Here is a 144,179-nt window from a genome sequence, read left to right as displayed (position 1 = left end):
TTTACATAGCATGCTGTGGACACTCAGGCATAAAGGCACTGGACAATTACAGACCCATTAACAGATAACAGTTATCACTTGATGAGTGTGAGAAAATGCAAGTGAAGATTATGAAGTGGGAGCAGCCATTAAGCGAAGAGGTGGGTTTTCAGCTCTTTCTTAAAGACTATCAAGGAATTCTGGAATCTTAGGTCTTTTGGCAGACTGTTCGAGAGTTTGGGGGCTATCAGATGGAATGCTCCCTTCTGGGCTTTTGCGGTTCTACTTCTTGGAAGAGAGAGTACATTCTGCACACTGGATCTTAACTCTCTACCGTTAGATCAGTCTAAGATAAAGTTCTGCAAGTATGCTGGTATTCTCTCAAGTGTGCACTTGAAGGTAATCGTTAATATTCTGTAAGTAACACATGCTTCTATTGGCAACCAATAAAGCGATTGCCTTGCGCTTGTTACATGGTCTCCACTTGCGAGGCCCAGAACTGCTCCTAGCACTTTATTCTGCATAATATGTAGTCTGTGCATGTCATAGGTGCTTATCCCAGCCAATAAGCTTCCACTTAGACCCCCTTATATGTGTTTTGATGTCTTCAATGCCTCTTGGGTGGGAGAGACAGGGAAAGATTGTACTGGGAAATCAGAAGGGGAAAACCAAGGAGGCAGGAAAGGTGGGATATAAGAGACAATAAATAGGATGGTGTGGGATGCTTGGGTAAGATGAGTGGAGGAGGGGAGGCAGACCAAAAGTCTCAAACAAGGAAGGATGATGGAATGGAGGGTGCAGGTAGTTTATAGCAAAGGTGTGTATTGGCTGGTGAGAGAAAGTGGTACTGTGTTGCGAGTGTGTATGGGTAAGGTGTGTGAGTGAAAGTGGTGGGTAAGGAGTGAATAAGGTGAGTGAAAGGTGACTGAGGGAGGGAATGGAGGGTGAGTGAGTAGAAGGTGGGGTAGAGTGATAGTAGTGTGGAGGAGGGATGTAGAGTAGAGGAGGGAGTAGTAGGAAGCACAGTAGTGGAGAGGAGGTGGGAGTAGTAGTGGTGAATTGGGAGTGGTAGTAGTCAGGAGGTTTGAGTAGTAGTAGTGTGGACAAAGAAGTAGTGTGAAGAGGTCAGAGGTGTAGTGTAGTACAGAGTAAGATCAGGGTCTGGGGTAGACAGTTGTGGGATGAACATCAGTGAGTAAGAGGATAGTAGGTTTGAGAAAGAGAGATACCATTGGAAGGACAAATAAGAGACAGAGAGGGAGAGTGGGAAGAGGGAGCGAGAAAAGGAAAGGAAGAGAGTAGCAAATCCGAGAAAAAGGGAGAATAGAACGTTAGGGAAAGGAGTAGAAGGATGTGAAATATCAGGCAAGTACCCAAGAGTGATTGGAAGGCAGTATTCAAATGGGTTACCTGTTAGGTTTCATCTATGCATTTCCCTGAGGAAGTCTAGGTAGATAAGGTGTCTGCCTTTAGGGTATCAGCTATAGATAAACAGCTTTTAGGTAGTAGGGGTTACCGATCATTAGTACCCGGCAGGGGCATGGCTTTGTCCTCCCAGCCGTTGGGAAGGCTCAGAATGGAGGCATTAAAATGCAGTAATCCCATCGCTCTGAGCCTCCTCATGGCTGCAGGCTGCCATCACCCCTGACGGGGAATTAAGGTAAGAGCCCCCACTGCGCTACCCACCTGCACGCCACTTTTCCACAGATTTCTCTGCATCCCCCTTGCGCCCCACTTGTCTTCTCCTTTCTGTTCCATTTCAGGCGCGGATGCACCGGCTACACTTCTGTCGCTGGCATGTCCGCTTCCGATCTGCGACACGATGCCATGGAAAGTGAGAAGGGACTACATGTAGTCCCATTCTATTTTGTTTACTTTTTTTTCTATATTTTCGATATTTGTAATGACCACCATGGAGAGTCCCCTCTCCTGTTCCATGGGGGACATCTTCTTGGTTTACTTTTTTGATGTTTTAAATGACTGCCATGAAAAGGGAGAATGGACTTGCAAAACGTCAGAGCACCTCACAAGGGTACAACACACTATTCTATTGGGCTGGGGTACTAACAGCAATAAACTCCTCGTTGAAGGGGCATTACTGAATCAGGTAATGCCCCTTCGGCTTGGGGCTTATTCCTTAACTAGTACCAGTCCAAGATGTAAGAAAGCCTTCATTAGAGGGGATTGTCCATCCATAGGTTAGAAGGTGAGGGACAGCTGCTAGCCACATTGAAAATTAAAATAAAATCCCTTCATCCTCATCTTCGAGTTGGTGTGTGCCATCGTGAAAAATATTAGAGAAATTATTTTGAAATTTAGTTTGAAATGTAAGATACATTTGGAATTGTCTGGGCCTGCACTAGTATAGCAAGAAACCATTAAATGTGCCATTTATGTAAGGTCTTTAGTGAGAAGGAATCTTTCAAACACGTGTTTATAGACGTCTGAGAGGACCTCACTTCATTAATTGCGTAAATAACCTTGAAATCATACTGCGTGAACACTTCCTGCAATGGCTTATGTGCAGGAAGCACATTTTGCTTATTATACGTACTGTACATGCCTGGTATAGAATCAAGAAATGGTTGAGGTTTGGGGCGTGGTTTAGTGCCATTACGGAATGGCAGCCTAGATTCCTTCTCCAGCTCTGGCGTTTTATTTATAATCCCTTCATATAATCCAAAACAGAAATACAACAAGAATTTGTGCTCCTACTTGTGTCCCACGTTCCAGGGAAGCAGAAAGCAGTGTGCTCCCATGTATATGAAAGCTACTAAGGACCGAACCGAGCTTCCTTTTGAGAGCCGGTGGGTGCGGCTTTAAGCAGCGATGAAGATTTTTAAAAAGAAGCTGACGCGTTCTGTCAGCTGGTCGGCATACACAATGCGAAGGAGACGTGTATTGTTGAGGGAATGTTTTTCTGCACAACGAGTGTTAGTTAGTCAATTCTAATGATAAAAAGCACCGTTTGAATTTACAAGCATAAACGGTTTGCCCATTTACTATACTTCCAATATTATAAAGGCATTTTGAAGCATGTTTGTAGCAATTCTGAACAGGAACTGCTTTTTCAGAACACTTCATCTGGATCTCTTATTTGCTCAATCCTGCTTTTATGTTGCTGTGTCCCAAATATCTAATGAAGGAAAGCAGTTGTTAGTATATGACTGCCTAATTATACATTTGAATGCAACAATGCACAAATGTCAAACACTTGTCATACTTGTAACCTAAATGCTCACACAGATACCTGAATGCCCACTGTAAAAAGGGACACAAAGCAGCCTAGAATCTAATAATGGAAATCTGAAGTGCCCTAATAAAAAACCTCATTAAAGTGCCTGTGGTTTTGTCAACTAAAGTAAGAACTTTTTTGGTAAAAAGCTGCTCTATAACTAGTGGGCACTACACACAGACGTTAATACACTCATTTTACAGGCTTTATCGCTTAATAAAGTGCATAATGTATGTAGCATTTGATCCATCAATTTAACATGAAGCAAAACGCTGCTCTTTATTTGCACTATCTACATAATACCATCATGACCTAAAAAAAGAAGCCTTCTCAAAGATGGGGCATCGACATCTTCTAATAATGTTCCTAAGAGACAGAAAGGTGATTCTCCCATGCCCAAAGATGACCCACAGGACCCAGTCATGCTAACTATTCTGGATGAAATCAAATCTCTCAAACCTTTCATGGAAGCTACAACTGCCAAGCTGCAAATGCTAGACAATAAATGGTCCACATTTGAAACTAGAATAAGCAAAATTGAAAGAAGGGTCATTGATGCAGAGGATGTCATAGGAAGAGTGGCTGATCTAGAAAATTCAGTTTTATCTCTCAAGAAGAAAACTGAAAACCTAGAAAATAGGAATAGCAGGAATAACTTACTAATTGTGGGCCTACCGGAAACCATTGAAAAGGATAATCCTATCCAATTCCTGTACCATATGCTTCCGATACTTCTAGATCTCCCTTCATCCATTTCATTAAACATCCAAAGAGTTCATCGCGTGGGTCCTAAAACCCCTTCTTGGAATGCTCCTAGAACTGTGATTTTTGCCCTACTAGATTATACCCATGTCCTTTGCATCATGGACAAGGCTAAGCAGAGAAAACAACTTGAGTGGGAGGGCACCAAGATTTTCATATCTCAAGACGTCTCTAATGCCACAGCAGCACTGTGAAGTGTTCCCTAGGTATAACTTCACTTTACCGTAAATATATACATTTCCTGACAGATGTATGTGGGACGGTCAGTAGTCCGACTCTGTCCAAAAGAAATGAGGACCCCTCTCAGTTTGTGGTGGGAGTCCTTCATGGGTGGAAATTGGAGCCAGTCCTACTCCAGAGAGGAAAGGTGGAAGTTGGTAGGGTCTCAGCCTCTGTCCCTTCCCTATGTACCTGTGTAATTGAACATTGTGCCATGTTTGATCATTCCATACATCCATTTCCCAATTCTGGGCAGTCTTTCACTATTTGTTCTAGAGAACTACAGATCCCAGCAGCTACAGCGGTTGACTGAAGAGAGAACAGCCTGCCAAAGCCGCTCGAGGGATAGCCAGTGCACCCCAACCGCCAGTTTAACAACCTGCACTGCTGTTCGACACAGTGATGGGGTCAAATAGCATGTCAGTAGATCTGTACAAGACTGCCATCTGTTCCTCACAGCCACCATGCTCACCTGCATCAAAACTACTGAACAGCATTTCAGAACAGAATTTCAACTGCTTAAACCTTGATAATTGCTCACTGGTAGCAAAGCCAGGGAGCGGCTCTTTAATAGAGACTTGCATACTAAAAACTTGAACACTCATATGAATGGGAACTTTGATTGTAGCGAACCTCTATTGATGATCTCTGGTGGACCTGCATAATAGAAAGGGGTGGAGCTTTTTACTTTCCTTTTTTTACTTTACGAACATTTATATAGCACACTGTGGACACTCAGGCATAAAGACGCTGGACAATTACAGACACATTAACAGATAACAGTTATCATTGATGAGTGTGAGAAAATGCAAGTGACGATTATGAAGTGGGAGCAGCCATTAAGCGAAGAGGTGGGTTTTCAGCTCTTTCTTAAACACTATCAAGGAATTCTGGAATCTTAGGTCTTTTGGCAGACTGTTCCAGAGTTTGGGGGCTATCAGATGGAATGCTCCCTTCTGGGCTTTTGCAGTTCTACTTCTTGGAAGAGAGAGTACATTCTGCACATTGGATCTTAACTCTCTACCGTTAGAGCTGTCTAAGATAAAGTTCTACAAGTATGCTGGCACTCTCTCAAGTCTGCACTTGAAGGTAATTGTTAATATTCTGTAAGTAACACATGCTTCTATTGGCAACCAATAAAGCAATTGCCTTGCGCTTGTTACATGGTCTCCACTTGTGAGGCCCAGAACTGTTCCTACCACTTTTTTCTGCATAATCTGTAGTCTGTGCATGTCATAGGTGCTTATCCCAGCCAATAAGCTTCCACTTAGACCCCCTTATATGTGTTTTGATGTCTTCAATGCCTCTTCGGTGGGAGAGACAGGGAAAGATTGTCCTGGGAAATCAGAAGGGGAAAACCAAGGAGGCAGGAAAGGTAGGCTATAAGAGACAAACAATAGGATGGTGTGGGATGTTTGGGTGAGATCAGTGGAGGAGGGGAGGCAGACCAAGAGTCTCGAACAAGGAAGGATGATGGAAAGGAGGGTGGAGGTAGTTTATAGCAAAGGTGAGGTATTGGCCGGTGAGAAAAAGTGGTACCGTGTTGCGAATGTGTATGGTTAAGGTGTGTGTGTGAAAGTGGTGGGTAAGAAGTGAAGGGGGTGAGTGAAAGGTGACTGAGGGAGGGAACGGAGGGTGAGTGAGTAGAAGGTGGGGTAGAGTGATAGTGGTGTGGAGGAGGTATGTAGAGTAGAGGTGGGAGTAGTAAGAAGCAGAGTAGTGGAGAGGAGGTGGAAGTAGTGGTGGTGAAGTGGGAGTGGTAGTGGTCAGGAGGTTTGAGTAGTAGTAGTGTGGACAAAGAAGTAGTGTGAAGAAGTCAGAGCTGTAGTGTAGTACGGAGTAAGATCAGGGTGTGGGGTAGACCGTAGTGGGATGAACATCAGTGAGTAAGAGGATAGTAGGTGTGAGAAAGAGAGATACCATTGGAAGAACAGATAAGAGACAGAGAGGGAGAGTGGGAAGAGGGAGAGAGAAAAGGAAAGGAGGAGAGTAGCAAATCCGAGAGAAAGGGTGAATAGAACGTTAGGGAAAGTATTAGAAGGATGTGGAATATCAGGCAAGTACCCGAGAGTGATTGGAAGGCAGTATTCAAATGGGTTACCTTTTAGGTTTCATCTATGCATTTCCCTGAGGAAGTCTAGGTAGATAAGGTGTCTGCCTTTAGGGCATCAGCTATAGATAAATAGCTTTTAGGTAGTAGGGGTTACCGATCATTAGTACCCGGCGGTGGCATGGCTTTGTCCTCCCAGCCGTTGGGAAGGCTCAGAATGGGGGCATTAAAATGCAGTAATCCTATCGCTCTGAGCTTCCTCATGGCTGGAGGCCACCATCACCCCTGCCCGGGAATTAAGGTAAGAGCCCACACTGCACCACCCACCGGCACCCTACTTTTCCACAGATTTCTCTCCATCCCCCTTGCGCCCCACTTGTCTTCTCCTTTCTATTCCATTTCAGGCGCGGACGCACCGGCAACACTTCTTTCGCTGGCATGTCCGCTTCCGATCTGCGACATGATGCCATGGAAAGTGAAAAGGGACTACATGTAGTCCCATTCTATTTTGTTTACTTTTTTTTCTATATTTTCGATATTTGTAATGACCACCATGGAAAGTCCCCTCTCCTGTTCCATGGGGGACATTTTCTTGGTTTACTTTTTTGATGTTTTAAATGACTGCCATGAAAAGGGAGGATGGACTTCATTTCTGATCCGTGGTGCCCACTTCATATATTATTTTGTTTTTCAATTGTAAAACGTCATAGCACCTCACAAGCGAACAACACACTATTCTATTGGGCTGGGGTACTAATAGCAATAAACTCCTTTCCGAAGGGGCATTATGAATCAGGTAATGCCCCTTCGGCTTGGGGCTTATTCCTTAACTAGTACCAGTCCAAGATGTAAGCAAGCCTTCATTAGAGGGGATTGTCCATCCATAGGTTAGAAGGTGAGGGACAGCTGCTAGCCACATTGAAAATTGAAATAAAATCCCTTCATCCTCATCTTCAAGTTGGTGTGTGCCACCTGTGAAAAATATTAGAGAAATTATTTTGAAATTTAGTTTGAAATGTAAGATACTTTTGGAATTGTCTGGGCCTGCACTAGTATAGCAAGAAACCATTAAATGTGCCATTTATGTAAGGTCTTTAGTGAGAAGGAATCTTTCAAACACTTGTTTATAGATGTCTGAGAGGACCTCACTTCATTAATTGCATAAATAACCTTGAAATCATATTGTGTGAACTCGTCCTGCAATGGCTTATGTGCAGGTAGCACATTTTGCTGAATATTCGTACTGTACATGCCTGGTATAGAATCAAGACATTTTTGAGATTTGGGACGTGGTTTAGTGCCGTTACGGAATGGCAGCCTAGATTCCTTCTCCAGCTCTGGTGTTTTATTTATAATCCCCTCATATAATCTAAAACAGAAATACAACAAGAATCTGTGCTCCTACTTGTGTCCCAGGTTCCAGGGAAGCAGAAAGCAGTGTGCTCCGGTGTATATGAAAGCTGCTAAGGACCGAACCGAGCTTCCTTGTGAGAGCCGGTGGGCGCGGCTTTAAGCAGCGATGAAGATTTTTAAAAAAGAAGCCAACGCGTTCTGTCAGCTGGTCGGCATACACAATGCGAAGGAGACGTGTATTGTTGGGGGAACGTTTTTCTGCACAACCAGTGCTAGTTAGTCAATTCTAAGGATAAAAAGCACCTTTTGAATTTACAAACATAAACGGACTGCCCATTTACTATACTTCCAATATTATAAAGGCATTTTGAAGCATTTTTGTAGCAATTCTGAACAGGAACTGCTTTTTCACAACACTTCATCTGGATCTCTTATTTCGCAATCCTGCTTTTATGTTGCTGTGTCCCAAATATCTAATGAAGGAAAGCAGTTGTTGGTATATGACTGCCTAATTATACATTTGAATGCAACAATGCACAAATGTCCAACACTTGTCATACTTGTAACCTAAATGCTCACACAGATACCTGAATGCCCACTGTGAAAAGGGACACAAAGCACCCTAGAATCTAATAATGGAAATCTGAAGTGCCATAATAAAAAACCTCATTAAAGTGCCTGTGGTTTTGTCAACTAAAGTAAGAACTTTTTTGGTAAAAAGCTGCTCTTTAACTAGTGGGCACGACACACAGACGTTAATACACTCATTTTACAGGCTTTATCGCTTAATAAAGTGTATAATGTATGTAGCATTGGATCCATCAATTTAACATGAAGCAAAACGCTGCTCTTTATGTGCACCATCAACATAATACCAGCATGACCTAAAAAAGAAGCCTTCTCAAAGATGGGGCATCAACATCTTCTAATAATGTTCCTAAGAGACAGAAAGGTGATTCTCCCATGCCCAAAGATAACCCACAGGACCCGGTCATGCTAACTATTCTGGATGAAATCAAATCTCTCAAACCTTTCATGGAAGCTACAACTGCCAAGCTGCAAGCGCTAGACAATAAATGGTCCACATTTGAAACTAGAATAAGCAAAATTGAAAGAAGGGTCATTGATGCAGAGGATGTCATAGGAAGAGTGGCTGTTCTAGAAAATTCAGTTTAATCTCTCAAGATGAACACTGAAAACCTAGAAAATAGGAATAGCAGGAATAACTTACGTATTGTGGGCTACCGGAAACCATTGAAAAGGATAATCCTATCCAATTCCTGTATCATATGCTTCAGATACTTCTAGATCTCCCTTAATCCATTTCATTAAACATCCAAAGAGCTCATTGCATGGGTCCTAAAACCCCTTCTTGGAATGCCCCTAGACCTGTGATCTTTGCACTACTAGTTTATACCCATGTCCTTCGCATCATGGACAAGGCTAAGCGTAGAAAACAACTTGAGTGGGAAGGCACCAAGATTTTCATATCTCAAGACGTCTCTAATGCCACAGCAGCAAGGAGAAAAGAACTGTTGATGTTTAGACCAGCTCCTAGGAAACTAAACTAACTCCAAATATGGAATCATCCATCCATCCTCTTTGAAAGTCAGCCTCAATGGCTGCTTGTTCACATTCTAGCTTCCAGCTGATCTACAAAGCTTTATACAAAACCATAGAAGAGAAGAAATGGACACATCAAGACAACCTACTTAAAGAATATCTTGCACAGGAAATTATGTCTACCCTATGATATGATTTTGGGTGAGCCCTTCCAGATCTGGCTCGCCACCTCTACTACTTATTGTTCAACCTCAGATATGGTTTGGAGTGGCTGTTTGCCACTACTTTCATAGTTATTTTTGAATTCTTACATATATTACAAAATTGCATGTCTAACTTGTTTGTCTTCCCCTTTCCCTCTTGATTCCCTCCCATTTGTCTATTTATGAAACATCATGCCAATTTTGACTATGTGCGTACATACATCTCATTGAATGCCTGTTATGTCTATTAATATAACTTCATGGAATGTCAAAGGTCTCCATAACCCTGTTAAATGGCAGGAGATCCTAGCGCAATTTAAGAGTGCTAAACCGTCCATTGCATTCTTGCAAGAGTCTCACCTCTCACAATTGAAGCTGCCACATTGAAACGTCTATGGGTTGGGCAAGTCTTTTCGAGTGCAGCCTGTGTATATAAAAATTGAGTTATTACCCTTATTAACAAACATCTCCAACGCAAAGTAATTTCAAGAGAATCTGATGAGGCAGGAAGATGGGTTTTGGTTAAGCTCCTTATTCATTCTACTGAATACTCTGTTTTAAATGTATATGGTCCAACTAATGCTGACCCTACTTTCTGGATTCAATTAAGAAATCATATATTTAAATCTTGCCCTAATAATCTTATTGTGTGTTGAGACTCTAACGAGATCATGGATCCTCTTCTTGACAAAAAATCTAGTGTACGTATTAGAAAATCTAATTCCCATTTACAGTTCACTAATTTTGTTTCCGAATTAGGCCTTATTGCTACATGGCGTTTAGTCCATCCTGCAGACACAGAGTACACTCTTTATTCTCTTCTGCACAACTCTTTTTCAAGAATTGCTTATGTTTTTATGTCCAAATCAATGACTAATCGTCTGTTAGATGGTAAGATAGAGCCTATTACCCTGTCAGATCATGCCCTAGTCCACATTCAACTCTCTAATCAACATAATTTACATCAACAAAACAGATGGAGATTTAATTCAGCCCTACTAAAAGACAAACAATTTACTAAATTCCTACAGCAACAACATACCCATTTCTTTTCCGAAAATCTTAATGAAGACACATCTATTGATAACAATCGGGATTGCTATAAAGCTGTATTAAGAGGCCATATTATTTCTTATACAGCCATTAAGAAGAAAAAACTTAAACAAGAATCTGAAGACATCCTTAAAACAATTCAATATCTAGAAACTGAATCTATACACACCAACTCTGAGTTAATCCTTCCACAAATAACTAAATTTAGGATTCCGTACAACAAATTGACTACACAATATTCTTGCACCAATCTTCTAAAGTACAAATCAAAAATGTATCAATTCTCCAACAAATCTAGTAAATCGCTTGCTTCATATCTCAAATTGAAAAAAGATAAAGCCAGGATTACGGTTATTAAAGATCAAAATGAGAACAGAGTCCTTAAGGATAAAGATATTCTACAAGCCTTCACTCATTTCTACCAAAAATGACACCTCTGAAGTAACACCTAACAGTACCCATGCCTCCAACTTCCTTAGTCATATACATCACAAGTCCTATGCTAGCACTGATTTCCAAACATTAAATGCCCCCTTATGTGCAAGTGAAACATATGAAACTATAAAAGACCTTAAAAAAGGAAAAGCCCCAGGCCCAGACGAATCCCAGATTGATTTCTTTTGCCAATTTTAACAATCTTCTGGTACCCAAGCTTAATGAACTTTATACTTCCTTTATTTCTAATGGAAAAGCCATGGGGTCCTTTTCGGAAGCAATGCTTATTGTGTTTCCTAAACCCAACAAAACCCCTGAATTAGTCAAAAATTATAGACCCATATCCCTAATCAATACTGATTGCAACATTTTCGCTAAAATCTTAGCCAATAGAATAAATCCCTTTCTTCCGAATCCAATGAAAAATGATCAGGTAGGTTATGTCAAGGGGCAGTTATCTTCAGCGAATATTAGACTCTTCACAATGTCCTCAATATTATTAGGAGATTTACTAATCCTTATGCTGCTTTAGCACTTGATGCAGAAAAAGCTTTTGATAGGGTAGAGTGGAATTACACGTTTAAAGCTCTTAAATGGCATAGCATCCCTGACTCTTTTATTTCGATGGTAAAAGTACTTTATTCTAATCCCAAGACTGCAGTTTTCATAAATGGACATATGTCTTCCTCCTTTTCTCTGAGCAGAGGCACCCGCCAATGCTGTCCCCTTTCCCTCCTTTTTATTCTTGCTTTGGAACCATTCCTAGAGGCAATCAGACAAGATGAAAATATAACTGGAATTCACTATGGCGATATTCAAGTTAAAACTGCTGCTTATGCAGATGATATTTTACTCCTCTTGAACGTAGCAGACTCATGCCTGAATCATCCACTAAATTCTATCACACCATTTTTTTTAGCTTCCGACTAAAACTTAACATTGATAAATCAAAGGTTTTGCCATTGAACATACACTGCACCAAACATCACTGTTCCAATCTGGGAACGAAATGGAGTCCCACAGTTATCAAATATCTATGTGTCATCATAACTTCCTCTATGTAATGTCTAATTTCAAATCTTGTACTATTCATCAAACTCAAGCGTCAACGTACAAGATATATCCCCCCTTGAGACTTGATTGTTCCCTGGAGCTTGAAATTGTTCTATTGAAGGCTATGAGGTTCCTCCTAGGGATCCCTTCACCTCCCGCTCCAAGAGCCAGGACGCAAAGGAGCCCCCAGGGAAAACCCCCAACGGCGGGAAAAACCCTGTGTTGGGCTGCTAGGGTCCGTAGAATCCTGAGGACAGCTAGGGTGATGTTCCTCAGCCAAGGGTAGTTGGTGATCGTCAGTGGAACAGGAAACTGGGTGTAATAATACAAAAGGTAACAGGATAGTAAATACTTCAGAGTAGAAAGGATAAGGAATGAGAATAGAGTGGAAACAAGGATTACCTGGGTGTTATTCGGTCAATCCTAAATGTAAGACAAAAGACGGGAAGAGGCTCACTCCTAATCTAAATGAGCTAAAGAAGGATCAGGTTATAAATCTTCAAGTCTTGTGCAAGTGGCTTTGTCTTGAAACACAAAATGCGTCCCTTACCGCCTGAGCCAATAAACCGAAGGGAAATCCCTTTCCTGTACTTCCGGGTAGGATCTCCTACTTCTTCTGATGCTGTGGCTAGACTCAAAAGGGCTACGGGGAAAATAGGATTAGAACAATGATAAAGAATCTCCAGAGAATGATTGACAAAAGTAAAGGGCCGTAAGAATAAGTACGTAGTAACGCACCTGATAGAGTCGCTGAAGAGGCTAGCAGAACCCGTAAGGGTGGAAAGACCATTGGCTGGAAGCCCGGTGGGTTTCACTAAGAAGAAAATAAAGAACGTCACAGCTTATTAGAGATAACAGCGTAAAGAAGTGAGGAAAGTAAGTAGTAGGAGCAGATTGAAATCTACACGAACTTACGGAGCATACAGCTACTCAGAAGGAGAGAAGCAACGCGCCTCGCCACAGGTTGAGTGTCCGGATATACTGTGCGGAAGTCTGGGGGCGTGGCCAACCTTCGGTTGAGATCCGGTAAAAACGCTAGAGCGTTACAGCGCGTTCCGCAAACACCCGGAACAGCTCGCACCGCGTACGAGAGTCGGGGTATAGAACCGACAACCATATTAGGTGTAACACTCTGTTAAAGATACTTTAAAACAGAATACCGTGAGTCTCCTTGCTAGCTCATAGTCATCTTTGTTTTTTTATCATGGTGCGGAAGGCTGGAATCTATCAAAATGTTGATTGCTCCAATTGTACTGTATTTGTCATATATGCTCCCTATTTCCCTTCCCACATCATTCTTTAAATCTCCTGACTCTTATATCCTTAAATTCCTATGGGGAAAAAAGAAACACAGAATTTCATTATGTAAACTTAAGCCCCTAGAGCAGACGGTGGGGTTGGCTTTCCTGATTTCAAAAAATAACATGTGGCGTTTGTTTTGCGCCAGTCTCCGTTATGGTTTGTCCCCACTATTCTGAATCCACCAAATTGGCTTATTATTGAGAGAGCAATGGTTTTCCCCCACATCCTAACAAATTGCCAATATATTAAAGGGACCAAAAGATGAATTATCAATAATAGCATCGTTACCACCATTGTTTATCTTAGGTCATATCTATTGTCATCTATACCCAAAATATCTCATTTTGTGTCTCAATATATTTGGATGTATCCCCTCATAAAGATCAATAAAAAAATTATATGTTGGAAGCCATGGCTCTCTCTAGGTATTACATATGTGGGACAACTCTTTGTTAAGGGGATACCTCCCACTTTCAATGAGATGGTAACAAAATATTATATTCCTATGATTTTCATATGCCAATACTTAAATTTGATCGATGCAATTGTGGTAAATTATGATTTGTTGATACACACTTATAATATTTATGAAGCTAATAGTGCAGCATATGTTTAATCAACATTTCACAGCTTCAATGTTCTATAAAATGTTTACATATGTGTCAGATGACAAAGTCCCATGGAAAAGTCAAATAGCTTGGAAACTAGATTGCTACTTGAGGGATGCCCAACTGAAATGGCCTTCTGTATAGAAAATAATTTCTAAAGCTATTGTTTCGGCAGGTTTGCTCCAGCCTCTATACTTCTTGCACCATAGGGCCTTTATTTCTCCATTAATTCTCTTTAAAGGTGGTTTCAGGGGGAATCTGTAACGAGAGGGGTAGGAGAATTAGCACCATGAAAGTCAAAGTAGCTGTCATGTAGCTAGGCTCGACCATGATTCACCCAAGGGGCCTCATCACGGGTACGGCGGAATCCCGGCGGTAATACCGCCCAACTGTAATTGCGTTAGTGGCAACTGGTTCTGGCTGGTGCCGGATCACGGGTTGGGCATTAATGGGCATTAACAGTAAATCCCCATCCCCCATCGGGTCCATTGGACCCAATAGGGCATTTTTGGTGCAAATACAGTGCGCTTATACAGCCAGCGGTAATTGTGCCGAAAACAGGGCGCTAAATGGGATTTTTACCACCAGAAAAAAGCTGGAGGTGACACAGCTCATTTAGCACCCAACATGTGATCAGGCCAGCCCTTAAAAGTAGCACTATAGGTGTAAAGATGCTGGTCTGCTTGCTCCTAGTTCTGTATATTAGTGTTTTCTTCAGTCCAACTAATGTTTCAAATTCCAATATAAGGTATGTTGTTAATCTCTCAGTAATAATATTGAGTCTTCTAGATATGCACATTTCCATAGATTCTGCTACTCCTTTGCATCACAGTGTTGCAGCTTCATTCACTGTGTAGAACTCCCTTGAGTAAAATTCTCGACATATTACTGTCCAAGCATACCAATGTCCTTCCTCAGCAGGTGTGTGGTTCTAATCTTATCCCGTGTCTTCTTTCCTGCAGGCAACAATAGAATGAAGAATACTTGGAGAGGAACCTATGCCGGACGATCCATGGCAACCAAGTCTGGAATTATGCATTGATGTTTGCAGATGCTGGCAATGCCCAAAGCTGGGCAAGGCTATTCATATCTTTTGTTAATGATGGCCACCAATCTCACAGGTGTGTGCAAATCTCGCTAGATTGCCTAGAACATAGGAAGTTGCAGTTCCTAAATAGTCCCACTCTGAAAAGATACAGTTTAGCAGTCCAGCGGCAAAGGGCAAGGCGTACCTGAGCTGTAGCAGTCTTTTAGGTGTTTTTCATCTTTTTCCTCGGCATGGTCAAGCTCAATGAGTCCATAGGTCTGACACTTGCTTCATTTTATGAGAAAGCACTTGGGACATGACTGCAAATGACTATCGGGAACAAAGTCTCAGGGCCCACAGTTCTGACAGAGAGAAATTAATTTCTTTAAAGGAACATTCAACAAGTTTGTCCGAAAATGTAAAAGTTTCACTTACTTGAACGCAAAGGCTACCACTATAATAGAGGTTTTACCATGATGCATTCTTTCTCGATCACAGAGAATCTGATTGATACCATGACCCATCTAACATGTGTCTTTGGCCAGACCTAAAACGTGGCATGGGAAAATGATGTAGTTGTGTGGAAGAATTCTAAGGACTGCTAACATTAAGTTAGGCAGCTGAAATGAAGGGTGTTTCTTCCTGAGATTGCAATATCACCATGTGGCCTTCCCTACCACAGTGTGCACAGTACATAAGAAATGCGATACACAATGTTAATAAGGTCATTGATCTAAGTGTCAAGAATCTATTAGTAGTAAACATTGCCCATTGAAAACATGGGTCAGCTGTGGCTGTTGAATGCCCGATTCCCTCCAACCGACGAAAATTGTGCTAGAATACTGGATAACCATTTTAAAAAACTTACATAGAAATAGTATGTTGTTAATATATTATTGTATAATGTTAATACATTATTATACACAATACAATCACTGCCTTGTACATGCAGAAAATGCCCTCTCACTGCACAAATGACAGCCTACAACCACAGGACTAGGACATGATGGATAATGCTGCGATTAACTTTCCTCATTCCTTGCAGAGTGTACACAAACTGTTTCTTTTCAGGTGTGTTACTCCTCCTCTTCCTCTCTTCCTTGTGTGGTGCCCCACGAGTTGGCTCTGTCCCCACTTTTGTTTAATCTTTATTTATGTCAATTGACGGACCCAATTTTGGAGGGAGGGAAGAGGGAGTATTTTACTCAATATTTTGTTAAGCTTTGCGTAAAATTGACAATGTTGGAAGGTTTCTGTGTTTTCGATAAGATAGTGGGTGGCTTGTGCATGGCATATGGCTGTTTTGTATTTGCTTTGGCAGGGTTTGAGATGTATCCTGGTAGCATGGCATGGGAACTTTAGCCAGGTTATTTATTGGCATCTGGCTTCCTGCTGGTTAGAGAGGAGTGAATATTTTACACCCTATTTCTGTATGTTGGTAGTATTTGTCTTTTTTAAGTGGGTAATACTAGCAGGTACGCTACATAGCTGAAGGACTGGACCTGGGGACAAATCCTTGATACTTTTCGATCTTTCTGCAACTTTTGACACCGTCGACTATTCTGTTCTGCTGCACCGCCTATCCCGGGCTGGCCTCTACGGGCAGGTTCTCTCCTGGTTTTCTTCCTTCCCTTCCTGATGGATAGGTCATATACTCTTGCTCTTTCTTCTTTTTTGTCACAACCCCATGCACTTGCCTTTGTTGTCCCTCAGGTCTCTGCCTAGTCTCCTGCCCTATTCAACACTTACATCCAGTCACTTTTGCTGCTCATCCGCTCCCACAGCTTGCGCTGCTACCCCTATGCTGATGACACCCAAGTCATCCTCTGGCTTGACATGGCTCAGCCGGACACCGCACCGCATCAATTTATGGGTTCGGTGGTGGCAGTGGGCAGCTGGATGGGTGGCAATTGGCTTAAGTAGAAGGGAGATAGGATGGAGGTGGTGGTGGGTTCCTCCCCTGGACCTTGTTCTGGTCTTCCTCCTCTCTCATTTCCAGTCATCTGCCTGATTGTCTATGGGATTGGGCTCCTGCCCCTTCCCCTGTTGCTCTGGTGAAGAATCTTGGATTTATGTTCACCATTTCCTTGTCCACCTCAGCCCAGCTTAGCTCCATCTGCAAATCAGGCTTAAATCAACTTAGGGTTCTGCGTACGGTTCTGCCTTTCGTCCTGGCTCGCTTGCATGCCCTAGTAGTCTCCTCCCTCATCCTAAGCCGCCTTAATTATTGCAACTCTCTCTTGTTGGCTCAACCTCTTTACATCCTGCATCGCCTTCAACTATTGCAAAACCCCACTTCATGAGTGGCCACTGCTACTCCTTACGGTTCACAAATCTCTCCTGTTCACCGGTCACTCTTCTGGCTGTCAGTTCATAAGCGAATCACCTTTAAATCTCTTTTCATAGTTCACCAGGCTTATTATGTGCTGGGAGTGAGAAGAGTATTTACAGGAAATGTTTCCACCGTATGCACCCTGCCGCTCCCTCCGTTCGTCTGATGCTCTCCTTCTCATGGTTGTCCAGTTCCGTCTCACTTGGATGGCAGTCGCTCATTTTCCTATATAGCAGCTATAAAATGGAATGCTCTCCCTTTCTCCCTTCGAGCCACAGGGGACCACTTTATTTTTCGCTGCCTTCTGAAAACCCACATGTTCTAGGCAGCTCCCTATCTAATCATTCCCTAGCGCCATGATGAAATCCAAGAAATCTAAAGCAGCTGGACCTGATGGCATGGAAATTAATGACATGAAGCTAGAACTCCTTCGGTGATCTGCTTGCTTAGCCAACCTTTGTAATAAATGCATTTTACTTGGGAGTATCCCTGAGCCTGAGTCCTCGAGAGGCAGCTTAACTGGCCCAATTTAAAAGAAAGATCATTTACCGGAACCATTTTCTAAACAATTTATCGCTCTGGGACGTTCTAGCCAATTCACTATCTCACTTGGTGACCAAGAATAACGAGACAAAAACAGGCAATGATTGCAGCATGCTTTACTTATTACTATCAATACTGTCTGAAGAGAATTGATAGGACATAGATAGTTTTATAACACTATCAATGGGAACCTGCTTAAGCTACCAAGAGTAATGTCAAAAAGAAACTGGACTACAGTCCAGCTAGATCGCAACAGTACCAGCTCACAGGGGAGTTGCTAGGTCTGGAAAAGACCCGGGGCTACGGTAATTACTGGACTGTCGGGACTGGGGGCTAGCTAGCCTTTTGGCTGTAGCTCCTGAGATTCTATCCGGGGCTATAACCAGCTCAACAAAGATTTGAATTAATAATGGTCTTAAAGAGTGCTGTGTACTGGAACCATTCCAATTCAACTCACATGGCTGACCCCAGAAGAGCTTTGGTGGAAACTGACGCACTCTTTCCTAGAATCGACAAAGCCCATAACCATCATTGAGTTATGCTGATTACATCATTCTCCTCTTGCAGACACCACAGGGTGTGTGCAGAAATTCATGGACTCCATGCACTCCTTTTCAAGATAGAATGAACTGTGGATTAAGACAGTGTTGGTCTGCAGAAATATCAAGAGTAACAGGTGATAGCAACTTGATGGCACTTAAGTGGAGAAGAAAAAAGAGTTAAATTATTTGGGACAGTTCTTCATTCATACCAAGCAATTTTCTGGAAACAAAGTATTAATGCATGGTGCGACATTGCATTGCTAGGCTTCCAGGCTACAGGTTATCTACAAATCTAACAGATAAATGCCAATGCTCCATTAGCTCCTTCACCATGTGTGTACAATTCTAAGGTTGTCACCAGAACCATAAAAGACTTCCACCTGTGACATAGCACACCCTGGTTTGCACCAAGGTACCCCAAAGCTCTATCTCTTATCCAGCTAGGGCTTCCAGAACCCACAGGTCTGATGAAATCCACATCTAGGCTTTTTGGAAGAGTGCAAGCCAGGCACCTGTGTGAAATGGGCTAGAAGAAAGGTCTGGACCTTCAGTCATGTCTCGCATTAAATCCTATGGCATGTCAGCATCCACAAGCTATGCTGTGCCAGGTTCTGGATGGTTAGAAGCAGGAAATGTCCTTGTGGCAGGGCCTGGCTTGGTTTGCACATCAGAAGAGCACTGAGTCACTGATTTGTGAGAGCTGGTATGGAAGTCCATGAGGTTCCCAGCCCATTTGAAAACCCTGTTACACCCAATGGCCTTTCAGATGTGCTTCTGAACCCTCTCTTAATAGTGGCTTATGCCCCATCAACCTGGGCATGTCCTTCAAAAAAGAGGTCCCCAAAATGCATGCCCTGGACTTTGTATGAGTTCAGTGATGTCCAGATCGGCCTGTGTGCGGGCCCTCTTAAAAAGAATGCCCTTCTGGCATTTAACGGCAATGGTCTCATTCACATCCTCAAGAGGGCAGAAAGCCTTCTGTAGTGAGCACCTAATAGCAACTGTGTCCTGGGGTGGTACCAGAGATATGCAATTCTTCTATAAGTTCAAAGGCCTTTACTTGGGGGCTGTAGACTTTGAAGAGGCCTTTCTGACAGTTTTCAGGTCTTTGTAAAAGCCCTTATAATGGTGCATGGTGGCCTACATAGCCTGAGCAAAGGCTGAGATGCCTTTAGTTAATTATCACACCCTCTATCCATAGACAGTCAGGGCTGCAGATTTTGCAGTCACCTGACATCGGTCGCGGTCCATGGCCATCAGAATCCTGTGTGTGGCAGCCTGGACACAGTGCTGGATGTCCTAGAGATGGAGGACCTCCATGTCGGCAAGTGGTTCCAGGTGCACCTGCCGCTGTTGCATCGTGCCCAGCCTCCTCAACCGTGCCTCATCCTGTCTGGCATGGGGAATGGGTTGAGGGCTATGGGCAGGGCTGTGGCTGAATACGACCTGAAGTCTGAGTCACCCTCTGACACCTTGCCATGCTGCCTGTGATGCTGGCTTTCCCGCTCAGGTGATGTCAGGGTTTCATGGGTCTGTTGGGTGGTTGGAAGCACATTGCCTCTTGCACACCTGCCAGCAGCCGGCCACCCAACACGTCCACACTGGCCGGCTGTTGGGGGTCAATTGGAGTGCCATGGGTGCAATCCATGTGGCTGTGTCCCCAACACTGCCAATGGGTGCTGTGCTGGCACTGGCAGGTGTGGTGCTGCTGGACCCTGTTGACACATGATGTCCCTATCACCTCTTCTTCACACACTGGGCAGTGCATGGGTGGTGGCTGATGTTGTAGCCCTGGAGGCCCGGCCATGGGACCTTGATGGGCTCTATCCCTCCACCTCCTCCTGAGTTGGCTGCAACCCTGTTGAGTGACAAATGACACACTGTCAGTCATCGTGCATACTTGCACGTTGGCTTGTTAGTCACACATGCTACATGGTGGAGGGACATCCCACACATGTGGACTGAAAGTTATGGTTGTTTGCAGACCTGTGCATATGACCACAACACGGTGTGTGTAGTGGCTGCTGAGGGTGTACACCCCATTGGCAGGTGTTATTTGCCCCTTGTGCTTCCAGGGTGACCTTTCCATAGGATTGGGGGTCCACTTTGGCACTTGTCATTTCTCAGCACACATGTATGCTGCACATAGTTGAATGTGCACCCATGAACATGCATAGTGCTGTGCATGGTTACATGCACAGTTTCCCACCTACCCCTGCATGTACTGATGGAATTGGCCCTGGCAGCACACAGGGAACAATGATATTCTGCGCACCCCATGGTGTGTTTGTGGGGCTAATATGGTGCCATGGGCGACTGCCTGGATCAGCCATGCTGGAACCCGGCTCTGCTTGGATATGCATTGGGTGGCATTAGCTTTTGGCCATGTGGTGGAATCGTACCCTATCCATTGGGCCCATCTGAGCTAAACACACATAATTGGTTTGGTCATTTGCCCAGTACATTGACAGGGGAAGGGGGGGTCATCCAAACTCACCAGATTGGTTTTGGTGTCACCAGCCTCAGCTCCACCAACTCCCTCCATCACCTCCACATGGAGGATGAAGCTAGCCTGCTCCTCCTACAGTCTCTGGACGAGGCGCTCCATTGTGCCACCTCCTGTGGCCAATGACTCCTTCGAGTGTTGTGAGAGGAGACTGTACACCTCGACCTTGAGGTCATTCCATCTCTTTCTGCAGTCCTCCACATCCTTGGGGGCTGTGCCCACAGCTGTCACCTTCTGGCTGATGGAGCCCAGATGGCTGCCTTGCGCTACCCCAATTTTTTGCGGTGGCGGGTGCCATGTAGTTTGTTTGCATGGCCCACCACCTCATCTGTGAGGACCTGTAGCTCAAATAGAAAGTGAGCTTTTCCTTTGTCTTGGGGATTTGAGATGGCAATATTGTGAGAAGTGTGCCACTTTGCCATTGTGTCTATTATTATATGCCATGGTGCATAATAATAGACACATTGGCACAGTGACACACTGCTTTGAGGAAACACTGGCATGTATTCAAAACGGTTGGCTTTGCAATGCTTGTATTTAACAGGGCTTCAGTGAAGGACGTTGTGCGCATAAATCAAGTGGCTTTAGCAGACTTGATTGACATTTCTGTTACACCAGTTCCTGTTTACAACTCTGATTAAGTCACTAACTCGAAGAACACTGCTTTGAAGAAACACTGGCAGACATTCGATTGCACAGTTTGATGGTAAGGTTTGAATAAAGTGAGCTCAAAGAGTTCCCACAAGAAGGTGTTTTGGGTGGGGAGGTTGGAATGGCCCTAGGGATTAGCATGGCCATGGGCAGTCAATGGGTGGGCACATAACCAAATAACAACTACAAGCTTTGTGTCCCTCCTCATATCCCATTTCTCTCCACCTGTACTTTAATGGAATAGTTTCGGCTTATAGGTAGCTCTGCCACCTAATAGCCCAAACAAATGATGATGTCAGTCATTCATGAAAGTGCTAGAGGCCGTCAAAGGAAGAGCACTTCAGACTAGCAGAATCTCAATGTCCCTGCGACTCAGACAACAATGGTTTCTGATGTAGAGTCCAATGACTTTGGGAAGATTTGAAAGTCACAAATCCTCAAATTAGCACGGTATAACATTCAGAAGTTCTCAGAGTTACAAGGCCTCTGACTAGTAGATTGTTGCAGCCTTCGAATAGGAAGGGCCTCAATGACAGCAGCACATAGTAAAAAGTGGATCCTCAGTCCAAGCCTATGACATTATGGGTGTGTTGCCATCAGGCCATGGTCTCTGACTCCATAGGGTTAAAAGTCCATCATACCAGGAGGTTGGGTAACAACTCAGGTTTCAAAAATTAAAAGACCCTCTGCAGAATAAGTTACCATCTACACGTCTCCTGGTAGAGAAAGAAGGGCAATTCTCCTAAGGCTCTTTGGGGAGGATACACACTTGCAGCATTGTGTGGGATCAAAAAGGCCTGTAGTCTAACAAGGGTGATGTTAATAAATGCTACCGTGCCTCCTATTAGAAACAGAACAAGCATCTCTTCTCCTTTATTTTAGTTTTTCAATGAAATCTGTAAATAGGGATTAAAAAGTGAACCATTGAAAGACCTCATTTTGCCCCTAAAATACATATGACCTGCTTTTGACAGCACTAACTAGAAAATGGTCAGCTTTACCACACCTATAATTTTTCATGTGAGTTAACAATGCGGGTTAGCCTGGTTGATAGGCAGGCAAGGTGCAGCCATCATTTTTCAATGGGCACTTTCTCATCTGCAGCTTGCACTGCCTACACTTATATGTATACTGTGTCCAACTGTTAGTACCTTTCTGAAGAGTGGCTGTTACCTGGAACTCGCAGATGAAGCCGGCATTTTCGATTGCCTATTGGTAAAATTAAGTGAGGACCCTGTCACACACTGAAACAAGAATGCTAAATCAGCCATTTTATGAGAGTGAGAGCCCCTTTCATTATTTCTAAAAGAAATGATATGATTAGAATCATATCAATGTTTGTCATGCAAGAGGGCTGCCAGGGTGGTCACAATTAGGGATAGGCCATTTTTCTGTGTTGGGAGCGACAAATATGGTTTTCACCTATTTCTTATTTCAACTACCTTTCTACACAAAAATCGTCCTTCTGGTGGCAACACCCACTTCAGCGGGTGATTGAAAAATCTCACTGCTAAATTTCGAATATGCAAACCACAGGGAAAATTCATCCTGCATGCATGGAATTTCTGGTGCCACACTCTTTCTCCTTTTCACCCAATGAGGATCTCTGGGACATTGTGGCACCCAATTGAGTGAACTTTTAATGGACGGCAACCGGAATTTTTGCATGGGGTGATGGATTCTCCACATTTAAAAGAAACACTGACCCAGATTCCTGATTGGATGGCAATTGTGGTCTCTACATATGCATTGAAACGTCTAGTAATTTTTTCCATCCCTTGTCACAATGGGTTTCCAGAATGTTCTCAATATTACTTTCGTCACATTGACCTGGTTTGAAATAGCATGCACAGCCATTTTTAGAGAAGGGGAGAATTTAGCAGCTACAACCAGCTCCAACTACTAAATGCAGTTAGTTACACTTGAGTAAAAGGAGGGGGTATTGAAGCCCCCTCAACCTTATTCCTATGCTTCCTGGGTAGGCCCAGTCATGGCTGCTTTGGGTCCAGGGCCCGACCCCGAGGCACCCGTGCGGGAACACCTTCAGGAACCACAAACCCTTTAGTTGGGAACTATCTCTGTGTGCCATGAAATCCACGTAAGCACCCTGCCCTTCAATACTGGTGGCAGCCAAGACTCCATTTTGCAAACCACAGACTCCATTTTGTAATGGTAATGGACTATTAGTGGCTCACTCTGGCCCGCAGCCTCTCCTCCGAGCACACACACAGCAAGCAAAATCCTCCCCCCACCTCCTCCCTATTCCCGTCCACATAACTGCTTGGTTCCCATGAGAAGGCTGACTGCGAAAAACGCAGCAACATCCACACTGTATCATTTGTCTTCCGACTCCCTTCGCCTACATGAACTACCGCCCGGAGCAAGGGCTATCTGTCTCTATAAACCTGCCCTGCACCTCATAGACCCCGGCCATAAAAATATAATCCCTGTGCACCTTAATGTAAAGTCAACAGCTGAAAGAAGACTCCTAACCCACTGAACCTATTTTCTTTCTAGCATAGATGAAAGTAAGCATGTCTTTTTATCCTGTATATAAACCTGTTGACGAGCTGAGAAAGCCCACGAGTAGACGGTGTAAATACTTATGCATGTGTAACTGGAAGCTTCTATTTTGACCTGCTATATTGAAAACATAGTCAATGCCGACCTATATTCTTGAAATGCTTGCAACACTGATTACTATATTATAACTGCTAGCGGAATGTACATCTCTATGTGCTCACACAAAGCTACCTCACTTCTGACAAAATTGAATGTAACCAGCTATAACACTAGATACATGTAATTTAAAAGTTAGCCTATAAATAAGTGAATTTAAGTTAGAAAGTAATGCTCTGATATCCAGCTATCCGTGAAGCAACCTTCTTATTCATAGTAAAGACACTCAGTCATGTGAGAATGAAGGCATGCCTTTAACCTGTGTTATTCAAATGCAAAACAGTCAGCTACATGAAGAAGACTGCATGTTAATCGTACTATAAGAGAATTGAGCTCTCGTGTAGTGTAAAACAAGATTGCAAAGGAGGTTCCATTTCACCCCCAATTACCGTGATCCCAGCAGGGAATTATTGATGTTTAGATATCCAGTCCCTGAACCCACCATCAATGTAATGTCTGTTTACCATGATATGTGTTTTCCTTCAGCTCGATAATTTTGGCCATGTACTTTGAAGTTCCCCTTGTCAAATACAGAATGGGCACCCCTGATCACCCGCTGACCCCGTAACCTCCACCCTTTGTCTAGTGTATCCTGAATGTGTGTTGGTAGAAAAGTGATACCTCCGAGGACAGGAAATAATTCATGACCAAGATATGAACAAGCTTGTTTTAGACCCATATTTGTACAAGTGCAATGATGCAGACCTTACCACCGGACAAACAAATCAGAGTTCTGAATTGACGGGAATGAATGGCCACAAGAGCACAATGTTACAGATACGGTGTCTACACGTCACTCTCAGGATGCCAAAACACTGAGCCCAGCTGAAAGTTTGACCCGGCATCATGTTATCTCATCACGTGCCCGCGGACCAATCCACCATTACCGACCCTACAGCACCTATAGGTGCCTACTCTTAGTGACCAATCCCGATTGATTCTGTGCCCCGTAGGCCTTCCCCTTTCTGAATGGCAAAAAGCTGTATAAAAGTGTATTGTAACATGTTTTCGGCAGAGCGCTCTTGGCATGAGCATAGTAGATTCTGTTTGCCCTAACTTAGATTTAAAAAATTTACCACACTCTCACTTGGTCTTGGTCTCATTCCCTCCTGGGATGTGTCTTAATTGACTCTGTTGGGTAATTTGCCAGCAGGGTTGGGGGCCTCTCACCTTCTGCGATAGCTTTCTTCCCTTTCTTCTCGCATGAGACGCCCCACTGCTTTGACCCTGAGCGCGCTCCCTCAAGAGCTACCCGCCAACAGCAACCGGTACACCTAGATGTGCGAACGCAGTAGGGCGAGCGGGTATGGGATACCTCTTAACAAAACCGATACGTACCACTCACCAGAGGCAGGCGTGGTCTTTGAGCGAGGAGCGGCGCCCTACCTGATCGGGTCCAGAGGGTCTCGGATCAAGATGGACACGTGAGTATCAAGTGCGAATGATATTAAAGGCACGGGTGGGAGTCAGATTAGGAGGTCCTGGGATAAAACGGCATAATTCTGATAAAAAGTGTGAAGGGTTGAAGCTAAGGGAGATTGAAAGGGTTCTGGGAGTCAGTGGTGTTCTATATTTCCTACTGTTCTCATTCTATCGCATATGGCCATTAGGACTGTGGTGACTAAGTACAAGGTGACAAGAGGTTGACAGGGATCCTTTCTCCATGGGGGGGGTGGAAGGCGGCTCCGCATAGTGCTATCTCGACTAGTACAGGATATAAGGGTATGAGAAATTGAGAAAAAGAGAAGATAACCTAGGGGTCAAAGGGGAGATCCGGAGTAATATTTAGTTTTAGAAATGCTTTTTCCAACCTTTATCTCATCTACTCTCTCTCTCTCACGTGGGTGAACTGGAGGTAAAGTGGAGGCAGAGGTTAGAACTCACAGAAGAACAGGGAACTGGGCAAAAAAGTAGAAGGGGTGTTCGGGATGGTGGGAAGTAATCTGGGGTATTTATGTTTCTTGGTGTCCGCATGAATCTTTAAATGTTTTGTCTTGTGTCTTGCATACAAAAAGAGTATTTCTTGCGCATAACAGTAGAACGCCGATCTGGTATTGTACGGAAAAAATCGCATGCATGATAATGCAGTTTTTTAAGTTATTGAAAAGTAAGTGAACACCCAATTTAGAGTGGAAAGGAGTGTAAAGTGTTTTAAAGTGGTTACAGGAGAAGTAAACAGGTACCACCAGAAGTGCAAGGTAAGGTGAATTGAAAGTAAGACACAATGTGCGCAGAAACACCCCTTGCCAATATTTGTAAAACTTTAACAGGGTACGCAGAACAAATAAAAAAGTACCACAACCAGTGGGTCATGGAGCTGCAAGGGGAGGGACTGCCCCAGTATGGCCAGAAGGGGGCTCTTTTGACAAAGAGGTGTTAGACATGGTTGCCACATGCTTGTTCATTAAATACAAGGGCAAACAATTGCAAAACCGAAGGGAGATATTAGACCTGTGGTGCCTATTTGAAGAGATTCCGCCAGAAAAGGGCGGTGAACTCAACACGTCTCCCCTGACAACAACTGGCAATGCAGGACTACCCACACAGGATATAACACCAATAGAGGTCACACGTGTTTATCCCCTCCTATCAAAGCCAGTACCCACAGAAGGGTATAGTGACCCTGAATATGTAGCACAACCCACAGCACCCCCCACAATTAAGCCATCCGGTATAGCGCCACCCCCATACGAGAGTCAGGGACAATCAGACAGGTGAGTACTCCCTCAATTGATATCAAAAAGCTCACACAAGATTTAGACTCGCGGCTGATGATGGCTCGGGCAGAGCTGTCTTGTCTAAGGGCCATGGGCGAGCAAGGGGGGGTCACTCACCCCCCGAGCCGAATGTAATGGGACACCTCAACCAAGCGTGGCGACAGAAGAGGATGGGTGGAAAAAAGGTGAGATACTTTTCCGGATAAATGATACCCCCATGCAAATAATAGAAATACAATCAGCTGATAGTGAGCGGCAGATAGAGGAAGGTGGGGCAGTGTCGAATCGGGAGGAAGAATGTTGGAGCGACATAGACGAGCAAGAAGAAGAGGGGAGAAGATTGGGATCAGCCACTGGTGGAGTTTCAGTTCGGGAGGGAACGTCTCCCTCGGAGGAATGGAGGTGGAGGTTAAGAAATAGGGCAGGGCGCATGGCAGTGATCGGAAAGACAGGGAAGAAGGTGAGTACTAAGAAGGGTGGGGAAAGCATTTACAGCTGCCTTTGATACAGAGGAGTGGGGAGGGCAAATGACATACTTTGGGCTCAAATGGACAAGGCCAACTTGCTTAAGCAGCTACCCCACTATCCGGAGGCCCCAGCAAGTGGATATATGCATTTGAAAAGCATACGGCAGGAGTGCCCTTGGCAGTGGGGGATGTTAAAAGCTTGCTGGTGTCTGCTTTGGGAGATCAGGCTAACAGGGTTTGGGCGAAGGTGGGTTCCTGGGAATAACATTAGATTGTGACCGCCATGATGGGGCCTTGTTTAACACAGTGTGAGTGCGCATGTGGGATGCGTTGAGGGAAACATTCCCAGACACTCCTGATTTACAGTCAGTGATGCAATGTACAATGAATGATGAGGAAGATGCGATGTCCTTTATTATCCGGGTGCAAAATATGTGGAGAGCGCAAACGGGTACTGCCTGGGATCAATCAACGTCCCTGTTTTATTTCATTATAAAAAGGGGGCTCCACAAGGAAGTACAGAAGGCCCCTGACAAAATAGCTGGGATAGAAGCCAAGGGGTGGCCTGAAATTCAAAGCATCATAGTCCACCACTGCAAGAGGATCAAAGAGAAAGAAAAGGAGATAGCTCAGAGGCGGCTGGCAGACGAAGCTAAATTAGTGTAGAGCAAACTGTTGAAGGTCAGTGCGGTAGCAGCCATCAGCGCAGCAGGACAGGAGCGGGAGGAAGAAGACGGACAGATGGGGATCCCAATGCATATGAAGGCAAATTGGACAGGTAATAGCCAATATCAATGGGCGGGAGAAAATCAATATGAAGGGCCACAATGGCCACCGAAAGGGGGCGAGGCAACAGAGGCGGATTCAGGGGACCAAGAGGAGGGGGTACAGGATACGGAGGGCCAAGAGGAGGAAAGCAAGGACAATGTTGGAACTGTGGGAGGTGGGGCCATTTTATGAGAGAATGTCGAAACAGACTAAATAGTTCATATTCGAATGAATGCCAGGGTGGACACCCCCACCCAGGAAGCCCATACGGGCTGCCAATGGGCGGGACCAGGCAAGATAGTCAACCTGACCCCAGATACACGAGGAAGCAGCCGTTGCCCCCGCAAGACACATCCCCACACCCCAATGCCATAGTAAAACTGCCTCCATGCGCAATCATGCTTATGCCACCACAGCAAACGGGGCACCAGCCGCGCCATGCAGGGGTGCAGCAATGGTACCGGGAAATGTTTTCGATGTAGACGAACTCCCGTGGCACTCAGCATAGGACAGCCCACAGAGAGCACTTGGGTGTCCAATACTGTTGGTAACCCGCGACGCAGCAGAGGAACCACTCGTCTGGGGAGCGATAGGAAATAAACAATTTATTTTCATGGTGTATTTGGGAGCGGAAAAATCGTGCCTCAGTGAGGGCAGGTTCCCACTTTCTAATCTGACCTTGGAGACGTAGGGGTTCTCTGGGGCAGTGGTCAAGGTTCCATACACTGACGAGTTGGACATAACGGTAGGGGAGAAGGCCATACGTGCCCCTGTGCTGTACTACGAGGGGCTCACCCATTAATCTGCTGGGGAGGGACCTACTCATGCAAGCTTAACATGTCCATCTCTTTCACTGAGAGAGGAATAGTGTGTTCTACACCAGGCATATGCACAATGCATGCGATGCTAGTGATACACACACAGGCATATTTTCCCCAAACACGAGGAATACCGGTGAGTCCAGATATGTTCATACACGGGTTGAGAATACTAACACGCGCAGTGCCAGAACTCAAGAACAAAAAATGGAGAGTCCCCTCAGAATGTGTGTTCCGTCCCGCGGCAGATCCAGAAATAGTGCTAGGGTCCATCATGTCCCTGGACATACATGCAGTACAAGTCTCGGCCCAGAGAATAGTAGTGATAGCAATGGACATGCAGGGATGCCAGTGGAGAACAGTGCTATGTATCGACGCTAATAAGGCCCTGCGAGATTTAACTGATGAAGAACTTTTCTGTGATACAGAAGACAATGGGGAAATAGTAATGGAGATAGCGATTCCCTGTGACGTCATGATCCAAAGGAGGGAGGTGCAGCTACCCCTCGTGGCAATGATCAAAGCCCCACCAGCATACTTTGAGGAAGACATGTCCCAAGTACCACAACAGTTGTGGACCACATGCCCTCACAATGTAGGGTTATTGCATAAAGTGACACCCGTAAAGATCAAACTCAAACACGGGGCTATCCTGCCCCGAGTAAAGCAGTACTCCCTATCCAGAGAAGTGGAGGAAGGAATAAAAGACACAGTTTATGCACTAATGGTACAGGGCATAATAGTTCCATCTAGCTTACCTTGCAACACCTGTATTTACGCAATCAAAAAAGCGAAGGGAGGGGCATGGAGGATGATCCAAGACTTACGCCCACTCAATGACGTGGTACAGAAGGTAATTCCCTCTCGTCCCAAATCCTGCCTCAATGCTGTCTAGTATCCCCACCGAAGCCACACATTTTACGGTAGTGGGCCTAAAGAATGCATTCTTCTCGATCCCAATTGATCGAGGCTCCTGGTACTTGACAGCATTTACTCTAGGGTGGAAAAGATATGAACATTGTAGATTGCCCCAAGGGTACTGCGAGAGCCCCAGCATTTTCAACAGAATATTGCATGAATACCTTGGAAATATACACACGACGAGCCCCATAATCCAATATGTGGACGATCTATTGGTCTGCGGAAAAGGAGAAAACGAGTGCAGGAAAGATTCTATCACCCTATTGACATATCTGGCACAAAAGGGATACAAGGTAGACAGACAAAATTGCATTATTGCCTAACAGAAGTACTGTATGTGGGTCTAATTTCCAAGCAGGGTAAAATAATTATGCCAGACAGGGCAGCAGCAATGAAAGCAGTGATAGAGCCCAATACTGTCAAGGAAATTCAGAAATTTCTCGGTATGTGTAACTACTGCCGCGCCTGGATACTTGACTATGCAGCTTACACAAGGCCTTTATTGCAAGCACTCAAGGAGGCTCAGAAAGACAACACTAATTTGAAATGGACACAGGAAATGCACACAGCTTTCAATACACTTAAAGAGCTAATATCCACTGCCCCAGTCCTCGCGACCCCTAATTATGAGCAGGAGTTCTACTTATACTCACATTGCAACGGCACACTCATGTCAGCCGTATAGACACGAAAGAAGTCCTTGGGCAGTTATGCAGGGACACTTACCCTGCGAACAAGCTCTCGCAGCCGCCGCATTTGCGATAGAGAAAAGCTCTACAATTGTGATGCGATGCTCTGTCACATTATACGTAGAACACTCCCTATTCACCATCCTTGAAAGATCAAAGAGTACGCTAACCACTCAAAGGGCTACAGCATATGAACTGATCATTTCCAGTGCCAATATCCATGTTGTGCGTTGTAAAAGTGTAAACCCAGCCACATTTATCACAGAAGCATGCACTCTGGAAGACATGCAGCAGCACGATTACGCTACGTACACCAGGAGTGATGATGGCATGCCCAAAGCACATGAAATTGCGTTGTCAGAAGGAGAGATTTACTTTGTGGATGGGTCTGCCTCCATAGATTGCGAGACAGGGGAAAGGCACGTAGGTGCAGCAGTAGTGTGGGTAGAAGATGGGGAGTTTGAAGTGAACGTGCAGAAGAGGTTGCCCCCACACTTTTCAGCCCAAGCAGCAGAACTAGTAGCACTCATCGAGGCGCTCCATGCAGCAAAAGGATGTATGGTCACCATCTATACAGACTCTGCCTATATGGCAAACACGGTACATGGGGGACTAGCACGGTGGGGGAGAAGAGGATTTCGGAGAGCAGATGGGTCCCCAGTACAGCATGCAGCACTACTAGGAGATTTAATTGATGCCCTTGGGGAACCCACACTTGTCGCAGTTGTAAGGTGCCAAGCCCACACCTGAGGTGATGACATCATCTCATTGGGGAATGCGACAGCAGATGCTGCTGCAAAAGAAGCTTCATATTTACCAAAGGATTCCACAGGTGAGCACATATTGCAGAAGGCAATAGAGGAGGCAAGGCCAGAGGGGTTTAACTCATTGCCAGTCTCTCAGATAATTGAGCTTCAACACGATGCGTCCAGGGAAGAGAAGGAAATGTGGGTAAAAAGAGGCTGCAGTCAGTCACCCACTGATCTACTATGGAGACAAAACATTACTGGCAAGATGGTGATGCCAACAAAACTGCTAGAAATAGCATTCAAACAGTTACATTTCCCAGCCCACAATGCAAAACAACACATCATTGCAGACATCCAAGAAAACTGGTTTGCCCCCGGGATACAGGAACATGTCACCAAGTTGATAATAGAATGTATCACATGCCAAACATACAATTCCGGTATGACATTGCAAACTCTCAGGGGAAAACTACCAAAACCAGAAGGGCCTTTCAGAGAACGGCATATAGACTATGCAGACATGGGAGAGCGGTGTAATGGGGCCCGATATGTGATCGTCGTCGTGTGTCCATTCTCCCTGTGGGTTGAAGCAGGACCCTGCATGCACCCGACGCACAATGTGCTGCTAAATTCCTAGTGAGAGAGGTGTTTTCCTGCTGGGGCATTTGTGAAATCATACGTTCCGACAACGGAATGCACTTTGTAAATGACATGTTCAAGCATATCACCGTGATGCTGGATATAACCCATACGCTCTGCACGATTTATCATCCGCAATCAAACAGGATTGTGGAGAAAATGAAAGGATTAGTTAAGAGTAGGTTATTCAAACTATGCCATACACTCCAAAAGAATTGGATGTATTATCTACCCTTGGCGCTCTTTGAAATGAGGAACCAGCCCAGCAAGGACCACCACTTGTCACTGCATGAAATTGTGACTGGTCGGAAAATGAACACAGCCCATTCACCTTTACGCAGACAGTCAGATGCACACCAAAGCGCCACTGTTCTAGGTGAGGAGTTTCACGAGTATCTCAGAAATCTGACGAAAGCAGCATGTGCAATAGCAAAGCAAATGGCACCCCCCTTCACGCACGATACTTCCACTGACACAGTAGCTCCCACCACAGAGATTGCAGGCTGCCAGCTAATGACAAGTGACATGGTGTACATAAGACGTTTTGTGCGGAGATGGCACGGGCCAAGATCTCATGGCCTGTATAAAGTAATCTTTTGCACTCCTACAGCAGTTAAGGTCCAAGGATTGAGATACTGGGTGCATCTGACAGATGTACGCAGAGCCCCTGCGAGAGAAAATGAACAAAACGCCCAAGAAAGTGAGGGTGAAGGTAGTACACAAACATAGCAAACGGGAGTGTCCACGGACCATAACACTTGCGTGTGGTGGAAAATTCAGGGATGAAGTATGTAAATAATTGTATAGTGTAAGAGTATTTTTGCTGAATAAATAATAAATAAGATTTTGATGAAGTGCTCTCTCTCCTCCTCCTCTCCCTTCCTGCCTGTCTTGATACATTCTATTCTTCAATGTAAATGACAACTTGTAATTAACATCTTCCCTCCTCAAGTGATGAAATGAGGTGATTGTATTCTTGCCTCCCTTGGTCCTCTTGCCCCAGACTTAAAGTGTGGGGGAGGGAAGCGAAAGGATGCGGCATGAACATAACATATACAAATGTAAATAATTAATAAGTTAGCATTTATATAGTGCTACGAACCCTCAGGTATCTGAGCGCTGCTTATTATTACCCACGGTGTGTAGTGTTCATTTATCGACCTCGGAAGGATGAAAGGCTGAGTTTGGCCTTGCCGGGATTCAAACCTGCATCAGCAGGCTCTGCATAGATGTCAAAGCAAGCGCTCTACTCGCTGTGCTATCGGACCGGCTAGTAAACGTGACTTGAAAATTAGTTATGCACAAAAGAAAACCACACAGAGGAATAGTGTTAAAATTATCAAAGACTGTGTTTGTAAACAATGTACATATGCATGATTAACAAATGCTTATATCTTGTTTATTCGGAATATCAATGGGCTTGGACGAGCCCCCGGCAGCAAGAAGTGGTAGTGTAGATAGGAATAGACGGAGGAGAGAGGCGTATCCTAGCTACTGATATGAGTGTGTGTTGTTTGTGTGTGCAGTAGCATTCTCTTTGGTACTATTTGGCTTGTTTCTATACTGGGTGATCGTGTACATTTCAAGTGATACTGGCCAGGGATGGGTGTGGGCATGGATTCAATCAAAAGAGGTAACCACTTAATCTGGGATGGTGCTAAATTAATATGGGGCCACTGGACCCCCGAAACTGAACATAACAGTGACAATAACAGAAGTGTTGCTCACAGCACAACGATTCAGAACACCCCTCCACCTCTAAAGATGAATGACCCACATTTTGATGTATACACAATGAATGACAGAACTCCTTCAGAGCTCACATGGGTGCAAAACCATCCATACCCAACAACTATGTCAATACTAGAAGCAACTTTGCCCACTAAGCCAACTACCAGAGAAGGAGGAGGTAACAAGAGCAGAGCCATTTTAGGTCCTTACTACAATTCAAACGATCTTAAGAATGACGAACAGGGGTGGGAGGCTGAAGTGCGACGGTCCAGGAGAAAGCGGATAGAAGCAATGGTAGATGATTTGGAGGAGCAGTATAACTTTGGTCTAGATACAGTTGATGATACTCAGCACCCCCATTAATCAAATAAATGGTATGCTGATATGAGTCACACAGCACAACAAACAACTCATGAGAGCTGTTATGTCTGCTCCCTCATACCCCACGCATCAGGCACCCCCAAGGTACTATTGCCACAAGAAATTACATTTGCAGAGGCCCAATGACTTCTACATCTTACGCTGTGTCAGATTAAGAACACCTTTCAAGCACACACAGTTTCTTTTGAACTACTGCAGAATGAACGAACATGTTACTCCCGGCCGCAAGGAGTAATCTGTGTAAAAGAACCTTTTCTGGTGATAAAAGGGACATTGCATGCAGACAATAAATGGCAGAGAGAAGAAATATTGTGCAAAGCTGAAGCATTGTGGTGCCTGTCCGAGGAGAAGCTTTCACGGGTACAGAAAATGTGCACTCCCATATGGACTGAACACATAAGAAAACTCACATGGGTCACCACCATCGAGAAACTCTTCAAGTTACAGAAAAATATCTCATACAAACTGTGCTTTCACGGAGAAGGGAAAAGGGACATGGGGAGAAACCAGAACTGCAGCAAAACTCTCATAACCCCTGATATGAAGAAGGGCACAGCAGCGCTAATGGACACGTATTGTGTTTGCGGCAACGTGGCGTACCTGCATCTCCCGCAATCTTGGAAAGGAATATGCTCCATGGCGACACTGCATTCCGCTCGGATGGTGATCCCTGAAAGCCACGTTAGCGGAAAACGCCAGTATGAGGCAATCCCAGATGAACCCTCCCCGAGACCCCTCGAGACGGTTCCAGTATACGCCATAAACAAGGAAGAAGCCCAAAATCCATTAAGGAGAAAGAAACGGTCATCCAAGTACATTTCAACCAAGTCTTCTGAACTTTTGGGCCAAATACCCGACAGATATCGCGATTCAGTTCTGCTGAGACATTTTTTGCGTCCCTCGTTCCCAGCACACAGGCAAGAGCTAACGCCAAATTGCTTCAAATCACCAGATGGGAGCTCATCCAATTGGCCAATGGCACTGAAGAGGGGTTCAATGGTATCAAGGTGGAACTCCGAGCCCTGCGGTTGATGACGATGCAGAACCGGTACGTGCTTTATCTACTAACAGCAATCGATGGAGGTGTTTGCTGAAAAATCGGGAGCGCATGTTGCACATTTGTACCCTCTGCAGATGCTGAGATCGTCTCCCTTACACATGTGATAGCTGCGGTGCACGACCTTGGTGAGCTCAGCCCAGCACCTGGCTCAACAGTCTTTTTTCCTGGGTTCCCTCCTGGCTCGGAATTACGGTAAAGCTCCTCATACCTCTCATTATCTTGTTTCTCCAAATTTTTTGTGTGTGCCAACTGGGACTCCAATGCTGTGCAAATGCAGTACCAAACGGCGCGCTAATGATGGTGACAATGGGACGTGCAAATGGTGTGGAACAAAACGAACATGAGGCGGAGGTACAGCACAGGACACATAGTAGATAGTTTATATCACACCACCATAAAAGAACCCAGAGAGCTAGAATGGTACAAGGAGGCATGGGCAGATTTGGACGGTGATGGTGGGTGCAATTACCTGAGCTGCACCCAAGATGAATACGCTAGAAGGGGACACAGTCTCAGAGCAGTATGCAGGGCATGGATGCCGATAAAAGGGACACCCGCATGGGATGAGGCAGTGGCAGAGGAGGAGAAACGTAAGAGATTGAGGAGATTACAAAATTCGTTACTAAAGTAACAAAAAGGGGCATGAGTAAAAGGAGGGGGCATTGAAGCGCCCCCACCTTATTCCTATGCTTCCTGGGTAGGCCCAGTCATGGCTGCTTTGGGTCCAGGGCAACGGTCTGAGGCACCCATGCGGGAACACCTTCAGGAACCACAAACCCTTTTGTTGGGAACTATCTCTGGGTGCCACAAGATCCACGTAAGCACCCTGCACATCAATAATGGGGGCAGCAAAGACTCCATTTTGCAAAACCACAGACTCCATTTTGTAATGGTAATGGACTATTAGTGGCTCACTCTGGCCTGCAGCCTCTCCTCCGAGCACACACACAGCAAGCAAAATCCTCCCCCCACCTCCTCTCTATTCCCGTCCACATAACTGCTTGGTTACCATGAGAAGGCCAACTGCGAAAACGCAACAACATCCACACTGTATCATTTGTCTTCCGACTCCCTTCGCTGACACAAACTACTGCCCGGGGCAAGGGCTATCTGTCCCTATAAACCTGCCCTGCACCTCACAGACCTCGGCCATAAAAATATAATTCCTGTGCACCTTAATGTAAAGTCAACAGCTGAAAGAAGACTCCTAACCCACTGAACCTATTTTCTTTCTAGCATAGATGAAAGTAAGCATGCCTTTTATCTCGTATATAAACATGTTGACGAGCTGAGAAAGCCCACGAATAGACGGTGTAAATACTTATGCATGTGTCACTGGAAGCTTCTACGTTAACCTGCTATATTGAAAACATAGTCAATGCCAACCTATATCCTTGAAATGCTTGCAACTCTGATTACTATATTATAACTGCTAGCGGAATGTACATCTGTATGTGCTCACACAAAGCTACCTCATTTCTTACAAAATTGAATGCAACAAGGTATAACGCTAGATACATTTAATTTAGAAGTCAGCCTATGAATAAGTGAATTTAAGTTAGAAAGTAATGCTCTGATATCCAGCTATCCGTAAAGCAACCTTCTGCTCTTATTCGTAGTAAAGACACTTAGTCATGTGAGAATGAAGGCATGCCTTTAACCTGTGTTATTCAAATCCAAAACAGTCAGCTACATGAAGAAGACTGCATGCTAATCGTACTACGAGAGAATTGAGCTCTCGTGTAGTGTAAGACAAGATTGCAAAGGAGGTTCCAGTTCAACCCCAATTACCGTGATCCCAGCAGGGAATTATTTATGTATTGATGGCCAAACATTGAACCCCCCATCAATGTAATGTCTGTTTACCATGATATGTGTTTTCCTGCAGCTCGATCATTTTGGCCATGTACTTTGAAGTTCCCCTTGTCAAATACAGAATGGGCACCCCTGATCACCCGCTGACCCCGTAACCTCCATCCCTTGTCTAGTATATCCTGATTGTGTGTTGGTAGAAAAGTGATACCTCCGAGGACTGGAAATAATTCAAGACCAAGATATGAACAAGCTTGTCTTAGACCCATGTTTTTACAAGTGTAACAATGCAAACCTTACCACCGGACAAACAAATCAGAGTTCTGAATGGATGGGAATGAATGGCCACAAGGGCACAATGTTACAGATAGGGTGTCTACACGTCACCCTCAGGATGCAAAGACGCTGAGCCCAGCTGAACGTTTGACCGAAACATCATGTCATCTCATCACGTGCCGGCGGACCAATCCACCATCAACGACCCTGCAGCACCTATAGGTGCCTACTCTTAGTGACCAATCCCGATTGATTCTGTGCCCCATAGGCCTTCCCTTTTCTCAATGGCAAAAGGATGTATGAAAGTGTATTGTAACATGTTTTCGGCAGAGCGCTCTCGGTGTTTGCCCTAACTTAGATAAAAACCTTTAACCGCACCCTCACTTGGTCTTGGTCTCATTCCCTCCTGGGATGTGTCTTAATTGACTCTGTAGGGTGATTTGCCAGGGTCCTCTCACCTTCACACTAAATGGTGCACCAAATTGTGATGGTGTTCAGAGCAGCACCTCACAACACCAAGAGACACAAGGGTTATTTAAAGACCCTATTATGCAACCTCTCTACAGGAAGCTATCCTCAGAATTAGATGAAAGCAAAATGGGTCTAGTTGTATCAGAAAAGGTAAAGTGTCACACACAATAAAATGTACGATACACAAATCTTAAAGATAATGTATTGGTACAAAAACATTATTTCACTCGATACAATTAATAAGCAGCCAACGTTGCTTCATTTCCTCACTTTTAGCTACAGACAGGTACTTGGTTCTAGTAGAGCAACCACAGCCATTACAGTTATTTCAATCGTGAAAAATCGGTCTTCGGCTCTTCAAAATAGTTAAGCTAGCAAAATGCTAGTTTTAACACTACAATACAATTGCTAAAAGCTAAACATAGCTATTCACTCATACCCAAACTAAATTCACTCATTCAACAATGCATACCTCATTCACCCTACATGTTTCATTCCTCTCTATATACTTTATAAAACGTAAACAGGAATTTCTTTGGGGGTACGCCGACTCCTGCTTTTTCCCAAGTGGCTATCTGTGCAAACTTTGTGCTGCCTCTTAATCCAGCAATACCCGTCAATTATTCTCGTTCGTGTGAAGCTGTGCACTAGTATGCTTATTTCTAGGTGACTGCTTTGCCTTTTCTGAAACAATATGAACATGGGTATTAATTATCATGTCTTAATTTACTTCTTATTAGAAATTAAATTACAAATACAGGCTTTGATTCCCCTTAATTTCAGATGACCATCAACTGTTTGTGTGTGCTAATCATGTGATAGAATGTGTGTCTTGAGGGCGGCCTTTCCTGAAACAATAATTTTTTTTCTTCAGTTTTTGAGAGAAAAGCTGTCAGTTTGCAAATATGATTGAACATGTTACCCCAAACACTAGCCATGCACTTTTATTCAATTGGAATGTGCTGCTACCTACTAATTCAAAAGGTAAAATACCTTTGTTCAATTGATTGTCCGATCTGCTTGTCAGTAAGCCTTGGTGAACTCATTCAGCCAAAATGACAGACTCACCCACATTTTTAGTGAGTGGGCAGAGCCAAACTTCTCTGAACTAAATATGGGGTTTATGCAAAGTGGTTCAGGAAAGTTCGCCTCAAAGATTATAAGCAGCCTGGGCGGTTCGAGTCTGTAATTACTCTTTTCAGAGTTTGCTAGAGCAGTTGAGTGATAAGTAGAACACTGAAATAAGATTTAGTTTAGGGAGAGGTAGAAAGTTGAAATAAGATTTAGTTGAGAGAGAGATAAAAGGCAAACATAGGATTTATTTCTGCTCTTGTTTTATTTTTTCAAAATTGTCTAAACGTATGTACATATAATAATCATATAACTTAGACCCCACTTGAAAAAATCCATTCAGACTTTAAACAAACATTCAAGGTAGGGTCTATAATTTTTATGAAAACGTTTGTCCACATTTGTAAAATGGCAACAAAGTTATAAGCCATCTAAAAATGTTGAGACCCTCCTCTAATTTATCCCCGTCTGGACAAAATCCCAGCAAACTTTACAAATACATGTATATCTAGATCTAAAATCATTTTTGCAAACTTGTGTGTACCTTCGTCAAATGGCACCACATTTATAAGCCTTTACAATATTTTGGGACCCCCCCTCTAATTTTGCCCCCTCTTTACAGAATCCCACCAAACCTTGCAAAAACATGTATATTTAGATTTAAAATCAGTTTAGGAACATTTGTGTAGATTTATCAAATGGCAGCACATTTTTAAGCCCTTACAAGATTTTGGGCCCCCCCCTCTAATTTTGATCCCTCTTGACAAAACAGCTCCACACTTTCAAAACCATTCAGAATCAGGTCTAGAATACAATTCCAGGATTTCATGCAGTTCCATTGAGTGTCGCCAAAGTTATAAGCCATCCAAAAACTGCATACTCATTGGAGATTTTCTTAATGTCGATGAAGTTGATGACGTTGCAGTGCCAAACAGCTCTGAATTTGTCTGTAAAGTTGGGAGAGTTTTCGTGGAGGGGTGGCAAAGTTATAGCGGGGCCACCCATTTTTTTTTCCATAGACTGAATGGGCAAAAACTTTGCACACGCCTACAGGCCGGACGGCTGGACGGATTTTAACCAAATTTGTGGCAGGAGCAGGGGCTTGGTTCCAAAAGTGGGCTTTTCTGTGTTTGGTGGAAATCCGAACAGTACTTTTGTTGCAAAGAACTGAAGTGTACGTCTTAAAAAATGTGTGATATATGTCTCCGCTCCGCAGACCCATTTGCCTGTTCGCTCCGCAGACAAATGTCTCATTGGCTTGCAGTACGCCATGATGTCGGCGAACATTAGACGCGGCCAGTGGTTGGCTGGAGGAAAGCATGCTGTGCGTCTCCATTTTTATGGGAAATGCCACCATGGTGTATTGGAGGATAGTGGGGTGCCGGAAGGGGTTGCAAAACATGGTTTGCAGGATTGGGTGGGTGAAAGAGGGGAAGAACAGTTTGGGGGAGTGAAAAGCAGAACTTATGATATATTTGGTTAGGTCGAAGAGGACAGCGGTGTGCGAGTGGTGTCCGCAGGCAGTGCAGCAATTTGCAGGTACCTCCTCAGGCAACTACCTTCTGTGGTGCCTGCATGGTCGCTCCATTGGGAATGGAGACTGCTTTGTAGATGATAAGAAGATATTGACAATGTGTTGTGCTGTTGGCTAGGGGTGCCGGTGGGTATGTTGCCTTTCTGGGTTCCCATTGTTTTGTGGCATTGAGCAGGGGTGCCGATGGCTGTAGTTCGCTTGTCAGTTACGGTACGTGGAAACATGTTCCCATGCATGCCTCCATTGCCTTGTAGTGGTTGTGGACAAGGCCTAGGCTTTTGGGAGCATGGGCGGAGGCCGTAGGCTTCCGCATGTACCCATGAGGGTAGGCCTTGGGCACAACCCACGCAACGCAATACAGCCATGTATGGAAGCAGTATAATAGCGGTATCTGGATTGTACACATATGTATGCAGAGTGTATTTCCTTTTCCTTCACTCATTTCAGTAAGGTATTATAACCATACATTCCTCCATCTGAGTCTGATGGTACTGAAGTTTGCAGATTGTTTGTGGAGGCAATGTTAGACTTGTTACAGCAGCAGTGGTGAGACATGCAACCATTTGTGTTTGCAATGGTGTGGCCGTGAACACAGCCTTGCTTTAGGGAGTGCAGTAATACATTGCAACATGAAAGGATTTTTTTACCATCACACTTTTGTGATATGGACCATTTACACAGCTATTCACATATATTTCATTGTTGGGTAGCTGCACAGGCGACTTTTTGTGGTGAGTGCAGGCAGACTCCATTGGGGATGGGGAGTGCATTGCAGATGATATGAGGATATTTGCATTTGGTTTACCATGTTGTGTTGTGACTGTAAAGCCCCTACTGCCTTATCTGCATGGGTAGGGCCCTTGGACCTAACAGTCTGGCCACTGGTTGGAAGAAGGTTTCAGATTGTTGCCTTGTTTGGGTCCGTTCCTATACCCATACGTAACTGCAGTCAGTTAAGGTACGTGGCCACATGTTCGCAAGCATGGCTCCATTGCCTTGTCGTGGGTGTGCCCAAGGACTAGGCTCTTGGGTGCATGGGCAGAGGCCATCGGCCTCCGCATGTACCCAAGAGCCTAGGCCTTGGGCACAACCCCCAGAAGGCAATGCGCCCATGCATGGGATCACTGTGATATTGGTATGTGGATTGCACACATATGTATACAGAGTGCATTCCCTTTGTGTTCGCTCACTTGGGAAAGTTATTATAACCATACCTCGTTCCATCCCACACCCTTTTAAATATGTAACTATCCTAAGGTGCTCACCTTTGCAGAATCATTGGAGGACATGTTAGACTTGCTACAACAGCAGTGGTGAGACATGCCACCATTTCCGTTTGGAATGGTGTGGCCATGACCAGAGCCTTGGTTCAGAGAGTGCAGAAAGACATTGTGACATGAAAGGATTTTTTTACCATGACACTTTTGCGATATGGACCATTTACGCAGCTACTCACATATACTCCATTGGCGGGTAGGTGCACAGGTGACTACCTTCTGTGATGAGTGCAGGCAGAGCCCATTGGGGATAGGGAGTGCATTGCAGATGATATCAGGATATTTCCATTCAGTATACCATGTTGTGTTGTGAGTGGCAAGCCCCTACAGCCTTGTGTGCATGGCTAGGGTCCTTGGACCTAACAGTCTGGCCACTGGTTGGAAGTAGGTTTCAGAATGTTGCTGTGTTGGGTCCATTCCTATACTCATACGTAACTCCAGAGTATATTGTTGGAAATATGCATCTCGCCTGTGGGTGGTAACGATTACAGAACGGTTGTGGCAGACATGTTAGATGTGGTACACCACCAGAGGTGGCATGAAGTGCCTGGAGTTGCATATGGTGTATGTCATTGGACTTGTTGCTGTTCACGAACTGACATGCCTTCATTTGTGTTTGGTATGGTGTGCCCTTGATCATACCATTTGCTTTGAGAGTGAAGGAAGACATTGCAAGATGGCATGAGTTACTTAGCATCTCACATTTGAAATATGGATCATGTACAGACCGACCCACATACATTTGCACCACAGAAAACCATCTACACAGTGAAGTCTCTCCATATACACGCTGCTATCACTGGTCTTTTATTGTTCGAACAAATTCCAGTGTCCAATGCCGTTTGTGCACTTCTGTACTTCTTTTGCCATCCAGAAAAGTGGGAAAAGGATTATTTTGTGGTCCTTGGTGGGCCGTGTGGAAAAACACATTTTCTTTGCAAGGTAGGAAAGGTACCAGCTGTCGCCTCTGTGATGCCTTATAGCATAAAGGTTTGCAGTTTGGTTCTTATTGCCGGAACCACAAATGGACATAGAGGCCCATTTCGGTCGATAACATCGACGGAAAAGACATTGCTTATGGTAATATTGCAATGATTCGTCCACCACCCGTCTGTTGGAAGGTTGAAGGAATAACACGCGCAGTGAGGTGCAAGGGATCTGTGAATAAACAGAAATAAGAATACATGTAAGTAGCCGTTATTAGTGGCAGCGTACAGGACAACAGTTTACGGGAAGGATTTCGTAAATGGGCTGTAGGTGGCTGGCTCATGGATGTTTGGGTGATCTACTGTGTTAATGAGTAGCGTCATATGTTCACCCACTGCCTTGCTCTCTGCTTTGTAGGTGATACTGTCTTTCTACGGCTCCACACATGCAAAATGTCTTTCAAACATTGGCAACAGACCCTACTTTCATGTGTTTCCATTTTACAAAAATGACAGTGCTAGCGAGTGTCGTTAGACCCACGGCACAATCTCTGCGTGTCCGTCCAAAGAAACATTAAAAAAAAAACTCATGGGGTCCTCTTTGATTGCAGGAGAATGCCCAAGCTGTTTTGCTAAAAAATACAACACTAAAATATCACCTGTCATTTGTGTGCCGGTCAAGTGTTACGTGCATCTCTGGCTGTTATTACTTTCAATACAATGAGGGTGCTTAGAACTGGTAACTGTTTGAAAGGACTTAGTAAGGACAAAACAGGCAATGTAGCAGTACACGATTGAGCATAAGGTGTGCTGTTTCACTGCACAAGTTGTGTTCCCTTTCTGTCTTGTCATTTATGTCTGGATTTGCAGGGGATGGAGAAGCATGCCAACAAAACGACCTACAATCATAGCTGCCATTTAGGCTGAATGGTGGAGACATGGCATTGTAATGGCACGTGACTTCTGCCTTTACAAACCCCCGTACAATGCACACAGAGAAAGTGTGCGGTAAAGTAACTTCATAATTATGCATACAGAACTGCAGCCTAATAAATGTGAATCCTAAAACACATGTAATGTAAAGTTCTAATTACATAACTCGGCAAATTCCATGCTTGTATTGGGTGGACGACAAATCGCTGTATACACCGTATTGAATTGTTGCAGACTACCTTTGGGGCACATGGGCAGAGCAACTGCACTGTAAGTTACCTTTTCCTTTTTTCTACAATTCCATACAATATCTGCCCTTGGAGCTAATGATGCTTCCCACTCAAGGCTGTTTTAAAATGAGCATTTGTCCTGTTGAAGGAGAGGGAGGTTAGGTTTTGCTTTCCGGAGACCATGCCGGTAAAAAAAGGATCCATGCGGCCAACGTGTTTCGATTTTACCATGAGTTTTCGAATGTTGGTCGGGTCGTTACGGTGAAGTTAGTATGACGTTTAAGGAGAGATGATGGTGCCGAACACATGCTGCACTGAATGCACAGAGGGCAATATACATTAAATGTGCATTTAGAGGCCCTAAAGAACATTTATATGTGCAGTGTGTAACGAGGCAATGGTGTACGATGGCAGGCTGTGTGTGCGATGGGGCAGCATACGTGGGTGGCTGGGCCATCATATGCAGTTCGGTGTCTTGCGGCATGAAGATGGTTGCGGGCTCTCGTTGATCAAAGAAAAGGAATTACCTCCTACCTACATCAAACACTCTAAGGGGAGTATGTTTTTTTTTCAAACGGTGTTTGCATTACACATTAAGAAAGGGAATCAGAAGTTTGAAAGTTTAAGGAGTAACACAGAGTGTCAAATATGGCTGCTGAGCTATCTACCATGTGCTCCAGTTAAATCTGGGTTGTATACTTTGTTTTTAAATCGTGTACATAACAATAAAGATGACCTAATGCCCTAAACGGTGCCAGTGGCATTCAAGGATGCAAATGTTGAAGCAAATAGGACAGTTACGTAAGCCATATGGATGCATTGTTCAGTTTGCATTGTTGTGATTGTGCAGATTATCGGCTAGGTTACTGTACTATAGTGCATTCAATGGGTCCATTTATTATAGGCTTAGGTGAATAGTGTATATAGGAAAGAGGATATCCATTGTGTGGAAGAAATGTCATGCAATGTGAACTGCACTGACTAAGGGGTAGGTGACTGTGTTATGTGTTGGGTTTGTGGTACGAGGGTAGATGTTTGTATGCATGGTTGTTCAGTGCGGCGGTAGTTGTGGGCAGGGTCTACAATATTGAGTGCAGGGCTGGAGCCCCTACACTGTACGGGGTGTAGTGAAGCATGTAGGGGCGTATGCACAAGTCACGTAGTGTAATATAGGTGTACATTGTAAATTGTGGCATTGCTATGTGGATTGCAGAAATATGTGCACACATTGCACTGTGGACATTACAGAGAAGTATGTTACCAATAATTTCAGACTTACTGTTTGGATTGTGGAGGGCCTGTGCTGTTTTTTGTGTATGGGATGTGAAATGTTTTACTAATTGTTGCTGCATTATCTGGGGGAAAAGAGAACATAACATGTTAGAGCAGGTATTTTGTTACTTTGCAGTCCACCACATTGCATATATTTATTTACTTTGTGGACCCTCATAACTAGTACTTCATAAGTACTATGCTTTGAACAAGTACACTGTGCAATGTGCGCAGCTCCTGTGTTTCTTTGCATAATCATTGGGTCTGTGGGGAAAAAATCCATGCTGGATTAAAAATAAAACTTTTGAATTTCTTTGCTGCTATGGTGCAAAATGAATTACAGTAACGTTGGCAGTGGTTATAGCAATTTTTAAGGTGTTCTCTTGAAGTAGGAGGAAATACAATGGTTTACGATTTCTGGTCTATACATGTTGTTAGTATGGGTGGCGTTGAATAGCAGTTGGTGTTTTATAAATGTTTACCTGCTTCCTTTTTGTAGCACTATTTCTTTATGCGTTTGGTTGCTGCTGGTGTTTTGCAAGTAATGTGCCATTGTACGGCGCTCCTGCAGAATTGTGAGGGTAGTCACTTACCTGTTGGCATACTGTAACTGTTCATACTTTGGAAGTGTTTGAGGAAATGTTTGTCGCACAGTGGTTGCTGAAGGTTGAGTTGGATTGTTTTAATGCTGCAACTAGCGTTGTAGTATTCTGGTTGCAGTTAGATAGCAGGCGGCATATTCTAACTGTTTACACTGTCCCATTCTGATAGGGTACATTTATAAGCTCCTGCATTCCTGTTGCTACTTTCACATTTGTGTACATTCAGAAGTGGTGATGTACCATTATGGGTTTACATAGTGACAGTTGCATATGCATTGCATTTGTATGAGTATTCTTAGACAGGTGGTGACTCATTTATGTACTTGCTGTTTTCAGAGGTTACTGAGGATAGGTTTGCACCCTCATATTTAGTACTTTCCCTTTTATATATGATGTGGAAAATACTGCTAGTGTCATTTCTGTTCACATATTTGTTGTCTGACTGTACTCATTGGGTTAATTGGGAAAAAATTGTCCAACATACACTTTAATGCATTTCTTGAATACTTGCTGTATGCTAAATTGCTTTAGGTCCACAGTGTGGAAGGTAATTCTTTTTTTGTGCACTTACGAAGGTACTGGTGGGTGCTGTGGAGTAGGGAATAGCAGGTTTGTACATCAATGACTACATTTTGGCTTCAATAATATTAAGTAGGCATTTGGAAGATTTGTAGGTAATCTCTGTTTTGGAATGATGAAAGTATCATTGCATTCCCACCATGACCATTGCTTTCTAATGTATGTGGTATAGTCGCCTGCACTGGTTGTGTCACCTGTGTGGTAGATTATGGCTACTGTTGTGAAGGTTTTCTTGCCAAGTGTTACCTACCCATGTGTGAAGGCAGTCAGTTTTCAGTTGTTTTTGGTTCCACCTGATTTGTATCTTAAGAGCCTTACAGTGTACATAACTGGGACAGTGCTATGTAACTCATGCCTTCGTTAAAGACTGTGCTGCCAATATCAATCAATGCTTAATCTAAGGTTAGACCTTGTGATTTAGGAATAGTTACTGCATAAGCTAACAACAGAGAAATCTGTTCTCTGCATACATACATGTCTTTGAAAATAAGGAAACCAAGCCTTTGTGTGTCCTATCTTTTTAACTTCTGAACATTTCTCAAGCTAGATCTTGTCAAACTGAATGCTGTTGTCCCTTGGGTATGTTTGGAAGCCAACAACTGTACCAGGGCACCATTAACTAAACCTTGCTCTACGTCAAGGTTACACTTCAGCATTACTCTACAGTTCACACATAATATTGACATTTTCTCCAAACCAGCAGTATTTAGTCATGCTATGGCTTGTTGACACATAGGTATTGTCATACCGTATACGTCCAATTTGTCTGTGGTGTGAATTTCCACTAGTGGTTGTTTTTCTTTTTTGAGCATTGTTCATTGAATTGTGCACAGCTTGCTAGAGTTGGCATTAAGGACATAGAGGTGACATTTTTGTGAGCTAATTGTTCCATGACATCAGTTGCACATTTACGTACGGCTCATGGATGCTTCTAGTATTGAGGGTAGACTGTGCCTTCTTTGAAAGTACACCAATCCATATGTTTTTTAAAATGTTGGCATAGGTGAGGTCTGCAGACTGACGCATGTTTTGAGTTCGTTCTCTGTATTAGAAATGTTGCCAGAGATTTACATTCCCCATGCTTCCAAGTCTTTTACGTCACACTTTGTCTCCTAAGATTTGGAGATAGTTTCCCCTTTCACTGGTGTTAATTGAAGGAGATCTCCCAAAACAATTACATGTTTTCCTCCAAACAGTTCTTCGTTGTCTGTTTTGAGGACCTCTTGCAACCTGAGGTGAATCATAGCTACCATTAGGTTAGAAACCATGTTCACCTCCTCTATTAGGAGCATTTCCATTTGTTTCAAAACTCTGCGTAGCTCCATAGCAGCTTCTGCTGAAAGTTTATACTACTCTCATTTGTTTTGGTGTTCTACTGAAAGGAGTACCAATCGGTGTAGAGTGACTCCACCTATGTTGTAGGCAGCTAAACCTGTGAGGTCAGTTACAACAGCTGAAAGGTTGTTGTTTGTTAATTGTTGGAGGTATTTACTGATAATTTTATTAAGAATGTTTTCTCTGACCCAGCTTCACCACTGACATACAGCAGTACAGGTTTGTAGTTGCCAAAGGTACAAGTTTTACTTTCGTGCTGTATACCATGTTCAACTTTTTCACTTACTTCTAGAAAAATGGTATGCTGTTCATAGTTTAGTTGGGATTTCAGTACAGCCAACTCTTTTGCATATTGCACATACTGAAACATGGTGGTGGTTACTTCCATCATAGCTAATTCTGCCTAATTTGCTCTGAGTGGCTGTCCAAGTGTTTCTGTTAGAAAAGGTTCACTGCTCTCAGAAGTGTCTACAATTAGTTGTGCTTGAAGTTCTTCTTCTTGTTGGCGTTCCTTGTCCAATATGTTTTTGTACCCTATAAAATGTCCATCTGTAATTGTACTTTCAATTGCATTGAAAGCATCTTCATAGGAGGCGTGGGTAGCTAATACATTTTCTTCTTTTCTCCATGGTTTGAAAAGTTGCAGTAGAGCCATGTAGTACAGTTCTTTGTGTTGAGGAATTTTCAATGAGTATTTCATATGATTAATTAGGCCGCATTTGGTAAGTTTCACCAAGGCTGCATTCAAAACTTTCCACTCTGCATCTACCTTTTTTCTCATCTGGTTTAATGTTATTTTTGTATGAGAAGTTTTGGGCTATCTGGTACGGGCACATGGCTTCTAAAGTAATGCTCCTTTTCGGGTAGTATGTGTTCAATAAGTTGTTCTTCAAAATGTCCTGGCTGTTGGGATCATTTTTGGCTATTGTTTGTATGCCTTCGTACGATTTCAGTACTCTTTTTCTGGATGCAGCAGGACCAAGACTTAGCCACACTATGTTTTCAGATTTCCCATATAAGGCGTTGCTGGTTATATGGTCTGCTGTTTCGTAGCCACCACATTCTCTATGGGACAGCATTTTTATGCCAAAGCTGTACAATTTTTTTGCCAGTGTTTTGTCAGATGATATGTCATACCAGAGGTCTTTGAGCTCTGTTTTCTCTGCTTTGTTTAAGTAGGCTGTCGCATATCGTGCAATTGCAGTGGAATTGTCTGCAATGTTCTGTACATCAAAATTAGCATTCCATAGGAGGGCAGTTATTGCATTGCAATCATTGATGTACTTTGATGCTTCTCTCCTTTTTATGCAGCATGTGTTCTTAGGAGATTTCCCTTTTACACTGTGTCGAACTCTACGAGTGCAAAGGCCAATACAAGAGTCTTTAATTATCCTGGTAAATGGCGTACCTACAAAAGACAAAAATAATTGGCTGTTTATGACATGAAGCTGTTTACTTGCCCTGTTGCCGAAACTGGTCTAGGGACACCAAAGCAGCATTTGGTGTAGTATTTGCTTTTGTTCTTATATTTGCGCCGACAATACTTGACACAGTTATGTCTTTGGAATGGCAAAATTTGTGCTTGTAGGTCACAATGTGTACTTTCTAAAGGGATTTTGCAAGTGACATGTTTGTGAATGAATTGCAAAACAGTTTCATCACTCTCCTCACCATATTTTGGAGCATTTTTCATCCACAAAAGCATGTGGATGTGTGGTGCTCCTCTAGCTTGATATTATTTTCTCCAAAAGAAGTGTTCCACTTCTCCAAGGGGAGAAAGTGCTTTATTGCAAATGAAGTGCAGCATGGCAAGGAAGCGATGATGGAAGTACTGTGAAAAATGTACAGGATCAAGAAAGCAAGGTTCTCCTGGCGTTTTCATGTCTACACCTGTTTTGTTTTGTTTACTATGCATAGGAAAGTTTGCAAGTCTTTCCAGGCATACTCTGCACAACTTAAAGTGACAAACCATGTCGGTGGGCGAAGGGTGCGTAGCATACACCGTACATCTGCGTGCCGTCGGAACCAGTACTCTTTCGTACCACGCATGTTTACCAAGAGATTTGCAATACTTGACTGTAAAACTTCGTCCTTGTCTTGCACCTTTTGAAGTAGCTGTGTAGCAGACATGTTTTGAAAATTGTATCATGTTTTCAATGTGTGTACAACTCCATAACATAGCTTTGCCAGTTGACTTTCAAAGAGGAGGTGGAATATGTACTCCACGTTCTGTCTAAATCTAGGGTCTTCAGAATACGTTCGTAAACAGCAGTATTCTGATTATGTTATTTGTGTGCATCTTTCATCATATCTTCCAACTTTTCCAGTCGGGAAGAGTAGAAGAAAGGCTCATGCTTCTACACTTTTTTCCCATATACCGATTGGCGCACCTTTGGCTTACCACATTTGACATGTTTCTAGTGCATCGTCTATGGTGTCTTTGGAGTGCAGTGGGTGAATTGTATAGTGATCTAAAATATTGGAGGCTGCAGTAGGATCTAGACGTTGAAATTGCCCAGTTGTTGAGGAGTCCTGAATTATTTTGGTGGTTTCTCTCAGGTTTTCTTCAACGTTTATTTTCTTGTAGTATTCATTGTTTTTTTAAGGTATTGCAAGGCTCGCCTAACTTTGTTTAAGTCCACTAGTTGCTGCCAATTATTTTTGTCTTTTGTAGGTACGCCATTTACCAGGATAATTAAAGACTCTTGTATTGGCCTTTGCACTCGTAGAGTGTCTACATTTTCTTTCAGATCTAATGATAAATAAACGACTTTAACACGAATGCCTCTCAGTAATTCGGTGGGAGGCAATTTTGCAGTTTTCGGCTGAATGCGTATTATTCCTTGAAATGGGTGCACTGTTTGGATTATAATGCTCTCATACCAATTAAGCTGCTGCAGTGCATTTGCCAGTGGAAATATTCCAAATTATTACTGATCGCCCATGATAGAATTTGGTTATTGTCCAGTTTTGCAGTGCAGTATGTGCACAGTATGGAGGTGTTAGTAATTTCATATTTGTTTTCAGCTATAAGGTACAGAGCTAATTGAAACCATTGGGATTCCTCATTGTCTTCTATTTTCTGCATTATATCAATAGTTTTGGTGCTTTTTCTATAGATAGTTCTACGACAACACACACATACTTGGTTTGGCATTTCAGCAGATGTGCTTTTGAAATTTTGTATTTCTTGTTTGTATGTGTGGCATAAAAAGTTGACATACGCAATGTTGTCAGTACTGTTGTCTAAAAATGCTGGAGTTTGTAAGTGTTCTTCAGTTCGACATTATTTCCTTTGGATGTGCACTATTTCTTCAAGCACTTGTTTGGCTGTAACGTGTAGGAGAATATAATTTAAATGTTGCAGTGCTAAAGCTGGACTTTCTGCATAGTACAGTTTGTAAACTTGATTTCTAACAGTTGAGTGGTGGGTTTGTAACATTTTGATATGGTGGAAGGTGCTTTTGCAAGCAGGTCCAGAAATACAGGCGAAGAATGTCCTTGTATTCCTGTGTAGGTGCGCACTGGACAGGAGTCCATAGTTTGTAGTATTTTAATTGTTCATTTCTCGTTGCCTTTCACATAGTGATTGAGGAACTGCTGCAACAATTTGATTAAGCATTGGCGAACATTACACATTGATGTGCAAGGACATTTGTAGGTGAGGTGTGTTGGTGTGGTGGAATGGAGAGTGACATCTAAGTCTGATGTGGATATTTCTGAAAGCAGTGTTTCTTCTTCCATTATGGTATTATATATCTGTTCATGCCTTCGTCCACTCCGATGTAAGGCAATTTGGTTTGTTTGCTCTTGTTTGTATGATTCTTCATTGAAGTAAAGCTCTGTGTTGGTGGTGTAACTCCACTCACCTGTACAGATGTGGCCAAAGGTATCTGTGCTGATATTGCGTTTGTTTCAGAGTACTGCTTGTAGTTTAGTTTAACGATCATTGCACTGTCTACAAAAGCTTCCAGGATTACTTTTCTGCGGTAAGCTTTGAGGGTTAAGCATGATTTCTCCCCTCTATTCATAAGGTTCTGAAGGGCTCTGTGGTGGAAATCTTTTTGTAATATAAATTTTTTGGAATGCTTGCATGTGGTTACATTACCATTTGTACATACTCTGTTAACAGTAGTGTGAGTTGCACTCTTTTTAGTGCTTTTCTTTTCATTTTCACATTTTGACAGATGAATTACACTTTCTTTACTGGTAGGTGCATCCGTTGTGCTTAATGACAGCATTAGCTCTTCTCTTTCAACTTTCTGCAGAAGTTCTGCTTGCAGTGGATGGCTACTTTCTATGCTTTTAGATTGTGAGGCTCTATTTCTGCATTTCTTTCTACAGAGTTGCAGTTTGGTAGGCATTGTGTAGTAGCTGTTGGAGAATAAAGGGAAGTAGGGGTATGCAGATTTCCAAATGTATATGTGTGAAATGTGCATGAGTGGTTGAATAAGAGGGTAGGCATATAAATGGAAGTGTGTCACTGTGTAATGGGCTCCAACTTTCGGTTGGGGCCAGTATTGTACAATGTGGGGATTAGTCTAATGGTGGCGACATAATAAACACTGAGCAACTGTAGAGGTGTCATGAGTTTGTTTGTTTGTTTCTTTGTTTATTTATTTAGTAACCCAGAGGTCACAGGGCGCAACAGAGAACAGGAGGTAAGATTACATAAAAACTTAGTTACTGGAAAGGCACACATGAGTAAGAAGGCAAAGTACATATATACATATAGTTAATAACTTGATTACATATGTACATATTTGATGCTGTGCATAGAGGCAGTTCGGTTGAGGTTGCATACTTACATATATACATTTAATGCTGTACATAGAATCAGTCAGGTTTGAGCAAAGGCATGAGCGTGTGAGAGGGCAGGGTTAGTCATGGGGATCATTGGACCTTAGCCAGGTGAGGGTGTTTCACCTGAAGCTATGGTAGGATTGGTCTGTCCTGATGTTGAGTGGGAGGGTGTTCCAGCGTTGGGCTGCCAAGACAGAAAAGCTATTGCCGCTGATTTCTTTTGTCTGAATTTGCGTACCTGCAGGCAGTGAGAGTTAATCGATCTGGTGGGGCGGGTGGAGTTTTTTTTTGCTATTCTGGCTGCGAGATGGGGGGCTGCATTGTTTAAGCATTTGAACGTGAGAGATGCCATTTTGAGAGAGATGCGGTCAGAGATTTTGATCCATTTGTGTTCTCTCCTTTTGTTGGAGATGTGTTCCTTGGATGGTAGGTTAAGGGCTGTTCTGAGTGCGTTATTTTGTAGTGGCTGTAGTTTGTCGGTTATGTATTTGTTGGCTCCTAGGTACATGGCATTACAATAGTCGAGTCTGGAGAGTATTAGGGCATTGGCGATGATGATGCAGCTAGCTTGGGTGAGGAAGGCTCTGCTTGCCCTGATTATCTTGCATGTGTAGGCAGTAGAGGATGCTAGTGAGTTAACTTGTTTTTTTAGTGACATGGTTGCATCAAGGTGAAAGCCTAGCGTTTTCACTGTTTTGGCTACTGTGATGGTGTTGCCATCAATGACGAAAGCCTTATAGGTCGAACTGAGTTTTTTTAGATTGGTTTTGGATCCGAGGAGAATGATTTCGGCTTTCTCATCATTCAGGCATAGGCCATGTGTGGCCATCCATGCCTGAATGATGAGATATATTTTGTTTACCAAGGCCGTATCTGACTTGTAGTTGCCCAAAAGGGGTATGAGGATCTGGGTGTCATCTCCATAATTAGTATATGAGACACTGAGTCTATCCAACTTGTTAAATAGGGGCTTGGTAAAGATGTTGTAGAGGGTGGGGGAGACGCAGGAGCCCTGGGGTACCCCGCAGGTTATTTTGATGGGGTCTGCTGAGGCTAGAGTGGAGAAGATCCTCATAGTTCGATTGTCCAAAAATTTTTGGATCCAGGCTATGGTCTCTATCGAGAAGTGAGCAGCTGAGGCCAGGTGTTCGCACATGACTGTGTGATTCACCAGGTCGAACGCTGCTGACAGGTCGAGGAGGAGTAGCATGGCGGTGTTCCCTTTGTCGTTAATCTTGTTGATCTGGGTCTTGAGATCAATTAGGGCTGTCTCAGTACCGTGCTGTGGTCTGAAACCCGATTGGCGGGCACCTAGTAGTTTGTGAGTTTCAAGATATTGCTGAATTTGCAGGTATGCTACTCTGTCTATTATCTTTAACAGGAATGGCACCATGCTGATGGGCCTGTAATTGGTGGGAATAGCAGGGTCAAGGGTTTGCTTCTTGAGGAGAGGCAGGACCCAGGATTCTTTGAGGTTGCTTGGTATGGTGTTGGAAGAGAAGGATGCGTTGATCAGTTTGGTTATAAAGGGGGCTAGGTTCATGGCAGCATCCTTGATTATCTGGGGAGCACAGTTGTCGCCTTTGCAGTTGGATGGTTTAAGTTAGGCTATAACTTTTTCTGTTTCTGGGATAGATATTTTGGTGAACCTGAAGAGATTTGGGACCCGTGGGTTGGTTATTTTAGCGTGGTTGCTAGGAGATGCTTCATTAGTGGTGAGGGAGTCTTTTTTTAGTGCAATTTTAGTTTGGAGAGTTTTGATTTTATTAGTTAGGGCGTTTTGGACACTGGTGCACCATACTTTGTCCTTAATTATGTTGTCTGGTGGGGGTACGGGGGATTCTAGTTCCCTTAGTATAGCGAATAGTTCCCTGTTGTTGGAGCTAGATTTTTCGATTCTTTCATTGAAGAGATTCTTTTTGGTGAGTAGGATTTCTTTTTTGTAGTTGTTTGCAAAAAGTTTAAGTTGTGATTTGTTTTATTCTGTAGGGGAATTGCGCCATAGAGTTTCTAGTTTCCTTTTGCACAATTTAAGTTCTTTCAGATGGGGGGTGAACCAGGCGTTCAGGTGGGCTTGTTGTTTGCTCTTTTGTAGTTTAAGAGGGGCAATGATGTCTAGTCCTTTCTTTATGGCGCTGTTGTATTTTTCTACTAGACACTCAGGATTTAGGTTGTTGGGAAGAGCATTGAGGGTGGGCAGTAGTAGTGGTAAGAGGTTGTCAGGGGTTATATATTTTTTTGCTCTAGTGGGCAGTGGTGGTGCCATGATTTTGTAAATCTATATTCTACAATACAAGAATAGTGCACTCTCCCAGTAAGACGTGAAGCACTATGATGGTATTGTACTTACTTTGTTGCTTGGTCAGAGTAGATGAATCTCAGGTTGTATTCTGAAAGTGCACACTCCAGTGGCTTTCAGGAGAGAGGTGGGTTCTGCACCTGTGTAAGAAGATGGTAAGAAGATATGTTGGCTAAAGGCGTAGTGATTGCATTTGTACAATACATTCTTTTAAAGTGTAGGGGGATGTCTTGGCAGGGAGAGAAAGTGTGTGTGTACAAATGGATGGCTCACTATATGAATGGGGACTTGGGAGCATAAGCATGTTTGGTAAGGGCGTAGGTGGGTTATTTGCAAGTGTATTGTATGACCTCCTATTTAGCAAGTGTGAGGGCCTCATTATAAGTCTGGCGCTCCCGTAATGAAGGGGCCGGTACGGGACCAGCCCCCTTCATTCCGGTAGAACCGATTACGAGCTTCCCATCGTGGGACCCGGATCGCACGCCTGGTAAAACCAGGCGTGCTTTCCGGGTCCCGCGAGGGGAAGAGGGAGGCAATAATGGGCCAGATATAATCTGCCCGTTATTACCTCCCTCCCCATTGAGCCCTATGGGGGCTCAAATGGGAATGGGGATGGGTTCCTGCAAGGAGTAATTACCGGGTCCTCCTATGTTGAAGTAACCCGGTAAGTCCCCATTGCAGGAACCAGCTAATGGAGCCCGGAACGGAGGCAGCCATGGAGCTAATAGCTCCATGGCTACCTCCATTCTCGTAATGAGGCCCTTTGTATTAGTGTAGGAGTATTTATTTTGAAAATGGAGTACTTCTCATTGTAGAAGGATGACAAATAGGTCTGCAAAGATGTCCAGACTGCAAAGCAGAATGTTTTTGTGTGTGCTTTTGCATGTAATTTTCTACATATATATGCTTGCTATATGAGTGGAGTCATTGTTTACGTTCTTTAATTTCCTTATGTGCATTTATGAAAGGTACTGTTGTCAATGCACCCATATATATTTTTTCTTTTTTAAGTAATGTTGCAATCTATAAAGTGTGAAAGGTAAGTGGCAGAAAACTGTTGGTATGCATGGAATGTATGCACTTGGCTTAGTTTGGTGGGATATGCTGACTAATCCTTTTCTGTGTGATTTTTACAAATTTCATAGGAGGTGCGTTAATGGGGCAAAGCATCGTAAATTTGACAAAATTAAAGAACAGAGTAATAGTTTGCATTTAACAGTGGCTGCTGTGGGCAAATACCAACTTTGCCAGCACCTACCACTGTAGGAGCCATTTCATGGCGGGTGATGGGAGAAATAATAGTATGCCTTTTCAGTACATTATGGAGATTCAGTGCAAGGTCTCCTGTTGTTACGGACTTATAACACAGTTGCAAATGTACTGTACAAAAAGTAGTGATACCTGCAGGACGTGGTGATGGGTGGCGATGTCGACGAATGTGCTGGTGCTTTTGATTCACATGAGACTTGAACTCTGCATGTTTAACGATTAGTATGAACTGTTCAACAGAGATGATAGCGTAGATGCAGAAATCTTGGATGTAATTGGTGGATGCGTGTGTGACCTTTTAACAGTAGCCAATGAGGGAGTGCTGGAAAAAGACTACTGGAAAGGGAAGAAGGACTGCCCCTGTTTTACTGGGGCGCGGCCCTCGTGGCACATACTACATCCAGATCTTTTCAGGGTGTCTGGCATGAAAATGGGACTGTGCAGGAGTTGGGATTGGTCAATAAGATTTCCTGGGTGTGGTGTGTACCAACAGATGGTGCCAGAAGGTGTGTTTGCAAATAGGACTGCAGATGGCTACGGGCATGGGTGTGCCGTGTAGTAGGCATGCTATATGGCTTTTTGGCGACACTTGGATAAATTAGTTAAAAGGTTACGCTGGACGCTGTGCACTGGCTGTACAACTTTGGTTCTATAATGTTGATGTTCACTGGTACGGAATACGTGGGATGAAGTGGCTGCATGTGGGTTCGCTTTGTGCCAGTTTGGTGATGCTCGATTATCCAGACATTATTATTGTTCATTGTGGAGGGAACAGTTTAGGACATGTTAGCGGCATCTCACTGCAGTTTGCGATGAAGGAGAGATTTTGCCGACTCATGGCAAGGTTTCCAAAGTCACACATCATTTTTTATCGCATTGCCCAGAGACAGATGTGGCTGTGTTCTTCCTCGTGTGGGCCAAAAATGGAGAAAGCGAGGTGCAATGTGAACAACGCTGTTTGTGCCTTTTTGCGAGACGTTGGAATATTCTCCTTCCACAATGATAACATTACGTTTCATAGTAGCAACATTTTTCGTTCAGATGGAGTTCATCTGACTGATGCTGGCAATGAGCTGTTTCTGCGCAATATCCACAATGCAGTGCAGCACTTCCTGCAAGTTTATCAAGCGTTTCCCCTGTGGGTGCAGTGGCACCCCCAGAATTTTTTTATAGGGGTGGCCTGATGAGGCCACAGGAAATCTTGGGGTGGCACACAAACACATAACTGCGCATAGGAGGGGGCGTGGCAATAATGTTTGTGAGCAGTGGGGGGCAGGCCAGCAGGGAACATAGTTCCACTACTTCTTTTGGTACACTTCGACCACTGACCGCTAGCATCTGCACTCTATTACGCATCTAAGATAGTTGAAAAAAAGGCCCAACTGTCATTGACAAATGTGGTCCACTTTTATTTTTTTCAGGTTCACTGGCCTTTTTTTGTCACAGTTTTACCATGCGTCAAAAACTAAGAATTGCAAATATGTTAGAAAAGAGTAACAGGTATGATACTTTCTACCCCATCAGGTCTCTCAAGTACGGGTCCTTAATATTTAAAAACAGAACTGCTAAGCAGTGGCTGGCCATCAAGAACTATCCACTTAGACCAGTGTCTCTGGGTGAGTGGCTATGGGCCCCTAAGAAGTCTTTCCCTAATAGTGTATTGCAACACTTTGCGATGGGTCCCCTTTTGAAAGTATAGTGGAACAAAAAAGAGATGGAAGGTCTTACAACCTGGCCCTCCCCATTGAGCTGTATCTGGGCTCCAACCATCAGAGACAGAATTCATGAACAGAACCGGTATCAGGAATGGTATGAAGCAGGACTAGAAAGAGTGGGGCAAATCCTAAAGCGAGATGGATGCATGTCAATCCAGGACCTGGAGGCAGAACTGCACATGAGATCCCTTGACGTGTTCAAATACCTGCAACTGAAAGGTGTGCTCACAAAACCAGAGTGGAAAGATAAGCTTCGAAGAGACCTCACCAATTCTGAACTATACTTAGCAACACCCACTCGAGTAAAGGCCTCACCTACCGTCTATAAGGATCCCTGATAGTGGAACGGGAACACAACCTGGAGAATATAAAAAAAGAGATTTGAAAAAGATCTAGGCCCACCACTATCAGACTAACTGTGGTCAAAGATGTGTGAAACTGTGCAAAAAATATCTATCTCAGCGCAATAAGAACTGCATGGTCTGAAGCTATTGCACAGGTGGCAGTATGACCCCTCAGACTCTCCAAGATGTTCAGTCATGCTAGCCCCTTGTGCTGGAGGGAGTGTGGAAGCCCCGTCGAATACTGGCATATGTGGTGGGTGTGCCCCAAATCCCAAACGTATTGGAGTGAAGTACTGGCCTGCATAAGGAACATAGAAGGGATTACCAGGGACAGGGACCCAAGGCTGATGTTATTCGGACTTGAGGAACAAGAAGGGCACTGGGTAAAGTCCTGCATATGACTCACTTCCTCCTGTTGGCCGCCAGGGTCTGTATCGCCATAGGCTGGAAAGACAAGAACCTTCCAACAGAGAAAACATGGGCCAGAAAACTCTACATAATGGAAAACATTACGGGGGCCATCCACAATATATCCCCTAGCAGGGAAATGGAATGGGCTCCCTTCCTCAAAGCCTACAAAGGAATGAATGAATAGCCTGAGCCCCAAGTACACTCATTGAACAACTTGCCTGCGACCCAAGGACCAAAACTCACGGCCTGTCTCATCTCCATTGCAAGGGGAGTGGGTAATAAGGGATGGGGGTGGGAGTTAAAATCAAGTTAAATGTTAAATGTTACCCAAACTGATACTTTTGTGGAGATTAATGTTTAAGCGCTGTTCAAGAGAGGTGCAGTTACAAACGGTTTGAAAACAATCAATAAAAGTAATTTTGCAAAAAAACAGAACTGCTACAGCCTAGCTGCAAACATTATGGAAAATGCCCTAATGCCCTAGTCGTTTACACGGGAGACACATTTCACATGCACATTCAAGAGGCACCTCGCCTGACAGCATGGCAGTTTCTAGCAAACTTGGTGCCCATGGCGAAACTTCAGAATGTGCCCCTCCCCCCCGACAGATTGGCACACGTCACTCCCAAACTACACCTCTGCTATATAAATGAAGCTGGTTTCATTACATTGTAATTCAAGTACTTTACAGAAGAATTCTAATGTGAAAACACAGCTGTTGCTGCCCAAGTAAATGTTTTTTCTGTCACCTGCTTTTAGGGAAGGCTTTGCCTGAATGCAGTTTCAAACAGTCCGTACCAGCCTATCGGGGTCTGAGGGCCCACTGACCTGGCCCTGTGTTGCAGTTGTTGTGTTCGTATCAACTCACTTGAATTTCGCAAGGGGCAATACTAGACTAAACATATGAATTATTGTCTGAAGGAGGTTTATAATTCCAAGATGAACAGTCTGGTACACTCTTATTGTGCTATTTCAAAATACCTCTCTGAGAGTGGGAAAGGGGACAAATAGCCCCAATGGGGATTCCTGTATACTTTGCATTGCATCACAGAGCATTTCAGGACCATAACATTGATCAGAGATCTCTACATTTGATAAACAAGTCTGTGATAAAAGGATTGTATGTGTGAATCTCTAAATGCATAACTGATGGATGGCTTGGTGCTCACATCACGTTTCACAATACTCACCCTAACAATAAAATGTTTGTACCTTGAACCATACATGCTCATTTGGACAGCTTATGTTTTTGGATGCGAGTATAAAATGGCTGGATGAACAGTCTAGTACACTCTTATTGTGCTATTTCAAAATACCTCTCTGAGAGTGGGAAAGGGGACAAATAGTACCAATGGGGATTCCTGTATACTTTGCATTGCATCACAGAGCATTTCAGGACCATAACAGTGATCAGAGATCTCTACATTTGATAAACAAGTCTGTGATAAAAGGATTGTATGTGTGAATCTCTAAATGCATAACTGATGGATGGCTTGGTGCTCACATCACGTTTCACAATACTCACCCTAACAATAAAATGTTTGTACCTTGAACCATGCATGCTCATTTGGACAGCTTATGTTTTTGGATGCGAGTATAAAATGGCTGCTACATCAGCCACTCAAATGGGGTACACCGTACAAGGGCTCTTTTGCTTCTTGTTTAAGTGTGGGCACAGTATGGCATGCTCATCAGAGTCACATACACAAAACAGTCCAGTGTGCTCTTGTATGGACATTAGGCACATCAGACAAAAATAGGTATATGTACTGTTACATAAGGGAGAACCACATAGACACCATTAACCAACAGGGTCAGGGTGGTGACTTGTGCAGCGCACAAATTATTGCTGCACACATCACTGCATTGATTTTCCATGGACTACTGTCTGCATGGTGACACACAATGATCCCCACTTTCCTAATCAAGGTGCCAAGTGACATTGAGTTGCCATCTGGTCTGTTTGTGCCCGGGCCAAGAAACAGGGCTGCTGACAGCCATAAATTGAAAGATTCCCAACTGACTAAAGTTACGATTCTATTGTGGGAAAAGAAGGCTTTGGCAGTCTGGCTCAGTTGCACATATATCATCCAATAAAGCAACAACCGGTCAGGGTGCCACACACAGACACATTCTGCTTACCTCAGCTCTGTGAAGTGTGGTGGAAATAAATCTCTCAGCGCCGCAGGGCAGCCCAGGTCTCCATCTCCTTTTGCAGTGCCACCAATGCAAAATTATTGGCAGCATGTTAACTTTGCCCCCGAACTGGCACTTCCACTTAGCACCCGGCACTGCGGCCAGTTGCTAATAGCTTTACTGCCATGGACCTGCATGGCTTCTGGGCTCATAATAGCCTGTGTAGCTCTGGGCAATAATGCTTAGTTATCAACAACTCGTGAAACAAAGCCTGGTCCTACCATCATTAAAGGAACACAATTTAGATTCATCCTGAGGGCCCATAAAGTATAAGCTCATATCAATGTTTCATTTCACAGCTGGCTGCAGTTATTGACTCAGAGGTAATGGTTCAGTTATAAAAGGACCTAGAATAATGGACTGTTTTCTGATGTTTAGTCTGGCTGTTGTCCCTTTAGAAGAACTGAAGCTGACATCAAGGATGTGCATGGGAAATGAGTATGCCTTAGGGGTAGAGGTCATCCGCAACATAATTAGCATTTGACATAGTGGCATACATACAGTAGTCTTCTTGACTGGGCGATGGGGATTATTGAGGCGGCGATGCCCTGGATGCACTCCTTTATCATGAATAGAGATCAGGGTGCCTGCTAAGTAGTTCTCTTTCTGCTTCCATTGGTGACTGCACCTAAATCAGTATAGTAGGTTAGACATGGAGGGGTACTTTTTGATACGCTCCTGCCATTGCAACCACAGGTATAGAGATTGGTGAAATCCTCCCACTGTCTGTCTGTCTGTACACCATGTCTGATGTTAAGTAGGCAGCATCGAACATTCTAGTTACTGGTGGTCCCTTTATCTTGTGTTTTATACTGCTCCGCTATGTTCCTAAACATCTCCAAGAAGGCGAGCTTCCAGCTGTCCATAATAGGGCTGTTTGCATTATGCTTGACCTCGAGAAATACGGCAATGTGTCTATGCATTGAAAAGCACCTGGCTAGTTACAATACCTGTGAGCTTCCAGATGCAGCTTCATGTTGCCAGCCTGGTCTTGGTGTGAAACAACACAGTATGTGCTGCGCAGACAGCACAACAACCTACATGCAGCCAGAACTTTGGAAACCCGGAAATAAATACAGCCTGGGAAGCGCGAGCCAATTGCCAAAGGAGAAATGCGCACCTCCAGGCTCAGACTGTATTTATTTCCAGGTCCGTCCAGTCTGGACAGAGGGCTGTGGAAAACCATGGCAAAAAAGCAATGCAAAAATAAAAATACTTTTTTTGTTTGCACTGAACTACTGGTAATGCTATTTTCCAGGCACAGTTCAGTGCGAAGAAGAAAAAAAAACGCTTTTTTTTCCTTCAAATTTCACAGGGTGGCCAATGGGGGGGCCAGCATCTTTATAAGGGTAGCCGTGGCCCCCCTTGGCCACCCCTTGGGGGCGCCCCTGTGTGGGTGTTCACCATCTCTAACCTTACAAACGCAAACAGCACAAAAAAGGCTCTTTTCAGAGCCACCACTTTGTTCTGGGAATGCTTACAATGTTTTTGACAGTGTTGCGCCGCCCATTGTTCACCACCCTGTATGCAGCGCTTATAGACTGCGGGACAGCCTTTTTAAACAGTGCAAGGTAGCTCTGAAGAGAGCCTTTTTGTCTCCCCCCCACCCCCCTTCTGCTTGTGTTGCATTTTTCCTGTTGTTCTAAGACACGCCACAGAAGGAAATGAATAGAAGGGAGGTTTGGCAAAAGGTACCAATCACAGGGATAAGAAACTGCAAGTGGAGAGCAGAAGTTGTTGGGTGAAACTTACTTGGGTAGGGGGCACTCTTTATCATGCTCCCGGACTGAAGCCTCAAAAGCACTTCGAAGTTGGTCCCCCCTGCACAGTACCGCATCGCAGTACATGCACAATACAGTGACCTTTGAAAGGTATGGGTCTGCTGCGGTGCATATGGCCTGCAAGGCTGGTTTTGGGATGTGCTGGCCCACTGGAGTGTCCCTAGTGGTGGCAGGAGCAGATGTGGAGAATGCTGCAGAGTAAATTAACCTACTGCCTTGTTCGAAGGGGACAACCCTCTGAACAGCTGCTTTGTGGTTCGATTTCAGGTGCCACCGAATGGAGGTGGTGCTGTAGCTGTACAAGCCAGGTTTTCTGTGACTGAGCACTCAGTGCATTTCATCTGGTTCATTTGTGATGTCATCTTTGATGTGCTGGGTATTAGTCCTAGCAGTTCACGGTGGTGGTGCGAGTTATGGTGGCTTAGCTTACCATAACGGGCACATTTCTGGGGTTTTTCAGTCATATGTGTAACCATGATGTGGATAGGTTGTTATTACTGCAAAGTAACTAAAATGTCTGTTTCAAATAGTTGTGGCACTGAAGTTGATAGGTTTTCTTAGGGCACCTCAACCATAACGTCCCTCTAACAACTTTTTTTGTCAGTGAATTTCATAGGTTTTTAGTAGGGCACTATAACCAGAATGTTCCGTTATCATCGTTTTTTGAGTAAAGGTGATAGGTTTTTAGAAGCGCAACTTAGCCATAACGTCCCTTTAACAATGTTTTTTGTCAGTGTGTGTGTGTGTATATATATATATATGTATATATATATATATATATACATATATATATATTCAGTGAAAACACGTCGTTAAAGGGACATTATGGTTAAGTTGCGCTACTAAAAACCTATGAAATTCAGTGAAAAAACTTTGTCAAAGGGACATTATGGTTCCAAGTAAAACCGAAAAACCCTTGAAATTCGCCAGTTATGGTAAGCTAAGCAACCATAACTCGCGCCACCACCGTGCACTGCTAAGACTAACATCCAGGACATCAAAGATGACATCACAAATGTCATTGATGACATCACTGATGACATCACATGTGTATGGACTTTTCATGAAATATGTGTACAAGGGATTCTTATTATAATTTTGCGAAACAAGTGTCAAGGATCATTGCAACAAATATACCCTAATTAGTGCATTGAACGATGCATTGATATAAATAGCATTCTATTATGGGGTTCTATCTGGTATACTAAGCTACTCATACAGAAACATAACATTGTGTGCAGCGTACAAGATGAAGGTATAATATTCATAATGTTAATATGTTGAATATTGAAATGATAATTGTTTTCTTAATAGATTTTTGTGTACTGTGAAATATGTAATACGTAGCTAATAAAACACATGTATTACATAATTGCATTACTATAGACAAAACACAAAGACACAAGAACACATACCAATATGGGTATATAAAGGGAAAGTGAAGTTAGCAAAAAAGCACAAGTAGTAGCAGAAACAATTCATAACTTAACTGATTATTTTCATGCAAATAAATGATTGCTCTGTTTCAAAGCTGCTATTTACCCTATGTATATGTATCACTTGATGTGATTGGACCCACAGGGAAAGTACAGCCATAAAAAAAAAAACAACAGAACTATCAGGAAGTGCTCATAAGTCTATTGATTATCTTTATGCACAAAAAGGATTACTGTCTTTCAAGCTTGTGTCTTCCCGTATGTATATGTTTCATATGATGTGACTGGACTCTAAGGGAATTACTGTAAGAACCTACTTGAAGGATACGTCTACAAATAAAATAACATTTTTAGTTTCTGACTGTTACTGAAGAAAACCATGTGGCCTAGACATGTCAGCAAAAGAAAAAAGAGCGAGCCAGACATGTGATGTCATCAGTGATGTCATCAATGATATTTGTGATGTCATATTTGATGTCCTGGGTGCTAGTCTTAGCAGTGCACGGTGGTGGCGCGAGTTATGGTTGTTTAGCTTACCATAACTGGCAAATTTCAAGGGTTTTTCGGTTTTACTTGGAACCATAACATCCCTTTGACAAAGTTTTTTCCCTGAATTTCATAGGTTTTTAGTAGCGCTACTTAACCATACGACCCTTTAACAACGTTTTTTCACTGAATTTCATAGGTTTTTAGTAGCGCAACTTAACCATCACGTCCCTTTAACAAAGTTTTTTCATTGAATTTCATAGGTTTTTATTAGTGCAATTTAACCATAACGTCCTTTTAACAAAGTTTTTTCATTGAATTTCATAGGTTTTTATTAGTGCAACTTAACCATAACGTCTCTGTAACACAATTTTTTTTTACTGCATTTCATAGGTTTTTATTAGTGCAACGTCACCATAACATCCTTTTCAATAGATGAAGACCACTAGCATCTTAGGTCCTCAAAGTGGGAACCCCAGGTGGTAAAAAAAAGATTTTCCTTCCCAAACCGGGACGCCTGCGGTGTCCCGGTGCAGGAAGGAAAATCTTTTACCAAGATGGCCACCATGGAAAGGGAAGGCAGGGTGTATAAAGAGAACATAACAGGGCATGAGCAGGGGGTGGGCGGGAGGGGATAGACACACATAGGGCATGAGCAGGGGGTGGGCGGGAGGGGATAGACACACACGGATCATGAGCGGGGGTGGCGGGAGGGGATAGACACACGGGGCATGAGCGGGGGTGGGTGGGAGAGATAGAGACATAGAGACACAGGGGGCATGAACGGGGGGTGGGTGGGAGACGATGAGACAAACGGGGCATGAGCGGGGGGTGGGTGGGAGGGCTAGGGGCATGAGCGGGGGGTGGGTGGGAGGGCTAGAGACGCATGGGGCATGAGTAGGGGGTGAGGGGAGAGACACACGGGGCATGAGCGGGGGGTGGGTGGGAGGGCGAGACACACACTGGGCGTGAGCGGGTGTGGGGGGGAGGGAGAGAGACACACGGGGCATGAACGGGAGTGGGGGGGAGGGAGAGAGACACACGGGGCATGAGCAGGGGTGGGGGGGAGGGAGAGAGACACACGGGGCATGAGGGGGGGTGGACGGGAGGGATAGAGACACACGGGGCATGAGCGGGGGGTGGGCGGGAGGGATAGAGACACACGGGGCATGAGCGGGGGGTGGGTGGGAGGGATAGAGACACACGGGGCATGAGCGGGGGTGGGGGGAGGGGAGAGATACACGGGGCATGAGCAGGGGGTGGGGAGGGAGGGGAGAGACACATGGGGCATGAGCGGGGGGTGGGCGGGAGGGATAGAGACACACGGGGCATGAGCGGGTGGGTGGGCGGTAGGGAGAGAGACACACGGGGCATGAGCGTGGGTGGGGGGGAGGGAGAGAGACACACGGGGCATGAGCGGGGGATGGGGGGAGGGATAGAGACACACGGGGCATCAGCGGGGGGTGGGTGGGATGGATAGAGACACATGGGGCATGAGCGGGGGGTGGGTGGGAGGGATAGAGACACACGGGGCATGAGCGGGGGGTGGGCAGGAGGAATAGAGACACACGGGGCATGAGCGTGGGGTGGGCGGGAGGGATAGAGACACACGGGGCATGAGCGGGGGGTGGGCGGGAGGGATAGAGACACACGGGGCATGAGCGGGGGCTGGGGGGGACAAACAAAAACACAGACATGCCACACGGACATGACTTTGTGCGGCAGATCCCGCTCCTCGGCACTCTGCTGGCCACCAACACGGGGCATGAGCAGGGGTGGGGGGAGGGAGAGACACACACGGGGCATGAGCGGGGTTGGGGGGTAGGCAGAGAGACACACGGGGCATGAGCGGGGGTGGAGGGGAGGGAGAGAGACACACGGGGCATGAGCGGGGGTTGGGCGGGAGGGATAGAGACACACGGGGCATGAGCGGGGGTGGGGGGAGGGAGAGAGACACACGGGGCATGAGAGGGAGTGGGGGGAGGGAGAGAGACACACGGGGCATGAGCGGGGGTGGGGGGAGAGGGAGAGAGACACACGGGGCATGAGCGGGGGGTGGGCGGGAGGGAAAGAGACACACGGGGCATGAGTGGGGGGTGGGCAGGAGGGCTAGGGGCATGAGCGGGGGGTGGGTGGGAGGGCTAGAGACACACGGGGCAGGAGTAGGGGGTGAGGGGAGAGACACACATGGGGCATGAGCAGGGGGTGGGGGGAGGGAGAGACACACACGGGGCTTGAGCGGGGGGTGGGTGGAGGGCTAGAGACACACGGGGAATGAGCGGGGGGTGGGAGGGCTAGAGACACACGGGGTATGAGAGGGGGGTGGGAGGGCTAGAGACACACGGGGCATGAGCGGGGGGGCGGGAGGGATAGAGACACACGGGGCATGAGTGGGGGGTGGGCAGGAGGAATAGAGACACACGGGGCATGAGCGAGGGTGGGCGGGAGGGATAGAGACACACGGGGCATGAGCGGGGGGTGGGCGGGAGGGATAGAGACACACGGGGCATGAGCGGGGGCTGGGGGGGACAAACAAAAACACGGACATGCCGCACGGACATGACTTCGTGCGGCAGATCCCGCTCCTCGGCCCTCTGCTGGCCACCGACACGGGGCATGAGCAGGGGTGGGGGGGAGGGAGAGACACACACGGGGCATAGGCGGGGGTGGGGGGGAGGGAGAGAGACACACGGGGCATGAGCGGGGGTGGTGGGAGGGAGAGAGACACAAGGGCCATGAGCGGGGGTGGGGGGGAGGTAGAGAGACACACGGGGCATGAGCGGGGGTGGGGGAGAGGGAGAGAGACACACGGGGCATGAGCAGGGGGTGGGCGGGAGGGATAGAGACACACGGGGCATGAGCAGGGGGTGGGCAGGAGGGATAGAGACACAAGGGGCATGAGCGGGGGGTGGGCAGGAGGGATAGAGACACACGGGGCATGAGCGGGGGTGGGGGGAGGGAGAGAGACACACGGGGCATGAGCGGGGGTGGGGGGAGGGAGAGAGACACACGGGGCATGAGCGGGGGGGTGGGTGGGAGGGCGAGACACACACTGGGCGTGAGCGGGTGTGGGGGGGAGGGAGAGAGACACACGGGGCATGAACGGGAGTGGGGGGGAGGGAGAGAGACACACGGGGCATGAGCAGGGGTGGGGGGGAGGGAGAGAGACACACGGGGCATGAGGGGGGGTGGGCGGGAGGGATAGAGACACACGGGGCATGAGCGGGGGGTGGGCGGGAGGGATAGAGACACACGGGGCATGAGCGGGGGGTGGGTGGGAGGGATAGAGACACACGGGGCATGAGCGGGGGTGGGGGAAGGGGAGAGATACACGGGGCATGAGCAGGGGGTGGGGAGGGAGGGGAGAGACACATGGGGCATGAGCGGGGGGTGGGCGGGAGGGATAGAGACACACGGGGCATGAGCGGGTGGGTGGGCGGTAGGGAGAGAGACACACGGGGCATGAGCGTGGGTGGGGGGGAGGGAGAGAGACACACGGGGCATGAGCGGGGGATGGGGGGAGGGATGGAGACACACGGGGCATCAGCGGGGGGTGGGTGGGATGGATAGAGACACATGGGGCATGAGCGGGGGGTGGGTGGGAGGGATAGAGACACACGGGGCATGAGCGGGGGGTGGGCAGGAGGAATAGAGACACACGGGGCATGAGCGTGGGGTGGGCGGGAGGGATAGAGACACACGGGGCATGAGCGGGGGTGGGCGGGAGGGATAGAGACACACGGGGCATGAGCGGGGGCTGGGGGGGACAAACAAAAACACAGACATGCCGCACGGACATGACTCCGTGCGGCAGATCCCGCTCCTCGGCACTCTGCTGGCCACCAACACGGGGCATGAGCAGGGGTGGGGGGGAGGGAGAGACACACACGGGGCATGAGCGGGGGTGGGGGGTAGGCAGAGAGACACACGGGGCATGAGCGGGGGTGGAGGGGAGGGAGAGAGACACACGGGGCATGAGCGGGGGTTGGGCGGGAGGGATAGAGACACACGGGGCATGAGCGGGGGTGGGGGGAGGGAGAGAGACACACGGGGCATGAGCGGGAGTGGGGGGAGGGGGAGAGACACACGGGGCATGAGCGGGGGTGGGGGGAGAGGGAGGGAGACACACGGGGCATGAGCGGGGGGTGGGCGGGAGGGATAGAGACACACGGGGCATGAGCGGGGGCTGGGGGGGACAAACAAAAACACAGACATGCCGCACGGACATGACTTTGTGTGGCAGATCCCGCTCCTCGGCACTCTGCTGGCCACCAACACGGGGCATGAGCAGGGGTGGGGGGAGGGAGAGACACACACGGGGCATGAGCGGGGGTGGGGGGTAGGCAGAGAGACACACGGGGCATGAGCGGGGGTGGAGGGGAGGGAGAGAGACACACGGGGCATGAGCGGGGGTTGGGCGGGAGGGATAGAGACACACGGGGCATGAGCGGGGGTGGGGGGAGGGAGAGAGACACACGGGGCATGAGAGGGAGTGGGGGGAGGGAGAGAGACACACGGGGCATGAGCGGGGGTGGGGGGAGAGGGAGAGAGACACACGGGGCATGAGCGGGGGGTGGGCGGGAGGGAAAGAGACACACGGGGCATGAGTGGGGGGTGGGCAGGAGGGCTAGGGGCATGAGCGGGGGTGGGTGGGAGGGCTAGAGACACACGGGGCATGAGTAGGGGGTGAGGGGAGAGACACACATGGGGCATGAGCAGGGGGTGGGGGGGAGGGAGAGACACACACGGGGCTTGAGCGGGGGGTGGGTGGAGGGCTAGAGACACACGGGGAATGAGCGGGGGGTGGGAGGGCTAGAGACACACGGGGTATGAGAGGGGGGTGGGAGGGCTAGAGACACACGGGGCATGAGCGGGGGGGGCGGGAGGGATAGAGACACACGGGGCATGAGTGGGGGGTGGGCAGGAGGAATAGAGACACACGGGGCATGAGCGGGGGTGGGCGGGAGGGATAGAGACACACGGGGCATGAGCGGGGGGTGGGCGGGAGGGATAGAGACACACGGGGCATGAGCGGGGGCTGGGGGGGACAAACAAAAACACGGACATGCCGCACGGACATGACTTCGTGCGGCAGATCCCGCTCCTCGGCCCTCTGCTGGCCACCGACACGGGGCATGAGCAGGGGTGGGGGGGAGGGAGAGACACACACGGGGCATAGGCGGGGGTGGGGGGGAGGGAGAGAGACACACGGGGCATGAGCGGGGGTGGTGGGAGGGAGAGAGACACAAGGGCCATGAGCGGGGGTGGGGGGGGAGGTAGAGAGACACACGGGGCGTGAGCGGGGGTGGGGGGGAGGGAGAGAGACACACGGGGCATGAGCAGGGGGTGGGCGGGAGGGATAGAGACACACGGGGCATGAGCAGGGGGTGGGCAGGAGGGATAGAGACACAAGGGGCATGAGCGGGGGGTGGGCAGGAGGGATAGAGACACACGGGGCATGAGCGGGGGTGGGGGGAGGGAGAGAGACACACGGGGCATGAGCGGGGGTGGGGGGAGGGAGAGAGACACACGGGGCATGAGCGGGGGGTGGGTGGGAGGGCGAGACACACACTGGGCGTGAGCGGGTGTGGGGGGGAGGGAGAGAGACACACGGGGCATGAACGGGAGTGGGGGGGAGGGAGAGAGACACACGGGGCATGAGCAGGGGTGGGGGGGAGGGAGAGAGACACACGGGGCATGAGGGGGGGTGGGCGGGAGGGATAGAGACACACGGGGCATGAGCGGGGGGTGGGCGGGAGGGATAGAGACACACGGGGCATGAGCGGGGGGTGGGTGGGAGGGATAGAGACACACGGGGCATGAGCGGGGGTGGGGGGAGGGGAGAGATACACGGGGCATGAGCAGGGGGTGGGGAGGGAGGGGAGAGACACATGGGGCATGAGCGGGGGGTGGGTGGGAGGGATAGAGACACACGGGGCATGAGCGGGTGGGTGGGCGGTAGGGAGAGAGACACACGGGGCATGAGCGTGGGTGGGGGGGAGGGAGAGAGACACACGGGGCATGAGCGGGGGATGGGGGGAGGGATAGAGACACACGGGGCATCAGCGGGGGGTGGGTGGGATGGATAGAGACACATGGGGCATGAGCGGGGGGTGGGTGGGAGGGATAGAGACACACTGGGCATGAGCGGGGGGTGGGCAGGAGGAATAGAGACACACGGGGCATGAGCGTGGGGTGGGCGGGAGGGATAGAGACACATGGGGCATGAGCGGGGGGTGGGCGGGAGGGATAGAGACACACGGGGCATGAGCGGGGGCTGGGGGGGACAAACAAAAACACAGACATGCCGCACGGACATGACTCCGTGCGGCAGATCCCGCTCCTCGGCACTCTGCTGGCCACCAACACGGGGCATGAGCAGGGGTGGGGGGAGGGAGAGACACACACGGGGCATGAGCGGGGGTTTGGCGGGAGGGATAGAGACACACGGGGCATGAGCGGGGGTGGGGGAGGGAGAGAGACACACGGGGCATGAGCGGGAGTGGGGGGAGGGGGAGAGACACACGGGGCATGAGCGGGGGTGGGGGGAGAGGGAGAGAGACACACGGGGCATGAGCGGGGGGTGGGCGGGAGGGATAGAGACACACGGGGCATGAGCGGGGGCTGGGGGGGACAAACAAAAACACAGACATGCCGCACGGACATGACTTTGTGCGGCAGATCCCGCTCCTCGGCACTCTGCTGGCCACCAACACGGGGCATGAGCAGGGGTGGGGGGAGGGAGAGACACACACGGGGCATGAGCGGGGGTGGGGGGTAGGCAGAGAGACACACGGGGCATGAGCGGGGGTGGAGGGGAGGGAGAGAGACACACGGGGCATGAGCGGGGGTTGGGCGGGAGGGATAGAGACACACGGGGCATGAGCGGGGGTGGGGGAGGGAGAGAGACACACAGGGCATGAGAGGGAGTGGGGGGAGGGAGAGAGACACACGGGGCATGAGCGGGGGTGGGGGGAGAGGGAGAGAGACACACGGGGCATGAGCGGGGGGTGGGCGGGAGGGAAAGAGACACACGGGGCATGAGTGGGGGGTGGGCAGGAGGGCTAGGGGCATGAGCGGGGGGTGGGTGGGAGGGCTAGAGACACACGGGGCATGAGTAGGGGGTGAGGGGAGAGACACACATGGGGCATGAGCAGGGGGTGGGGGGGAGGGAGAGACACACACGGGGCTTGAGCGGGGGGTGGGTGGAGGGCTAGAGACACACGGGGAATGAGCGGGGGGTGGGAGGGCTAGAGACACACGGGGTATGAGCGGGGGGGCGGGAGGGATAGAGACACACGGGGCATGAGTGGGGGGTGGGCAGGAGGAATAGAGACACACGGGGCATGAGTTGGGGTGGGCGGGAGGGATAGAGACACACGGGGCATGAGCGGGGGGTGGGCGGGAGGGATAGAGACACACGGGGCATGAGCGGGGGCTGGGGTGGACAAACAAAAACACGGACATGCCGCACGGACATGACTTCGTGCGGCAGATCCCGCTCCTCGGCCCTCTGCTGGCCACCGACACGGGGCATGAGCAGGGGTGGGGGGAGGGAGAGACACACACGGGGCATGAGCGGGGGTGGGGGGTAGGCAGAGAGACACACGGGGCATGAGCAGGGGTGGAGGGGAGGGAGAGAGACACACGGGGCATGAGCGGGGGTTGGGCGGGAGGGATAGAGACACACGGGGCATGAGCGGGGGTGGGGGAGGGAGAGAGACACACAGGGCATGAGAGGGAGTGGGGGAGGGAGAGAGACACACGGGGCATGAGCGGGGGTGGGGGGAGAGGGAGAGAGACACACGGGGCATGAGCGGGGGGTGGGCGGGAGGGAAAGAGACACACGGGGCATGAGTGGGGGTGGGCAGGAGGGCTAGGGGCATGAGCGGGGGGTGGGTGGGAGGGCTAGAGACACACGGGGCATGAGTAGGGGGTGAGGGGAGAGACACACATGGGGCATGAGCAGGGGGTGGGGGGGAGGGAGAGACACACACGGGGCTTGAGCGGGGGGTGGGTGGAGGGCTAGAGACACACGGGGAATGAGCGGGGGGTGGGAGGGCTAGAGACACACGGGGTATGAGCGGGGGGGGCGGGAGGGATAGAGACACACGGGGCATGAGTGGGGGGTGGGCAGGAGGAATAGAGACACACGGGGCATGAGCGGGGGTGGGCGGGAGGGATAGAGACACACGGGGCATGAGCGGGTGGTGGGCGGGAGGGATAGAGACACACGGGCATGAGTGGGGGCTGGGGGGGACAAACAAAAACACGGACATGCCGCACGGACATGACTTCGTGCGGCAGATCCCGCTCCTCGGCCCTCTGCTGGCCACCGACACGGGGCATGAGCAGGGGTGGGGGGGAGGGAGAGACACACACGGGGCATAGGCGGGGGTGGGGGGGAGGGAGAGAGACACACGGGGCATGAGCGGGGGTGGTGGGAGGGAGAGAGACACAAGGGCCATGAGCGGGGGTGGGGGGGAGGTAGAGAGACACACGGGGCATGAGCGGGGGTGGGGGGGAGGGAGAGAGACACACGGGGCATGAGCAGGAAGTGGGCGGGAGGGATAGAGACACACGGGGCATGAGCAGGGGGTGGGCAGGAGGGATAGAGACACAAGGGGCATGAGCGGGGGGTGGGCAGGAGGGATAGAGACACACGGGGCATGAGCGGGGGTGGGGGGAGGGAGAGAGACACACGGGGCATGAGCGGGGGTGGGTGGGAGGGATAGAGACATAGAGACACACGGGGCATGAACGGGGGATGGGTGGGAGGGGAGAGACAAACGGGGCATGAGCAGGGGGTGGGTGGGAGGGCTAGGGGCATGAGCGGGGGGTAGGTGGGAGGGCTAGAGACACATGGGGCATGAGTAGGGGGTGAGGGGAGAGACACACGGGGCATGAGCGGGGGGTGGGTGGGAGGGCGAGACACACACGGGGCGCGAGCGGGTGTGGGGGGAGGGAGAGAGACACACGGGGCATGAACGGGGGCGGGGGGAGGGAGAGAGACACACAGGGCATGAGCAGGGGTGGGGGGGGAGAGAGACACACGGGGCATGAGCGGGGGGTGGGCAGGAGGGATAGAGGCACACGGGGCATGAGTGGGGGGTGGGCGGGAGGGATAGAGACACACGGGGCATGAGCGGGGTGGGGGGAGGGGAGAGATACACGGGGCATGAGCAGGGGGTGGGGAGGGAGGGGAAAGACACATGGGGCATGAGCGTGGGGTGGGCGGGAGGGAGAGAGACACACGGGGCATGAGCGGGGGGTGGAGGGGAGGGATAGAGACACACGGGGCATCAGCGGGGGGTGGGTGGGGGATGGGATGGATAGAGACACATGGGGCATGAGCGGGGGGTGGGTGGGAGGGATAGAGACACACGGGGCATGAGCGCGGGGTCGGTGGGAGATATAGAGACACACGGGGCATGAGCGGGGGGTGGGTGGGAGGGCGAGACACACACTGGGCATGAGCGGGTGTGGGGGGGAGGGAGAGAGACACACAGGGCATGAACGGGAGTGGGGGGGAGGGAGAGAGACACACGGGGCATGAGCAGGGGTGGGGGGAGGGAGAGAGACACACGGGGCATGAGGAGGGTGGGCGGGAGGGATAGAGACACACGGGGCATGAGCGGGGGGTGGGCGGGAGGGATAGAGACACACGGGGCATGAGCGGGGGTGGGGGAGGGAGAGAGACACACAGGGCATGAGAGGGAGTGGGGGGAGGGAGAGAGACACACGGGGCATGAGCGGGGGTGGGGGGAGAGGGAGAGAGACACACGGGGCATGAGCGGGGGGTGGGCGGGAGGGAAAGAGACACACGGGGCATGAGTGGGGGGTGGGCAGGAGGGCTAGGGGCATGAGCGGGGGGTGGGTGGGAGGGCTAGAGACACACGGGGCATGAGTAGGGGGTGAGGGGAGAGACACACATGGGGCATGAGCAGGGGGTGGGGGGGAGGGAGAGACACACACGGGGCTTGAGCGGGGGGTGGGTGGAGGGCTAGAGACACACGGGGAATGAGCGGGGGGTGGGAGGGCTAGAGACACACGGGGTATGAGCGGGGGGGCGGGAGGGATAGAGACACACGGGGCATGAGTGGGGGGTGGGCAGGAGGAATAGAGACACACGGGGCATGAGTTGGGGTGGGCGGGAGGGATAGAGACACACGGGCATGAGCGGGGGGTGGGCGGGAGGGATAGAGACACACGGGGCATGAGCGGGGGCTGGGGTGGACAAACAAAAACACGGACATGCCGCAGGGACATGACTTCGTGCGGCAGATCCCGCTCCTCGGCCCTCTGCTGGCCACCGACACAGGGCATGAGCAGGGGTGGGGGGAGGGAGAGACACACACGGGGCATGAGCGGGGGTGGGGGGTAGGCAGAGAGACACACGGGGCATGAGCGGGGGTGGAGGGGAGGGAGAGAGACACACGGGGCATGAGCGGGGGTTGGGCGGGAGGGATAGAGACACACGGGGCATGAGCGGGGGTGGGGGAGGGAGAGAGACACACAGGGCATGAGAGGGAGTGGGGGGAGGGAGAGAGACACACGGGGCATGAGCGGGGGTGGGGGGAGAGGGAGAGAGACACACGGGGCATGAGCGGGGGGTGGGCGGGAGGGAAAGAGACACACGGGGCATGAGTGGGGGTGGGCAGGAGGGCTAGGGGCATGAGCGGGGGGTGGGTGGGAGGGCTAGAGACACACGGGGCATGAGTAGGGGGTGAGGGGAGAGACACACATGGGGCATGAGCAGGGGGTGGGGGGGAGGGAGAGACACACACGGGGCTTGAGCGGGGGGTGGGTGGAGGGCTAGAGACACACGGGGAATGAGCGGGGGGTGGGAGGGCTAGAGACACACGGGGTATGAGCGGGGGGGGGCGGGAGGGATAGAGACACACGGGGCATGAGTGGGGGGTGGGCAGGAGGAATAGAGACACACGGGGCATGAGCGGGGGTGGGCGGGAGGGATAGAGACACACGGGGCATGAGCGGGGGGTGGGCGGGAGGGATAGAGACACACGGGGCATGAGCGGGGGCTGGGGGGGACAAACAAAAACACGGACATGCCGCACGGACTTGACTTCGTGCGGCAGATCCCGCTCCTCGGCCCTCTGCTGGCCACCGACACGGGGCATGAGCAGGGGTGGGGGGGAGGGAGAGACACACACGGGGCATAGGCGGGGGTGGGGGGGAGGGAGAGAGACACACGGGGCATGAGCGGGGGTGGTGGGAGGGAGAGAGACACAAGGGCCATGAGCGGGGGTGGGGGGGAGGTAGAGAGACACACGGGGCATGAGCGGGGGTGGGGGGGAGGGAGAGAGACACACGGGGCATGAGCAGGAAGTGGGCGGGAGGGATAGAGACACACGGGGCATGAGCAGGGGGTGGGCAGGAGGGATAGAGACACAAGGGGCATGAGCGGGGGGTGGGCAGGAGGGATAGAGACACACGGGGCATGAGCGGGGGTGGGGGGAGGGAGAGAGACACACGGGGCATGAGCGGGGGTGGGTGGGAGGGATAGAGACATAGAGACACACGGGGCATGAACGGGGGATGGGTGGGAGGGGAGAGACAAACGGGGCATGAGCAGGGGGTGGGTGGGAGGGCTAGGGGCATGAGCGGGGGGTAGGTGGGAGGGCTAGAGACACATGGGGCATGAGTAGGGGGTGAGGGGAGAGACACACGGGGCATGAGCGGGGGGTGGGTGGGAGGGCGAGACACACACGGGGCGTGAGCGGGTGTGGGGGGAGGGAGAGAGACACACGGGGCATGAACGGGGGCGGGGGGAGGGAGAGAGACACACAGGGCATGAGCAGGGGTGGGGGGGGAGAGAGACACACGGGGCATGAGCGGGGGGTGGGCAGGAGGGATAGAGGCACACGGGGCATGAGCGGGGGGTGGGCGGGAGGGATAGAGACACACGGGGCATGAGCGGGGGGTGGGTGGGAGGGATAGAGACACACGGGGCATGAGCGGGGTGGGGGGAGGGGAGAGATACACGGGGCATGAGCAGGGGGTGGGGAGGGAGGGGAAAGACACATGGGGCATGAGCGTGGGGTGGGCGGGAGGGAGAGAGACACACGGGGCATGAGCGGGGGGTGGAGGGGAGGGATAGAGACACACGGGGCATCAGCGGGGGGTGGGTGGGGGATGGGATGGATAGAGACACATGGGGCATGAGCGGGGGGTGGGTGGGAGGGATAGAGACACACGGGGCATGAGCGCGGGGTCGGTGGGAGATATAGAGACACACGGGGCATGAGCGGGGGGTGGGTGGGAGGGCGAGACACACACTGGGCATGAGCGGGTGTGGGGGGAGGGAGAGAGACACACAGGGCATGAACGGGAGTGGGGGGGAGGGAGAGAGACACACGGGGCATGAGCAGGGGTGGGGGGAGGGAGAGAGACACACGGGGCATGAGGGGGGTGGGCGGGAGGGATAGAGACACACGGGCCATGAGCGGGGGGTGGGCGGGAGGGATAGAGACACACGGGGCATGAGCGGGGGGTGGGTGGGAGGGGTAGAGACACACGGGGCATGAGCAGGGGTGGGGGGGAGGGAGAGACACACACGGGGCATAGGCGGGGGTGGGGGGGAGGGAGAGAGACACACGGGGCATGAGCGGGGGTGGTGGGAGGGAGAGAGACACAAGGGCCATGAGCGGGGGTGGGGGGGAGGTAGAGAGACACACGGGGCATGAGCGGGGGTGGGGGGGAGGGAGAGAGACACACGGGGCATGAGCAGGAAGTGGGCGGGAGGGATAGAGACACACGGGGCATGAGCAGGGGGTGGGCAGGAGGGATAGAGACACAAGGGGCATGAGCGGGGGGTGGGCAGGAGGGATAGAGACACACGGGGCATGAGCGGGGGTGGGGGGAGGGAGAGAGACACACGGGGCATGAGCGGGGGTGGGTGGGAGGGATAGAGACATAGAGACACACGGGGCATGAACGGGGGATGGGTGGGAGGGGAGAGACAAACGGGGCATGAGCAGGGGGTGGGTGGGAGGGCTAGGGGCATGAGCGGGGGGTAGGTGGGAGGGCTAGAGACACATGGGGCATGAGTAGGGGGTGAGGGGAGAGACACACGGGGCATGAGCGGGGGGTGGGTGGGAGGGCGAGACACACACGGGGCGTGAGCGGGTGTGGGGGGAGGGAGAGAGACACACGGGGCATGAACGGGGGCGGGGGGAGGGAGAGAGACACACAGGGCATGAGCAGGGGTGGGGGGGGAGAGAGACACACGGGGCATGAGCGGGGGGTGGGCAGGAGGGATAGAGGCACACGGGGCATGAGCGGGGGGTGGGCGGGAGGGATAGAGACACACGGGGCATGAGCGGGGGGTGGGTGGGAGGGATAGAGACACACGGGGCATGAGCGGGGTGGGGGGAGGGGAGAGATACACGGGGCATGAGCAGGGGGTGGGGAGGGAGGGGAAAGACACATGGGGCATGAGCGTGGGGTGGGCGGGAGGGAGAGAGACACACGGGGCATGAGCGGGGGGTGGAGGGGAGGGATAGAGACACACGGGGCATCAGCGGGGGGTGGGTGGGGGATGGGATGGATAGAGACACATGGGGCATGAGCGGGGGGTGGGTGGGAGGGATAGAGACACACGGGGCATGAGCGCGGGGTCGGTGGGAGATATAGAGACACACGGGGCATGAGCGGGGGGTGGGTGGGAGGGCGAGACACACACTGGGCATGAGCGGGTGTGGGGGGGAGGGAGAGAGACACACAGGGCATGAACGGGAGTGGGGGGGAGGGAGAGAGACACACGGGGCATGAGCAGGGGTGGGGGGAGGGAGAGAGACACACGGGGCATGAGGGGGGGTGGGCGGGAGGGATAGAGACACACGGGCCATGAGCGGGGGGTGGGCGGGAGGGATAGAGACACACGGGGCATGAGCGGGGGGTGGGTGGGAGGGGTAGAGACACACGGGGCATGAGCGGGGGTGGGGGGAGGGGAGAGATACACGGGGCATGAGCAGGGGGTGGGGAGGGAGGGGAGAGACACATGGGGCATGAGCGGGGGGTGGGCGGGAGGGATAGAGACACACGGGGCATGAGCGTGTGGGTGGGCGGTAGGGAGAGAGACACACGGGGCATGAGCGGGGGTGGGGGGGAGGGAGAGAGACACACGGGGCATGAGCGGGGGGTGGGGGGGAGGGATAGAGACACACGGGGCATCAGCGGGGGGTGGGTGGGATGGATAGAGACACATGGGGCATGAGCGGGGGGTGGGTGGGAGGGATAGAGACACACGGGGCATGAGCGGGGGGTGGGCAGGAGGAATAGAGACACACGGGGCATGAGCGGGGGGTGGGCGGGAGGGATAGAGACACACGGGGCATGAGCGGGGGGTGGGCGGGAGGGATAGAGACACACGGGGCATGAGCGGGGGCTGGGGGGGACAAACAAAAACATGGACATGCCGCACGGACATGACTTCGTGCGGCAGATCCCGCTCCTCGGCACTCTGCTGGCCACCAACACGGGGCATGAGCAGGGGTGGGGGGGGAGGGAGAGACACACACGGGGCATGAGCGGGGGTGGGGGGGAGGGAGAGAGACACACGGGGCATGAGCGGGGGTGGAGGGGAGGGAGAGACACACACGGGGCATGAGCGGGGGTTGGGCGGGAGGGATAGAGACACACGGGGCATGAGCGGGGGTGGGGGGAGGGAGAGAGACACACGGGGCATGAGCGGGAGTGGGGGGAGGGAGAGAGACACACGGGGCATGAGCGGGGGTGGGGGAGAGGGAGAGAGCCAAACGGGGCATGAGCGGGGGGTGGGCGGGAGGGATAGAGACACACGGGGCATGAGCAGGGGGTAGGCGGGAGGGATAGAGATACACAGGGCATGTGGGATAGAGACACACGGGGCATGAGTGGGGGGTGGGCAGGAGGGCTAGGGGCATGAGCGGGGGGTGGGTGGGAGGGCTAGAGACACACGGGGCATGAGTAGGGGGTGAGGGGAGAGACACACACGGGGCGTGAGCAGGGGGTGGGGGGGAGGGAGAGACACACACGGGGCTTGAGCGGGGGGTGGGTGGAGGGCTAGAGACACACGGGGCATGAGCGGGGGGTGGGAGGGCTCGAGACACACGGGGCATGAGCGGGGGGGCAGGAGGGATAGAGACACACGGGGCATGAGTGGGGGGTGGGCAGGAGGAATAGAGACACACGGGGCATGAGCAGGGGGTGGGCGGGAGGGATAGAGACACACGGGGCATGAGCAGGGGGTGGGCGGGAGGGTTAGAGACACAAGGGGCATGAGCGGGGGTGGGCAGGAGGGATAGAGACACACGGGGCATGAGCGGGGTGGGGGGAGGGAGAGAGACACACGGGGCATGAGCGGGGGTGGGTGGGAGGTTTAGAGACATAGAGACACACGGGGCATGAACGGGGGGTGGGTGGGAGGGGAGAGACAAACGGGGCATGAGCGGGGGGTGGGTGGGAGGGCTACGGGCATGAGCGGGGGGTAGGTGGGAGGGCTAGAGACACATGGGGCATGAGTAGGGGGTGAGGGGAGAGACACACGGGGCATGAGCGGGGGGTGAGACACATGGGGCATGAGTAGGGGGTGAGGGGAGAGACACACGGGGCATGAGCGGGGGGTGGGTGGGAGGGCGAGACACACACGGGGCATGAGCGGGTGTGGGTGGGGAGGGAGAGAGACACACGGGGCATGAACGGGGGTGGGGGGGAGGGAGAGAGACACACAGGGCATGAGCAGGGGTGGGGGGAGGGAGAGAGACACACGGGGCATGAGCGGGGGTGGGCAGGAGGGATAGAGGCACACGGGGCATGAGCGGAGGGTGGGCGGGAGGGATAGAGACACACAGGGCATGAGCGGGGGTTGGGTGGGAGGGATAGAGACACACGGGGCATGAGCGGGGGTGGGGGGAGGGGAGAGATACACGGGGCATGAGCAGGGGGTGGGGAGGGAGTGGAGAGACACATGGGGCATGAGCGGGGGGTGGGCGGGAGGGATAGAGACACACGGGGCATGAGCGGGTGGGTGGGCGGTAGGGAGAGAGACACACGGGGCATGAGCGGGGGTGGGGGGGGAGGGAGAGAGACACACAGGGCATGAGCGGGGGGTGAGGGGGAGGGATAGAGACACACGGGGCATCAGCGGGGGGTGGGTGGGATGGATAGAGACACATGGGGCATGAGCGGGGGCCGGGTGCGAGAGATAGAGACACACGGGGCATGAGCGCGGGGTCGGTGGGAGATATAGAGACACACGGGGCATGAGCGGGGGTGGGTGGGATAGAGACACATGGGGCATGAGCGGGGGGTGGGTCGGAGGGATAGAGACAAATGCGGCATGAGCGGGGGCTGGGTGGGAGGGATAGAGACACACGGGGCATGAGCGGGGGGTGGGTGGGAGGGATAGAGACACATGGGGCATGAGCGGGGGTGGGTGGGAGGGATAGAGACACACGGGGCATGAGCGGGGGGTGGGCAGGAGGGATAGAGACACATGGGGCATGAGCGGGGGTGGGGGGAGGGAGAGAGACACACGGGGCATGAGCAGGGGGTGGGCGGGAATGATAGAGACACATGGGGCATGAGCAGGGGGTCTGCGGGAGGGATAGAGACGCACGGGGCATGAGCGGGGGGTGGGCGGGAGGGACAGAGACACATGGGGCATGAGCGGGGGTGGGGGGAGGGAGAGAGACACACGGGACATGAGCGGGGGGTGGGTGGTAGGGGAGAGACAAATGGGGCATGAGCGGGGGGTGGGTGGGAGGGCTAGGGGCATGAGCGGGGGGTGGGTGGGAGGGCTAGAGACACATGGGGCATGAGTAGGGGTGAGGGGAGAGACACCCGGGGCATGAGCGGGGTGGGGGGAGGGAGAGAGACATACAGGGCATGAGCGGGGGGTGGCCGGGAGGGATAGAGACACACGGGGCATGAGCGGGGGGTGGGTGGGAGGGAGGGATAGAGACACACGGAGCATGAGCGGCGGGTGGGTGGGATGGATAGAGACACATGGGGCATGAGCGGGGGGTGGGTGGGAGGGAGAGAGACACACGGGGCATGAGCGGGGGTGGGGGGGAGGGAGAGAGACACATGAGGCATGAGCGGGGGGTGGGCGGGAGGGATAGAGACACACAGGGCATGAGCAGGGGGTGGGCAGGAGGGATAGAGATACACGGGGCATGAGCGGGGGTTGGGCGGGAGGGATAGAGACACACAGGGCATGAGCGGGGCTTTGGGGGGAGGGAGAAAGACACACAGGGAATGAGCGGGGGGTGGGAGATAGGGATAGAGACACACAGGGCATGAGCGGAGGGTGGGTGGCAGGGGAGAGACAAACGGGGCATGAGCGGGGGGTGGGTGGGAGGGCTAGAGACATATGGGGCATGAGTAGAGGGTGAGGGGAGAGACACACGGGGCATGAGCGGGGGGTGGGCGGGAGGGAGAGACACACACGGGGCATGAGCGGGGGTGGGGGGAGGGAGAGAGACACACGGGGCATGAACAGGGGTGGGGGAGGAGGAGAGACACACGGGGCATGAGCAGGGGTGGGTGGGGGGGGAGAGACACACGGGGCATGAGCGGGGGGTGGGCGTTTCGGGATAGAGACACACGGGGCATGAGCGGGAGTGGGGGGAGGGAGAGAGACACACGGGGCATGAGCGGGGGTGGGGGAGAGGGAGAGAGACACACCGGGCATGAGCGGGGGGTGGGCGGGAGATATAGAGACACACGGGACATGAGCGGGGGGTGGGTGGGAGGGGAGAGACAAATGGGGCATGAGCGGGGGGTGGGTGGGAGGGCTAGGGGCATGAGCGGGGGGTGGGTGGGAGGGCTAGAGACACATGGGGCATGAGTAGGTGTGAGGGGAGAGACACCCGGGGCATGAGCGGGGGTGGGGGGAGGGAGAGAGACATACAGGGCATGAGCGGGGGGTGGGCGGGAGGGATAGAGACACACGGGGCATGAGCGGGGGGTGGGTGGGAGGGCAGGATAGAGACACACGGAGCATGAGCGGCGGGTGGGTGGGATGGATAGAGACACATGGGGCATGAGCGGGGGTGGGTGGGAGGGAGAGAGACACACGGGGCATGCGCGGGGGTGGGGGGGATGTCGAGAGACACATGAGGCATGAGCGGGGGGTGGGCGGGAGGGATAGAGAACACAGGGCATGAGCAGGGGGTGGGCAGGAGGGATAGAGATACACGGGGCATGAGCGGGGGGTGAGCGGGAGGGATAGAGACACACGGGGCATGAGCGGGGGTGGGGGGAGGGAGAAAGACACACAGGGCATGAGCGGCGGGTGGGTGGGAGGGATAGAGACACACGGGGCATGAGCGGAGGGTGGGTGGCAGGGGAGAGACAAACGGGGCATGAGCGGGGGGTGGGTGGGAGGGCTAGAGACACATGGGGCATGAGCGGGGGGTGGGCGGGAGGGAGAAACACACACGGGGCATGAGCGGGGGTGGGGGGAGGGAGAGAGACACACGGGGCATGAAGAGGGGTGGGGGGAGGAGGAGAGACACACGGGGCATGAGCGGGGGGTGGGCGTTTCGGGATAGAGACACACGGGGCATGAGCGGGGGTGGGGGAGAGGGAGAGAGACACACCGGGCATGAGCGGGGGGTGGCGGCAGATATAGAGACACACGGGGCATGAGCAGGGGGTGGACGTTTCGGGATAGAGACACACGGGGCATGAGAGGGGGGTGGGCGGGGAGGGATAGAGACACACGGGGCATGAGCGGGTGGTGGGTGGGAGGGATAGAGACACACGGGGCATGAGCGGGGGGTGGGAGGGAGGGATAGAGACACACGGGGCATGAGCGGGGGGTGGGCGGGAGGGATAGAGACACACGGGGCGGGAGTGGGGCGGAGGGAGAGAGACACACGGGGCATGAGCGGGGGTGGGGGAGAGGGAGAGAGACACACGGGGCATGAGCGGGGGGTGGGGCGGGAGGGATAGAGACACACGGGGCATGAGCAGGGGTGGGGCGGGAGGATAGAGACACACGGGGCATGAGAGGGGGGTGGGCGGGAGGGATAGAGACACACAGGGCATGAGCGGGTGGTGGGTGGGAGGGATAGAGACACACGGGGCATGAGCGGGGGGTGGGCGGTAGGGATAGAGACACACGGGGCATGAGCGGGGGGTGGGCGGGAGGGATAGAGACACACGGGGCATTAGCGGGGGTGGGCGGGAGGGATAGAGACACACGGGGCATGAGCGGGGGGTGGGCGTTAGGGATAGAGACACACGGGGCATGAGCGGGGGGTGGGCGGGAGGGATAGAGACACACGGGGCATGAGCAGGGGTGGGGCGGGAGGGATAGAGACACATGGGGCATGAGAGGGGGGTGGGCGGGAGGGATAGAGACACACAGGGCATGAGCGGGTGGTGGGTGGGAGGGATAGAGACACACGGGGCATGAGCGGGGGGTGGGCGGTAGGGATAGAGACACACGGGGCATGAGCGGGGGGTGGGCGGGAGGGATAGAGACACACGGGGCATTAGCGGGGGGTGGGCGGGAGGGATAGAGACACACGGGGCATGAGCGGGGGGTGGGCGTTAGGGATAGAGACACACGGGGCGTGAGCGGGTGGTGGGGGGGACAACAAAAACACGGACATGCCGCACGGACATGAGTTCCTGCGGCAGATCCCGCTCCTCGGCCCTCTGCTGGCCACCGAATGGGGCATGAGCGGGGGTGGGGGGGAGGGAGAGACACACACGGGGCATGAGCAGGGGTGGGGGGAGGGAGAGAGACACACGGGGCATGAGCGGGGGTGGGGGGAGGGAGAGAGACACATGGGGCATGAGCGGGGGTGGGCGGGAGGGATAGAGACACACGGGGCATGAGCAGGGGGTGGGCAGGAGGGATAGAGACACACGGGGCATGAGCGGGGGTGGGCGGGAGGGATAGACACACGGGGCATGAGCGGGGGTGGGGGGGAGGGAGAGAGACACATGGGGCATGAGCGGGCGGTGGGTGGGAAGGATAGAGACACACGGGGCATGAGCAGGGGGTGGGAGGGTGGGGAGAGACAAACGGGGCATGAGCGGGCGGTGGGTGGGAGTCCTAGGGCATGAGCGGGGCGTGGGTGGGAGGGCTAGAGACACATGGGGCATGAGTAGGGGGTGAGGGGAGAGTCACACGGGGCATGAGCGGGGGGTGTTGGGGAGGGAGAGAGACACACGGGGCATGAACGGGGGTGCGGGGAGGGAGAGAGACACTCGGGCATGAGCGGGGGTGAGGAGGAGGGAGAGAGACACACGGGGCTCGAGCGGGGGGTGGGCGGGAGGGATAGAGACACAAGGGGCATGAGCGGGGGGTGGGTGGGAGGGAGATACAAACGGGGCATGAGCGGGGGGTGGGTGGGAGGGCTAGAGACATATGGGGCATGAGTAGGGGGTGAGGGGAGAGACACACGGGGCATGAGCGGGGGTGGGTGGGAGGGAGAGACACACACGGGGCGTGAGCGGGGGTGGGGGGCGGGAGAGAGACACACGGGGCATGAACGGGGTGGGGGAGGGAGAGAGACACACGGGGCATGAGCGGGGTGGGGGGGAGGGAGAGAGACACGGGGCATGAGCGGGGGGTGGGCGGGAGGGATAGAGACACACGGGGCGGGAGTGGGGCGGAGGGAGAGAGACACACGGGGCATGAGCGGGGGTGGGGGAGAGGGAGAGAGACACAGGGGCATGAGCGGGGGGTGGGCGGGAGGGATAGAGACACACGGGGCATGAGCAGGGGTGGGGCGGGAGGGATAGAGACACACGGGGCATGAGAGGGGGGTGGGCGGGAGGGATAGAGACACACAGGGCATGAGCGGGTGGTGGGTGGGAGGGATAGAGACACACGGGGCATGAGCGGGGGGTGGGCGGTAGGGATAGAGACACACGGGCATGAGCGGGGGGTGGGCGGGGAGGGATAGAGACACACGGGGCATTAGCGGGGGGTGGGCGGGAGGGATAGAGACACACGGGGCATGAGCGGGAGGTGGGCGTTAGGGATAGAGACACACGGGGCATGAGCGGGGGTGGGCGGGAGGGATAGAGACACACGGGGCATGAGCGGGGGTGGGGGGAAGGAGAGAGACACACGGGGCATGAGCGGGGGGTGGGTGGGAGGGATAGAGACACACAAAGTATGAGCAGGGGGATGGGGGGAGGGGAGTGATACACGGGGCATGAGCAGGGGGTGGGGGGAGAGACACAGGGGGCTTGAGTGGGGGGTGGGCTGGAGGGATAGAGACACACGGGCCATGAGCGGCTGGGTGGCCGGTAGGGAGATAGACACACGGGGCATGAGCGGTGGTGGGGGGAGGGAGAGAGACACACGGGGCATGAGTGGGGGTGGGGGTGAGGGATAGAGACACACGGGGCATGAGCGGGGGGTGGGTGGGAGGGATAGAGACACACGGGGCATGAGCGGGGGGTGGGTGGGAGGGATAGAGACTCACGGGCCATGAGCGGGGGGTGGGTGGGAGGGATAGAGACACACGGGGCATGAGCGGGGGGTGGGTGGGAGGGGATAGAGAAACATGGGGCATGAGCGGGGGTGGGTGGGAGGGATAGAGAAACACAGGGCATGAGCAGGGGGTGGGTGGGAGGGATAGAGACACAGGGGGCATGAGCGGGGGGTGGGCGGGAGGGATAGAGACACACGGGGCATAGCAGGGGGTGGGCGGGAGGGATAGAGACACAAGGGGCATGAGCGGGGGGTGGGCAGGAGGGATAGAGACACACGGGGCATGAGCGGGGGTGGGGGGAGAGAGACACACGGGGCAGGGCGAGGGACACAAGGGCCATGAGCGGGGGTGGGGGGAGGTAGAGAGACACACGGGGCATGAGCGGGGGTGGGGGGAGGGAGAGAGACACACGGGGCATGAGCAGGGGGTGGGCGGGAGGGATAGAGACACACGGGGCATGAGCAGGGGGTGGGCGGGAGGGATAGAGACACAAGGGGCATGAGCGGGGGGTGGGCAGGAGGGATAGAGACACACGGGGCATGAGCGGGGGTGGGGGGAGGGAGAGAGACACACGGGGCATGAGCGGGGGTGGGTGGGAGGGATAGAGACATAGAGACACACGGGGCATGAACGGGGGGTGGGTGGGAGGGGAGAGACAAACGGGGCATGAGCGAGGGGTGGGTGGGAGGGCTAGGGGCATGAGCGGGGGTAGGTGGGAGGGCTAGAGACACATGGGGAATGAGTAGGGGGTGAGGGGAGAGACACACGGGGCATGAGCGGGGGGTGGGTGGGAGGGCGAGACACACACGGGGCATGAGCGGGTGTGGGTGGGGAGGGAGAGAGACACATGGGGCATGAACGGGGGCGGGGGGGAGGGAGAGAGACACACAGGGCATGAGCAGGGGTGGGGGGAGGGAGAGAGACACACGGGGCATGAGCGGGGGGTGGGCAGGAGGGATAGAGGCACACGGGGCATGAGCGGGGGGTGGGCGGGAGGGATAGAGACACACAGGGCATGAGCGGGGGGTGGGTGGGAGGGATAGAGACACACGGGGCATGAGCGGGGGTGGGGGGAGGGGAGAGATACACGGGGCATGAGCAGGGGTGGGGAGGGAGGGGAGAGACACATGGGGCATGAGCGGGGGGTGGGCAGGAGGGATAGAGACACACGGGGCGTGAGCGGGTGGGTGGGCGGTAGGGAGAGAGACACACGGGGCATGAGCGGGGGTGGGGGGGAGGGAGAGAGACACACGGGGCATGAGCGGGGGGTGAGGGGGATGGGATAGAGACACATGGGGCATGAGCGGGGGTGGGTGGGAGAGATAGAGACACACGGGCCCTGAGCGCGGGGTCGGTGGGAGATATAGAGACACACGGGGCATGAGCGGGGGGTGGGTGGGATAGAGACACACGGGGCATGAGCGGGGGGTGGGGTTGGAGGGATAGAGACAAATGGGGCATGAGCGGGGGCTGGGTGGGAGGGATAGAGACACACGGGGCATGAGCGGGGGGTGGGTGGGAGGGATAGAGACACATGGGGCATGAGTGGGGGTGGGTGGGAGGGATAGAGACACACGGGGCATGAGCGGGGGGTGGGCAGGAGGGATAGAGACACATGGGGCATGAGCGGGGGTGGGGGGAGGGAGAGAGACACACGGGGCATGAGCAGGGGGTGGGGGGGAGGGAGAGAGACACACGGGGCATGAGCAGGGGGTGGGCGGGAATGATAGAGACACATGGGGCATGAGCAGGGGGTGGGCGGGAGGGATAGAGATGCACGGGGCATGAGCGGGGGGTGGGCGGGAGGGACAGAGACACACGGGGCATGAGCGGGGGTGGGGGAGGGAGAGAGACACACGGGACATGAGCGGGGGGTGGGTGGGAGGGGAGAGACAAACGGGGCATGAGCGGGGGGTGGGTGGGAGGGCTAGGGGCATGAGCGGGGGGTGGGTGGGAGGGCTAGAGACACATGGGGCATGAGTAGGGGTGAGGGGAGAGACACCCGGGGCATGAGCGGGGTGGGGGGAGGGAGAGAGACATACAGGGCATGAGCGGGGGGTGGCCGGGAGGGATAGAGACACACGGGGCATGAGCGGGGGGTGGGTGGGAGGGAGGGATAGAGACACACGGAGCATGAGCGGCGGGTGGGTGGGATGGATAGAGACACATGGGGCATGAGCGGGGGGTGGGTGGGAGGGAGAGAGACACGCGGGGGTGGGGGGGAGGGAGAGAGACACATGAGGCATGAGCGGGGGGTCGGCGGGAGGGATAGAGACACACAGGGCATGAGCAGGGGGTGGGCAGGAGGGATAGAGATACACAGGGCATGAGCGGGGGTGGGCGGGAGGGATAGAGACACACAGGGCATGAGCGGGCTTTGGGGGGAGGGAGAAAGACACACAGGGCATGAGCGGGGGGTGGGAGATAGGGATAGAGACACACAGGGCATGAGCGGAGGGTGGGTGGCAGGGGAGAGACAAACGGGATGAGCGGGGAGTGGGTGGGAGGGCTAGAGACATATGGGGCATGAGTAGAGGGTGAGGGGAGAGACACACGGGGCATGAGCGGGGGTGGGCGGGAGGGAGAGACACACACGGGGCATGAGCGGGGGTGGGGGGAGGGAGAGAGACACACGGGGCATGAACAGGGGTGGGGAGGAGGAGAGACACACGGGGCATGAGCAGGGGTGGGTGGTGGGGGAAGACACACGGGGCATGAGCGGGGGGTGGGCGTTCGGGATAGAGACACACGGGGCGTGAGCGGGAGTGGGAGGGAGGGATAGAGACACACGGAGCATGAGCGGCGGGTGGGTGGGATGGATAGAGACACATGGGCATGAGCGGGGGGTGGGTGGGAGGGAGAGAGACACGCGGGGGTGGGGGGAGGGAGAGAGACACATGAGGCATGAGCGGGGGGGTTGGCGGGAGGGATAGAGACACGCAGGGCATGAGCAGGGGGTGGGCAGGAGGGATAGAGATACACAGGGCATGAGCGGGGGGTGGGCGGGAGGGATAGAGACACACAGGGCATGAGCGGGGCTTTGGGGGGAGGGAGAAAGACACACAGGGCATGAGCGGGGGGTGGGAGATAGGGATAGAGACACACAGGGCATGAGCGGAGGGTGGGTGGCAGGGGAGAGACAAACGGGACATGAGCGGGGAGTGGGTGGGAGGGCTAGAGACATATGGGGCATGAGTAGAGGGTGAGGGAGAGACACACGGGGCATGAGCGGGGGGTGGGCGGGAGGGAGAGACACACACGGGGCATGAGCGGGGGTGGGGGAGGGAGAGAGACACACGGGGCATGAACAGGGGTGGGGGAGGAGGAGAGACACACGGGGCATGAGCAGGGGTGGGTTGTGGGGGAAGACACACGGGGCATGAGCGGGGGGTGGGCGTTTCGGGATAGAGACACACGGGGCGTGAGCGGGAGTGGGGGGAGGGGAGAGAGACACACGGGGCATGAGCGGGGGTGGGGGGAGAGGGAGAGAGACACACCGGGCATGAGCGGGGGGTGGGCGGGAGATATAGAGACACACGGGACATGAGCGGGGGGTGGGTGGGAGAGGAGAGACAAACGGGGCATGAGCAGGGGGTGGGTGGGAGGGCTAGGGGCATGAGCGGGGGGTGGGTGGGAGGGCTAGAGACACATGGGGCATGAGTAGGGGTGAGGGGAGAGACACCCGGGGCATGAGCGGGGGTGGGGGGAGGGAGAGAGACATACAGGGCATGAGCGGGGGGTGGGCGGGAGGGATAGAGACACACGGGGCATGAGCGGGGGGTGGGTGGAGGGCAGGATAGAGACACACGGAGCATGAGCGGCGGGTGGGTGGGATGGATAGAGACACATGGGGCATGAGCGGGGGGTGGGTGAGAGGGAGAGAGACACACGGGGCATGAGTGGGGGTCGGGGGGAGGTCGAGAGACACATGAGGCATGAGCGGGGGGTGGGCGGGAGGGATAGAGACACACAGGGCATGAGCAGGGGGTGGGCAGGAGGGATAGAGATACACGGGGCATGAGCGGGGGTGGGGGGAGGGAGAAAGACACACACGGCATGAGCGGGGGGTGGGTGGGAGGGATAGAGACACACGGGGCATGAGCGGAGGGTGGGTGGCAGGGGAGAGACAAACGGGGCATGAGCGGGGGGTGGGTGGGAGGGCTAGAGACACATGGGGCATGAGCGGGGGTGGGCGGGAGGAGGAGAGACACACACGGGGCATGACCGGGGGTGGGGGGAGGGAGAGAGACACACGGGGCATGAACAGGGGTGGGGGGAGGAGGAGAGACACACGGGGCAGGGGTGGGTGGGGGGACGAGACACATGGGGCATGAGCGGGGGGTGGGCGTTTCGGGATAGAGACACACGGGGCATGAGCGGGGGTGGGGGAGAGGGAGAGAGACACACCGGGCATGAGCGGGGGGTGGGCGGGAGATATAGAGACACACGGGGCATGAGCAGGGGTGGGGCGGGAGGGATAGAGACACACAGGGCATGAGAGGGGGGTGGGCGGGAGGGATAGAGACACCCGGGGCATGAGCGGGTGGTGGGTGGGAGGGATAGAGACACACGGGGCATTAGCGGGGGGTGGGAGGGAGGGATAGAGACACACGGGGCATGAGCGGGGGGTGGGCGGTAGGGATAGAGACACACGGGGCATGAGCGGGGGGTGGGCGGGAGGGATAGAGACACACGGGGCATGAGCGGGGGTGGGCGGGAGGGATAGAGACACACGGGGCATGAGCGGGGGTGGGCGGGAGGGGATAGAGACACACGGGGCATGAGCGGGTGGTGGGGGGACAAACAAAACACGGACATGCCGCACGGACATGAGTTCCTGCGGCAGATCCCGCTCCTCGGCCCTCTGCTGGCCACCGACATGGGCATGAGCGGGGGTGGGGGGAGGGAGAGACACACACGGGCACGAGCAGGGGTGGGGGGAGGGAGAGGGACACACGGGGCATGAGCGGGGTTCGGGGGGAGGGAGAGAGACACATGAGGCATGAGCGGGGGGTGGGCGGGAGGATAGAGACACACAGGGGGTGGGCAGGAGGGATAGAGACACACGGGGCATGAGCGGGGGGTGGGCGGGAGGGATAGAGACACACGGGGCATGAGCGGGGGTGGGGGGGAGGGAGAGAGACACACAGGGCATGAGCGGGGGGTGGGTGGGAGGGATAGAGACACACGGGGCATGATCGGGGGGTGGGTGGGAGGGGAGATACAAACGGGGCATGAGCGGGGGGTGGGTGGGAGGACTAGAGACATATGGGGCATGAGTAGGGGGTGAGGGGAGAGACACACGGGGCATGAGCGGGGGTGGGTGGGAGGGAGAGACACACACGGGGCGTGAGCGGGGGTGGGGGAGGGAGAGAGACACACGGGGCATGAACGGGGTGGGGGAGGGAGAGAGACACACGGGGCATGAGCGGGGTGGGGGGGAGGGAGAGAGACACGGGGCATGAGCGGGGGGTGGGCGGGAGGGATAGAGACACACGGGGCGGGAGTGGGGCGGAGGGAGAGAGACACACGGGGCATGAGCGGGGGTGGGGGAGAGGGAGAGAGACACACGGGGCATGAGCGGGGGGTGGGCGGGAGGGATAGAGACACACGGGGCATGAGCAGGGGTGGGGCGGGAGGGATAGAGACACACGGGGCATGAGAGGGGGGTGGGCGGGAGGGATAGAGACACACAGGCATGAGCGGGTGGTGGGTGGGAGGGATAGAGACACACGGGGCATGAGGGGGGGTGGGCGGTAGGGATAGAGACACACGGGGCATGAGCGGGGGTGGGCGGGAGGGATAGAGACACACGGGGCATTAGCGGGGGGTGGGCGGGAGGGATAGAGACACACGGGGCATGAGCGGGGGGTGGGCGTTAGGGATAGAGACACACGGGGCGTGAGCGGGTGGTGGGGGGGACAAACAAAAACACGGACATGCCGCACGGACATGAGTTCCTGCGGCAGATCCCGCTCCTCGGCCCTCTGCTGGCCACCGACATGGGGCATGAGCAGGGGTGGGGGGGAGGGAGAGACACACACGGGGCATGAGCAGGGGTGGGGGGAGGGAGAGAGACACACGGGGCATGAGCGGGGGTGGGGGGGAGGGAGAGAGACACATGGGGCATGAGCGGGGGGTGGGCGGGAGGGATAGAGACACACGGGGCATGAGCAGGGGGTGGGCAGGAGGGATAGAGACACACGGGGCATGAGCGGGGGTGGGCGGGAGGGATCGAGACACACGGGGCATGAGCGGGGGTGGGGGGGAGGGAGAGAGACACATGGGGCATGAGCGGGCGGTGGGTGGGAAGGATAGAGACACACGGGGCATGAGCAGGGGGTGGGAGGGTGGGGAGAGACAAACGGGGCATGAGCGGGCGGTGGGTGGGAGTCCTAGGGGCATGAGCGGGGCGTGGGTGGGAGGGCTAGAGACACATGGGGGCATGAGTAGGGGGTGAGGGGAGAGTCACACGGGGCATGAGCGGGGGGTGTGTGGGAGGGAGAGAGACACACAGGGCATGAACGGGGGTGGGGGAGGGAGAGAGACACTCGGGCATGAGCGGGGGTGAGGAGGAGGGAGAGAGACACACGGGGCTTGAGCGGGGGGTGGGCGGGAGGGATAGAGACACACGGGGCATGAGCGGGGGGTGGGCGGGAGGGATAGAGACACACGGGGCATGAGCGGGGGGTGGGCGGGAGGGATAGAGACACACGGGGCATGAGCGGGGGTGGGGGGAAGGAGAGAGACACACGGGGCATGAGCGGGGGTGGGTGGGAGGGATAGAGACACACAAAGTATGAGCAGGGGGGTGGGGGGAGGGGAGTGATACACGGGGCATGAGCAGGGGGTGGGGGGGAGAGACACAGGGGGCATGAGTGGGGGGTGGGCGGGAGGGATAGAGACACACGGGCCATGAGCGGCTGGGTGGCCGGTAGGGAGATAGACACACGGGGCATGAGCGGTGGTGGGGGAGGGAGAGAGACACACGGGGCATGAGTGGGGGTGGGGGTGAGGGATAGAGACACACGGGGCATGAGCGGGGGGTGGGTGGGAGGGATAGAGACACACGGGGCATGAGCGGGGGGTGGGTGGGAGGGATAGAGCCTCACGGGCCATGAGCGGGGGGTGGGTGGGAGGGATAGAGACACACGGGGCATGAGCGGGGGGTGGGTGGGAGGGATAGAGAAACATGGGGCATGAGCGGGGGGTGGGTGGGAGGGATAGAGAAACACAGGGCATGAGCAGGGGGTGGGTGGGAGGGATAGAGACACACGGGGCATGAGCGGGGGGTGGGTGGGAGGGATAGAGACACACGGGGCATGAGCAGGGGGTGGGTGGGAGGGATAGAGACACACGGGGCATGAGCGGGGTGGGTGAGAGGGATAGAGACACACGGGGCATGAGCGGGGGTGGGTGGGAGGGCTAGGGGCATGAGCGGGGGGTGGGTGGTATAGAGACACATGGGCATGAGTAGGGGTGAGGGGAGAGACACCCGGGGCATGAGCGGGGGTGGGGGAGGGAGAGAGACATACAGGGCATGAGCGGGGGCTGGGCGGGAGGGATAGAGACACACGGGCATGAGCGGGGGGTGGGTGGGAGGGCAGGATAGAGACACACGGAGCATGAGCGGCGGGTGGGTGGGATGGATAGAGACACATGGGGCATGAGCGGGGGGTGGGTAGGAGGGAGAGAGACACACGGGGCATGAGCGGGGGTGGGGGGAGGTCGAGAGACACATGAGGCATGAGCGGGGGGTGGGCGGGAGGGATAGAGACACACAGGGCATGAGCAGGGGGTGGGCAGGAGGGATAGAGATACACGGGGCATGAGCGGGGGGTGAGCGGGAGGGATAGAGACACACGGGGCATGAGCGGGGGTGGGGGAGGGGAGAAAGACACACAGGGCATGAGCGGCGGGTGGGTGGGAGTTATAGAGACACACGGGGCATGAGCGGAGGGTGGGTGGCAGGGAGAGACAAACGGGGCATGAGCGGGGGTGGGTGGGAGGGCTAGAGACACATGGGGCATGAGCGTGGGGTGGGCGGGAGGGAGAAACACACACGGGGCATGAGCGGGGTGGGGGGAGGGAGAGAGACACACGGGGCATGAAGAGGGGTGGGGGGAGGAGGAGAGACACACGGGGCAGGGGTGGGTGGGGGGGGACGAGACACATGGGGCATGAGCGGGGGGTGGGCGTTTCGGGATAGAGACACACGGGGCATGAGCGGGGGTGGGGGAGAGGGAGAGAGACACACCGGGCATGAGCGGGGGGTGGGCGGGAGATATAGAGACACACGGGGCATGAGCAGGGGTGGGGCGGGAGGGATAGAGACACACGGGGCATGAGAGGGGGGTGGGCGGGAGGGATAGAGACACACGGGGCATGAGCGGGTGGTGGGTGGGAGGGATAGAGACACACGGGCCATGAGCGGGGGGTGGGAGGGAGGGATAGAGACACACGGGGCATGAGCAGGGGGTGGGCGGTAGGGATAGAGACACACGGGGCATGAGCGGGGGGTGGGCGGGAGGGATAGAGACACACGGGGCATGAGCGGGGGGTGGGCGGGAGGGATAGAGACACACGGGGCATGAGCGGGGGTGGGCGGGAGGGATAGAGACACACGGGGCATGAGCAGGTGGTGGGGGGACAAACAAAAACACGGACATGCCGCACGGACATGCGTTCCTGCGGCAGATCCCGCTCCTCGGCCCTCTGCTGGCCACCGACACGGGGCATGAGAGGGGGTGGGGGGAGGGAGAGACACACACGGGGCACGAGCAGGGGTGGGGGGAGGGAGAGGGACACACGGGGCATGAGCGGGGTTCGGGGGAGGGAGAGAGACACATGAGGCATGAGCGGGGGGTGGGCGGGAGGGATAGAGACACACAGGGGGTGGGCAGGAGGGATAGAGACACACGGGGCATGAGCGGGGGGTGGGCGGGAGGGATAGAGACACACGGGGCATGAGCGGGGGTGGGGGGAGGGAGAGAGACACACAGGGCATGAGCGGGGGGTGGGTGGGAGGGATAGAGACACACGGGGCATGAGCGGGGGGTGGGTGGGAGGGGAGATACAAACGGGGCATGAGCGGGGGGTGGGTGGGAGGGCTAGAGACATATGGGGCATGAGTAGGGCGTGAGGGGAGAGACACACGGGGCATGAGCGGGGGTGGGTGGGAGGGAGAGACACACACGGGGCGTGAGCGGGGGTGGGGGAGGGAGAGAGACACACGGGGCATGAACGGGGTGGGGGGAGGGGAGAGAGACACACGGGGCATGAGCGGGGGTGGGGGGGAGGGAGAGAGACACGGGCATGAGCGGGGGGTGGGCGGGAGGGATAGAGACACACAGGGCGGGAGTGGGGCAGAGGGAGAGAGACACACGGGGCATGAGCGGGGGTGGGGGAGAGGGAGAGAGACACACGGGGCATGAGCGGGGGGTGGGCGGGAGGGATAGAGACACACGGGGCATGAGCAGGGGTGGGGCGGGAGGGATAGAGACACACGGGGCATGAGAGGGGGGTGGGCGGGAGGGATAGAGACACACAGGGCATGAGCGGGTGGTGGGTGGGAGGGATAGAGACACACGGGCATGAGCGGGGGGTGGGCGGTAGGGATAGAGACACACGGGGCATGAGCGGGGGGTGGGCGGGAGGGATAGAGACACACGGGGCATTAGCGGGGGGTGGGCGGGAGGGATAGAGACACACGGGGCATGAGCGGGGGGTGGGCGTTAGGGATAGAGACACACAGGGCGTGAGCGGGTGGTGGGGGGGACAAACAAAAACACGGACATGCCGCACGGACATGAGTTCCTGCGGCAGATCCCGCTCCTCGGCCCTCTGCTGGCCACCGACATGGGGCATGAGCGGGGGTGGGGGGAGGGAGAGACACACACGGGGCATGAGCAGGGGTGGGGGGAGGGAGAGAGACACACGGGGCATGAGTGGGGGTGGGGGGGAGGGAGAGAGACACATGGGGCATGAGCGGGGGGTGGGCGGGAGGGATAGAGACACACGGGGCATGAGCAGGGGGTTGGCAGGAGGGATAGAGACACACGGGGCATGAGCAGGGGTGGGCGGGAGGGATAGAGACACATGGGGCATGAGCGGGGGTGGGGGGGAGGGAGAGAGACACATGGGCATGAGCGGGCGGTGGGTGGGAAGGATAGAGACACACGGGGCATGAGCGGGGGTGGGCGGAGGGATAGAGACACACGGGGCATGAGCGGGGGGTGGGCGGGAGGGATAGAGACACACGGGGCATGAGCGGGGGTGGGCGGGAGGGATAGAGAAACACGGGGCATGAGCGGGGGGTGGGCGGGAGGGATAGAGACACACGGGGCATGAGCGGGGGTGGGGGGAAGGAGAGAGACACACGGGGCATGAGCGGGGGGTGGGTGGGAGGGATAGAGACACACAAAGTATGAGCAGGGGGGTGGGGGGAGGGGAGTGATACAGGGGGCATGAGCAGGGGGTGGGGGGGAGAGACACAGGGGGCATGAGTGGGGGGTGGGCGGGAGGGATAGAGACACACGGGCCTTTTGCGGCTGGGTGGCCGGTAGGGAGATAGACACACGGGGCATGAGCGGTGGTGGGGGGAGGGAGAGAGACACACGGGGCATGAGTGGGGGTGAGGGATAGAGACACACGGGGCATGAGCGGGGGGTGGGTGGGAGGGATAGAGACACACGGGACATGAGCGGGGGGTGGGTGCGAGGGATAGAGACTCACGGGCCATGAGCGGGGGGTGGGTGGGAGGGATAGAGACACACGGGGCATGAGCGGGGGGTGGGTGGGAGGGATAGAGAAACATGGGGCATGAGCGGGGGGTGGGTGGGAGGGATAGAGAAACACAGGGCATGAGCAGGGGGTGGGTGGGAGGGATAGAGACACACGGGGCATGAGCGGGGGTGGGCGGGAGGGATAGAGACACACGGGGCATGAGCAGGGGGTGGGCGGGAGGGATAGAGACACAAGGGGCATGAGCGGGGGGTGGGCAGGAGGGATAGAGACACACGGGGCATGAGCGGGGGTGGGGGGAGAGAGACACACGGGGCAGGGAGAGGGACACAAGGGCCATGAGCAGGGGTGGGGGGGAGGTAGAGAGACACACGGGGCATGAGCGGGGGTGGGGGGGAGGGAGAGAGACACACGGGGCATGAGCAGGGGGTGGGCGGGAGGGATAGAGACACACGGGGCATGAGCAGGGGTGGGCGGGAGGGATAGAGACACAAGGGGCATGAGCGGGGGGTGGGCAGGAGGGATAGAGACACACGGGGCATGATCGGGGGTGGGGGGAGGGAGAGAGACACACGGGGCATGAGCGGGGGTGGGTGGGAGGGATAGAGACATAGAGACACACGGGGCATGAACGGGGGGTGGGTGGGAGGGGAGAGACAAACGGGGCATGAGCGGGGGGTGGGTGGGAGGGCTAGGGGCATGAGCGGGGGGTAGGTGGGAGGGCTAGAGACACATGGGGCATGAGTAGGGGGTGAGGGGAGAGACACACGGGGCATGAGCGGGGGGTGGGTGGGAGGGCGAGACACACACGGGGCATGAGCGGGTGTGGGTGGGGAGGGAGAGAGACACATGGGGCATGAACGGGGGCGGGGGGGAGGGAGAGAGACACACAGGGCATGAGCAGGGGTGGGGGGATGGAGAGAGACACACGGGGCATGAGCGGGGGGTGGGCAGGAGGGATAGAGGCACACGGGGCATGAGCGGGGGGTGGGCGGGAGGGATAGAGACACACAGGGCATGAGCGGGGGGTGGGGGGGAGGGATAGAGACACACGGGGCATGAGCGGGGGTGGGGGGAGGGGAGAGATACACGGGGCATGAGCAGGGGGTGGGGAGGGAGGGGAGAGACACATGGGGCATGAGCGGGGGGTGGGCGGGAGGGATAGAGACACACGGGGCGTGAGCGGGTGGGTGGGCGGTAGGGAGAGAGACACACGGGGCATGAGCGGGGGTGGGGGGGAGGGAGAGAGACACACGGGCATGAGCGGGGGGTGAGGGGGAGGGATAGAGACACACGGGGCATCAGCGGGGGGTGGGTGGGATGGATAGAGACACATGGGGCATGAGCGGGGGGTGGGTGGGAGAGATAGAGACACACGGAGCATGAGCGCGGGGTCGGTGGGAGATATAGAGACACACGGGGCATGAGCGGGGGGTGGGTGGGATAGAGACACACGGGGCATGAGCGGGTGGGTGGGCGGTAGGGAGAGAGACACACGGGGCATGAGCGGGGGTGGGGGGGAGGGAGAGAGACACACGGGGCATGAGCGGGGGGTGAGGGGGAGGGATAGAGACACACGGGGCATGAGCGGGGGGTGGGTGGGAGGGATAGAGACACATGGGGCATGAGTGGGGGTGGGGGGGAGGGATAGAGACACACGGGGCATGAGCGGGGGGTGGGCAGGAGGGATAGAGACACATGGGGCATGAGCGGGGGTGGGGGGAGGGAGAGAGACACACGGGGCATGAGCAGGGGTGGGGGGGAGGGAGAGAGACACACGGGGCATGAGCAGGGGGTGGGCGGGAATGATAGAGACACATGGGGCATGAGCAGGGGTGGGCGGGAGGGATAGAGACGCACGGGGCATGAGCGGGGGGTGGGCGGGAGGGACAGAGACACACGGGGCATGAGCGGGGGTGGGGGGAGGGAGAGAGACACACGGGACATGAGCGGGGGGTGGGTGGGAGGGGAGAGACAAACGGGACATGAGCGGGGGGTGGGTGGGAGGGCTAGGGGCATGAGCGGGGGGTGGGTGGGAGGGCTAGAGACACATGGGGCATGAGTAGGGGTGAGGGGAGAGACACCCGGGGCATGAGCGGGGTGGGGGAGGGAGAGAGACATACAGGGCATGAGCGGGGGGTGGCCGGGAGGGATAGAGACACACGGGGCATGAGCGGGGGGTGGGTGGGAGGGAGGGATAGAGACACACGGAGCATGAGCGGCGGGTGGGTGGGATGGATAGAGACACATGGGGCATGAGCGGGGGGTGGGTGGGAGGGAGAGAGACACACGGGGCATGAGCGGGGGTGGGGGGGAGGGAGAGAGACACATGAGGCATGAGCGGGGGGTGGGCGGGAGGGATAGAGACACACAGGGCATGAGCAAGGGGGTGGGCAGGAGGGATAGAGATACACAGGGCATGAGCGGGGGGTGGGCGGGAGGGATAGAGACACACAGGGCATGAGCGGGGCTTTGGGGGGAGGGAGAAAGACACACAGGGCATGAGCGGGGGGTGGGAGATAGGGATAGAGACACACAGGGCATGAGCGGAGGGTGGGTGGCAGGGGAGAGACAAACGGGGCATGAGCGGGGGGTGGGTGGGAGGGCTAGAGACATATGGGGCATGAGTAGAGGGTGAGGGGAGAGACACACGGGGCATGAGCGGGGGGTGGGCGGGAGGGAGAGACACACACGGGGCATGAGCGGGGGTGGGGGGAGGGAGAGAGACACACGGGGCATGAACAGGGGTGGGGGAGGAGGAGAGACTCACGGGGCATGAGCAGGGGTGGGTGGGGGGGAAGACACACGGGGCATGAGCGGGGGGTGGGCGTTTCGGGATAGAGACACACGGGGCGTGAGCGGGAGTGGGGGGGAGGGAGAGAGACACACGGGGCATGAGCGGGGGTGGGGGAGAGGGAGAGAGACACACCGGGCATGAGCGGGGGGTGGGCGGGAGATATAGAGACACACGGGACATGAGCGGGGGGTGGGTGGGAGGGGAGAGACAAACGGGGCATGAGCAGGGAGTGGGTGGGAGGGCTAGGGGCATGAGCGGGGGGTGGGTGGGAGGGCTAGAGACACATGGGGCATGAGTAGGGGTGAGGGGAGAGACACCCGGGGCATGAGCGGGGGTGGTGGGAGGGAGAGAGACATACAGGGCATGAGCGGGGGGTGGGCGGGAGGGATAGAGACACACGGGGCATGAGCGGGGGGTGGGTGGGAGGGCAGGATAGAGACACACGGAGCATGAGCGGCGGGTGGGTGGGATGGATAGAGACACATGGGGCATGAGCGGGGGGTGGGTGGGAGGGAGAGAGACACACGGGGCATGAGTGGGGGTGGGGGGGAGGTCGAGAGACACATGAGGCATGAGCGGGGGGTGGGCGGGAGGGATAGAGACACACAGGGCATGAGCAGGGGGTGGGCAGGAGGGATAGAGATACACGGGGCATGAGCGGGGGGTGAGCGGGAAGGATAGAGACACACGGGGCATGAGCGGGGGTGCGGGGAGGGAGAAAGACACACAGGGCATGAGCGGGGGGTGGGTGGGAGGGATAGAGACACACAGGGCATGAGCGGAGGGTGGGTGGCAGGGGAGAGACAAACGGGGCATGAGCGGGGGGTGGGTGGGAGGGCTAGAGACACATGGGGCATGAGCGGGGGGTGGGCGGGAGGGAGAGACACACACGGGGCATGAGCGGGGGTGGGGGGAGGGAGAGAGACACACGGGGCATGAACAGGGGTGGGGGGAGGAGGAGAGACACACGGGGCAGGGGTGGGTGGGGGGGACGAGACACATGGGGCAAGAGCGGGGGGTGGGCGTTTCGGGATAGAGACACACGGGGCATGAGCGGGGGTGGGGGAGAGGGAGAGAGACACACCGGGCATGAGCGGGGGGTGGGCGGGAGATATAGAGACACACGGGGCATGAGCAGGGGTGGGGCGGGAGGGATAGAGACACACGGGGCATGAGAGGGGGGTGGGCGGGAGGGATAGAGACACACGGGGCATGAGCGGGTGGTGGGTGGGAGGGATAGAGACACACGGGGCATGAGCGGGGGGTGGGAGGGAGGGATAGAGACACACGGGGCATGAGCGGGGGGTGGGCGGTAGGGATAGAGACACACGGGGCATGAGCGGGGGGTGGGCGGGAGGGATAGAGACACACGGGGCATGAGCGGGGGGTGGGCGGGAGGGATAGAGACACACGGGGCATGAGCGGGGGGTGGGCGGGAGGGATAGAGACACACGGGGCATGAGCGGGTGGTGGGGGGACAAACAAAAACACGGACATGCCGCACGGACATGAGTTCCTGCGGCAGATCCCGCTCCTCGGCCCTCTGCTGGCCACCGACATGGGGCATGAGCAGGGGTGGGGGGAGAGAGAGACACACACGGGGCACGAGCAGGGGTGGGGGGAGGGAGAGGGACACACGGGGCATGAGCGGGGTTCGGGGGGAGGGAGAGAGACACATGAGGCATGAGCAGGTTTTAGAGACACACAGGGGGTGGGCAGGAGGGATAGAGACACACGGGGCATGAGCGGGGGGTGGGCGGGAGGGATAGAGACACACGGGGCATGAGCGGGGGTGGGGGGGAGGGAGAGAGACACACAGGGCATGAGCGGGGGGTGGGTGGGAGGGATAGAGACACACGGGGCATGATCGGGGGGTGGGTGGGAGGGGAGATACAAACGGGGCATGAGCGGGGGGTGGGTGGGAGGACTAGAGACATATGGGGCATGAGTAGGGGGTGAGGGGAGAGACACACGGGGCATGAGCGGGGGGTGGGTGGGAGGGAGAGACACACATGGGGCGTGAGCGGGGGTGGGGGGAGGGAGAGAGACACACGGGGCATGAACGGGGTGGGGGGAGGGAGAGAGACACACGGGGCATGAGCGGGGGTGGGGGGGAGGGAGAGAGACACGGGGCATGAGCGGGGGGTGGGCGGGAGGGATAGAGACACACGGGGCATGAGCAGGGGTGGGGCGGGAGGGATAGAGACACACGGGGCATGAGAGGGGGGTGGGCGGGAGGGATAGAGACACACAGGCATGAGCGGGTGGTGGGTGGGAGGGATAGAGACACACGGGGCATGAGCGGGGGGTGGGCGGTAGGGATAGAGACACACGGGGCATGAGCGGGGGGTGGGCGGGAGGGATAGAGACACACGGGGCATTAGCGGGGGGTGGGCGGGAGGGATAGAGACACACGGGGCATGAGCGGGGGTGGGCGGGAGGGATAGAGACACACGGGGCATGAGCGGGGGTGGGGGGGAGGGAGAGAGACACATGGGGCATGAGCGGGCGGTGGGTGGGAAGGATAGAGACACACGGGGCATGAGCAGGGGGTGGGAGGGTGGGGAGAGACAAACTGGGCATGAGCGGGCGGTGGGTGGGAGTCCTAGGGGCATGAGCGGGGCGTGGGTGGGAGGGCTAGAGACACATGGGGCATGAGTAGGGGGTGAGGGGAGAGTCACACGGGGCATGAGCGGGGGGTGTGTGGGAGGGAGAGAGACACACGGGGCATGAACGGGGGTGGGGGGAGGGAGAGAGACACTCGGGCATGAGCGGGGGTGAGGAGGAGGGAGAGAGACACACGGGGCATGAGCGGGGGGTGGGCGGGAGGGATAGAGACACACGGGGCATTAGCGGGGGGTGGGCGGGAGGGATAGAGACACACGGGGCATGAGCGGGGGGTGGGCGTTAGGGATAGAGACACACGGGGCGTGAGCGGGTGGTGGGGGGGACAAACAAAAACACGGACATGCCGCAGATCCCGCTCCTCGGCCCTCTGCTGGCCACCGACATGGGGCATGAGCGGGGGTGGGGGGGAGGGAGAGACACACACGGGGCATGAGCAGGGGTGGGGGGAGGGAGAGAGACACACGGGGCATGAGTGGGGGTGGGGGGAGGGAGAGAGACACATGAGGCATGAGCGGGGGGTGGGCGGGAGGGATAGAGACACACGGGGCATGAGCAGGGGGTGGGCAGGAGGGATAGAGACACACGGGGCATGAGCGGGGGTGGGCGGGAGGGATAGAGACACACGGGGCATGAGCGGGGGTGGGGGGGAGGGAGAGAGACACATGGGGCATGAGCGGGCGGTGGGTGGGAAGGATAGAGACACACGGGGCATGAGCGGGGGTGGGCGGGAGGGATAGAGACACACGGGGCATGAGCGGGGGGTGGGCGGGAGGGATAGAGACACACGGGGCATGAGCGGGGGTGGGCGGGAGGGATAGAGAAACACGGGGCATGAGCGGGGGGTGGGCGGGAGGGATAGAGACACACGGGGCATGAGCGGGGGTGGGGGGAAGGAGAGAGACACACGGGGCATGAGCGGGGGGTGGGTGGGAGGGATAGAGACACACAAAGTATGAGCAGGGGGGTGGGGGGAGGGGAGTGATACAGGGGGCATGAGCAGGGGGTGGGGGGGAGAGACACAGGGGGCATGAGTGGGGGGTGGGCGGGAGGGATAGAGACACACGGGCCATGAGCGGCTGGGTGGCCGGTAGGGAGATAGACACACGGGGCATGAGCGGTGGTGGGGGGAGGGAGAGAGACACACGGGGCATGAGTGGGGGTGAGGGATAGAGACACACGGGGCATGAGCGGGGGGTGGGTGGGAGGGATAGAGACACACGGGACATGAGCGGGGGGTGGGTGCGAGGGATAGAGACTCACGGGCCATGAGCGGGGGGTGGGTGGGAGGGATAGAGACACACGGGGCATGAGCGGGGGGTGGGTGGGAGGGATAGAGAAACATGGGGCATGAGCGGGGGGTGGGTGGGAGGGATAGAGAAACACAGGGCATGAGCAGGGGGTGGGTGGGAGGGATAGAGACACACGGGGCATGAGCGGGGGTGGGCGGGAGGGATAGAGACACACGGGGCATGAGCAGGGGGTGGGCGGGAGGGATAGAGACACAAGGGGCATGAGCGGGGGGTGGGCAGGAGGGATAGAGACACACGGGGCATGAGCGGGGGTGGGGGGAGAGAGACACACGGGGCAGGGAGAGGGACACAAGGGCCATGAGCAGGGGTGGGGGGGAGGTAGAGAGACACACGGGGCATGAGCGGGGGTGGGGGGGAGGGAGAGAGACACACGGGGCATGAGCAGGGGGTGGGCGGGAGGGATAGAGACACACGGGGCATGAGCAGGGGGTGGGCGGGAGGGATAGAGACACAAGGGGCATGAGCGGGGGGTGGGCAGGAGGGATAGAGACACACGGGGCATGAGCGGGGGTGGGGGGAGGGAGAGAGACACACGGGGCATGAGCGGGGGTGGGTGGGAGGGATAGAGACATAGAGACACACGGGGCATGAACGGGGGGTGGGTGGGAGGGGAGAGACAAACGGGGCATGAGCGGGGGGTGGGTGGGAGGGCTAGGGGCATGAGCGGGGGGTAGGTGGGAGGGCTAGAGACACATGGGGCATGAGTAGGGGGTGAGGGGAGAGACACACGGGGCATGAGCGGGGGGTGGGTGGGAGGGCGAGACACACACGGGGCATGAGCGGGTGTGGGTGGGGAGGGAGAGAGACACATGGGGCATGAGCGGGGGTGGGCGGGAGGAATAGAGACACACGGGGCATGAGCGGGGGTGGGGGGGAGGGAGAGAGACACATGGGGCATGAGCGGGCGGTGGGTGGGAAGGATAGAGACACACGGGGCATGAGCAGGGGGTGGGAGGGTGGGGAGAGACAAACTGGGCATGAGCGGGCGGTGGGTGGGAGTCCTAGGGGCATGAGCGGGGCGTGGGTGGGAGGGCTAGAGACACATGGGGCATGAGTAGGGGGTGAGGGGAGAGTCACACGGGGCATGAGCGGGGGGTGTGTGGGAGGGAGAGAGACACACGGGGCATGAACGGGGGTGGGGGGAGGGAGAGAGACACTCGGGCATGAGCGGGGGTGAGGAGGAGGGAGAGAGACACACGGGGCATGAGCGGGGGGTGGGCGGGAGGGATAGAGACACACGGGGCATTAGCGGGGGGTGGGCGGGAGGGATAGAGACACACGGGGCATGAGCGGGGGGTGGGCGTTAGGGATAGAGACACACGGGGCGTGAGCGGGTGGTGGGGGGGACAAACAAAAACACGGACATGCCGCAGATCCCGCTCCTCGGCCCTCTGCTGGCCACCGACATGGGGCATGAGCGGGGGTGGGGGGGAGGGAGAGACACACACGGGGCATGAGCAGGGGTGGGGGGAGGGAGAGAGACACACGGGGCATGAGTGGGGGTGGGGGGGAGGGAGAGAGACACATGAGGCATGAGCGGGGGGTGGGCGGGAGGGATAGAGACACACGGGGCATGAGCAGGGGGTGGGCAGGAGGGATAGAGACACACGGGGCATGAGCGGGGGTGGGCGGGAGGGATAGAGACACACGGGGCATGAGCGGGGGTGGGGGGGAGGGAGAGAGACACATGGGGCATGAGCGGGCGGTGGGTGGGAAGGATAGAGACACACGGGGCATGAGCGGGGGTGGGCGGGAGGGATAGAGACACACGGGGCATGAGCGGGGGGTGGGCGGGAGGGATAGAGACACACGGGGCATGAGCGGGGGTGGGCGGGAGGGATAGAGAAACACGGGGCATGAGCGGGGGGTGGGCGGGAGGGATAGAGACACACGGGGCATGAGCGGGGGTGGGGGGAAGGAGAGAGACACACGGGGCATGAGCGGGGGGTGGGTGGGAGGGATAGAGACACACAAAGTATGAGCAGGGGGGTGGGGGGAGGGGAGTGATACAGGGGGCATGAGCAGGGGGTGGGGGGGAGAGACACAGGGGGCATGAGTGGGGGGTGGGCGGGAGGGATAGAGACACACGGGCCATGAGCGGCTGGGTGGCCGGTAGGGAGATAGACACACGGGGCATGAGCGGTGGTGGGGGGAGGGAGAGAGACACACGGGGCATGAGTGGGGGTGAGGGATAGAGACACACGGGGCATGAGCGGGGGGTGGGTGGGAGGGATAGAGACACACGGGACATGAGCGGGGGGTGGGTGCGAGGGATAGAGACTCACGGGCCATGAGCGGGGGGTGGGTGGGAGGGATAGAGACACACGGGGCATGAGCGGGGGGTGGGTGGGAGGGATAGAGAAACATGGGGCATGAGCGGGGGGTGGGTGGGAGGGATAGAGAAACACAGGGCATGAGCAGGGGGTGGGTGGGAGGGATAGAGACACACGGGGCATGAGCGGGGGTGGGCGGGAGGGATAGAGACACACGGGGCATGAGCAGGGGGTGGGCGGGAGGGATAGAGACACAAGGGGCATGAGCGGGGGGTGGGCAGGAGGGATAGAGACACACGGGGCATGAGCGGGGGTGGGGGGAGAGAGACACACGGGGCAGGGAGAGGGACACAAGGGCCATGAGCAGGGGTGGGGGGGAGGTAGAGAGACACACGGGGCATGAGCGGGGGTGGGGGGGAGGGAGAGAGACACACGGGGCATGAGCAGGGGGTGGGCGGGAGGGATAGAGACACACGGGGCATGAGCAGGGGGTGGGCGGGAGGGATAGAGACACAAGGGGCATGAGCGGGGGGTGGGCAGGAGGGATAGAGACACACGGGGCATGAGCGGGGGTGGGGGGAGGGAGAGAGACACACGGGGCATGAGCGGGGGTGGGTGGGAGGGATAGAGACATAGAGACACACGGGGCATGAACGGGGGGTGGGTGGGAGGGGAGAGACAAACGGGGCATGAGCGGGGGGTGGGTGGGAGGGCTAGGGGCATGAGCGGGGGGTAGGTGGGAGGGCTAGAGACACATGGGGCATGAGTAGGGGGTGAGGGGAGAGACACACGGGGCATGAGCGGGGGGTGGGTGGGAGGGCGAGACACACACGGGGCATGAGCGGGTGTGGGTGGGGAGGGAGAGAGACACATGGGGCATGAACGGGGGCGGGGGGGAGGGAGAGAGACACACAGGGCATGAGCAGGGGTGGGGGGAGGGAGAGAGACACACAGGGCATGAGCGGGGGGTGGGGGGGAGGGATAGAGACACACGGGGCATGAGCGGGGGTGGGGGGAGGGGAGAGATACACGGGGCATGAGCAGGGGGTGGGGAGGGAGGGGAGAGACACATGGGGCATGAGCGGGGGGTGGGCGGGAGGGATAGAGACACACGGGGCGTGAGCGGGTGGGTGGGCGGTAGGGAGAGAGACACACGGGGCATGAGCGGGGGTGGGGGGGAGGGAGAGAGACACACGGGCATGAGCGGGGGGTGAGGGGGAGGGATAGAGACACACGGGGCATCAGCGGGGGGTGGGTGGGATGGATAGAGACACATGGGGCATGAGCGGGGGGTGGGTGGGAGAGATAGAGACACACGGAGCATGAGCGCGGTGTCGGTGGGAGATATAGAGACACACGGGGCATGAGCGGGGGGTGGGTGGGATAGAGACACACGGGGCATGAGCGGGTGGGTGGGCGGTAGGGAGAGAGACACACGGGGCATGAGCGGGGGTGGGGGGGAGGGAGAGAGACACACGGGGCATGAGCGGGGGGTGAGGGGGAGGGATAGAGACACACGGGGCATGAGCGGGGGGTGGGTGGGAGGGATAGAGACACATGGGGCATGAGTGGGGGTGGGTGGGAGGGATAGAGACACACGGGGCATGAGCGGGGGTGGGCAGGAGGGATAGAGACACATGGGGCATGAGCGGGGGTGGGGGGAGGGAGAGAGACACACGGGGCATGAGCAGGGGTGGGGGGGAGGGAGAGAGACACACGGGGCATGAGCAGGGGGTGGGCGGGAATGATAGAGACACATGGGGCATGAGCAGGGGGTGGGCGGGAGGGATAGAGACGCACGGGGCATGAGCGGGGGGTGGGCGGGAGGGACAGAGACACACGGGGCATGAGCGGGGGTGGGGGGAGGGAGAGAGACACACGGGACATGAGCGGGGGGTGGGTGGGAGGGGAGAGACAAACGGGACATGAGCGGGGGGTGGGTGGGAGGGCTAGGGGCATGAGCGGGGGGTGGGTGGGAGGGCTAGAGACACATGGGGCATGAGTAGGGGTGAGGGGAGAGACACCCGGGGCATGAGCGGGGTGGGGGGAGGGAGAGAGACATACAGGGCATGAGCGGGGGGTGGCCGGGAGGGATAGAGACACACGGGGCATGAGCGGGGGGTGGGTGGGAGGGAGGGATAGAGACACACGGAGCATGAGCGGCGGGTGGGTGGGATGGATAGAGACACATGGGGCATGAGCGGGGGGTGGGTGGGAGGGAGAGAGACACACGGGGCATGAGCGGGGGTGGGGGGGAGGGAGAGAGACACATGAGGCATGAGCGGGGGGTGGGCGGGAGGGATAGAGACACACAGGGCATGAGCAGGGGGTGGGCAGGAGGGATAGAGATACACAGGGCATGAGCGGGGGGTGGGCGGGAGGGATAGAGACACACAGGGCATGAGCGGGGCTTTGGGGGGAGGGAGAAAGACACACAGGGCATGAGCGGGGGGTGGGAGATAGGGATAGAGACACACAGGGCATGAGCGGAGGGTGGGTGGCAGGGGAGAGACAAACGGGGCATGAGCGGGGGGTGGGTGGGAGGGCTAGAGACATATGGGGCATGAGTAGAGGGTGAGGGGAGAGACACACGGGGCATGAGCGGGGGGTGGGCGGGAGGCAGAGACACACACGGGGCATGAGCGGGGGTGGGGGGAGGGAGAGAGACACACGGGGCATGAACAGGGGTGGGGGAGGAGGAGAGACTCACGGGGCATGAGCAGGGGTGGGTGGGGGGGAAGACACACGGGGCATGAGCGGGGGGTGGGCGTTTCGGGATAGAGACACACGGGGCGTGAGCGGGAGTGGGGGGGAGGGAGAGAGACACACGGGGCATGAGCGGGGGTGGGGGAGAGGGAGAGAGACACACCGGGCATGAGCGGGGGGTGGGCGGGAGATATAGAGACACACGGGACATGAGCGGGGGGTGGGTGGGAGGGGAGAGACAAACGGGGCATGAGCAGGGAGTGGGTGGGAGGGCTAGGGGCATGAGCGGGGGGTGGGTGGGAGGGCTAGAGACACATGGGGCATGAGTAGGGGTGAGGGGAGAGACACCCGGGGCATGAGCGGGGGTGGTGGGAGGGAGAGAGACATACAGGGCATGAGCAGGGGGTGGGGAGGGAGGGGAGAGACACATGGGGCATGAGCGGGGGGTGGGCGGGAGGGATAGAGACACACGGGGCGTGAGCGGGTGGGTGGGCGGTAGGGAGAGAGACACACGGGGCATGAGCGGGGGTGGGGGGGAGGGAGAGAGACACACGGGGCATGAGCGGGGGGTGAGGGGGGAGGGATAGAGACACACGGGGCATCAGCGGGGGGTGGGTGGGATGGATAGAGACACATGGGGCATGAGCGGGGGGTGGGTGGGAGAGATAGAGACACACGGAGCATGAGCGCGGTGTCGGTGGGAGATATAGAGACACACGGGGCATGAGCGGGGGGTGGGTGGGATAGAGACACACGGGGCATGAGCGGGTGGGTGGGCGGTAGGGAGAGAGACACACGGGGCATGAGCGGGGGTGGGGGGGAGGGAGAGAGACACACGGGGCATGAGCGGGGGGTGAGGGGGAGGGATAGAGACACACGGGGCATGAGCGGGGGGTGGGTGGGAGGGATAGAGACACATGGGGCATGAGTGGGGGTGGGTGGGAGGGATAGAGACACACGGGGCATGAGCGGGGGGTGGGCAGGAGGGATAGAGACACATGGGGCATGAGCGGGGGTGGGGGGAGGGAGAGAGACACACGGGGCATGAGCAGGGGTGGGGGGGAGGGAGAGAGACACACGGGGCATGAGCAGGGGGTGGGCGGGAATGATAGAGACACATGGGGCATGAGCAGGGGGTGGGCGGGAGGGATAGAGACGCACGGGGCATGAGCGGGGGGTGGGCGGGAGGGACAGAGACACACGGGGCATGAGCGGGGGTGGGGGGAGGGAGAGAGACACACGGGACATGAGCGGGGGGTGGGTGGGAGGGGAGAGACAAACGGGACATGAGCGGGGGGTGGGTGGGAGGGCTAGGGGCATGAGCGGGGGGTGGGTGGGAGGGCTAGAGACACATGGGGCATGAGTAGGGGTGAGGGGAGAGACACCCGGGGCATGAGCGGGGTGGGGGGAGGGAGAGAGACATACAGGGCATGAGCGGGGGGTGGCCGGGAGGGATAGAGACACACGGGGCATGAGCGGGGGGTGGGTGGGAGGGAGGGATAGAGACACACGGAGCATGAGCGGCGGGTGGGTGGGATGGATAGAGACACATGGGGCATGAGCGGGGGGTGGGTGGGAGGGAGAGAGACACACAGGGCATGAGCGGGGGTGGGGGGGAGGGAGAGAGACACATGAGGCATGAGCGGGGGGTGGGCGGGAGGGATAGAGACACACAGGGCATGAGCAGGGGGTGGGCAGGAGGGATAGAGATACACAGGGCATGAGCGGGGGTGGGCGGGAGGGATAGAGACACACAGGGCATGAGCGGGGCTTTGGGGGGAGGGAGAAAGACACACAGGGCATGAGCGGGGGGTGGGAGATAGGGATAGAGACACACGGGGCGTGAGCGGGTGGGTGGGCGGTGGGGGGGAGGGAGAGAGACACACGGGGCATGAGCGGGGGTGGGGGAGAGGGAGAGAGACACACCGGGCATGAGCGGGGGGTGGGCGGGAGATATAGAGACACACGGGACATGAGCGGGGGGTGGGTGGGAGGGGAGAGACAAACGGGGCATGAGCAGGGAGTGGGTGGGAGGGCTAGGGGCATGAGCGGGGGGTGGGTGGGAGGGCTAGAGACACATGGGGCATGAGTAGGGGTGAGGGGAGAGACACCCGGGGCATGAGCGGGGGTGGTGGGAGGGAGAGAGACATACAGGGCATGAGCGGGGGGTGGGCGGGAGGGATAGAGACACACGGGGCATGAGCGGGGGGTGGGTGGGAGGGCAGGATAGAGACACACGGAGCATGAGCGGCGGGTGGGTGGGATGGATAGAGACACATGGGGCATGAGCGGGGGGTGGGTGGGAGGGAGAGAGACACACGGGGCATGAGTGGGGGTGGGGGGGAGGTCGAGAGACACATGAGGCATGAGCGGGGGGTGGGCGGGAGGGATAGAGACACACAGGGCATGAGCAGGGGGTGGGCAGGAGGGATAGAGATACACGGGGCATGAGCGGGGGGTGAGCGGGAAGGATAGAGACACACGGGGCATGAGCGGGGGTGCGGGGAGGGAGAAAGACACACAGGGCATGAGCGGGGGGTGGGTGGGAGGGATAGAGACACACAGGGCATGAGCGGAGGGTGGGTGGCAGGGGAGAGACAAACGGGGCATGAGCGGGGGGTGGGTGGGAGGGCTAGAGACACATGGGGCATGAGCGGGGGGTGGGCGGGAGGGAGAGACACACACGGGGCATGAGCGGGGGTGGGGGGAGGGAGAGAGACACACGGGGCATGAACAGGGGTGGGGGGAGGAGGAGAGACACACGGGGCAGGGGTGGGTGGGGGGGACGAGACACATGGGGCAAGAGCGGGGGGTGGGCGTTTCGGGATAGAGACACACGGGGCATGAGCGGGGGTGGGGGAGAGGGAGAGAGACACACCGGGCATGAGCGGGGGGTGGGCGGGAGATATAGAGACACACGGGGCATGAGCAGGGGTGGGGCGGGAGGGATAGAGACACACGGGGCATGAGAGGGGGGTGGGCGGGAGGGATAGAGACACACGGGGCATGAGCGGGTGGTGGGTGGGAGGGATAGAGACACACGGGGCATGAGCGGGGGGTGGGAGGGAGGGATAGAGACACACGGGGCATGAGCGGGGGGTGGGCGGTAGGGATAGAGACACACGGGGCATGAGCGGGGGGTGGGCGGGAGGGATAGAGACACACGGGGCATGAGCGGGGGGTGGGCGGGAGGGATAGAGACACACGGGGCATGAGCGGGGGGTGGGCGGGAGGGATAGAGACACACGGGGCATGAGCGGGTGGTGGGGGGACAAACAAAAACACGGACATGCCGCACGGACATGAGTTCCTGCGGCAGATCCCGCTCCTCGGCCCTCTGCTGGCCACCGACATGGGGCATGAGCAGGGGTGGGGGGAGAGAGAGACACACACGGGGCACGAGCAGGGGTGGGGGGAGGGAGAGGGACACACGGGGCATGAGCGGGGTTCGGGGGGAGGGAGAGAGACACATGAGGCATGAGCAGGTTTTAGAGACACACAGGGGGTGGGCAGGAGGGATAGAGACACACGGGGCATGAGCGGGGGGTGGGCGGGAGGGATAGAGACACACGGGGCATGAGCGGGGGTGGGGGGGAGGGAGAGAGACACACAGGGCATGAGCGGGGGGTGGGTGGGAGGGATAGAGACACACGGGGCATGATCGGGGGGTGGGTGGGAGGGGAGATACAAACGGGGCATGAGCGGGGGGTGGGTGGGAGGACTAGAGACATATGGGGCATGAGTAGGGGGTGAGGGGAGAGACACACGGGGCATGAGCGGGGGGTGGGTGGGAGGGAGAGACACACATGGGGCGTGAGCGGGGGTGGGGGGAGGGAGAGAGACACACGGGGCATGAACGGGGTGGGGGGAGGGAGAGAGACACACGGGGCATGAGCGGGGGTGGGGGGGAGGGAGAGAGACACGGGGCATGAGCGGGGGGTGGGCGGGAGGGATAGAGACACACGGGGCATGAGCAGGGGTGGGGCGGGAGGGATAGAGACACACGGGGCATGAGAGGGGGGTGGGCGGGAGGGATAGAGACACACAGGCATGAGCGGGTGGTGGGTGGGAGGGATAGAGACACACGGGGCATGAGCGGGGGGTGGGCGGTACGGATAGAGACACACGGGGCATGAGCGGGGGGTGGGCGGGAGGGATAGAGACACACGGGGCATTAGCGGGGGGTGGGCGGGAGGGATAGAGACACACGGGGCATGAGCGGGGGGTGGGCGTTAGGGATAGAGACACACGGGGCGTGAGCGGGTGGTGGGGGGGACAAACAAAAACACGGACATGCCGCACGGACATGAGTTCCTGCGGCAGATCCCGCTCCTCGGCCCTCTGCTGGCCACCGACATGGGGCATGAGCAGGGGTGGGGGGGAGGGAGAGACACACACGGGGCATGAGCAGGGGTGGGGGGAGGGAGAGAGACACACGGGGCATGAGCGGGGGTGGGGGGGAGGGAGAGAGACACATGGGGCATGAGCGGGGGGTGGGCGGGAGGGATAGAGACACACGGGGCATGAGCAGGGGGTGGGCAGGAGGGATAGAGACACACGGGGCATGAGCGGGGGTGGGCGGGAGGGATAGAGACACACGGGGCATGAGCGGGGGTGGGGGGGAGGGAGAGAGACACATGGGGCATGAGCGGGCGGTGGGTGGGAAGGATAGAGACACACGGGGCATGAGCAGGGGGTGGGAGGGTGGGGAGAGACAAACGGGGCATGAGCGGGCGGTGGGTGGGAGTCCTAGGGGCATGAGCGGGGCGTGGGTGGGAGGGCTAGAGACACATGGGGCATGAGTAGGGGGTGAGGGGAGAGTCACACGGGGCATGAGCGGGGGGTGTGTGGGAGGGAGAGAGACACACGGGGCATGAACGGGGGTGGGGGGAGGGAGAGAGACACTCGGGCATGAGCGGGGGTGAGGAGGAGGGAGAGAGACACACGGGGCTTGAGCGGGGGGTGGGCGGGAGGGATAGAGACACACGGGGCATGAGCGGGGGGTGGGCGGGAGGGATAGAGACACATGGGGCATGAGCGGGGGGTGGGCGGGAGGGATAGAGACACACGGGGCATGAGCGGGTGGTGGGGAGACAAACAAAAACACGGACATGCCGCACGGACATGAGTTCCTGCGGCAGATCCCGCTCCTCGGCCCTCTGCTGGCCACCGACATGGGGCATGAGCGGGGGTGGGGGGAGAGAGAGACACACACGGGGCACGAGCAGGGGTGGGGGGAGGGAGAGGGACACACGGGGCATGAGCGGGGTTCGGGGGGAGGGAGAGAGACACATGAGGCATGAGCAGGGGGTGGGCGGGAGGGATAGAGACACACAGGGGGTGGGCAGGAGGGATAGAGACACACGGGGCATGAGCGGGGGGTGGGCGGGAGGGATAGAGACACACGGGGCATGAGCGGGGGTGGGGGGGAGGGAGAGAGACACACAGGGCATGAGCGGGGGGTGGGTGGGAGGGATAGAGACACACGGGGCATGATCGGGGGGTGGGTGGGAGGGGAGATACAAACGGGGCATGAGCGGGGGGTGGGTGGGAGGACTAGAGACATATGGGGCATGAGTAGGGGGTGAGGGGAGAGACACACGGGGCATGAGCGGGGGGTGGGTGGGAGGGAGAGACACACACGGGGCGTGAGCGGGGGTGGGGGGAGGGAGAGAGACACACGGGGCATGAACGGGGTGGGGGGAGGGAGAGAGACACACGGGGCATGAGCGGGGGTGGGGGGGAGGGAGAGAGACACGGGCATGAGCGGGGGGTGAGCGGGAGGGATAGAGACACACGGGGCATGAGCAGGGGTGGGGCGGGAGGGATAGAGACACACGGGGCATGAGAGGGGGGTGGGCGGGAGGGATAGAGACACACAGGCATGAGCGGGTGGTGGGTGGGAGGGATAGAGACACACGGGGCATGAGCGGGGGGTGGGCGGTAGGGATAGAGACACACGGGGCATGAGCGGGGGGTGGGCGGGAGGGATAGAGACACACGGGGCATTAGCGGGGGGTGGGCGGGAGGGATAGAGACACACGGGGCATGAGCGGGGGGTGGGCGTTAGGGATAGAGACACACGGGGCGTGAGCGGGTGGTGGGGGGGACAAACAAAAACACGGACATGCCGCACGGACATGAGTTCCTGCGGCAGATCCCGCTCCTCGGCCCTCTGCTGGCCACCGACATGGGGCATGAGCAGGGGTGGGGGGGAGGGAGAGACACACACGGGGCATGAGCAGGGGTGGGGGGAGGGAGAGAGACACACGGGGCATGAGCGGGGGTGGGGGGGAGGGAGAGAGACACATGGGGCATGAGCGGGGGGTGGGCGGGAGGGATAGAGACACACGGGGCATGAGCAGGGGGTGGGCAGGAGGGATAGAGACACACGGGGCATGAGCGGGGGTGGGCGGGAGGGATAGAGACACACGGGGCATGAGCGGGGGTGGGGGGGAGGGAGAGAGACACATGGGGCATGAGCGGGCGGTGGGTGGGAAGGATAGAGACACACGGGGCATGAGCAGGGGGTGGGAGGGTGGGGAGAGACAAACGGGGCATGAGCGGGCGGTGGGTGGGAGTCCTAGGGGCATGAGCGGGGCGTGGGTGGGAGGGCTAGAGACACATGGGGCATGAGTAGGGGGTGAGGGGAGAGTCACACGGGGCATGAGCGGGGGGTGTGTGGGAGGGAGAGAGACACACGGGGCATGAACGGGGGTGGGGGGAGGGAGAGAGACACTCGGGCATGAGCGGGGGTGAGGAGGAGGGAGAGAGACACACGGGGCTTGAGCGGGGGGTGGGCGGGAGGGATAGAGACACACGGGGCATGAGCGGGGGGTGGGCGGGAGGGATAGAGACACACGGGGCATGAGCGGGGGGTGGGCGGGAGGGATAGAGACACACGGGGCATGAGCGGGGGTGGGGGGAAGGAGAGAGACACACGGGGCATGAGCGGGGGGTGGGTGGGAGGGATAGAGACACACAAAGTATGAGCAGGGGGGTGGGGGGAGGGGAGTGATACACGGGGCATGAGCAGGGGGTGGGGGGGAGAGACACAGGGGGCATGAGTGGGGGGTGGGCGGGAGGGATAGAGACACACGGGCCATGAGCGGCTGGGTGGCCGGTAGGGAGATAGACACACGGGGCATGAGCGGTGGTGGGGGGAGGGAGAGAGACACACGGGGCATGAGTGGGGGTGGGGGTGAGGGATAGAGACACACGGGGCATGAGCGGGGGGTGGGTGGGAGGGATAGAGACACACGGGGCATGAGCGGGGGGTGGGTGGGAGGGATAGAGACTCACGGGCCATGAGCGGGGGGTGGGTGGGAGGGATAGAGACACACGGGGCATGAGCGGGGGGTGGGTGGGAGGGATAGAGAAAAATGGGGCATGAGCGGGGGGTGGGTGGGTGGGAAGGATAGAGAAACACAGGGCATGAGCAGGGGGTGGGTGGGAGGGATAGAGACACACGGGGCATGAGCGGGGGGTGGGTGGGAGGGATAGAGACACACGGGGCATGAGCAGGGGGTGGGTGGGAGGGATAGAGACACACGGGGCATGAGCGGGGGTGGGTGAGAGGGATAGAGACACACGGGGCATGAGCGGGGGTGGGTGGGAGGACTAGGGGCATGAGCGGGGGGTGGGTGGGAGGGATAGAGACACACGGGGCATGAGCGGGGGGTGGGTGGGAGGGCTAGAGACACATGGGGCATGAGTAGGGGATGAGGGGAGAGACACACGGGCATGATCGGGGGGTGGGTGGGAGGGATAGAGACACACGGGGCATGAGCGGGGGGTAGGTGTAAGGGATGGAGACACATGGGGCATGAGCGGGAGGTGGGTGGGAGGGATAGAGACACACGGGGCATGAGCGGGGGGTGGGTGGGAGGGATAGAGACACACGGGCATGAACGGGGGGTGGGTGGGAGGGCTAGGGGCATGAGCGGGGGGTGGGGGGGGGCTAGAGTCACACGGGGCATGAGTAGGGGGTGAGGGGAGAGACACACACGAGGCATGAGCAGGGGTTGGGGGGAGGGAGAGACACACACAGGGCATGAGCGGGGGGTGGGTGGAGGGCTAGAGACACACGGGGCATGAGCGGGGGGTGGGAGGGCTAGAGACACACGGGGCATGAGCGGGGGTGGGGGGAGGGAGAGAGACACATGGGGCATGAGCAGAGCAGAGGGTGGGCGGGAGGGATAGAGACACACGGGGCATGAGCGGGGGTGGGGGGGAGGGAGAGAGACACACGGGGCATGAGCGGGAGTGGGGGGGAGGGAGAGAGACACACGGGGCATGAGCGGGGGTGGGGGAGAGGGAGAGAGACACACGGGGCATGAACGGGGGGTGGGCGGGAGTTATAGAGACACACGGGGCATGAGCGGGGGGTGGGCAGGAGGGATAGAGACACACGGGGCATGAGCGGGGGGTGGGCGGGAGGGATAGAGACACACGGGGCGTGAGCGGGGGGTGGGCGGGAGGGATAGAGATACACGGGGCATTAGCGGGGGGTGGGCGGGAGGGATAGAGACACACGGGGCATGAGCGGGGGGTGGGCGGGAGGGATAGAGACACACGGGGCATGAGCGGGGGTGGGCGGGAGGGATAGAGACACACGGGGCATGAGCGGGTGGTGGGGGGACAAACAAAAACACGGACATGCCGCAGGGACATGAGTTCCTGCTGCAGAACCCGCTCCTCGGCACTCCGCTGGCCAACGACACGGGGCATGAGCGGGGGTGGGGAGGAGGGAGAGACACACACGGGGCATGAGCAGGGGTGGGGGGAGGGAGAGAGACACACGGGCATGAGCGGGGGTGGGGGGGGAGAGAGACACATGGGGCATGAGCGGGGGGTGGGCGGGAGGGATAGAGACACACGGTGCATGAGCAGGGGGTGGGCAGGAGGGATAGAGACACACTGGGCATGAGCGGGGGGTGGGCGGGAGGGATAGAGACACACGGGGCATGAGCGGGGGTGGGGGGGAGGGATAGAGACACAGGGGGCATGAGCGGGGGGTGGGTGGGAGGGATAGAGACACACGGGGCATGAGCGGGGGGATACAAACGGGGCATGAGCGGGGGTGGGTGGGAGGGCTAGGGGCATGAGCGGGGCGTGGGTGGGAGGGCTAGAGACACATGGGGCATGAGTAGGGGGTGAGGGGAGAGACACACGGGGCATGAGCGGGGGGTGGGTGGGAGGGAGAGACACACAAGGGGCATGAGCGGGGGTGGGGGGATGGAGAGAGAGACACACGGGGCATGAACGGGGGTGGGGGGAGGGAGAGAGACACTCGGGGCATGAGCGGGGGTGAGGAGGAGGGAGAGAGACACACGGGGCATGAGCGGGGGGTGGGCGGGAGGGATAGAGACACATGGGGCATGAGCGGGGTGTGGGCGGGAGGGATAGAGACACACGGGGCATGAGCGGGGGTGGGCGGGAGGGATAGAGACACATGGGGCATGAGCGGGGGGTGGGTGGGAGGGATAGAGACACACAAAGCATGAGCAGGGGGGTGGGGGGGAGGGGAGTGATACACGGGGCATGAGCAGGGGGTGGGGGGGAGAGACACATGGGGCATGAGCGGGGGTGGGCGGGAGGGATAGAGACACACAGGGCATGAGCGGCTGGTTGGCCGTTAGGGAGAGAGACACACGGGGCATGAGCGGGGGTGGGGGGAGGGAGAGAGACACACGGGGCATGAGCGGGGGGTGGGGGGGATAGAGACACACGGGGCATGAGCGGCGGGTGGGTGGGAGGGATAGAGACACACAGGGCATGAGCGGGGGGTGGGTGTGAGGGGTTTAGAGACTCACGGGGGGTGGGTGGGAGGGATAGAGACACATGGGGCATGAGCGGGGGGTGGGTGGGAGGGATAGAGACACATGGGGCATGAGCGGGGGGTGGGTGGGAGGGATAGAGACACACAGGGCATGAGCAGGGGGTGGGTGGGAGAGATAGAGACACACGGGGCATGAGCGGGGGGTGGGTGGGAGGGATAGAGACACACGGGGTATGAGCAGGGGGTGGGTGGGAGGGATATAGACACAAGGGGCATGAGCGGGGGTGGGTGGGAGGGATAGAGACACACGGGGCATGAGCGGGGGGTGGGTGGGAGGGCTAGGGGCATGAGCGGGGGGTGGGTGGGAGGGATAGAGACACACAGGGCATGAGCGGGGGGTGGGTGGGAGGGCTAGAGACACATGGGGCATGAGTAGGGGGTGAGGGGAGAGACACACGGGCATGAGCGGGGGGTGGGTGGGAGGGATAGAGACACAGGGGCATGAGCGGGGGGTGGGTGTAAGGGTTAGAGACACACGGGGCATGATCGGGGGTGGGTGGGAGGGATAGAGACACATGGGGCATGAACGGGGGGTGGGTGGGAGGGCTAGGGGCATGAGCGGGGGGTGGGAGGGAGTTCTAGAGACACACGGGGCATGAGTAGGGGGTGGGTGGGAGGGCTAGAGACACATGGGGCATGAGTAGGGGGTGAGGGGAGAGACACACGGGCATGAGCGGGGCGTGGGTGGGAGGGTAAGAGACACACGGGGCATGAGCGGGGGTGGGTGTAAGGGATAGAGACACATGGGGCATGATCGGGGGGTGGGTGGGAGGGATAGAGACACACGGGCATGAGCGGGGGGTGGGTGGGAGGGATAGAGACACACGGGGCATGAGCAGGAGGTGGGTGTAAGGAATAGAGACACACGGGGCATGATCGGGGGGTGGGTGGGAGGGATAGAGACACACGGGGCATGAGCGGGGGTGGGGGGAGGGAGAGAGACACACGGGGCATGAGCGGGGGGTGGGCGGGAGGGATAGAGACACACGGGGCATGAGCGGGGGTGGGGGTAGGGAGAGAGACACACGGGGCATGAGCGGGAGTGGGGGGGAGGGAGAGAGACACACGGGGCATGAGCGGGGGTGGGAGAGAGACACACGGGGCATGAACGGGGGGTGGGCGGGAGGGATAGAGACACACGGGGCATGAGCGGGGAGTGGGCGGGAGGGATAGAGACACATGGGGCATGAGCGGGGGGTGGGCGGGGGGGATCGAGACACACGGGGCATGAGCGGGGGGTAGGCGGGAGGGATAGAGACACACGGGGCATTAGCGGGGGGTGGGCGGGAGGGATAGAGACACACGGGGCATGTGCGGGGGGTGGGCGGGAGGGATAGAGACACACCGGGCATGAGCGGGTGGTGGGCGGGAGGGATAGAGACACATGGGGCATGAGCGGGGGCTGGGCGGGAGGGATAGAGACACACGGGGCATGAGTAGGGGGTGAGGGGAGATACACACACGGGGCATGAGCAGGAGGTGTGGGGGAGGGTGAGACACACACGGGGCATGAGCGGGGGGTGGGTGGAGGGCTAGAGACACACAGGGCATGAGCGAGGGGTGGGAGGGCTAGAGACACGCGGGGGGTGGGAGGGCTAGAAACACATGGGGCATGAATAGGGGGTAGGGGAGAGACACACAGGCATGAGCGGGGGGTGGGTGGGAGGGATAGAGACACACAGTGGATGAGCGGGGGTGGGTGTAAGGGATAGAGAAACACGGGGCATGATTGGGGGATGGGTGGGAGGGATAGAGACACACGGGCATGAGCGGGGGGTGGGTGGGAGGGTTAGAGACACACGGGGCATGAGCGGGGGGTGGGTGTAAGGGATAGAGACACACGGGGCATGATCGGGGGTGGGTGGGAGGGATAGAGACACACGGGGCATAAGCGGGGGGTGGGAGGGAGGGCTAGAGACACACGGGGCATGAGTAGGGGGTGAGGGGAGAGACACACACGGGGCATGAGCAGGGAGTGGGGGGAGGGAGAGACACACATGGGGCATGAGCGGGGGGTGGGTGGAGGGCTAGAGACACACGGGGCATGAGCGGGGGGTGGGAGGGCTAGAGACACACGGGGCATGAGCGGGGGGTGGGAGGGCTAGAGACACACGGGACATGAGCGGGGGTGGGGGGAGGGAGAGAGACACACGGGGCATGAGCGGGGGGTGGGCGGGAGGGATAGAGACACACGGGGCATGAGCGGGTGAGCGGGGGTGGGGGTAGGGAGAGAGACACATGGGGCATGAGCGGGAGTGGGGGGGTGGGTGAGAGCCACACGAGGCATGAGCGGGGGTGGGGGAGAGGGAGAGAGACACACGGGCATGAACGGGGGGTGGGCGGGATGGATAGAGACACACGGGGCATGAGCGGGGGGTGGGCGGGTGGGTTAGAGATACATGGGGCATGAGCGGGGGGTGGGCAGGAGGGATAGAGACACATGGGGCATGAGCGGGGGGTGGGCGGGGGGGATAGAGACACAAGGGGCATGAGCAGGGGGTGGGCGGGAGGGATCGAGACACACGGGGCATGAGCGGGGGGTGTGCGGGAGGGATAGAGACACACGGGGCATTAGCGGGGGTGGGCGGGAGGGATAGAGACACACGGGGCATGAGCGGGGGGTGGGTGGGAGGGATAGAGACACACGGGGCATGAGCGGGTGGTGGGCGGGAGGGATAGAGACACATGTGGCATGAGCGGGGGCTGGGCGGGAGGGATAGAGACACACGGGTCATGAGTAGGGGGTGAGGGGAGAGACACACACGGGGCATGCGCAGGGGGTGTGGGGGAGGGAGAGACACACACGGGGCATGAGCGGGTGGTGGGCGGGAGGGATAGAGACACATGGGGCATGAGCGGGGGCTGGGCGGGAGGGATAGAGACACACGGGTCATGAGTAGGGGGTGAGGGGAGAGACACACACGGGGCATGCGCAGGGGCTGGGCGGGAGGGATAGAGACACACGGGTCATGAGTAGGGGGTGAGGGGAGAGACACACACGGGGCATGCGCAGGGGGTGGGGGGGAGGGAGAGACACACACGGGGCATGAGCGGGTGGTGGGCGGGAGGGATAGAGACACACGGGGCATGAGCAGGTGTGGGGGGGACAAACAAAAACACGGACATGCCGCACGGACATGAGTTTGTGCGGCAGATCCCGCTCCTCGGCCCTCCACCGGCCACCGACACAGGGCATGAGCGGGGGTGGGGTGATGTTAGAGAGACACACCAGGCATGAGCGGGGGTGAGGGGGAGGGAGAGAGACACACGGGGCATGAGCGGGGGTGGGGGGGAGGGAGAGAGACACATGGGGCATGAGCGTGGGGTGGGCGGGAGGGATAGAGACACACGGGGCATGAGCGAGGGGTGGGGGGGACAAACAAAAACACGGACATGCCGCACGGACATGAGTTCATGCGGCAGATCCCGCTCCTCGGCCCTCCACTGGCCACTGTGTGCGATGGCGTGAGCGGGGGCTGGAGGAACAGGGGACACACGGAGCATGAGTGGGGGTGGGGGGATAGGAAGGACACACGGGCATGAGCGGGGTGGGGGGGACAGAAAGGACACACGGGGCATGAGTGGGGGGTGGAGCAGACACAGGCATGAGCGGGTGTGGGAGGAACAAGAGACAGACACGCTCCTGCTGATCTGACAAAGCCTCTCATGCGGCAAAGAAAGAAGGCGGGTGCCTCTGAAGCCAGACGCACTGCACGCTTTCACCGCATCCAATGAGAGAGCACATCAGATGTCCGCAGACATCATGCAAGCTGCTGGCCCAATCACCGTCCTGTCCGCAGAGCGAACAGGGAAATGTGTCCGCAAAGCGAACACAGATATCACTAATTTGTTTTTACCTACTTTTTCGTCATTTAAAAAAAAACTACTGGATGGATTTTCACCAAATTTGCAGAAAGCACGCTTTCGGGACCAAGCTGCTGCTCCTGGTCCAAATTTGGTGAAAATCCGTCCAGTGGTTTGGGCTGTAGAAGCGAGCAAATTTTTTTTCCCATTCAGTCTATGGGAAAAAAAAGTTTTGGGACCCCCCCTATAACTTTGCCCCCCCTGGACGAATCCTCACCAAACTTTGCAAAAAAATTCAGACGGACACATATACTTTTTTTTGCAAAGTTTGGTGAGGAAACCAAAGTTTGGTTGGTTTGAAACAAACGTATTTGGGTCACTCTGAATTTTTTTGCAAAGTTTGGTGAGGATTCGTCCAGGGGGGGCAAAGTTATAGAGGTGTCCCAAAACTTTTTTTTTCCCATAGACTGAATTGGAAAAATGTTTTGCTCGCCTCTGCAGCCCAAACCGCTGGACAGATTTTCACCAAATTTGGATCATGAGCAGTGGCTTGGTCCCAAAAGCGTGCTTTTGCAAATTTGGTGAAAATCCGTCCAGTAGTTTTTTTTAAAATGACCAAAAAGTAGGTCAAAAAAATTAGTGATATCTGTGTTCGGTCCACGGACACACTTCCATGTTTGCTCCGCGGACAGTGTCCTGATTGGCCGAGTGGCTTACGTCATGTCTGCGGACATGTGGTGTGTTCGCTGATTGGACGGTGTTAAGCGTGAAGTGCGTCAGATTTTCGGTATCGCCCGCCATCTTGGATTCGCGGACGTCCGCGGACAGCGCGGTGAATGTTTGTTCGAAATGTGTATTTAGTAGAGTGTATTGTTGTGTGGGAGTGTTTGGGGAGGATGGGAGGGTTTGAGATAGGTTAAATGTTGTGCTTTTTTTATGTGGTGGACATTCTTTTTGTGTTCGATTTGTTTGCGGACATCATGGGTGTTCTGAAATGTTCTAAATAAACTGAATGGGTGGTGTTCTGAGGACTCAAAAAGTGTCCGTTTTGTTTGCAAGTAAGCTGAAACTGTTCCAAGAACACTTGCGGTGTCCTGAAATGTTCGCAAATAAAGAAAATGGGGGTGTTCTGAGGACGCTGTCCGTATTGTTCGTTGTCAAGTTGAAAGTGTTCTAAGAACACTTGCGGTGTCCTGAAATGTTCGCAAATAAAGAAAATGGGGGTGTTCTGAGGACGCTGTCCCTATTGTTCGTTGTCAAGTTGAAAGTGTTCTAAGAACTCTTGCGATGTCCTGAAATGTTCGTAGAGGGTGTCCTGAAGACGCTGTCCGTATTGTTCGCTGGCAAGTTGAAAGAGTTCTAAGAACTCTTGCGGTGTCCTGAAATGTTCGCAAATAAACAAAATGGGGGTGTTCTGAGGACGCTGTCCGTATTGTTCGTTGTCAAGTTGAAAGTGTTCTAAGAACTCTTGCGATGTCCTGAAATGTTCGTAGAGGGTGTCCTGAAGACGCTGTCCGTATTGTTCGCTGGCAAGTTGAAAGTGTTCTAAGAACACTTGCGGTGTCCTGAAATGTTCGCAAATAAAGAAAATGGGGGTGTTCTGAGGACGCTGTCCGTATTGTTTGTTGTCAAGTTGAAAGTGTTCTAAGAACTCTTGCGATGTCCTGAAATGTTCGTAGAGGGTGTCCTGAAGACGCTGTCCGTATTGTTCCCTGGCAAGTTGAAAGTGTTCTAAGAACTCTTGCGGTGTCCTGAAATGTTCGCAAATAAACAAAATGGGGGTGTTCTGAGGACGCTGTCCGTATTGTCCGTTGTCAAGTTGAAAGTATTCTAAGAACTCTCGCGGTGTCCTGAAATGTTCGTAGGGGGTGTCCTGAAGACGCTGTCCGTATTGTTCTCTGGCAAGTTGAAAGTGTTCTAAGAACTCTCGCGGTGTCCTGAAATGTTCGCAAATAAACAAAATTGGGGTGTTCTGAGGACACTGTCCGTATTGTTCATTGTCAAATTGAAAGTGTTCTAAGAACTCTTGCGGTGTTCTGAAATGTTCGTAGGGGGTGTCCTGAAGACGCTGTCCGTATTGTTCGCTGGTAAATTGAAAGTGTTCTAAGAACACTGATAATGTCCGCGGACATTAAAAGGTTCCATAGGCCATAGTTGAAATGTTTGAGTGTATGGGTGTGATATGCTGCAGTGGTTGTGGCCAGGGCATAGAGTGTTGGGTGCATGACCATTTGGTCATGAGCATTTGGTCATGCACTCAACACTCTATGCCCTGGCCACAACCACCGCAGCATATCTCTGGTATAGTTGCTTATAACTTTGTGTGAAAAAAAAATTGTTGAGTGTATGGGTGTGATATGCTGCGGTGGTTGTGGCCAGGGCATAGAGTGTTGGGTGCATGACCAAATGCTCATACACCCAACACTCTATGCCCTGGCCACAACCACCGCAGCATATCACAGTTATAGTTGCTTATAACTTTGGGTCAAAAACAAATTTATAGGCAACAAAGTTATAAGATATTATGGGTGTGATATGCTGCAATGGTTGTGGCTATGGTATAGAGTGTATAATATACTTACGGTTTGGTTTAGTAACTGGAGTACATGTATTACTTGTTCATTTCTGTGATAAAAGAAAATAGCATGTTAGTATTAGTATTTTGTAATGACTTATTACATTGTATAATCAACATTTTTTTTTTGACCCCCATATTTAGTAGATTACAAACCAGAGTACTGTGCAATTTGCTCAGTTTCTGTGTTCGTTGCTAAAATCATTGGGTCTGTGGAAGAAAAAAAAATCCATGTTGGATTAAAAAAAAAACCTTTTTCTGTTATGCTACAGTTTATTTGTTTGTTTGTTTTCAGTGTTCACTTGTTGCTTCTGGCTAATGGTTTATACATTGGGTTGTTTCATTTTTTTGGATCAGTAACATATTATTTATTTGTTTGGATATTATAACATTTTGGAGCAGTTAGATACCAGTAGGCGTATTCCAACTGTCTATTTATTGATATATTTCAGTGGTATTGATTTATTTGTTTGGATATTTCTAAATTTTGGGACAGTTAGATACGAATTGGCGTATTCTAACTGTCTATTTTTTGCTCTAATTTAATGGTATTCATTTATCTGATAAGTTGTTGTAGAATCTTTGGGCAGTTAGATAGCTTTTGGAATATTCTAACAGTTTATATTTTTTTACTACATGTTTAGTAAAGTTTTAAGTACAGTTTAGTTATCAAATTCTGGTTTTAAGAACATTAAATAAGCGTTTGTAAGATTTGCTGGTAATCTCTGCTTGAGAGTAATGGTACTATCATTACATTCAAACCATCCACATTTCTTTTTTATATATGCAGTGTAGTGACCTGCATTGGTTGTGGCTCCTGCGTGGTAAATTATACCTATTGTTGTGAAGATTTTCTTGCCAAGTGATATTTGACCATGTGTGAATCCAGTCAGCTTGCAGTTGTTTTTGGTAACATCTGCATTGTAACTTAGAAACATTAGTATTACGTATTTACTATGTGTTTGTATTACTAACGTGGAGCGATTATCTGAATTACAGGTAGAAGATAATCTACCATGGTTTGCAATTTGTACAAGTTGCTGAAATGGAATGGATTCACAATTAGGTATTGATATATATATATATACGAAGCGTTCATTGGGGATTTCTTCTTGTGTAACATTGTTGCAGATAGTGCATGTATGTTTCCACATGTATGAAATCTGGAAGATTTCATTTATAGGTATGTTTTTGTTTTCCAGTACTTGTAGTAAGTACATTAGAAATTCCTGTGGATCTTCCTACGAGTTTATAGTGAATTTTACCATTCCAGCACAGTAGTCCAATTGTTGTCTTATTCCATAAACACTATGGGGGTCATTACGACCCAGGCGCTAATTGCCCCAACTTTACCACCATGGTGTAAACTATGTTTACACCATGGTGGATGGCGGATTTACCGCCCCATTCCAAGGTGAGTGGGGCAGTAAATCCCCATTTCCCATTTTCCCTTCCCCATTCTCATTTTTGCCCCATAGGGCATAATGGGAGTGGGGAAGGCGCTAATTACGCCACCGTAAATTACGGTGGCGTAATTAGCATCATGGCAGGTTAGCGCCATGGATTTTAACGGCTGCTAAGAGCAGCCGTTAAAATCAGAATAGGCGTTAAGGGTTAACGACGGCGTTAACCCTTAACGCCTGGGTCGTAATGAGGCCCTATATGTGTTATCAGGATTGTTTGCTGCATTTCTGTGAAGTACTAACATTTGCATACACAATGGGTCTGTACTGTGTAAGTAAATGTTGTCAACTATTGGTGGTAATTGAAATAGAATATTCATTGCTACATTTGCGTAGCAATTTACACCAACTATATTTGAGAGTTTAAATGGACCAGGTAGTTCTGTATCTGACTGCTTTTTTTGGAGTATGTCTTCCTTCTTTGAAGAAGTACCTGGTTTACTTTCCCTAATTGATTCTTTTTTGCTAGTGGTACTTGATGAAGTATTATTTTCTTTTACTCTTTGCAGTGACATCCTGTTGCTTTTCTGTTTGATTTATTTTTCTTTTATAACATTTTACTTTTTGTGGAACAGAATATGTGTTTAGATGGGCAGTGTATAGTGAGCGAAGTCTATTGTATTCTAAAATGCAAGGAATATCAGCGTTTATTTTACTTGCATCAAAGTTGAGTAGAAATAGACCGTCAAGTGTACGTAAGCATGATAGTCCTACTTAGCTCATGCCTTCTCTAAAGACTGTGTTACCAATATCAATCATTGCTTTGTCTAGGGTAAGACCTTGTGATTTATGAATCGTGACTGCGTATGCAAGAGTTAGAGAAAATTGTTCTCTGCGTACATACATGTCTTTGAAGAGAAGGAATCGAGCTGTTGAGCGTCCTATCCTTTTTACTTCTAAAAGTTTGTCAAAGAGTATATTGACAAACTGAATTTTGTTGTCACGTGGGTATGTTTGAAAGCCAACAACTGTACCCAGTGCTCCATTAACTAGTCCTTGGTCCACGTCAAGGTTACATTAAAGCATTACTCTGCAATTTAAGGATAATTTTAATATCTTTTCTAAGCCTGCTGTGTTTGAGATTGATTTTTCTAAACTATTTAGTCTAAACTATTTAGTTGAATTTGAAACAGCTTGCAAGAGTTGGCATTAAGGCCATACAATTGACATTTCTGTGGGCTAATTGTTCCATAACATCTGTAGCACATGCATTATCACCATAAAGTGCATTAATTTGCCGGGCTGTCAATATTGTTTCTGCTTCTTTATAAAGTATACCAACTCTGATACTTTTTAAGATGTTGGCATAAGTGAGAGCTGCAGATTGCTGCATGTTTTCTGTTAATTCTCTGTATTGGAAATATTGCCAAAGGTTGACATTTCCAATGCTGCCAACAGTTTTACGGCAGAGTTTGTGTCCTAATGTTTTAAAAATAGGCTCACCTTTTACTGGTGTCAATTGAAGAAGATCTCTGAAAACAATAATGTGTTTTCCTGCAAAGAGCTCTTCATAGTTTGTTTTGAGTACTTCTTGTAATCTGAGGTGAATCAAAGCCAACATTAGGTTGGAGACCATGCTCACTTCATCTATTAGTAGATATCATTTGTTTCAATACTCTGTGTAACTCCATTGCAGCTTCTGCAGAAAGTTTGTAATAGTCTAATTTGCTCTGGTGTTCTACTGGCAATAGTAGTAATCGGTGTAAAGTGACACGACCTATGTTGTAGGCAGCTAAACCTGTGGGGGCAGTGACAACAGCTGACAGTTTGTTGTTTGTCAATTGTTGAAGGAATTTACTGATGATTTTGATTAGGAAAGTTTTGCCAGAACCAGCTTCACCACTGACGTACAGTAGTATAGGTTTATAATTATGGCAGGAACATTCTTTATTTTCATGTTGTACACCATGTGCAATTTGTTTTGTTACTTCTTCAAAAATGCTACGTTGTTTGTTGTTTAGTTTTGATTGTAGTATAGTTAAGTCTTCTTTATCTTCATACTGACACATGGTGTTTTCTACTTCTATCATAGCTAATTCTGCCTCATTTATTATTAGTGGTTCTCCCAGTGGTTCTTGGCTTCCTTTTACAGAAGGTTGACTACTGTCAGGAGTGTCGTTATGTATTGGGCCTGGAGTTCTTCTTCATGTTGCTGTTCATTGTGCAACATTGTTTTGTATTGTGTAAAGTTTACATCAGTTATAGTGCTTTCATTTGCTTTGAAAGCATCTTCATATGAGTCATAGTTATCTAGTATTTCTTCTTCTTTTCTCCATGGTTTAAAGACTTGTAGCAGGACATGTAATATACTTTTTATGTTGAGGAGTCTTCAATGACAATTTGATATGATTAATTAAATTTGGTTTAGTGAGTTTAACTAATCTGCCTTCACAGTTTGTCACTCTGTATTTACCTTTTTTTAATCAGGTTTTATATTATTTTTGTATGTGTAGTTTTGGGCTATTTGGTATAGACACATGGTTTCCAAAGTATTCATTCTGTTTGGGTAGTATGTGTCCAATAAATTGTTTTTTAAAATGTTTTGGCTGTTGCGATCATTTTTGGCTATTGTTTCTATATCTTCGTATGATTTTAGAACTCTTTTTCTAGATTTAGCTGGACCAAGACTTAGCCATACTATATTTTCAGATTTAGCATACAATGCAGTACCAGTTAAATGATCAGCTGCTTCATAGGATCCACATTCTCTATGGGAGAGCATGTTTATGCCCAAGCTGTATCATTTTTGAGACACTGTTTTATCTGATGACAGGTCATTCCAGAGGTCCTGGAGCTCTGTCTTTTCTGCTTTGGTTAAGTATGCTGTGACATATCGTGCAACTGCAGTAGAATTGTCTGCAATGTACTGCACATCTATGTTTGCATTCCATAAGTGGGCAATGATTGCATTATAATCATTGATATATTTTTCTTCTTCTTTTCTTTTTATGTAATATATATTTTTAGGTGACTTACCTTTAACACTATGTCTAACTGAAGACATGAGGTTGTTCACTTGACCTGTATTTGTAACTGGTCTAGGGAAACCAAATCGGTATTTGGTGTAGTATTTCCCTTTGTTTTTGTATTTGCAACGACAATATTTGCCACATGTGTGTCTTTGAAATTGTAAACTTTTGTGCATGATGATCACTATTTGTGGATTCTGATGGAATTTCACAAGTGACATATTTTTCAATAAACTGTAAAACATTGGCATCACTGTCTTGACCAAATTTAGGAGCATCTTTAATCCATAAAAGCATGTGGATATGTGGTGCTCCTCTGGCTTGGTATTCTTTTCTCCAAAAGAAGTGTTGCACTTCTCCAAGGGTAGGAACAGTTTTATTACAAATAAAATGTAGCATAGCAATGAAGCGATGGTAAAAATATCTTGAAACATTAACAGGATCCAAAGAACAAAGTTCTCCTGGTGTTAGTATATCTATGTTTGTTTTGTTTTTATTTGATATGTGTAGGAAATCATGTAAATCTTCCCATGCATATTCTGCACAACTTATTGTAACAAACCAAGTGGGTGGGCCAAGGTTTCTGATCATACAACGTACATCTCCATGACATCGAAACCAGTACTCTTTAGTACCACGCATATTTGCTAATAGATTTGTAATATTTGATTGTAAAACCTCATCCTTTTGTTGCACTTTTTTGTAATAATTGTGTAGCTGTATTGTTTTGAAAATGTGGTCCTGATTTTAATATGTGTGCAACTCTGTAACATAAAGTTGCTAGTTCACTTTCAAGGAGTAGGTGGAATATTTATTCCACATTTTGTCTAAATCTGGGATCTTCAGAATACATCCGTAATGAGCGGTATTCTGATTCTGATATTTGAATAGGTCTATCATCATACCTTCCTCCTTTGCCAGTAGGAAAGAGTAGAGGAAAAGCACGTGCTTCTATACTTTTTTTCCCATATGCTGATTGGTGATCCTTTTGTTTGACGCATTTGGTATGTTTCCAGTGCATCTTCTATGGTGTCATTAGAGTGCAAAGGATGAATTGTATAATGGTCTAAAGTATTTGATATTGTAGCAGGATCTAGTAGCTCAAATTGACCAGCTTCTTGTGTTTCTTGAATTATTTCAGTTGTATATTTCAAGTTTTCTTCAATATTAATTTCTTTGTAATATTCATTAATCTCTTTAAGATATTGCAAGGCTTGTCTAACTTTATGTAAATCTATGAGCTGTTGCCATATTTTTTTGTCTTTTGTAGGTACTCCATTTACTAAGATAATTAAAGATTGCTGCATTGGACGTTGCACTCCTAGAGTATGCACATTTTCTTTTAGATCTAATGGTAAATAAACTACTTTGCCACAAATGCCTTTCACTAATTCAGAGGGAGGTAATTTTGCTGTTTTTGGTTGAAAGCGTATTATTGCTTGAAATGGGTGCACTGTTTGAATTATGATGCTTTCGTGTAAATTTAGTTGTTGCAGGGGTTTTGGTAGTGGGAATAATAATAGTTGTTTGTGATAGCACGTGAAGGTGTTTGGCTGTTGTCACGTTTTGCAGTGCAGTAATTGCAAAGTATTAAGGGGTCCGTAATTTCATATTTATTTTCTGCTATAAGGTAGAGAGCTAATTGGAACCATTTGGAATCTTCATTGTCTTCTATTTTGTACGTTATGTCAACAGTTTTTGTGCTACTTTTATAAAAAGTCCAGCTGCAACACACACACACATAGTTTGGTACTTCAGCTGAGGTACTTTTAAGCTTTAGTATTTCTTTTTTTATGTGTTTAATAGAAGGTTGCTGTTTGTACAGTAGTTGCTAGTTTGTTGTAAAGCTATTGCATTTTGTCAGTGGCTTTCACTTCCAAAACATTTTCTCTAGATATGCTCTATTTCTTTGAGTAGTTGTTTGGCTGTACCATGTAGAAGATTGGTATTTAAATTGGCTAGTGCTAAAGCTGGACTTTTACCATAGTAGAGTTTATGGACCAGATGTCTTATAGTTGAGTGATTTGTTGATATCATTTTGATATGATGGAAGGTGCTTTTTGCAAATAGGTCCTGAAATGCAGGCTAATGAATGTCCTTGTAGTCCTGTGTATTTGCGCACTGGACAGGCATCCATATTGTGTAGTAGTTTCATTTTGAATTTGTCTTTGCTTTTTACATACTGATTGAGGAACTGGCATATAGATTTGAAAGATTTTTTGGCAATGTTACACATTGATGTGCACGGCCATTTGTAGACTGGACGTTTTGGTTCTGTAGAATGGTGAGGTGATACTGAGTTTTCTGGGGATATTTTTGTGAGTTTCTTGTTCCATAATGGTGTTATTAAGTATTTCATACCTTCGTCCACTGTTATGTATGGCAATTGGGTTTGATTGGTTTTGTTTATATGCTTTTTCATTAAAATATGATTCTGTGCTCTTGGTTTGACTACATTCACCTCCACAGATGATATTCTTGTTGATATTCCGTTTATTGAGAAGTCTTTTTTGTAGTTTAGTAGTTAGTTTTGTTAGTGGTTTCATTTTGTTTAAAACTAAAATAAATAACTTCCTTTTTAGAAGGATTGCAATGTCTATGAGAGCTTCTAGGATTCATTTTCTACGTTAGGTTTTAAGGGTTGTGCATGATTTCTCTCCTGTTTTTATAAGGTTCTCAAGGACTATGTGGCGGAACATTTTTTGCAAAAAATGTTTTGGTATGGTTACTTGCCAATACATCAAGATTTATAGGTGCAGTGTTAGCAGTAGTGGTTGCTGAATTCTTGTTAATCATGTTCTCTTTCGTTTTACATTTTGATAGAGGAGGGAAAGTTTCTGTACTGGAAGCTTGTTTTGTTTCGCTTAATGACTGTATTCGCTTTTTTGTTTGAACTTTTTGTACAAAATCTGCTAGAGATGGATGCTTATTTTGGACACTTTTATTTTGATTTGCTCTACTTCTTCGTTGCTTTCTATGGAGTTGCTTTTTGGTAAGCATTCTTTGGGGTCTGTTGGAGAAAAAAAGAAAGTGTTGGTTGGGCTGTTGTGCAGTGTATGCGTGCTTTGTGCATGAGTGTCTGAGTATGATGGTAAGGATTATTGTGGAGGTGTGTGATTGTGCAATGGGCATATACATCAAGTTGCAAAGGATATTCTTGTATTTGTGTGTTACTATACCGGGCTTCAGATGACCATATAAATATGCAACTGTTAAGGCAAAGCACTAATACTACATCTAATGGTAAAGGGTTAATACACTGTGTTAAAATACAGTGTGTTTGAGTAACAGTTAGAACATTATGTTAGTATTGTACTTACTTTTTGTATGGAAAGAGTAGATTTCTTCTAAGTCCTTGTTCGTACTTCAGACGCTGCTGCTTTTCAGGAGAGTGGTCTTCACTGCAATTGTAAAAGAAAGAAGTTAGTGGATAACTGTGTTTATAGCACTTTTGTTAATGTGGACATTGTTTTTTTGTTTTTGTAGTAGTAGTGTTGTCTTACGACTGAGCATAGTATGCACATGCACTTTTCTTTGCCCATGTGCATCCTGTATATTTTATTTAGAATCTGTTAGTTGAATATGTTTTACAAATGAGTATAATAGTAAACGTATAGAGCACACTTGTTTTTTTAATGTTATGTTATTGGATGTTAAGAGATAGAAGAAATAATCATAAGCATTTTTTGCTATTTTTACAGGGTAAATGGCAGTGATTGTACAGGAAAGCATGCAATGTATACATTTGTGAAGGTGTGGGAAATAAAGCAGAAGGATTTCATATAGAGACAGTGGTGTTGTTTGAGCTGGGAGCCTTTCTAGTGATATTGGCCCTCATTACAACAACGGCGCTAAACCATGGCGCTATTAGCACCGTGGTTGGTGCCGGTGTTGTAACAAGTCCGCCATGGTGAAATGGGGAAATACCGCCCCATTCCAAGGTTGGCGGGGCGGTATTTCCCCATTTCCCCATGGCCCTTCCCCATTCCCATTTTTTCCCCATAGGGCTCAATGGGAATGGGTAACGCAGCAATTACGGTACCGCAAATTGTGGTACCATAATTACCTGTGAGGTCCCTTTGTGGGTCCCTACTTTAACGGCTGGTCCAGACCAGCCGTTCAGGTCAGGTCTCGCAAAGGGACCTCGTAATAAGGTGCTCAGTGGTTTACGGTGCCGCAGCCTTTTACGGCGCCATTAACCACTTAGCGCCTGGGTCGTAATGAGGCCCATTGTCTTTGTGTGTGCTTGAATGAAGATGCATGTATTCATCCTGGCTGCGTGTAATTTTATAACACCCTACACAGCCTTTTTCATAATTGTACTGTTATTTCTCCCATCATTTAATATGAAATAACATTTTTTTAGATAGGTGTGTGTAAACAAAAATTTGGAGAGCAGAAAGGTTTGCAATTGACACTTCATCATAGCACATGGGAGAAATGACACTAAGTTCATTTTACAGTTTATGTGTAAGTGGTAGTTACTCTGTTTATATTTTTATTTATTTTATTTTACATTTTTAAAGCGCTCACTCAGCTCACAGAGCTGTTACAGGAATTGTTTGTTTTTTAGTTGCGTAATTGTTTTGTCTTGGTTGCGTATCTATAAACACCCAGAGGTTTCTAAGCGCGGACCCGGGGATCAAACCTGTGTTGCTTCGTGTCGTCTTGCTTCCAAGGCACACACGTTGCCACTGTGCTATGCTCCCAGGATGTATTTTATTCCTAGAAGAGCTGTACATGTACTGTGTAGAAAATATTCATACCTGTAGTCTGTGTTCATGCACGTGGGTGTGCATGAATCTGCAAGTAGAAATCTTGGGGAATTTTATAGTAGTTGTTGCTGTAGGTCCTTTGCAGTCACAGACGAATTGTACTGAGAGTGATCAATAGTACATCTAAAGTGCTGATCTGTGATGATAGAGTTAGATGAAGAGTTCTTGGATGTGATTGGTGGATGATTGTGTGACTGCTTAACAGTAGCTAATGAGGAAATGGTACAGAGCGTCAAGTGGAAAGGGTAGAAGGGCTGCCCCAGTGTTACGCACTCCACGGACACCAGGGCTGTCCGCGGACAGGGCGTGCCAAATCCGGGATTTCGTAGCAAATACAGCATGGAAAAGGGACTGTAGGGATCAGCCAATCAGATGTTGAGGTTGTGGTTTGTGTTGAAAGAGGCTGTGTGTAGTGAAGATGGAAGAGGTGGAGAAAGTCAAGGTGTTGGTGGTTGGAGATATGTTTGTGCATGGTTTGGAGCAGTATGCTAAATGCAGGAATGTGGCAAACAATTTTGATGTTAAAGGAGTGGAGGTGGTGTGGAGCACGGTGCCTGGTTTCAATGTACAGGGAATTGTACACGTTTGTGGAGATATGGGTAGTGTGAACAGTCACATGTAGTTGTTTTGCACGATGGTACTTTGCATTTGGGCTATGTCAGTGCCCCTACTTTGTTGGTAGATTTGGATCACTTCGTTCAGGCAGTAATTAAAATACTTACAAATGCCAAAGTTATTTTTTTGTGGTTTAGTACCTAGGACAATATGGGACAATAGTTTGTTTTTTTGTCCACAGCAAAATATTGCTTTCATGCTTAGAGCTGGTATGTTCTTTTGTAATAATGAGAACATTGATTCTGGTAATGTTTATTTTAAATAAGGTGGCATTTCTTTCTCTTTTATGGGAAATTCCATGCTGTTTTGGAACATAAGGGTTGCTTTGGAGAAGCTAATGTGAAGATTTTTGAAGGAAAATAAAACAAAAGAAAAGGTGTTTCTGAAGCATTTGCAAAAAAAAACAAAAGAAAGGCTCTTTTCAGAGCCAACCTGAAAGGGGAAATGGGGCACACTATTTAAATTTTCATTCCCCACATTCTGATTTTTTGATTTGTCCGCGGATACCTCGGTTGTCCGCGGACAACGCATTACATACAGTGATTTTGGGGTTGAGAGGCATGCCAATGAGACTGAGCAGAGCAAGGGATTTGTCAATAAGGTTTACTGGGTGTGATGTGTAAGGAGAGAGTTAGTCAGAAAGTCTTTTTCCTGAGAGGAGAGCAGATCGCTATGGCTGTGTGTTTCAGAAAGCAGATTGTTTGGATTTTGGGAGATTTGTGGATAAAGTGGTTGGATGTGCATGCAGATCATTGTGGAGTGGCTGCACATCTTGGATTCTCTCATGTGGAAATGCACTTGCACGGAGTGCGTGGAATGAAGTGGCTGGATTTGGTACCTCTCTGTGCTTCTTTGGTGACACAGCGTCATCCAGACATTACTATTATTCATTGTTAAGGGAAGAGTTTAGGGCATGTGTCTGGAATATCTGTGCAATTTGCAATGAAAGAAGGACTTGGGAAAGTCATGGACATGTATCCAAACTCCAGAGTAATTTTTTCCCATATTGCACAGAGACAAATGTAGTTGCATTCTTTTTTATTTGGTCCACAGATGGAGAAAGCAAGACACAAAGCTAACAAGGCTGTTTGTGCCTTTTTGAGAGATGTTGATATGTCCTCTTTTCAGAATGAAAGCATTATGTTTTGTAGCACACACATTTTTCGCAGAGATGGAGTATGCCGGCAATCAGATTTTTCTGTGAAATATACAAAATGCATTGCAACCTATTTTGGAATTACAGCAATCCATTTTGCAGTAGGTGTTGACCATTTGAAGTTTTTGAAACACAAAAAAAACACAAAAAGGCTCTTTTCAGTTTCAGAGCCACCATTTCCTCCTATAGAAAAGTGCAATGGTTCTGATAGGGCAGCACACTCCAAAAATAAATGTCTGCTTACTGTCCACGGACTTCTAAAAAATGCACAGGGTCCTGCACTATTTATTTGTCACTTCTATTTTTAAACTGTGAAAAGCGGCTCTGAAAAGAACCTTTTTTTTGTTTTTGTTGTTTTATATTATTTTTGTTTTTTTAAACATGACACACAAGGAAAGAAGGGGAAAGGAGCGTAAGGAAGGGACACGAACCATGGGGCTAGGCTAGGTGGAGAGAGGAAGATGTAGGGTGGACCTTATTGAGGTAGGTCGCAGATCTTCTCATGTTCCTTGACCGTAGTCTCGAAAGCACTCCGAAGGTTCTCCCTCTTGCAGAGTACTGTGTCGCAGTATAAACACAATATTCTGACCTTCGAATCAACAGCATCATGGATGGCCTGCGAGGCAGCTGGAAGGATGCGCTGTCCCACAGGAGTGTCTTTTTTGGTGACAGGAGTGGAAACGGTGGATGCTGCAGAAGAACTCAACCTACTATGTTTATCGCAAGGTACAACCTTACGAATAGCCCCATCGTGCAATGACTTTAGGTATCGCTTGATTGATGTAGTACCATAGCTATACAAACCAGGCTTGCCACAACTCAGCACCATGCAGCACTGAGTGCAGATCATCTTGCTCGCATCAGCTTTTGGCTTTCCATCAATGGTGGTAAATAACCACCACACCCAAGACTCACGATGAGTGCTAGTAATAGGGACTTGCACTACCTCAAAATCTTCATCCTCTTCATCCCTCTCCTCTGCATCCTCACACCTGTTCCCCTCTGCAGGCCCGGTGTGGTGGTTGTGGAGGGGGTGGGGGTGCTGATGCCAAGGCAGTAGCAGCAGAAGCAATTTGGGATGCCATCTGGAAGGTTAAAAACCAGGAACCAAGAACAGCAACCTGCACAATTGTCCCGTTGTAAATCTTGGAAATCCAAAAGCAGAATGAGGGTCAGCTCTGGGGTGTGGCCTTTTATAGGGGTGTAGGTGCGCACTTCGCGGACACCCGTGAACACCAAGAAAGCGCTCAAAAAGTTCCAAATAGTATGTAGATCGGCAGGGACATTGTCTGGAACATGTGCAATGGTGAACCTTTACTGTAAAATACCGTGGATTGCTAAAAAAAGTACTTTTTAAATGTTTGGTGGTCCGGACAGTGTCCACAAATAAGGACACACGCTCAGCATTGGTGCGGTCATATGATGACGTCGCGGACACGTTCGCGAATGGGGCAGCTTTCCACAGGACACCAAATGCGCAGGGACAGTTGTGCGCATGGGCGTGGGTGTTCTACTGACAGTGTTCGGGTCCCTGAACTAATTAAAAGTGCAACACACGTGCGGCAGACAGTTGCGGACAGGCACGATGTTCGTAGGACCCAAGTGTGTGATGCGCATGTGCACGGGTGTTCTACGAACAGTGTTTAAGTGTGCATCAAAACTTTGCGGACAGGCAGACGCGATACGTGTTCTACGGATATATTCATTCTGGTTGCGGACATTACGAATGCTGGGGTGCACTTAGGACACTCCCATTTTGGGTGATTGCGGACAGGGAGACATCTTGTGTGTTCTAAGGACACAGCCGTTTTAATTACGAATGGACACCCCCATTTTGGTTAATTATGGACTGTATGGTCTGTTAAAAAAAATATATGTTAACTACACATAAAGTAATGGTTATTAATTGGTTTATATAGAGAAATGTTGTGCCTACCATTAGTATCACTGTCTTCACTCATTTCATCTTGTGGGAAATTTTCTTCCAGCCATTCCAAAGTACTGGATATTTCTGTGTAAAAATGAAATATTAGTTTTAGTGTACGTAATACAGAAAATTTATAAATATATGAGATAAATATTGTGTACTTACTATTTTCTTACAAACCTTTGGTGTTACTGCTGTGTAGGTATGCTCTTGTTTTTTTTGCACAGTTTCTGTGAGATAATTCTGTTGGAGGCATATTCCATTATGCCTCCAAACACTATTTCAGTGGATGGTTGCTGTCTTACATATACAGTTTCCACTTCTTATTTACTATTAAATGTAATGTATTTATGTGGTGCTTTTTGAACATGTTTAGTGTTTTTATTGTATGATACAAAAATGTAAGATACCCCCTTAGTTTTTGGATAGTGTTGATGGTGACCGCATCCATCCGCGGGCATGCGCACGGTCCACGGACATCAAAATCATTAGCGGGGCAGGGGGTTCAGTATTTTCTATGTTATATGTATGTAAGCTAAGGGCGTCTTAGTAAACATTTATAACATTTACATTATATCAATATTCAGTGAAAAAAACGTTGTTAAAGGGACGTTATGGTTAAGTTGCACTACTAAAAACCTATGAAATTCAGTGAAAAAAACTTTAAAGGCATTACTTAATGCACTACGTACCTAATGATATTTATTCCAATAATCCTTCACACTTTTTTATCAACATTACTATAAGAATCCCTTGTACAGACATTTCATGAAAAGTAAATGCACATGTGATGTCATCAGTGATGTCATCAATGACATTTGTGATGTCATCTTTGATGTCCTGGGTGTTAGTCTTAGCAGTGCACGGTGGTGGTGCGAGTTATGCTTGCTTAGCTTACCATAACTGGCGAATGTCAAGGGTTTTTCGGTTTTAAGTGGAACCATAATGTCCCTTCAACAACTTTTTTTTAACTGAATTTCATAGGTTTTTAGTAGCGCAATTTAACCATAACGTCCCTTTAACAACGTATTTTTCAATGAATATATATATATATATTATATATACATATATATATATATATGTATATATATTCATAGGATGTACTTAAATGTCTCATATTTTTGTGAAAAACACATTACAAGTAGTGGAAATAAAATCACAATGCCTTTTTGGAGCCAGGAGATTACATTCAGTAGCTGTAACTGAGTGTCCCTATATTTTTTGACAAGAAAAAAGAAGCAGCAAAAAGAAAATCCTGTAGCAGAACTGTTTGGAGGCTGGAAAATTCAGCGTCTCTAACTGAATGTGCCAGATGTTTTTTACTAGAGAAAGCATCAGTGGTGAAAAGAAAATATTAGAATTGTTTGGTGAGTAGAGATTACATTCGGTGGCTGTAACTGAGTGTTCAACCCACATACCAGCATCTATTGGCTTCTAGCACTATGGAGTAGAGAATTTCAGTGACTAATGTTTGTGATGTACCCAGGTATGACAGTTCTTGTCATGAGGAGGAGAAATAACCAAATTGATGCTAACATGTCTGAAGAACTTTAACATGTCTGTGGCAAGGGTGCATGTGGCTAGATGATGTTCAACATCAATCATAATAGCTACCGTGTGCACAGGGGAGACCAGAATTGAGTGTGGTACATTGAAGGCATCTATATCACTTTTAGCTCCATTTGTGCAAGAGCTAGTAGTACAAGCTCATGTGTTGCGGTTGTCAGAGGAGGAGGTTGAGTTCACTGTCTCTGGGACTAAGGAGGAGTGGTGCAGATTGCATACACTGATGAGTCAATAGAAACAACACACAGTGAACGCATTGTGATGATCTACAAAAACAGATATGATGTCTGATTGTTGGACAAGAGGATTGAACCTTCTGGAATGACACAGAAGTCTATTTTAAAAAAGATTCAACTTCCCAATCAGAAATAAGCTTTAGTTTGTTTTTCTGTTCATGTATCGAACATAAATTTGTATTTGTATTTTAACCTTATTACTTGTTCGACACTTTATAAAAAAGATGATTATACATGCATTTATTAAACTTTTTTATAAACATATTTTTCTTTTTTTTCCAAAAACACCATTTACAAGCAAATACGCACTCTGTGATTGCCCAATGTATCATTACATTTTATTTCATCACCATTATTAGAATGTATGCTGCTTGACCAGCCTTTTTAAATCTCAGAGATATACAGAAATGCTTCATTCACACATGACAATTTGATATCCTTCATCCACATTTATATCATCAGGATGTTTCTGTTCTCTCTACTATTATGAACATTCCCCACGATACGCAACCTTACTAACCATTGGGATGGTAAAAATTCCTCTCTAAAAATGTTTTTCTCCATTTTTCCTCTGGATTCTAATCAGACTTCCAGCCTTCTTTTATGTTTAATATGTAATGTATCATTCTTTATTTCTGTTTTGAGTCTCAAATCATGTGCTTTATTTTAGTGGTTGTATTGAGCTATGTTATATTTGATTGTATCACTCAACTACTTTGCTTCATTCTAATGTCTTTCCTGTATGTGAAAATCTTAAATGAAATGATAGATATTTTTTGTAATGTTTTTCTTCTGCACACTGCTATTTTCTTCTTCAATGTCCTGCATACCCAATATTTTTGGCATACTAATATGACTCTTAGGATGTTATGAACCGGAACTATCTCCTCTATTGGATCTCCACATACAGTACAAGAACATAAACACTTCCAGATGTTGGACCAGTCAATTAAAAATGCTTTACTCTCTATGGTTATTGCACCAGTAAAAGTACAGAATTAGATGGATTGAACATTTCTTATGCCAAGAAAGTGGCAGTTGCTGTCTGCTGTGGGCAACAGACATCTGGAGAGCTTGACACAGTGCTTTACTCGGTGCTGTACTGCCACTGATGTGCATGATAGAACTCAACTGCTCAAACATAATGGTTTGATTTGGCTGGTGAGGTGACTACAGTCTGGCTCTGAATGAAATGTACTCTCAAACGTGTGTGGAGGCCCACAAATAGCTTTAGCAAAAGAAAACACTGAATGATTCAAGGTGTAATTTATAAACCCATGTTTCAAGATCAAAGTGGATACCTTTCAGCTACATGCAGTGAATGGGAACTTTGGGAATCCATTAGATTAAGACAGATCACAAATGTGCAAAGATGCACTGATGTGGTGGTGGAAATTAAATTACATGACGAAGGAAGAAATAAAATGCAACAACCCATGTTCTCATTTCATCCCCAGAGATGTCAAGAACATTGTCTTCATCTCCCCCAGGAGCACATCCCCCTTGTCGCCTACATCACCTGAAACATCTTTTGCCGGGAACCTGTAGTTAACATTTCTCACTTAAATGGAAATCCTAAATTGTAGATGGATCGGCATGAACAGTCAGCAGGCATACAGCAGTCAGGTCGTAAAAACTTAGCTATCTGACAGATCTCAAACAGCTAAGGATGATGATGCCCTACAGTACTGGTTCTGTGACTGGTCTTTGTGGACAGGAGCACTTGGAACAGTAGCTTTAGAATCGCTAAGCTTCTCCCCTGCCAGTGAACAGTCTAAGCAAGATGTTTGTGCTGCCGGGACTATAATATCTGACTGCTTAAGATGCCTTGCAGTGCCCTATTTTGAAAAATGAATATTTATCAAAATGAACAGGCACTATTTTTAGGAATACTATGGCAAGACACCTAACCGTGGTCAACACAGCCAATCCAATGATAATGACTTTTGTCAGTTATAGGTCACACACAGAAATGTAGATGGGGTTGCTTAGTGGGGTTTATGGTTATGAGATGGATAGTTTTAGTGAATGACTGCTGGCTATCACAATATCATTACAAAATGAAACAGTACCATTCACGTTTAGGGATCCTACTGTTTCGTTTTTAAGTACTACTCCTAATATTTTAGAACCAAATAAGTGGAGAGGAGAGTTGTCTATTAACAAGGAAGAGAGCACCATAGTAGATTTTCCACACTACATGAAACCCGCCAACAGCCTTTTTTAGTTCTTGCTAGACCACAGCAACTATTATGAGAATTCATCAGATTCTCCTCACTACATCGGAGCCACAAAGAGGCCATATTTTTTGTTTCTCCTCACTACAAAATTGATCATTTATGATCATTTTTCAGGTTCTCCATGTTACAAAAGTACCACCAACATGCACATGTTTTAGGTTCTCCCTGCTACATGAGAGCTGCCAAAATGAGAATTATTCAGGTTTTCCCACTACACAAGAACAGTCTGCATTAATCTTTTTCCAGATGTTCCTGATACAGGAAAGAGATACAAATATAAAAATGTTCTCATTGACTCCATGCTAGACAATAGCAATATATTTCTCATATTCTACCTGCAACTATTTCTTCTGATCTCCCTACTTGTATTTCCCAGGATCACCCTGCTGCTATTTCTCAGGGTATCTTTTCTATGCAACAGCTGCTACCACATATATTTCTCACGCTCTCCCTGCTACTATTCTTCTTGCTACACACAGCTGCTTTTATGAGAATTCTTCAGGTTCTGCTCACTAGATCGGAGCTGCGAAGATGAAATATTTTTTGTTTCTCCTCACTACAAAATGTATCATTTATGATCATTTTTCAGCTTCTCCATGTTACAAAAGTACCATCAACATGCAAATGTTTTAGGTTTCCCTGCTACAGGAGAGCTGCCAAAATGAGAATTATTCAGGTTTTCCCACTACACGAGAACAGGCAAAATTAATCATTTTCCAGATGTTCCTGATACAGGAAAGAGATACAAATATTAAAATGTTCTCACTGTCTGCCTGCTAGACAACAGCTGCAACTGTAAATATGTCTCATATTCTCCCTGCAACTATTTCTCCTGGTCTCCCTACTTGTATTTACCAGGATCACCCTGCTGCTATTTCTCAGGTTTGGATCTATTTGAACTAAACATTTGACCCAATCACATTTGATGGAATTTATTTGACCTTTTATTCAGTCTAAAATACAGGGGGGAAACCCTGCAACCCCCCCCTATACCCTTACCCACCCCCATATATATATTTAGTAAAATTTTACCAAAAAACGGTCAAAACAATTCGATCAAATCATTTTAGGTCAAATGTTTTTAGGTCAATTATGCTAATATCATTTCTCAGGGTATCTTTTTGGTATGCACGTATTTCGTCGAATGATTTTACATCGTGGGACTTTTCATCGCCAACCCTTTCATCGCCAAAACCTTTTTTTTTAACTTTTTAATGGGGGTGGTGTTTGGTGCGGTTTGGGGTATGATTATTTAAGTAAGGGGGGGTTGAGGGTGAAGACCCCCCATAAATAAAAAAAAGGAGTTTTTGGCGATGAAAGGGTGGCGATGAAAAGTCTCACGATGTAAAATCATTTGGTGAAATAACGTAGAACCATCTTTTCTATGCAGCAGCTTCTACCGCATATATTTCTCAGGGTCTCCCTGCTACTATTCTCAAGCTCTCCCTGGGCATCATTGCTGCTATACATCAGGGTCAGACATCTAGGCAATAGTTGTAGCAGGAAATAATTCCTTGGATCACCCTAATACATGACAGCCTCTCCCTATTTCCTTCTTGAGCCACTGTCGGTCTACCGCAGGCCCAATTGTTAAGTTAATGGGTATGCAGGTACGCCTCCACAACACCATGGACTGCACTCTCCTCCAGCTGCACTGGCTAATCCCCGCCCAGCAATGCAGGGAATGAGTGCCTACATGCTGAAACTAGCAATCACACTGGCTTCAGGAAGCTTACACAGACTTGATGACTGCAGCCAGTGATTCAGTCTCTTATCATGCTGCTGCATTCTATTTAGTGGTTGAGTAAAACGTGTATCTGTCAATTACTTGAGGATTTTCCTCTGCACAGTTGGAGGAGGATACAGTAGGGCAGAGGGTGGGACATTACACCTGGGTGTGAAACATGGCAGTGCCAAATGTGTGTACTAATTTCATTAATGTTCAATGCATAATGCTCACTCGTCCTTGCTGCTACATGTTCTTCTTGAACATTTTGCATGCAACTGTACAGTCCTCTGATTGTGTAGTCCCCTCAAACATGGGAACCTCAGCCACACCCAGGAGGAGTTCATTGGCAAGTATATGGGACATTAACCTGTCCTTTGTCCCAAGTTCTCATCCACCTTCCTACCTCCACAGGAATGGAGCCACCTTTATCAGCTTGCCTATCCTCTTACTTCTCCTCCTAACCTTTTTAAGACTGTCACACTCTACCTTCTCCTGACCCTCTTCTTCCCAGCCCATATCTATGCACTTGCCTACCTCCTGCGGCCCATTATAAGAGTCGTGGTCCACCTCCTACTGCCACTGGCCATTTTAGAGAAGGGCAGAGTTAGTATTGTGAAAGTGGGCTTGAGTAAGATTTCCTCCATCTTACATTTCTGTGGACATTTCTTTCCTTCCTATGCCCTCCACTTCCTGTGGGACAAGGAATTCTGGGTATGACATCAGGAGGCAAAGGTCACTTGTCTCAGGGACAGGAATTGAACCCCTTAAAGCAGGCTTGCTTTCATACAATACTGTGTCCCTTTACAGATAAAAGTGGGCTTTCCCATTCCTTCTCGATTCACTTTTGAAACTTCTAGGACATCAGGAAGAATTCATTTGGACTCTGTTGGGAGAACAGTCCTTTCCAAAGTCCTCTGCCAGAGGTGAAGACAGGTCTTCCAATGCAGAGAAACGTAGTGCTCCCTGCTCATCCCTAGTGTACATCGGGGTTGACTTTGCTGAGGACCACTCTGCAAGCAAAACTACCTAGGATGGGGCAGCAGAAACTGCAAAAGTACCCACCTTATATTAGGGCACCCTGCAGTGCATCTCACAGCACCCAGAGAAGTCAAAGCATCACTCAAACTTGCTCAAACTAAATTTGAACTGTGTTCATAGCTTTGAAGCCACCAGGACCACAGTACTCCCTTTGGCACTCACCTTCGAACTTTGAACTGCCTCTTACAACTATTGAACTGGTTCAATGTTGCATCGCTCCAGCAG

The sequence above is a fragment of the Ambystoma mexicanum genome, chromosome 12, assembly GCF_040938575.1.
Source record: "Ambystoma mexicanum isolate Mex_15411 chromosome 12, UKY_AmexF1_1, whole genome shotgun sequence".
NCBI lineage: Eukaryota > Metazoa > Chordata > Amphibia > Caudata > Ambystomatidae > Ambystoma > Ambystoma mexicanum.
This window is presented reverse-complemented; position numbering follows the sequence as displayed.